The sequence below is a fragment of the Cydia pomonella genome, chromosome 10 (assembly GCF_033807575.1).
Source record: "Cydia pomonella isolate Wapato2018A chromosome 10, ilCydPomo1, whole genome shotgun sequence".
Taxonomy (NCBI): Eukaryota; Metazoa; Arthropoda; class Insecta; order Lepidoptera; family Tortricidae; genus Cydia; species Cydia pomonella.
In genome coordinates this window covers 13,110,611-13,254,789 of record NC_084712.1, presented here as the reverse complement: position 1 = coordinate 13,254,789, position 144,179 = coordinate 13,110,611, and the positions used below count along the sequence as shown (strand labels likewise).

Below are 144,179 nucleotides of genomic sequence, written 5' to 3'. Positions count from 1 at the left end.
TAGGTACACAGCCCATTTTTCCTCAGGCACTTTTTGTGTAAAAATTTTGGCCTTGTATGGCGGTTGTAGGGTATCTATTTAGATTCATGTTTTCTGACGTAAACGTGTGTGTAAGATTATTTTTAGTTGACTCATTTGGAAACCTAGGTTGTCTGAATCTGCTGATATGTGATGATTTTGTAATTTATTGTTATTGAGCAAACAGCTGCGATTTTCGTTTAGAGAGTTGCGGTCTAAATACTTCCTTCTCGATTATCATCCGCAAGATGAATTTATGAAAACAATTAAATTTATAAAATGTACCAAAATCCAGAGAGCACGCCTGACCTTCATTGATAATACTCGAAACTTGGTATAAACTTGTTGTGTCTACTGAGAGCACAAATGAATTGAAAGTCGTAAAAAAATTATAGAGTTATATTTTATTATCTCTAAGTGGCTCATCATACGAACTTTCAGTATTGCCAACGTATTTATAGATCTGATGGCTTTTATGCGCCTTTCACATATATTCCAGTAGCATTCAAATCCAGTGATCGAATCCAGCACTGTAATACTGTTACTAGAATAATGTGGACTGGCACTGGAATATGTCCAGTGACTGGGTTGTTGGTCTACTTTTTGATTCCAGCTCGCCCAATTAAGTGCTACTGGAATTATGTAGACAGCCAATCTAGCGGTGGCAGCATGGTTCCATTTTTATCACTTGTCACTATGCCCGTCACTTTAGCGTTTACATACTTGTTAGAACGTGACAGCATGGTGACAAATAATAGATTTCTCATGAACATACTGAATTAGTTTACAATATTTTCTTTATTTTTGAATTTTCTACAATTAAAACAATACAAATCCTTTATTCAATCGCTTGAGTTTTTCCTCTCTAAGTCGTACTCCAATGTCAATGTCACATTTTACCAAAACCGCGGTAAAACTATCTGTCACTTGTCAAATACTTACAAAATAAACCTAACGTTCGAGACATCCTTAACATCTAACAGTCAGCCAACCTGACAATCTAGGAGTTTGTCCTCAAACTCAATCTAGTAGGTACTAAACTTTTCACAACCTTATTTTCCAATGTACCACACGAGCCTTATTCTTCAAAATTAACTTTTTGCAACATTTTACTCATATAATTTACATAGTTTAATAACAATTCAATGGATAAAGGGGCATAGTGGATCAAGAGGAAACGATGCAGCGGACGAACTGGCCAGAAAAGGCTCAGAAACGCATACGGCATATGGACCCGAGCCCATCATACCCCTACCAATATCCTATATACACAACCAACTAGACCTACATCACAGACAACTGCACAATAAATACTGGAAGGAAATGGACACATGCAGGCAGACCAAGGATTTTCTACCGGAACTGAACCACAAACTCACCAAAATACTACTGAAAACACCTAGACATCAACTACGTAAAATAGTAGGATTAATTACAGGACACACTTAACAAACACCTACACAATATGGGTAAAACAGACAGCCCCATGTGCAGAGCGTGCATGGAAGAAGAAGAAACAACAAGACATATTCTCCTAGACTGCAAACAGGTAGAAGTATACAGGAACAAATACCTAGGGACTCCGTGCACACTAGGAGAGGCAATTAGCAACCTGAAAACTTTGCTAGGCTTCGTGGAGGAGCTGGGGTGGTTAGAGTAGCGCTACCTCGTTTCACGCAAAATAGGCACAATGGTTGTCGATTTGCGGAAAATGCCCAAAAGCACTAACTAACTAACTACATAGTTTAAGGTACGATGGGACTGGCATAATCTTTAGATTAAAAGTCCCTAAATAAATAAAAGAAAAAAAAAATTACCACACGAGCCTTATTATATTTCAAAATTAACTTTTTGTAACATTTTACTCATCATACATTAGTCTCTAATGTGCCATCATGAATTTGTTTCATTAACCATTGTGTGACATTTCGACTTTCAGCACACTAGTCTCTAATGCAGCAATTATTCACCTGAGGTGACACTTGACATCCGCACCACACTAGTCACTAGTGCAGCCGTGTGAACCTGATCACTCAGACTAAAACATCAACAATATTCATCTGAGGTGACATTTCCATTTCACTCCGCACCACACCAGTCACTAGTGCAGCTGTGTGAACCTGGTCACTCAATCTAAAACATCAACAATATTCATCTGACGTGACATTCCCATTTCACTCCGCACCACACTAGTCACTAGTGCAGCCGTGTGAACCTGATCACCCAGTCTAAAACATCAACAATATTCTTCTGGGGTGACATTCCCATTTCACTCCGCACCACACTTCACTAGTGCAGCCGTATGAACCTGGTCACTCAGTCTACGACATTAACAATATTCACCTGGTGTGACATTACACTCTAAACCACATTAGTCTCTAATGTAGCCTTGAACCTGGTCGCTCAGTCTACAACATTAACAATATTCTTCTGATGTGACATTGAACTCCAAACCGCACCAGTCACTACCACTAGTGTGACCGGGTGAACCGGTTTACTCAGTCTATCCATATTTACCAACAAATAACAGCCAAAAGAGGCAACACTAGACCTTTTTTAGGGTTCCGTAGCCAAATAGCAAAAAACGGAACCCTTATAGATTCGTCATGTCCGTCTGTCTGTCCGATTCTGTCACAGCCACTTTTTTCCGAAACTATAAAATCTATACTGTTCAAACTTGGTAAGTAGATGTATTCTATGAACCGCATTATGATGTTTACACAAAAATAGAAAAAAAAGAATAAATTTTGGATGTTCCCCATACTTTGAACTGAAACTCAAAAAATCTTTTTTCATCAAACCCATAGGTACGTGTGGGGTATCTATGGATAGGTCTTTAAAAATGATATTGAGGTTTCTAATATCATTTTTTTCTAAACTGAATAGTTTGCGCAAGAGACAGTTCCAAAGTGGTAAAAAGTGTGTAACTTCTAAAATAACAGAATGAAAAATCTAAAAAATATATATGATGTACATTGCCATGCAAACTTTCACCGAAAATTGGTTCGAACGAGATCTAGTAAGTAGTTTTTTTTAATACGTCATAAATGGTACGGAACCCTTCATGGGCGAGTCCGACTCGCACTTGGCCGCTTTTTTAACCTGGGCCATCATACTGAAATATCTTTTAACAACAATAAACATGACGTTTTCATAAACAAAAATCATTTTCTTTGACTTTCATTTTCTTTACTAAGCACATCAAGTTTCTTAGGTTAGGTGGAATGGCCTTCTTTTCAGGCATACAATTTTATTTTCACTAACTATCATCACTATCGGTTACTTTGTTCAGATAAATCAACATATCATATTGTAATCTGAATCATCAACATATCAATCATCATAATACTATACTCTAGATGTGCTTGACCGTATACAATTTATAACCTGGACATTTTTGCATTTTCCATGTATCGGTCTTATGCCCTTCTTATTATTATTATTTTACTAACTGCCCTATTTCCACTTGCAGTTAATAAATAAATATCTGAATTTTGTGTACCTACATTCATTCATTTATTTCATTTTCTATACAAACTTAAAGTGTACCTGATATGAGAACAATTACATCATCGCAATAAAATAATTAAAAAATGACAGAAAACATAGTCAAAAGAATGTAAAATAGCCTAATAAATCCAAAAAAAGTCAATTAAAAATGATAATTTATATTTAAAAAATGACAAAGTATGTTACAGGTTTAAACATATCTATATACATGCTACAAATATTTCCATAAGTCATGAGGTTCAGTAAATAGGGCAAATGAAGCATCTGCTTCAATAGTGCAGTCATCAATACATCATTAAGTTACGGATTTACCTAATATATAACAGAAAACAGGTCTAGCTTAGGCACATGATCGTTTTTTATTTTACAACTATAAAGTGTCACCTGTACAGATCTCCATATATGTAGTTTTTTATTGCACCAAATATGTGTCATATGCTTGACCTAATAAATGAACCCATTAAAGATTTTCAAAGTTTTCAAGATAAGCTCGCTCGGTAAAAAATCTTACAGAACATCAAGTTAAAGTTTTCCTTGTTTAACTAACTAGTTCGTACATCTGATGTAAAATCTCAATTACAAAGTCGAAAATAGAGGCAAACGAATTAAACGAGCAACTAGGTAGATAACAAGATCAGCCTTTGCTACAGTTTTAATTTACAGAAATGTCTAGAGTTTTTTCCGCGGAGTGAATTTTCCCGGTTCCATTCATCAGGCGACTGTCACTGTCCCCCGCCGAGCAATTACTGATGTCGCACTCCACTGCACCGGCGCAATTACTACCACCTACCAGCAGGCATATACTATCAGTACATTACACAGCCTACCATGACTCCGCGGCTATCTCTGGTTGGTCCTGTACAGTCGTCTCTACTTACGCTGCTAATAAAAGCTTACTTGTTTACCTATTCTCATGAATAAATACGACTAAAAGTCTATTTGTACAAATAGATTTAGCACTATTGATAACTAGGCTGTTATTCGTGGTCGTTTCATGTAACGTATTCAATTGTTTAGTTTAATGCACATAATTATGGAGTTTACAAAGTGTTCGTGTATTCACGATATTACTCGTACTGTCATTATATCCATCACCTGCATATATCCGTCCATTGCGTTGCGGCAGGCTATTTTCAATTATATCAAACCGTACAATCGCATCATACTCGTATTATCGTGTGCCGTTAATATCGCTTTTGTGTAATAATTGAGAAAAAAAACTATGATGTCTGTAAAAACTGCCTGTTACATTATTGTTCATCTGTCTAACAAAGTCGAGTGAACAACACAACGGCGTTCACCTCCCTAATGCGTCCCTCTTTAATCGTTTAAATGATTGAGCTGTCATTAGTATACTATATATATATATACAGTTTTTTTTGTTGTACATAGCTAGACATTGCAATTATTCGACTGAGTAATGTTCCTTTTTAATTTGAATGTTTATAGAAATAAGAAAAATCTGATATAAAAAGCGATGGGCAAGTGAATGGCGTCCATATCAGGTGAATGATTTGGTAACGAGTTACCAGGTAATTGTACTAATCGCCTATATTTATATTCTAAAATAATAGAAGGATTGGCTTTCCTTTAACATTTATCAATTATTATTTTGCATTCTCATGGTCTAAATAAAATAAAATCAAAAATATTTGGAAAAACAACATTTTTAGTTCTGCGGTGAGACTTTTTTGAGAAACAGCCAGTGGCACATTGAATTGAGCGCAATTACATTATAATTATTATAAGTATTAAAATACAAAAATAAATACTTGCTTATTAGAGAGCAGGGGCCTACCAATGTCTGTGTTTATTAGAAAATACCTTTTCCTTTCACGTCTCACGTAAGGAATTTTTCTCGTCGGCGGAAATTTACCCTTGCGCACCTGGTTCTTTTATACGCACCAACAAAGCGCGGCCCTTCCTCCTCGCTTTCACCTCGCGTAGTTTCTTCCTTCCTCCAAACGCCCTCATTGGGGTCCCGATCAAATAAGCATTATTTATTTAAATGGGGAAACTAATCGAACCTAGAGATACAGAACCGGCTTGACGGACAAAAAATAATAATTTGCACGCAGCGCGCTCACACCTCACAAAAACATTGTAAAACGAAGCGGCCTTAACGAGCGCAGGGATAACAAAATATTTTTGTCATGAATTCACTTTGATAAATACAGCTTTCAATCTAGAGAAATAAAAATGAGTCAATGTGAGAGTCAACAACGCGGAACAAGTAAAACGTTCCGATAATAAAAAAAGGTAAAACGATTCGCTGTCGCCCCGATTTTCAATAAAGTTTGCAGGTAAACGATGGTGTTATTCATATGTGTAAAGAGTTTCCCTCATGTAATGCTTGCCTCAGCTGATTTTCGGGTATTTAATACTATTGATTCTTTAAATTGAGTGGAATCTTACAATCGGCGTGATGCTATAGGTATTTAAATTCACAATATTTTTGTAAAGATAATCATTAATGTAGTTAGGTACGTTTAGACAATTTTGTTACGAGATTGATGTCTCATGTCTTTTTCCAGACTCGGAAAACCATTTATGTAGAATGTATACAGATTGCAGACGTCGCAATCTGACAGGGTTGGGGCTCGTGTCTATTCTCGCATCTCGTAGCAGGCCACTGTGGCGGGTCTGCCGGTAGCTTCGACATACAGATTTTAGTTACTATCTCGGCCTGTTCAAACTGGATTAGATTCAGTGAGCCAAGCTGAATAGGATCTGAATGAATTTAGCAGTCACTTTACGGCAATAATATGATTTCTAATAAAGGTAGTAAAATAAACTTCTGATTAATTAAGTATGTTTTTCTCTGAAATTTCCTTCTAAAACATTCTTTATATGAGGAGGTCCTGGAAAGTAATTAAGTAAATATTTTATTTTATGTCTATTATTCCAATATCATCTAATCTACAGGTATTTTTTCTCCTCTAGCACTTCTATTTATCAATTAAATGACTGTCAGTGATATCTAAATCAACTTGCGTGCTGCGCGTGGGCCGAGCCGGCGCTTTTAGGATCATAATAGCAGTACAGTGATACAATATACATCGTACAACGGGTGTATTTTTTAATGCTTTTAACTTTTAGGCAAAGATCTACAAACCAAAGTGATTTACTCATGGTATTTACTTTGGTTTTATTTATAATTTTAGGTGCTTGCTGCTGTCTTATAATAAATATTGTGTGCAACGCTACATGCAAGTAATTGGGTCTTAAAATAACTGGGCCTATCATTGCAAAACTCGACTTTAATTTGAAGAACCTGTTGTATAAAATACAATAGTTAAGCATCACATTATGACACCATTAGCTTATATACCCTGTAAATATAGTCTAATGGGGACCCATTAATTAGGTACCTATTTCTGGAGGTTTCTTACAATTTGATTCCTATGTCAATTTGAATTAAATTATCCTAATCTTTACTTCGTACCTGCCTTATTTAAACGACTAATTATTCATAAATAACCGGACAAGTGCGAGTCGGAGACGCCCACCCAGGGGTCCGTACTTTTTAGTATTTGTTGTTATATGCAGTAGAAATACATCATCTGAAAATTTCTAATGTTTAACTATCACGGTTCATAAGATACACCTTGGTGACAGACGGACAGACGGACGGACGTACAGCGGAGTCTTAGTAATAGGGTCTCGTTTTACACTTTGGGTACGAAACCCTAAAAAAAATAAGTTTTATGTCAAAAATTTCCTTTTAGATTCAAGTTTGTATAGCTTACTGTACTTTTCTTTCCACTGGCAACTGATACTCATCGAGACAATTCTGACAAACCCAAACACAATTAGGTTGAGTTGTTTTATCACAGAGTTCCTATGGCCACCTCCTGTCTCCATCATTAGATCAGCTTGATGGTACCATTTTTTATATACCACGTCGGCGGCAAACAAGCATACGTCCCGCCTGATGGTGAGCAGTCACCGCAGCCTAATGGACGCCTGCAACACCGGAGATATTACAAGCGCGTTGCCGACCCTTGAAAAACCTGTACAGTCCTTTTTTGAAGAAGCCCATAATGTAGCCCCTCGGGAAAACCTCGGCTGGGAGCTTATTCTACAGCCGAAGCGTCCGAGGGAGGAAGTTCTTCTTAAGCCACACAGTACGCGACCATTTAGGTTCTACGGTGTGAGGATGAATACCCTACCGACGGCGAGCGGTGCGGTGATAGAAAGCGGCCGTTGGCGTCATATCAAACAATTCTTCAGAGCACAGTCCATTTCACAAGCGGTAGAACACAAACACAAGAAGGCAAAGTCTCTCCTTAGACTTAAAGATTCTTCTTCTTTATTCTTCTGAGTTTGGGATCGTCGACGATTCGTACAGCGCGCCTTTGGTGACAGCAATATTCCATATGGGGTCTGACTTGCGATTTATATAGCAGCAGCCTTTGCCGCTGTATAAATCGCAAGTCAGACCATAATATTGCATTGTCATTGCAAGTATATAAAAGCTCGTAAAACATGCCAATTTAATTATACCCCCATCTGTATCCAGTACAATATGTAAGGGTTGTAATTTTAGCAGTCTATGTAAGTATGCGTATGCATGTATGTTGGTATTTTTTTAATGAGGTGATAACCGATTTTTCATGATGCGGTTAACATAGGCTACATTTTTAACCGACTTTAAAAGAAAATGACCGACGTAAAAATGGTGTCCGGGTTAAAAAATAAATAAACAAGTACTTACGAATAACGAGTTAAGTAAGTACTTACGAGTAACATTAAATGATATTACTTACCTATGTAGGTACATATCGATATCAGTAAATATTGCACTGAAAAAAATATGATCTATCGAGCACACATTAAAGTGGCACACATTAAGATTAACTGCTTTATACAATATCAACAAATGTTTGAAATACAGTAAAATACAAAACAGTAACGTTATCTGATAACATTTTTAAGTAAAAAACGATAAAAATAAAACAACAGTCACTACATTTTAGCTACTCAAAACGGTAAAATTTATTGTCTTTACGAAACAGTAATATTTACTGTTTTGTTCGGTAGGCTCATATGGAACTGTTTAAAGCATTAAACGTTAATGCAATTTCAATTGTCAATTGTTTTAATAGTTTTTTTTCGGTGTGCTTTACGCTTGTGATATGAAAAAGTTATGCGAAAAATATTAAATATTACTTCGGTGTATATTTTTAAAACCGCCACAATTTGAATAGGTAGGTATTTAGAAATATAATGATTATGATGTTTTTACTATTAGCATCACTGTGTTTAATCTTCGTAGAGTAGCGGAGCTCTGTGTAAAAAAACCGGTCGGGTGAGTGTTCGTTTTACTCGCGCACCGAGGGTTCCGTACAAACTTAGAACTATCTCGTATAACTATAAAGACGAAAGACTTTTGATCATAAGTACCTATACTAAGTATAATTGTGTAGAGCGCCATCTATCGGCAAATTGTCAAACTAATTTGCGCGATGTAGTGCACGCATATTGGTTTTTCGAGGGTAATTCTCTATCATGTGAACCGATTTCAAAAATTGTTCTTTTATTGGGAAAAGGGTGTCTTTAGTGTAATCTTTTAGAAATTTCATGTGTAATAAATACACGTCAATTTGGTTAAATTGCAAACTGAATTCGGATTTTTTTGGTTAGTTAAAAAAAAGTTACGAAGATAAAGGTCTGATTATAGTATTATGTTTCCTGTAAAAAAAAATATATTCACAATTCCAAATCATTTTTTAACTATGAAATATGTTTTGGAATGTAAAATTTGAGCTCTTTCAAATGATACCCCACTTGACCTAGTCCCTAGACTGAAATTTTGCCCCCTGTTCATATTGGGCATTTTCCATAGTAAATAAAAATAATACTTTCAATGTGTCTGGTTGTTCATAACTATTCCAAATTTCAAATCGATAGCTTAAGTAGTTCCCGAGATATTTAGCGTTGTGACAGACGGACTGACGGACAGAGTCACACCATAATGGTTCCTTTTGTACCTTTTTGGTACGGAACCCTAAAAATCATGAAAAGAGTGCAGATATCTATCAAGTGAAGAAGTCCCTTCAAAACGCAATAAATCGCCGAGGTAGTGGGTTCTACCCGAGGGTGGGTGGGGTCAGGAAAAAAAAATGGTCAAATGTTATTATGTAACCTATACTTATGCGAAATTAAGGGATGAAATATTGTTGAAATTGATTTCCTTGCAAAACCACAACAAGTTTAAAAGTTCGTTTTCCATAATATACATAATATTGTTTTAACCCTCAATATATAGGTACTTAGTCAAAACCAGGCAGCCAGCCAGGTAATAGTAGATTGTTGACCAAGGGATAAATAGCACTCATTTCTGCCGAGGTACTTTGGCGATCGAACGCAGTGAGAGCGCCAATAGTCCGAGGCTGAAATGATGACTTTCACCCGAGTTAAACACTCTACTTTTCATTTTAAATACGTGACAAGTAAAATACATGTGTTTTTTTAACATGGCTAAGTAGGTATATTTTTAAAGCATTTTTGAGATTATTTCATTCAATTAACCGTTTAGCTAGAAATATAGTTATTTATAAAATGGAGAGTTAAATATAAGAATGTAAATTGTATAACAAATCCATTTAAACTAAATTTTAATAGCTTTATAACAAAAAAATTAAATAATCGTACTTTGACAGTAAAATCCACTAGTGCAGAAACGTATCACATTCTGCACAGTTTTTAGAACAACACTGACCCTCTTTCAGAGCATGAGAAATTAAAAAGAAGTAGTTAGGATTTAGAATCTAAATACACAACATTTTGATTTCACGAACATTCATGCTAGAAGTGAATTGCGCATCCATTTCCATTGCATTCAGAGTAAAATCTACATATCGGCTAAGCAATGCAGCCGACAGTTCCCGGCGTCAAGGAGACCATTCGATCGCCGATGAAATGGTTATTGCCAAATCCAAGTCGAATGCAGGCATGGAAATAGCCGATACCAGACAATGTCGTTTACATACATGCAAGGTGCAGATGTGTAGCAATAGAGATGCAAACAGCGCCTTTCGATGCCATGTAATTGCTTATAACCAATACAATTTAATATCAAACATTATATGAAATTACTAAGCAATAAGATAATAGGCACTTAAATTTTTGAAAAGGTTGAGCCTGTTCAGCCTGTTGTTCTAATGTAACATAAGGTGGTGGATTGGTGATTTTGTTATAGATAGCTCGCTACTTTTAATTTTAAACTTTTCAGATTTTCTTCCCAATTCTCGAAAATAGCCCCGACGAGTTCTATGAAACTTTACAATATAGGAACCTATGCAAAAATTAATCTAGCTAGATTTAAATGTTTGTAATATGTACCAATACCAAGCTCCAAAAGTGCATAAGTACACATTTTATGAATTAATTATATTGTTATTCAGTGAATATCTATTCTTTTTGTATGCAGCTATGTGTGACCGTGAAGTTCCAAATCCGCCTTAAGTTAACGAGAAAACTAAGATTAACCGGCTCACATTTTAAACGATGACGGTTAACATGGGAGTATATCTACATATAAAAACATTTAATGTTATTCATCTTTATATGGACTTGCCTACTACCTACTGATATACCTTACCTTTACTATGCGGCCAACCCGAAATGACGACAATACAATTTTCATCTGCTTATTTTATAAATTATAATACCCGGCTTTCTGTCCATTTAAAATGTTATAACTTGATTACGTAAAAAAAAGAATAACTTTATACAGTTCTGCTTATTAATTCAAAAGGAAAACTACATTTGTATGTGAAAGTGGTTACCGGAGACTTTTAAAGCAGCTCGTTTTTAACAAACCATTCCACGCCCTGAATGTAATATAAATAAGTATTCTCCGCAACTTAAAGTGAAAAACATTCTTCATTTAAAATATTGAAAGAAAGAAGAACCATCACTACAGCAAATATTTTTCGGGAAACCTCCACATGTTCAGGCGAAAGATGCGATAGATAGACAAAATGAGGATGTATTCGACAGGTTTCACCTAAAAATACACTCTCTACCTGTGACTGTCGTGAGATATTGAAAATCGGACCCCAGGCCATCCGTTTGACCTTTTTTATTGGCAACATTTTACCCGTTCCGCATGTTTGAGCGTTTGAATGGAACTGCTCGTGTTGTCAAATTGCGCTGATATTTTAGGCGGCCCTCACACGCGAATGACGACAGCTGATTGTATTCATATGTCGTTAACAAAATCGCAATAAACATTTCATTGTGTCATGTATCACGTGTTGAACATAATTATTAAACAAAGTTGTCGATGAAGTTATATTATAAGTATTAAGAATGAAAGGCTTTATATTTTAAGCGTGTTCAAATACAACATCCGATGGTTGTGCTCAACTTACATAGCTTAGCTTAGCTCAGCTTTATAGTAGAATGCAATGAACAGATATAATGTGAATAAACGGACGAACATCTTCAAACATTGTCATTAAACAACTACTGAATTTACTACACTTTTCCTAGAGTCGCATTACAGATGATATTTTTTAATGTACAAAATTTATTTAACGGTATTTTTGTATGAAATTTCCATTTCGCGAGAAAACGGTTTCCACTAACTAAATCTTAACAAATCGCTTTAATTTTGATGTGGATAGCTTCAGCATAATATTTTCTAGTTATATAGATTTCGCTTATTTTTTGTATTGCAAATTTTGAATAAAAAAGGATAACTTCTAAACCTAGTTTTTCATTTTTCATCACACTTATTCGAAAAAGATCTTATTTCATGCAGGTGTACTGAAGGACAAATGCCTATTTTGTTCCCGCGGGAGTTATGGATTGTGAAAAAAGCTATAACTCCCTAGGGAGTTATAGCTTTTTTTTTTTTAATAATGTCACTTATTCATACAAACCAAGTAGCATAAATGAGTTTTACTTTTAAAATACTGGTGATTATAATTTAATATTTTTGTTTATATATAAAATTAAATAATTTGATTAATTTTACAGGCGTTTAAAATATTTTGCGGCTGAATGCCGAATAGGTCTGTGCCCTCGATGCTAACCTGTCAAGAAATTACAAAATGGCGGACAAATGTTTGATATGTCACCGTATTTAAGAATTATTTCGTTTAAAATTTAGTTTTTTCTTCGCAAGTGTGATGAAAAACATTGTGTGTAACTTCGGGGGTAAGAATATTGCAAACTCGGGTCTTTAATTCCACCCTCGTATACAAAATTTCACTAACCCCCCTTGTTGCACAATGTACTATTGTCAATAATATATTCAAAACCATGGAGAATGGAAAATATTTAGTAGTGGAAAAACATTTTCTCTTTTTGTATGGACGAGTACGTAGTATAATTCCCTCTTAAGTTGAATTACAAAATAAGTATTTACATATTGAGACTGAATAAAATATCCTGCAAAACGCATTGATTATTTAAACAGTAGGAAACAAACAAACAAGCCAACAAACCTAAAAAATACTAACATATTAAGAAGTACTTTAAAGAGAAAATTCAGCATACTTAAACAACAACAACGCCAAAAAAGTTTCCATGCGAGCTGTATTTCACGGAGAAAGTCAGCGGACTCGGTAACCATAGCTTGAAAAACTAAGCAGCCATAAAACCCCGTAGCACTGTATCTCAGCGGCGACACTTTGCAACTAGTTTACGGGGAATCTAGTACACATTACTAGCGCAGCGGGAGCGGGTGCACTGCGAACCAGTCTGGAGGATATTACTTTAATCGTACAAGGCCTCCGTTATGGTCAAAGTTTCATGGACGTTACCAGCCGCAACTCGCCCGCTTATTGCTCCCGTTGGTTGTTACAATTCTCTCTCGTTATAACTCCGTCCTTTATTTTCACTCGCCAAGAAAATTACGTTATGTATTAATTTTTGCGTCTACCGAGGCAACCGTTTACACGGCAGGCAATTTTGTTTCGTCGCTAGGTAACGTTTTAACGGAAATGGAGGAAAAGATCTGATAACAAAAGCGCTATTTCAAGAATACGGCTCCATTGTAACATTTAAACTTCAAAGCAATGCCTGAACCAACGAATAGCGAAAAAAGTGGTGTATTTTACTTAGATAAAAAGCTTATCCGTAATTAATATTAAATAGCTAGTGAATAAAGTAGTTTTGTGCTTGGCGTAAATTTCTTTGCTCAAGATATAGATAATATCTTTTAAAGTATAAAGATCAAAGACGTTACTAAGACATATTTGCTAGCTAAACATTATTACATGTTAGTTAGCCATCATACGAGTGTACAACGAACATCGCACAAATTAGAAGCACAAATCTCCGCCGAGCTTGCCACTAGATAAATAAAACTGTTATGTTCCACCTAATTGCCTTCATTTGTTGCGAAGTTAAATTAGAGTGTATTTATTATTGCTCCTCCCGGGAAGTTCGCTCGTCAGCGCCGCGGCTTACTTTACATGGCTCGCTGTAACAGTTCATTTCCCTAAATCAAAGTTCAATGAGGGACATTTTGAATTGCTTATAAATAATTCATTTTGTCATTAATTACATTAAACATGCAATCAAATTGGATTTGTTTGCTGAGCCGATTATACTAAGCTGTCCTGTTTTGTATTTATTCAGATTGATTTAAATTGTTCTTAGATAGCGACGGAATATATAGAAACTTATTTAACAAACTTGTTTTAGACAAACTGAGTGAGTTGTGTCAAGTAAAGAAACTTGACAACTTGAAGAAGAGTGTAAAGTGAAAAAAGACGTATAGTTAAATATATTATAGTTATATAAAAATTACAAGTTATTTTTTTTAACATAAACATTCTATTAAGTGCCGCCAGTACAGAACCGCCGCCATACAAACGTAATTCTAATTACATTCTCATTTTATAACTACATGCTAAAATAACACGAAACTTGGTATGAACATTGAAGTAGCATATGTCTATGCCTAAAATTAGTTTCCATAGCTAGAATTGTACTAGGTACATAGAAAATATATCGAGTAGAAGATTTAGGTACATACAAAAATTATAATTGCTATATTTCATTAGTTTTGCGATTTCTAACAAAGTAAACTAATTTCAGGCATAGATATTATGTTACTTCAATGTTCATGCAAAAGTTCAATGTTCATAAAAAGCTATTAGTAAGGAACATTAAGATACATCAAACAGGTACTTGCTTCAAACACAAACGTCACTTATAACACTGACATATCCAATCAAACCCATATCGTATCATTAGGAAATTTTTAACGAATCTTAAAGTTCGAAATCGGGCCTTGTGTACTGGCGACTTTAACACATTGAGTGCCAATAACCCGCTCGGCGGGCGCCCTGTTTGTAGTCGCTTTCCTCTACAAAACAAGAAATCGCTAGAATCGTCTACGAGTGTAGCGCTACGTAAACTTTGGCACTGTTGGCAGTGAATACATTAAAGAAAACATGCTTAAGGAGCGAAGTATACGACGTCATCTCCCATACAAAAAGAGAAAACGTTTTTTCCACTTCTAAATATATTCCATTCTCCATGATTTTTCAATACGTATTTTTTTTTTCAAATTCTGCTATACAATTCACAAATTTCTCTTTCTTATATATAAGCGAACCTTTAAACCTGGAATATAGTATGCTGCAGCGGTCGACATCAAAATCAAAGAGATTTGTTAAGATTTCGTTAGTGGAACCGTTTTCTCCCAAAATGGAATTTCATAGAAAAATTACCGTTATTTCGTTAGGATTGCAAAGCTATTCTTCCCTCCTAAGAAGTGATTATGTTTTCGAAACATTTAGCACCAAATCTTCACCCGACTTTACTGTTTGTTTAGTTCAGCTGCAAATAACGAAGCCGGGCGCTGTTTGTGTATAATCCAAGTCGGCGAAAGAGTAAACAGGCGACCGGCACGGTCCGGCTAATTGAGCGCATTAGTCATACGTGGGTTCAGACACAGCTTCCCCTTATCTCAGTGATTTGTAGTATCGCTGAAACTTAAGTGGCTGCCTCCAGGGTTAATTATAAATTACAACTCCGCAAATATGGAGCGGTTAGGTAGGACAAGGGTTTAGTTGTTTAGATTACTTGGGGATTTCGGAAAATTGTTAAAGAGGTTTGAGGCTATACTTGGAATGAATAGAAGATTATTAACATATCTGGGGGCACGGTAGTGCCCCTGCCAAGACGAGCAAAGTGAAGCGAAGTCATTCGAGTACGTTACTACAAGAAGTATAGTACAATAATAAATAATAAATATAATTTTTTCTTTATTTAGATAACTAGGATCCATTGGGGTTAGGTACATAGTGACTTAATAATATAATGAAAAGTGAATACATTTTTCACCTTACGCCCACGTGCGGTAGCGAAACGGCCAAGCCATATATACTAAGGTGTAGAGTTTGTGAAGTTTGTAGAGTTAGAAGCTTGGCTTTACATGATATCTGATTACTTATTGACAGGGCGGGCTTTGGTCTCGTCTTGGCTACATTTTACATGAAAACGTTTTTGATGGGATACTTTTCTTTCTAGCAATAGTTATTTATGCTGTGCTAATTTTAAATTAAAAAATTATCGGCCCTATTCGAAGAATGAAATACGGTAAAGATAAGATAACGATAAGTTCTGGTTTAAATAAGTTCTCGATTAGATATCGTTTGTATGTCGTATAATTGACAGAAGCAGTACGATTCGGGCAACCAATGTCACTTTGACGTTAGAAATATCGTAAATAGATCTTATTGAAATCACAGCAGAATCGAAATAAACGTCAATTTTGACATATCGTTTAGTTATCGATCTTTTCAATCTCTTTCCAAGATCTTAAGCATCTCTTAATCATTCTTCGAATCGGGCCCCTATGGCTTCTTTTATCCCAAGTAATAATGAAATTTCGACGTTCGGTCTGGTCTAGTGGGCCGGTGGGGTCTAGTACCCTCGACCCGAGCCTTCTTGAGCTTGTTTATTTAATTTTCTTATTATTTAATGAATATTTCCTGCTAAAAATAACAAGTACCTTTTTTTTAACGAAGGCTGGTATTTAGGATTTACGTTATTATGATAATAGTGATAAGCACATTTGCATTTTTATGGCTTTAACTTACTTTTCTAGACACTTTCCAGTAATTCTATAAAACTAACGCTCTTTGTACGAGTGTAAATTCTATCAAAAACTTTATACATAGTTACATTGAACTACACATATCAAGTATCCTACAAATATAAAATATTGAGTATTTTACGAATATCGAAGTATTGATGACAATTTGTATCCATTTCTGTCTCAATTACATTCGGTCCACCTCAACCAACATTTTAAAATAAGTATAAAACGTGTACAATGGTACCATTAATAAAATTGTAGATTAAAATCATGGAAATATCCTCCTTAATGTAAGTTCTTGTATTATTATGGAGTAGCTTGTAAAAAGGTGGCAGCTATGAAAAAATTTGACGCGAAGGGTCGGTCGTCCATGTACTAATTTGAATCCTAGGCCACTATAGAACCTTGTCGCTCTAACTACTCTATACATTACATGCATCACTCAATAAGCACTGTCGTAGAAGTCATTATGACATGGTTCTATAGTGGCCTAGGAATCAAATTGGTTGACCGTACATGTGAGGGGTGTACATGATGAGTATAATTTTCCCGGTTCTGACTGACAGGCTGTGTTTGGCAGACTACATTTTATATCATATTTTAGGTAAGTATGTTATTGCAATATTTATCATATAGGCAATAATCAAGATTATTAAAAATCTAAAATATTACGCTACGCTAAAAGGCTTGACAAAATATTCTATGACTAGTATCGATATAAAATTATTTATTCACAAGAAATATCAACTTTCATAGCTGACTTAAGAGTCCTTATTCCTACAGACGAGCGTATTTTGTAAAATGCTTCCTTTTTCATTCAAGATTACGACGTAACTATTAGTATTTATTCAAAAACTGATAACGTACTTAAATAATCGTTTCCTAAACTAGGGGCTCCAACAGTTCAAATTTTCATTTTCTCTTTTAAACCTCTTTTTTAATGAGGTTTTTTGGGAGTCTTTTCCAAATTTTGCAGTGAGATGTGGCGTTTCGGTTCTCAATTTTGCTATAAACAAGAATCATTTGGTACATGAATGACTACAATTTGATTCAACATATCTCGTACGAGGGGCTGGTTTGATTAACAATCGAAGATTCATTTGAAAAAACTGATAAAATACCTTCCGAGTTTTCTTCATTTTTTTGGCGAAAACAGGGTTTTATTATATTTTATTTCCGCAAATTGTACGCATATTTTGCTTTAAAAATAATATTATAGCAAACTGTAACTTTATGTTAACCTATAAAAAAAAAATCGTAACTATGGGACCTACATTGCCGTAAATTTATATTTTTTTAAAACACGTATAAATCACGCAGCAGCGACGCCCCGCTCTCAGTCCGCGCGGAGCGCGCTTAGAGGACGGACCTGTGCTCGATTGTCGGGCATTCGTTGCGATCGTAATCAGCTACGGAATTCCGAGAAGTGCTATATACTGCGATTAGAAAATCTTAATAAAAGTTCATTTTTTAGACTCGCTTATTGATGGATTTTCAGTGTTACTTTTTTTTTAATACTAAGTCGGTGGCAAACAAGCATACGGCCCGCATATGTACGCCTGCAACTCCAGAGGAGATACATGCGCGTTGCCGACCCTAACCCCCTCCCACCCCTCGTTGAGCTCTGGCAACCTTACTCACCGGCAGGAACACAACACTATGAGTAAGGTCTATAGTTCGTTCGCGTTAAGAATGCAGTAAAATCAGTATTGTCCGCCGGCCTAGCGATGCTCGTACCCAATCAGATCGTTCCAAATTAGAAAGTATGCCTGCAACTGGTCACTGTGAACTTGAATTTTTAATTAGGAACGATTTGATTAGTCATGAGCGTGGTTCAGCCGGCGGACAAGGATGATTTTACTGCAGTCTTAACGCGAACGTACTATAGTGTTATTTGGCTGCGATTTTCTGAAAAACGCATTTTCACTTGAAATTACGTTAGGGTTTGCATTATTATTTTTGACCCGGATGAAGTCCAAGTTCTCATGATGGAGTCAGGAGTTGGTCACCAGAACTCCTAATCTACTAATTATAATCCCATCGTGTTTGGGCTCAAAAGATTTGCCCTGACGAACACCATCGATCTAGATGAGGTCCAGGGTCTCATGATGGAGTCAGGAGTTGGTCACTAGAACTCCTAATCTACTCATTATAATTCCATCGTGTTTGGGCTCAACAGAGTTGCCCTGATGAGCACCTTCAATCTAGATGAGGTCCAGGGTCTCATGATGGAGTCAGGAGCTGGTCACCAGAACTCCTAATCTACTCATCATAACTCCATCGTGTTTGGGTTCAATAGAGTTGCCCTGACGAGCACCATCAATCTAGATGAGGTCCAGGGTCTCATGATGGAGTCAGGAGCTGGTCACCAGAACTCCTAATCTACTCATCATAACTCCATCGTGTTTGGGCTCAATAGATTTGCCCTGATGAACAACATCGATCTAGATGAGGCTCAGGGTCTCATGATGGAGTCAGGAGTTGGTCACCAGAACTCCTAAACTACTCATCATAACCTCATCGTGTTCGGGCTCAATAGATTTGCCCTGACGAGCATCATCAATCTAGATAAAGTCCAGGGTCTCATGATGGAGTCAGGAGTTGGTCACCAGAACTCCTACTCTACTTATCATAACTCCATCGTGTTCGGGCTCAATAGAGTTGCCCTGACGAGCACCTTCAATCTAGATGAGGTCCAGGGTCTCATGATGGAGTCAGGAGCTGGTCACCAGAACTCCTAATCTACTCATCATAACTCCATCGTGTTTGGGTTCAATAGAGTTGCCCTGACGAGCACCATCAATCTAGATGAGGTCCAGGGTCTCATGATGGAGTCAGGAGTTGGTCACCAGAACTCCTACTCTACTTATCATAACTCCATCGTGTTCGGGCTCAATAGAGTTGCCCTGACGAGCACCTTCAATCTAGATGAGGTCCAGGGTCTCATGATGGAGTCAGGAGCTGGTCACCAGAACTCCTAATCTACTCATCATAACTCCATCGTGTTTGGGTTCAATAGAGTTGCCCTGACGAGCACCATCAATCTAGATGAGGTCCAGGGTCTCATGATGGAGTCAGGAGCTGGTTACCAGAACTCCTAATCTACTCATCATAACTCCATCGTGTTTGGGCTCAATAGATTTGCCCTGATGAACACCATCGATCTAGATGAGGCCCAGGGTCTCATGATGGAGTCAGGAGTTGGTCACCAGAACTCCTAATCTACTCATCATAACCTCATCGTGTTCGGGCTCAATAGATTTGCCCTGACGAGCATCATCAATCTAGATAAAGTCCAGGGTCTCATGATGGAGTCAGGAGTTGGTCACTAGAACTCCTAATCTACTCATTATAATTCCAACTTGTTTGGGCTCAAAAGATTTGCCCTGATGAGCACCATCGATCTAGATGAGGTCCAGGGTCTCATGATGGAGTCAGGAGTTGGTCACCAGAACTCCTAATCTACTCATCATAACTCCATCGTGTTTGGGCTCAATAGATTTGCCCTGATGAACAACATCGATCTAGATGAGGTCCAGGGTCTCATGATGGAGTCAGGAGTTGGTCATCAGAACTCCTAAACTACTCATCATAACCTCATCGTGTTTGGGCTTAATAGATTTGCCCTGACGAGCATCATCAATCTAGATAAAGTCCAGGGTCTCATGATGGAGTCAGGAGTTGGTCACTAGAACTCCTAATCTACTCATTATAATTCCAACGTGTTTGGGCTCAAAAGATTTGCCCTGACGAGCACCATCGATCTAGATGAGGTCCAGGGTCTCATGATGGAGTCAGGAGTTGGTCACCAGAACTCCTAATCTACTCATCATAACTCCATCGTGTATGGGCTCAATAGAGTTGCCCTGACGAGCACCATCAATCTAGATCAGGTCCAGGGTCTCATGATGGACTCAGGAGTTGATCACCAGAACTCCTAGTCTATTCATCATAACTCCATCGTGTTTGGGCTCAAAAGATTTGCCCTGACGAGTACCATCGATCTAGATTAAGTCGAGGGTCTCATGATGGACTCAGTAGTTGGTCACCAGAACTCCTAATCTATTCATCATAATGGTAATTTGATGGTGCTCGTCGGAGTAAATCTATTGAGCCCAAACACGATGGAGTTATGATAAATAGATTACGAGTTCTGGTGACCAACTCCTGACTCCATCATGAGACCCTGGACTTCATCTAGATCGATGGTACTCGTCAGGGCAAATCTTTTGAGCCCAAACACGATGGAATTATAATGAGTAGATTAGGAGTTCTAGTGACCAACTCCTGACTCCATCATGAGACCCTGAACATCATCTAGATTGATGGTGCTCGTGAGGGCAAATCTATTGAGCCCAAACACGATGGAGTTATGATGAGTAGATTAGGAATTATGGTGACCAACTCCTGACTCCATCATGAGACCCTGCACTTCATCTAGATCGATGGTACTCGTCAGGGCAAATCTTTTGAGCCCAAACACGATGGAATTATAATGAGTAGATTAGGAGTTCTGGTGACCAACTCCTGACTCCATCATGAGACCCTGGACTTCATTTAGATCGATGGTACTCATCAGGGCAAATCTATTGAGCTCGAATACGATGGAATTATAATGAGTAGATTAGGAGTTCTAGTGACCTACTCCTGACTCCATCATGAGACCCTGGACTTCATCTAGATTGATGGTGCTCATCAGGGTAAATCTATTGAGCCCAAACTCGATGGAGTTATGATGAGTAGATTAGGAGTTCTGGGGAGTTCTGGTGACCAACTCCTGACTCCGTCATGAGACCCTGGACCTCATCTAGATCGATGGTGTTCGTCAGGGCAAATCTTTTGAGCCCAAGCACGATGGAATTATAATGAGTAGATTAGGAGTTCTGGTGACCAACTCCTGACTCCATCATAAGAACCTGGATGGACTTCATTCGGGTCAAAAATAATAATACAAACCCTAACGTGATTTCAAATAACACTGAAACTCTATAGCACTAATGTGCGCAAACGACTGGCATCTTGACTACGCAGCATGGGTGCGTAGCCACCATGCCAATCGATACGACAACGAAACACTATCTGTCTCTCTCTCGTACTAATATGCACAAACGATTGGCATCTTGGCTGGGCAGCATGGGTGCGTAGCCAACATGCCAAACGTTTACGATACGACAAGGAAACACTATCTGTCTCTCTATCGCACTAATATGCGCGATCGATTGGCTTCTTGGCTAGGTATCATGGGTGCGTAGCCAACATGCCAATCGTTTACGATACGACAACGAAACACTACTCTCTCTCTATCGCACTAATATACGCAAACGATTGGTATTTTGGCTAGGCACTAAGCAAGTGTGTGGCCAACATGCCAATCGTTTACGATACGACAACTAAACACTATCTGTCTCTCTATCGCACTAATATACTTTATTTATACCTGCAGTCATTTAGTAACTTCTTCATTTTCCATTGGTGTGAAAGAGACAGAATAAAGAGCAAGGGTTATAGTACACTCTGTAGTCTGTACACTTAGTAGTAGTGTACATAAAAAAAAAAACTACTGTGCATATACAATAAAATAAAGAGTGCCCATATGATATCATATGACACTAAAATTAATGTTGCTTGAAATTATATTGAAAACTATCAAGATTATTCTAGTCTGCATTGAAACGCGCGTCGCGTTGCCGGCGCTCGCGTACCGAGCGCCAACGCCATCTATCGAGCGTTATTTCGTGAAATCGGAGAACGCTCCAAGGATTAAGGGCTCTTAAAATAATAACTTTTGTTATTCTTTTTTAAAGAAGATGCGCTGGTGGCCTAGCAGTAAGACCGTGCGACTTGCAATCTGGAGGTCGGGTCGCGGGTTCAAACTCCGGCTCGTACCAATGAGTTTTTCGGAACTTATGTACGAAATATCATTTGATATTATTTACCAGTCGCTTTTCGGTGAAGGAAAACATTGCGAGGAAACCGGACTAATCCCCCACAAGGCCTAGTTTTAGTGCAGTGCAGCCCTTCACAAGGTGTTAGTGTCCAAGCTTCTAAGCAGACGCACCAAGATCCGAATCTATAAGACCGTGATTCGCCCAATCCTAACCTACGGATGCGAAGCATGGACACTAACACTCAAGGAAGAAAACATGCTGCTAGTTGCCGAGAGGAAAATCCTCCGTAAAATATTGGGCCCCAAACGAAGACCGGATGGAAGTTGGACAGTCCTTAAGAACCGTGAGATTGAAGACCTAGTGGCTGAACCTAACATCATGGGAGACAGTAAAGCCCACAGACTCCGTTGGTTAGGCCACCTTGAGAGAATGGACGAAGATCGGAACGTAAAAAGAGCGTACCTGGGTCGCCTAGCAGGAGGACGTCCTATCGGACGCCCTAGGTATCGCTGGAGCGACATGGTGGAGGCGGATCTGCGCGAGCTTCGAGTCGACAATTGGCGAGAGGTCGCACAGGACCGAGAAAAGTGGCGCTGTCTTGTGTCGGAGGCCAAGTCTCATTTTGGGTCGCTGAGCCAACGGAGTAAGTAAGTAAGTAAGTAAGTATCGGCTTCGTAGGCAGGGTCACTACCCACTAGGCCGGACCGTCAAAACCTACAATTATTACAAATAAGATACCCGCAATTTGCGAATTTCCCCCAGCATGCATTCTCTTGTCGTTTTCAATAACGCGCATCTGGACATGTGTCAAGCGCTCGTAATGCAAAGGAAATAAAACTAAGCTTTTAGTCAATATTTTTCTTTATTAAAAAAGACCTTTATAAATATTCGGCTAACAAATCCGTTATTCCTTGAATCCAATACAACCCTTCTCTAAAATAGACATCACAGATAAAAATATAGACACAGAATATTTTTGCCACTAAATCTTCGTTTGGTGTCTTATCAAACGCTGTTTAGCTTCTCGAGGTTTAGAACAACAATATAATATAATCTAAAGTTAAATTAAATTAATCATGTTCTTATTAAATTTTCATGACTATAGTTGGACTAACATTATGTATGTACTTATCTACTTCCTTCGATTTATTTTCCGAACCCAAAAAGGTTGTGAGTATGCGTTGTTATCTACTTTCGCTACTAATGCTTTGTGTAATAGGGACCGTGCGCGTTGGAGGGTCTGCCATCTTGTGGCCTGGATCGGAACCATAAACATGTACATTTACACGTCACGTGTTTTGTTGTACATAAGTAGTAGGTTCTGCCATGTTGTGGACTACATCGGAACAATAAACATCACATTACGCCTCGCGCCAAAAATCTGACGGCTCCTGTGCTGCCTCCTACAGTTCATGCACGCTCCCTATACTCGTAGCTGGGGTGCCTAGCGAAGATGACAGTTGTTGAAAGAAAACGTCAATCGAAACATAAATAATGTATGAAAATAGTCACGTGACTTTCGTAGTATCTGTCATCCCGATACAATTTTCATAACGTTAGGCGGTTGTCGAGGTACGATTGTCATCTTGGCTAGGCCCCCTTGGCTATAACCGCGAATATCGAAGTTCGTCAATTGCGGGCATTTTTCTCTGTTACTCTAATTACGTCTTAAAGTAAAAGAGAAAGATCCCCGCAATTTGCGAATTTCGGTTTTCGCGGTAATCCCCCTGATTAGACGTTACAGTCAGCATCAAAAATAGCGACCATTCTCTAATAGATTTACCTTCATAAAGAGATGTCTCTATTTGTACCCAAAACTTCATAGTTCTAAGCTCTCATGAGCTTGGCAGTTAGTTTTGGCGCGATGTTCTATCCGCTACTATTGATGCTGGTGGTACACGCAGCTGCAAAAGTGCATGACCACTTTATAAATGAATTCCATTAATGATGTGTCCATGCCATTTTGCAGCTCGCTGTACATAGTAAAGTAGTATGGCACATCGTAATGCAGTCAAAAAAGCGCAACTAATTTTCGATAGATAAATAAGTATAATATAGACAATGTGTTATTTATCAATAGCGATAGAGCATATCAGCACTTAACTCAGGCGGATCGTTGCAACTTATTGGGGATGATAGGTGATGCTGATTGTGCGAATCAAAACTAAAATAAGAACCACCCGGACGTATCTGAAAAACCGACTGAATTAAATGCAACAGGGAGTATTACTGCAATGTTCTGCCGTCAGAGTGCAGCACTAGCACAAACTGTACACCATAGAAGGAACTTATACAGCGGGTATTTTTGATACCACTGCGTAACCAAAGGGTAATAGTTAGTTTCGGCTATAATGAACACACTTTCATAGGTTTTATAAAAAACAGACAGCTTTTATTTTTCCATATAAAATAATTCAACAAGCAATGTATTACTACTTTGTTTTAACTCAAAACGTCACATTTAATGACGCGACGTCACAAGTGACTATGATGTACGAAATACATTGCTGCTCGAAAACATATCAAAAATGAATTATGCTCTGGAATTTAACGCTAAATTTAAAAAATCTTTTATAATCGTATTATAGCACCTATGTCTAGTTTAAGTTTGCGATTTTATCAAAAAAAAAAACACTCTGTATACTCGTATTACCGTAAATAGTTTTTTGTCAAGTTTTTACATATTATTTGTTAGGTACGCATAAATATGACTTTGATGCATCAAACAGGTTTGATTACGGTTTGTGCTAGTGGCTAATCCTACGCAGAGCTTTGCGTAATATTCCCTATTAAATACCTACAGTAAATCATACTTAATTTAGTCCATATACTCGTAAGTACTGTGAAAGCCTTCAATGTGAAACTTTGAAAGCAGATTTTAATCAAAGAATAATATAACATGTAAAAGTTTTATGATATGTTTTAATAGTACAGCCCCACTTCTTAAATCTACAGGAATGTAGACAATTGAATAAGTGAGCAAATAGTCTAAACCATACGGTCGATACCGATGTCATTTATTTTAAAGGTGAACATCCGCCAAAGCTGTGCGAGATCGTGGAGCAATGCAAGGAAGCGTTCCCATTGGTGCGTGCGTTTTTCTTGGCGTATGCAATGCATTGTTTGTGGTAGATTTTCCTCGTGCGTCGTTCCGCTATCTAGCTCAGCTCTGGTGGATGCTTACCCAATTGCATAATAGGGACTTCGTTCCCTGCAAAATAACACCTCAATTCTTATTAATGTTATTTCTTTTAATAGATTTAAAGAAACAAAGTCATAAATTCGAAACTAAAATACGCACAAGTGCAGGACATTGATGTGCACGTATCAGCTATAAGCTGCACATACTCATAAATGAAAAATATTAAATGTCATCGGTGGTTTTTTGAAATAAAATAATTTATACACATTAACATGCGTATAATAAACGTTAGATGGATAGTTACGAACGGTATAGACTAGACCCCGTGACCACAAATGCTGAAAATGCCACGTAATATCGGGATTTAAATACCTACATAGATATTTCTAATTTAATATCCGGAATAAGTCGTTTAAATCGTTTTAATATATCGTTAAAAGTATGGTATATTTAGTTTGTCATTTTATACACCAACATCATTTTGAATTACTGTGATATTGATTTAAATAAGGCCAAACAGTAATTTCCACCGTTTTAAACTTAGACCAAGATAGCACAGGGTGTGTGTATTATTTATACGTAATAATTCCATAGAAATTTGACGTTAAAATTAACATTTCCTCGGTCATGGGTTATAAAATAGCTGCAGGCTTATCGAGGTCTCACTAAGCTGTGTAATGATGATTTAAAGTCCTATCTTTGGGAAAATGTAGACTGTAGCATTGTTACTACTATATTAATTAAATACATAATGAGCGGATTTCATTCTAACAGGTCATTAGATATTGTCGCATGGTAAACTTTATACATAGGTATCCTAATATCAGATATAATGTTAATAATCTAACAAAGAGCAATAGCTAAACATCATTTAATAGTAGATACTATAATAATAGGCTTCAGTATATAAAACGTGCACTTATGTACTCTGACGGCTTAATACAATATTTACAAGATTCATGGTAAGCCTGGTGATTAATGACCCTAATAGAGACGAAACATTTTCGAATGAATTCTAAAGACACCTGTATGATTATTATATACAATTATATATTTATTTATTTATTTGAGATCAGGTAAATGAATCTACTTCACAACATCCATTTATTATTTAATACTTTAAATACAGAGTGTCAATGATAATAACAATACGTCTCATAATAAAAAATTATAATAAAGATGTTCTTAACTTTAATCTTAGGCTGATTGTTAAACTATGGTAGACGTGTAATGTAATTGCAGTTTTTTTTTACACAAACCAATGCTACTATGAACCAACTTATTCATTAGATGTAGGTAGTTATAGGAACGCACAATCTAGGAGATAGGTAGGTACTTAAAGGATCTCCGTTTAAATCACATTGTAGTTATTTGGTGCGCAATAAGACAGTCTATGAAATGACTAATAGCTTATTCGATCTGTACATGACTGGAGTGCTACTATCTATACGACACGGCAGATATTCCATGAAATATTTCCCCATGATGCATGCCCTAAGCGAAATAGCGTATAAGTTCCAAAGTTGCATACACGGCCATGTCAGTCGTATGCACTTGTAACAAGACGACTTGAAGACGTGAAATGAAGGTACAGCAAACTGTAAAATTGCATGAACATAAAAGTCTTTAAGCAGGGTATCAAGCATCCCTATAGCTGGCTGTACATTAGTGTGGACATAACTTTACACAAGTTTAGCTTATACATTTAACAGTAATTACAGACTTTAAATTATCCTTAAAACGCCATCGGAATTCTTTAGAATAATTGTTGAGCAAATACAAATAATGAAATATTAGGCTGACGCAAACATTCATCAACATTACATTCACGTACAATATATTATGTTATGTAGCTATTAAACAAACAAGGTACACTTCTGAAAATAAAATAAAAACAAATTATCTAAAAGCTGGTCCTCTTTAATATATTTTTATATAGTAATAGTGTCATAAAAATTATTTGGGGCATTAATTGTACCTACGAGGCCTTATGTAAATACAATTTTCGTAATCATTAATTTAAACGAATACAAATTTCAGTTCACTTAGAGTTAGATCAAGCATTTTGTACACGTACTTACTTATTATGGCTTAATTTTATTAAGTCCATTAGAACAACTACAAGAATGGGTTATACGACCATTTTAACAGTTTACCTACAAATTGTTAGTATATTTTACATGTGAACGACTAGAATCGTTTCTATATAAGACGAACTATTATAATGAACGGCCTACTTTCTGTGAATGTACACCAGACCGACTAATAAGGGTTTTCAGAAACGTACTCGATTTAACAAGTACTTAGTCTGGTGTCTTTAGACAACATGATGGAGTTATCTTTACTGCATACTCGAAGTTTTGTACCTTCATGCGTTATAAAATATGTGACTCCGATCGTAGTTTCAGGTCTGAGTGTTAATATCATAATATCATGCATGTTTTTAATAAAACCATTTGGGTACCGGCAAAACTAGTTAAAATCCATCACTATAAACATAAACATGTTAGCATACTTTGCCTTATGTAGATACCTACTTGCATAAAGCATTTCACATTTCATTAAGTATAACGGCCCCGCCAACTTCGAGAAATCAGGTTAAAAAAAATGGGAAAAAATTAGAAATCTCTCTCAAAATTCGATTGAAGGCGGTTAAAACACAAATAACTTTTAAAAATGTCGATACTGTCTTATCAAAACATCTTATCATAAAGACAATATTTCGGATAATTTCTAACGTTGAACTACATCATCAAAATTCCGTACATCATTATGAATGTGATACCCGTCACTGTTAAAAAATCCTGTACTTATGGAATTGATGGAATTATTATTTACTTGAGCAACCCCGGACCTTGTGGCCCTTGAACCGATGGACGATGAACTCCGCGTGTTGAATGAATTTAAAATTTCGTAAGGTACTATCGCCCATTGCGACTTTTCCTTTTACACTTTTTTGGCACAATACAATTTTTACTTTTATTATTTGAAAATGTTATTCCCATATTTATTCCGAGAGTGCAAGTAAACCGGTTGGCAAGTTATCTCCATCATACACGCTTTTTTTACAGTCCACTACTGATGTGCAAATTGCGGGAAAAAAATCATGGAAGTTTATACTTTGGAAATAGGAATTTTCAATCTCCATACAAAAATTACAGAAGTTACTGAAATCTTCCCTTGTAGAAATTGTGTATACTTTCGGCACATCAGGTGTCCACCAGTTCCCTAGACAGCTTTGTACCGTATAGATAGCCTACGCTGGGCAAACCTTGTCTAGTTTTTGCTTCACCGTAGTAACTCGCGCCATCAACTCTTCTGCCCACCGGTGAGCAGTGCGATCGATTGTGGATGGCACCATGATACACTGCATACCTCCGAATTCGCATGCCATCTGTAATGATGCAAATAAAATATGAATAAATAATCAAATAAAACAGTTTAAAAACGTTTAGAAAAACTAAATACTTATAGGTTCCTATACTTCCCTGTGGTCTACCAGTCCAAAGGCATTATGTTCAGTCGAGGACACGGTCCTCCAACCTGTCTGATCTTCACCCATAGGCACCACGAGCCCGAACTATCAGAGACTTAGCGGTTCAGCCACAGAATAGATAATAGTAGGTACCTACTACGTACAGTTTTCAAACTGCTAGGTAGTCGTAGTTTGGTCGCTCACCCGAATAGTGAAGTAGTAGCGCGCAGTTAGTTGCGAACCCAACAGCGCTGGCACCCGGAGCCAACTCTCAGAGGAAGTGGTTGCCGAGCTATACCCCTACCCGATATTGATGTAGCAACGCCCAGTCAGTGGCCACCCCCACGGCGCTAGCACCGGGAGTCATCTCCCAGAGGAAGTGGTTGCTGACCTAAACTTCTAGCTGGTTGTAGTTTGGTCACTCACCCGATAGTGATGTAGCAACGCGCGGTCAGTGGCGACCCCTACAGCACTGGCTCCCGGAGCCATCTCCCAGAGGAAGTGGTTGCCGAGTTCGATAGCGTCGCTGGGCCGCACGGCGTACTTGCTGCGGTGCTTGAGTGCGTGCGGTGCAGCCCAGCGGCGAGTTTTCCGTGACGTCAGCAGCGGCGTCGGCGCGTCGGCGTCGTCCTAGATTAAAAAAGTTGCGCTTAAGGAATAGGAAAGCGGTTGACTTTCGAGCGAGGTCAAGGGTAAAAGCATGTATCTATAATTGTATAATTAATAAGCTCTCCCGATTTCAAAAGACACTTAAGTTCAATTTAAAAAATACAATACTTAAAACAAAACGTAAACGCTCTTGGTGAGAATAATGAGCTTTTTAAAAAAAAGTTTTTATAGCTCGGATAGAGAATTTAATTTTTTAGCTTAAATAATAAACTTTGAAATATTTTATATCTTGTCGCAAGAATTTTATTGTTTCCTTATATAGGAAACACAAAATGTCTTGACACAAGAGTATTTACTTGGCTGGAGAACTATTTTTTTTTCTGTGTATACTCGATAAATTAAGGTGGTTCGCTTTTCATACAAAAAACAATTGCGTTTTATGAAGTTATTGCACACTATTACTACATAAATATGTGCGCATCTATCTACTTTCGAATATTAGTTTGCGATAAATTGATAGAAAAACTAGGTTTCATACAGAAATCACGCAATAAACATTATTTTGGTGTTACATTGATAAAAAATATAACGGTTTTTGCGTGATTTTTGTATGAATCATAATTTTTCTATCAATTTAGCGCTAATATTCAAAAGAAGATAGATGCGCACATATTTATGTACGAGTAGTAATAGTGTGTAATGACTTCATAAAACGCAATCACTTTTTGTATGGAAAGCAAACCACCCATGTTGTTAATATTTTCACAAGGGCCACGCAGTTGTAAAGTTGGTAACGTATAAATTACAGCTTGCGGTAAAAGTATGATTAGGACAATATATTGATACTGTAATCTAGACTCTAGATTATAGCATGCAAAATATTTTTTCCTGAATATGAACGCCGACACGAGCTTAGGAGGCCGGTAGCGCGACGAGCAGCTAGCTATTGCATGCTGCAAATTACCATTTACCATAAACTATAGCTATGTGAACCCGATTGCACTTAACGACCACCGTTATTTTAAATGATAACGCCAAGAACGCCTCGCGTGCATGGGTACCGATAGTGCGCACCGAGGGCTACGGTGTACCTACTTGCGGGCTAGCACGCATCCACAATTCGTCCACGTTTACCAGAACCAACTATAGCCGTAAGTAAATCTAGTTTCTCACCTCCCACCGCAAGTAAAAGAAGGCGTTCCTAAAAATGAACGCCGAGGGTGCCTTCGCGGGCGTATTATATGAGGCACGCAGAGCAGTGAGTAGTGCCGGCAGCGTGCGCTCGCGGCGCGGCAGCACCGCCTCGTCCACGTCGATCACCAGAAGCCAGCCTGCCGTGGACATGGAGCGGTACAGGCAGTCGTTAAACGCTGCAAATTGGCCCTCCGTTCTGAAAATAAAGGTATAATAGCGTAAGTAGGTTTTACGTACGTTTTTTACCTACATTTGTACAACTTTGCACGGTGGCTATGAGTATTGAGCAACAAATAATAAATAAATTTAGGATTTGTGTTGTCGACACGCACACGGTGATGGTGTTCATTTTCACAACTCGAGGGCTAGCAGTGAATAGCTTAAACCCGAAAAGTAGTGAGCAAATTCGGCTTGTAATGATGTCACAATCCGTCAACTCTGTCGAAATCAATATGCAGATTTTTGACTAAGTAATACAATCTATCAGTGTAAGTAGATAATAGGTACCTAAGTGAATGTTAAAAATGTATCACCTATGTAGGTAAGAACGGTCTTGATGAAAAGTCTGAAGAAGAACATATTACGCTTACCTTATCTCTACTTTAGAAACTAGCGGCAGTTTCCACTGTAACAGCGTGACGAGTCCCTCTCGCCGGTATTGTTCTAACAGGCACGCTACGGGGGCGCTCAGTGAGGCATTGTACATGTAGAAGTGACTCGCCCCTAGTAGACGGTTCAGCTCAAACCACTCCACCAGCCAGTCGTCTCTGGCGTAGGAGTAATGGAATGGTTTAACACAGACGTGTAGGTTTTCCTGTAAAAAGAGAATCGTGATTGCAATATTATGGCTGGAGGACTTTATTAGTCAGTCCTAGATATTTGACTTATTATCACACCCCGGGTTTTTGAATAAAAATCTTAATCAAAATCTCTAAAAAAATATTATTTAAAATAACACTCAAAAGAATTACTTTTTCGAACAAAATCGCTGCATTTGAGTCATGGCCATTCATGACCATGTTAAGATTTTTGTTCGGATTCCCGCGGTGAGGCACCGTCCGTGCCGATCACTGCTTATTATTAAGAGAATAAACTTTAAAAGGTGAGTAAGATTTAGTGAATATTGTTTATATTGAGCTGACCATAGAAGCGGTTGGAAAAGGAACTTAAATAACTGTAGAAAACAAAGCAATGATATCAAAGTTAACAAACCTTAAGAGTTTAAACGCTAAAGATGCGTAAGCTGCTGCTTGCTAAGTGTTTCATGCCTAATGGGTCCATTTAAGCAACTGTTTCACCTCCGAGGATCAGCGAGTACTGGGCTACAAGTACCTAAGTTTCATGAAAGTGAAAATAGCCGATAGTTGGCGTTTTCTCGCTCGCAGTGCCACTGATAGCTCGCGTTTTAAACTACAACTAGGAAACAAATTATTTTATTAAATAGTTTTTGATATATAAATTTTAAATGCCGAGCCGGCCGTGGCCGGGTGGTCCAGAGGTCAGGACATTAGCAGCGTATGCTGAAGACGCCGGTTCGATTCCGGCCTCCGTTACCGGTGGTCACTTTTTCATTAATGTATGAAATATATTTCAGCTAGTTTATTCTGTCACAGTTGGAAGAATGAAGTAGTTAATAACTGAGCTTACCTCGATGCCACTCTTGGGCGTGGTGTCGAGCACAGGCAGTAGGTTGGTGGGCGCGCTATGCGTGTGCGCGCTAGACATCACGGCCACTGCTGCGCCAGCAGTCTCCTGCGGTTTCACGCCAGTGTCCCTCAGGCTACATAGCACGTACGTCGCGCTGTACTTGAGGTTCCAATTTTCGCGTATAGGCTGAAACATGAGAGAACGCTCGTGATGTTTTGAATGGTAGATAGACGTCTATCTACCGTACGACTATGCTAACTTAGATTGACCCATTAGGTAAGTAGATACACACATCTCTATTTAAAACAAACAAAACAGGGAAACCAATAAATACATGGGCTACTTCGTGAATTTATAACTGAAAAATAATGGTTAAACGCACTCCACAATCGAAAAATTTCGAAGTAAGAATTAATTATCATTCCAAGCTTTTTTCAATTTTATTAACATTTGGTTCGTTTACGGACAACCAAGTGACCGGGTCCAACCGGACGCACTTATGATCCTTTCTATGACTTTGAAGACCCTCATCCCTTTTATAAAATCACCTAGATTTATAGAAAGGGTCTCTGAATAGCGCATTCAAATAAGCCTCAAACCCATAACATTATAAGGGCCGTATTTACTGTACTGTGCTCCCCTGAAAACTTTACGGGGATAAGTTTGAAACAAAATCTGGGAATCATTCCTTTTGCTTTTCAAAAATGGTTAAGACGGAAGTATACGTCCATACAAAAAGTGAAAACGTTTTTCCACTTGTAAATATTTTCCCTTCTCCATGATTTTTTTGTATGTTATTGACACAATTAAAAACTGTGTTTATAGATTTTTCTTTTTTTCAAAATTATCAAATCCATAAAATCATTTTTTTAAAGTGAGACTTATAAACCTAGAATATATTATGCGAAGCAATCGACATTAAAATCAAATAGATTTGTTAAGATTTAGTTAGTGGAAAACGTTTTCTCCCGAAATGGAATTTCATAATTTGCAGAATAAATTTTTGAATTTTGAATTTTGAATTCATATAAAAATTACCGTTATTTCGTTATATTTGAAAAGATATTCTTCCCTCTTAAGACTATGTTTTCAATTTGATGCCCCTCAGATTAAGACCCTCCCCTTATAAGTGGGTACTTATCCTTTTCCTATTTACCCTTATACCTATGTTTTTTTTGTAAAGGCCGTAAAATACAATATCTCTTAATTAAATCAACCTGCCCCTGAGAATAAGCATTCGGCTGTCGAGCAGGTGGACAGGGCACGCTGTCTGCGCAGCATGCTCTGGTCCCAGTGCACCCGCCTGCCACTTCAAAGTTGGTAGTCTATTATACCTTGACTCGGACATGCAACGCTATCGATGTGTCTTGTTCATCGCGATCACCCACATCGAACCGTCCATCGCTTAAGTAGTAGCCTGTTTCATACCTTAACTCTAGCCTTGACAGTAATCGTGCGGTTGTCCAGCAGCCACAAGCGACAGACCACGGTGTCTGCTCCGCGTGTCTTGGTCGCCGCTATGATCCGCACCGCGCCCACCGTCCGTCGCTCCACATACGCGGAGTAGACGAAGAATTTGAACCTGGAATTAGGAAATGTTTATGAAAACAAACGGTTTTTTAATTTGGAATTTAGAGTTAAAACTTTTACTATACACGTTACAATTACTTGAACTACACAACCACGTATAGTCCATATAGGTAAAGTAATTAAATACACGCTCGCTCGCAATATAGTTTAGTGTGCGTAATTTTGATATCATCTCAGTCACAAGACTGCTCGTTAAATAATAGTAATTACTTTAAAAATTCGTAATTTTTTAATAAATTCCGTTTGTAAGCTAACATTTTGACACCTATTCAGTAAACACACGAGTAATAGTGACGATCTATTTAGACTTCCCTCCATTGTAGCTAAAATTGGAATCATGTATATTTTAATAACAATATGTCGCGGGATTGTTATCCAATTTTTTGTCACAAAGGTAACTAAATCCAGCTGCAAAAATTCATTTATTTTTATACGACCTAGATTTATATCCAAACCAATCAAATATTTCATTACATTTAATAATAAATATTAAAAAAAAAATAGTATTATTATAGAATATGCTTGTATTATAATACTGGTAATTTCATAACTGCTCCTAATCCAATTTTATCTTCATTACCTACAGCATAAACGAGATTTTATGGAACGCCCTGCAGAAATAAAGTAACAGCGCAATATTTTCTTCCTTTTATTTTGTGTTCTAAAAATCTTAAGAAATACAATTTAGAGTAACTTACAGCTGCATTATCAGGCTATATTACCGATAATTATTTGTCAATAAAAGGAAGCAGGCAATCGCTGGATAAGTAATAATTCCCAAACTTTTCTTTTAATTATGTCAATGGAAGGCTCCATTCCTGTAATTTTTTGTTAATTAATTTATAAGTATTTTATTAATGATCTGCTTCACCTACTGTAGGTACCTATTACTTATATTACAATGAACGCCTTCGGCACCACCCGAGCCTCACCGGATAAGCGAAAAATTGATTTAAGTAAAAGGCGATTACAGAGATTAAGCGCGTACAGACCCAGTTACTTGTTACAAGAGCCAAGCTTTGAGCCATAATGAACCTTATGTATATACTCCAAGAACACAAACATGTGCCTCATTTTCATTGTACCAACAACGTGCACAGTTTTTTTCTCGCTCAGAGGCAAATAAAATGTTGATACCGTATAATGCTTTATTCAGAGAAGACTTCCACATTTTTATTAAGGGTAGGCTGATAAGGAAAGCAGGATAATGATGCCGCTGTTAATGTTATCTATATTTTTTTTTCTACTCCAGCACTTATTTCTCGATTAAATGACTGCCAGTTGAGATCGAAATCAATTTCGTGGAAGGTGGAAGCCTTGTCCATAACAGCAGTGTTGTAAGGAATATTCATGCAATATTATGCTGATTTTTTAATGCGGACTTCTAGGCAAATATCTATTAACCAATATTTACTTTGATTTTTGATGTGTTCGCTGCTGTCCCAGGAGAAATATTATATCCAACGATAGGTACATAATTAGTTCTTAAATTTCTCAACTCTCCTCTCTAGTCAACTGCGTCTCGTTTTGTAACTTATTACAGTTATTATATACTTGTTTCACAAAATACTATTCTTGTTGTGCTATTTAAAGCATTAGTGACAAGTGAAATATTATAGAGATCAGCAGCGGTATCATGGTCGCATTTTTATCACTTGTCATATTATGCGTCACTCTTGCACTTGCATACTTGTTAGAACGTGACAGGCATGGTGACTAATGATAAAGAGCCAACCATCTTAGCCCTATAGATGTATTTATAAAAACAATTACCTATCAGCGTAGAAATAATAAACATAGTAACATCCATGGCCAAGACTACGTACCCCCAGCTGCAAAAGTGCTATGATGTGCCCAAGTTTGCAGTTCTCCGTAAGAAACTAAGTATTTTGTCGTAGTTATTAATGATTAATAATAATAAATGAAATTCTAGGCCGACTGTTAAGTAAATGATCTGATGGTCATACTTATTTAGGTCAATAACAAAATAGGAACACTCTCGAACATAAGTCAAACTTTGAATGTGGGTACTTTAGACAAGTAATATTACCGTATAGGGTGTCATCATAAATCAGAGCAAGGAACGTGTAATGAAGGATAATTGATGGAGCAACAGCACAGATCCAGTAGCAGGGACGGCGGATACTTAAGCAACTCCCAAGGAAACCCTTTTACAACTGCTACCCTTGCATGATTTAGGGATTCAAATTTATTCCTGACTTTGCGAAATCACAGAAAGATTATGTAATTTGAACAAGTTTATCGTCCGAGAAAAACCAAGAAACTCGCACCCGAGTAGCAAAATCTACGTATAAAATAAATATATTTTATTAGTCGAATTTATGTTTACAAAACAAAATAACTAATATCAAATAAAACTATTTATGTACAACTTCTTTGACGTAGGTACACTTACTGGTATTGCTAAATGTGGTATTTTTATTATTGCGTGTGAATCTCGTTAGACATGCCGTGCGTTGTAACTTTCATAGCAATCGCATACTAAAATGCTGCTCCCAGAATACAAATTGTGTTGAAAACTGCCTTTACATACTATGAGGCTTGCACATGTTCCAAAGCGTACTACTTATTAGGTTTACATTGATTGACTACGCTGTACGCGTGAGTCGAAGCTTGAATGTTGTTAGCAAACTAATTGCGATTTGTAGATGTTGGTGCACGGTAAATCCTTGGGTGTAATTAGTCGTTCTTGATCAAATTTCACTATTACCTAATGTAGTCCACATTTACGATACCATAATATTTATGTTGTTTTATGAGGCAGGCATTCGGTTTTTCATCATATAGTAAGTATATTACCTAGTATTTAGTCCATCTATTTCACCCATTAGCCTATTATAAGATTCCATTAACTCTCAATAATCATTACTTACCTCTGTACTTCCTGTGCTTCCGATGATTCGTTCGGCCTAGTCCAGAGGAAGCATCCGAACGGTGTTCCCCTCACATATCATTAAATTGTTGGAAGGTTCTATACTCTAATTACTCTATGCATTGGCATCGGCTCCACGCACGCCTCTACATTAGCACCCTTACACCGTTACACACATTATACAGACATTGTTGTTCCATATCTATTTTGAAAAGACCTATACGTTGTCTATTGCACTCACTTTAGGAAATTGTATTTAGCTCTGTTGTTGACTGGTCAATGAATAATTTTTAAGAAAAAAAAAACCGACTTCAATGAGGGAGACCGGTGAAAGAACGATTAGTGTTGATTTTGGATTTTATACAATGAAATTAAAAAGACAGCGTCCTATGCCTAATTATGTCGAAAAGGAGGTAACATGTTTTTTTATGTTACTGCACCCACTATGACACATTTCAGATTTACCCTATGGTTCACTGGTAAGATACCCGCAATAGGGTATTCGACTGAAAATTATTTCACACCATGCATGAAATAAAGCACCAGATAATTATTAAAAAAATGAAATAGGATAGAAATATATAAATGTGCTAACCTAACTGCTTGACAAACATGCAAAGAGAACAAATTGCCAAACGTGAACTATGCATCATTGAAGAGTTCCGTTCTGTTTATAATCAGCAGTTCCACTTCATCAAATATCACTTCTACAAATGATTTGTTGATGAAAATACTAAGATCACTATAAATATATATGCCTTTAACATTTGAGGAGTTCCCTCGATTCCTCATGGACCCCATCGTCAGAACTCTAACTTGACAAAAAATGGGCATGAAAATCTAATTTGCTTAACAAACACAGCGAAGAGGACAAATCGCCAAACGTGTACTATGCGTCGTTGAAGAGTTCCATTCTTATCAGCAGTTCCACTTCATCAAATGTCACTTTTTTAAATGTAAATGCTTGATTTGTTGAAGAAAATACAAAAATAACTATATCGATTCCTCATGAATGCCATCATCAGAACTGAGTTTTGACAAAAACGGGACCATTCTGTATATATAAATTCAAACAAAAAAATAATTTTCAAAATCGGTTTAGAAATGACGGACTTACGGAGTAACAAACATTAAAAAACAAAAAAAAACATACAACCGAATTGATAACCTCCTCCTTTTGAAATCTTGAAGTCGGTTAAAAAGACATTGAAATCTCTCATTTCCCGCTTCCGTAAGGCTGCACCAGCAACAACGCTGCTGCAGTCGCCATCTGAATAAAGCTATGGTTATTAAAATACAAAAAAAATCAGTCGAATTGAGAACCTCCTCCTTTTTTGAAGTCGGTTAATAATTAAAGACTACTATCAGTACGTTTTATCTATCCCTTTATTAACAATTTACGTCAAAATGAGCTTGATTTAATTCGGCAACGCTATTATTAAAATAGCCGCTCGAAATGTTCCAGAGCCCGCATGTCAAAGCGGAATTAATTTAGCATTTGCGAATTTGTGCCGGCCGGTTGTTCCAAAACAAAACCGAGCTTTGAATACAATCCCAGCTCACTGCACCGCTCCAGGGATTTATATTTCGCGGAAACTTAATTGCAGGCTCCAACTTACTAAAATCACCAAAAGGGCCTCTTGCATCTATGCGTGTACAGTTCACAACAACGCATTACATGCCTAAAGTAAACCGACAAGTTGCATGCAGTGCATCGCAACAAACTCAATCGATACGGAATAAATAAGAATATCCCTACACTGTGTGTATTATGCTTTCATAATTTTTTTTTACATACGACAGCGGCCAGGAAAGAATACGACTTTTAGATTTAGAAGTCATATGTAGTTGTGGGTAACGGGAATTGACTCCAAAGGAAACAACTAATCACTTTCACAGCTGTATTAAAACAAGCGGTACATAGTCTCAAGCACAAGCGGAAGAAAGAAAATGTAAACACTACGTAAACGTAAGCGATAAGCGAGCGCGGGCGCAGCGCGGAGCGGCATGCATTCGCCGTCAGGTCGAGTGTCTGACTGGCGTGGCGGCGTGGCGGGCGGCGCGGCCAGTGCGGCCGCGCACCTCGTCGAGCCGGTTTCTTGGTGTGACGTCACGGCTGCGTGTCCACCGCGGCGGAGATTGGATTTGTATCTATGTACGTGTTTATTTATGTATATATTGCATGTGCGTTATTATAGTGAATATTTATATATTTATTTGTGCATTTATATTTATATATGTAAGAGTTTTATATGATTTATATATTTAGTTATGTTAACTATGTAAGTAGGTATATATGTAATATTTATGTATATAAGTAATATGTATTTATAAGTATATAGATGGGTGGCATTGCCACATCAGTCCCCCCCAGAGACCGTCTCACGGGCGATAATAATCTGGGAAGGTTACCCGTCGGCCTGATCTGGTATGTTTTATTATTTTTCCTTTCTGTGGTTCTTTTTCTATATCTTTTTTACTCACATTTCTCGTTTCTTTCACAGGCTTCGGCGTATTCTCTTTTTCAGGATTTCTTTCTCTTTCAGGTTGAGTTCCAGTACCAGACGTCGGCTCAGCTAACAGGTAAGCTGGTTTTAAGCGATCGATGGTTACGGTGTTGGTCTTTCCGTTCACCCGTATTTTAAAAACCTTCTCTCCTCTTTCCAGAACTGCGTGTGGTCCTGTGTAAGCTGGTTTTAGCGCGCCACGCACAGCGTCTTCCCTTAAGAAAACGTGGGTGGATGTTGCCAAGTCTTTGAATATAAACGTCTTCTTCTGACCATGCCTAGAAGTAGGCACAGGTTGAAGTTTATGGGTTATATTCTTCAGGCGTGCAGTGAAGTCGGTGAGGTCGGTTGTGGTGTCGGTACTGGGCTGGAAAAATTCCCCAGGCAGTCGGAGCGGTTCGCCGTATACCAGCTCTGCAGAAGAAGCTTGCAGCTCTTCCTTAAAAGCGCTCCTTACTCCCATCAGGACCAATGGTAAGGCTTCTGTCCAGCTTTCTTGAGCATGACATATGATTGCTGCTTTCAACTGCCTATGGAATCTCTCCAAAATTCCATTGCAGGCAGGGTGGTATGCAGTTGTGCGTCGATGCTTGTAACCGATGATCTTCGCCAAATAATTAAATAGAGCTGATTCGAATTGTGCTCCTCGATCCGTCACTATATCTATAGGGCAACCGAATCTGGAGATCCACGTAGTGAGCAGTGATTTCGCCACTGTTTCTGCAGTTATATCCATCATTGGTATCGCCTCCGGCCATCGAGTAAAGCGGTCGATAGCAGTGAGGCAGTAACGAAACCCTTGAGAAGGAGGCAGCGGTCCTACTATGTCAATATGCACATGGGTAAACCTAGCTTTAGGTAACTGGTACGTACCCAAAGGTGCTTGAACATGCCTTGTTATCTTTGACCTCTGACAGGCCAAGCAGGCCCGAGCCCATTCGCGACAATCTTTGTTTAAGCTCGGCCATATGAATCGCTCGGCTACAAGTTTCGTAGATGCCTTGATCCCAGGATGGCTGAGTGAGTGTAGGCTGTTAAATACTTGCCGTCTATACTCTGGAGTCACATATGGTCTGAGTGCCGAGGTGCTGTCGTCACAGTAGAGTGCCGTAGATGACCCTGGTATTGTCAGCTTCCTTAGGCTGATGCTGTACCCGGTGTCTCCTTCCAAGATCTGCCTGAGTTCCTGGTCAGTCTCTTGTGCCTTGGCGAGGATGGACAGATCGACTGGTTTCTCAAGCTCCTCGATTCTGGACAAGGTGTCTGCAACGACGTTGTTTTTCCCGGAGATATGTCTGATGTCAGTCGTAAATTGGGAAATGTAGTCGAGGTGTCGGAACTGCCTCGGCGAGCAATTTGACTTGCTGTTTGTGAAGGCAAAACACAACGGCTTGTGGTCTGTGAAGACGGTGAATACTCGCGCCTCCAGCATATGCTTAAAATACCTGATCGAGTTGTAGATCGCTAGCAGTTCGCGGTCATAGGGCGAGTATTTCCGTTGTGCCGAACTGAGCTTCTTGGAGTAGAATGCTAGTGGCTGCCATGCGTCGCCTTTCCATTGTTGAAGTACTCCGCCTGCAGCTGTGTCGGAAGCGTCTGTAACGAGCGCAAGATGAGCATCAGGATCAGGGTGCGCTAACATTGCGGCTTGGCAGAGGCTAGACTTGCAGTCGAGGAAAGCTTTCATCTGGTCATCTTTCAGGTCGACTGGTTGTGATCCTCTAACTGATCCGGTGAGTAACTCGTGCAGCGGAGCTTGGAGCTGGGCGGCTTGGGGTATAAACCGACGATAAAAGTTAATCATCCCTAGGAACCTCCTAAGTTCTTTAACGGTTTTGGGCGTAGGGAATGACTGAACAGCTTCTACCTTGTTTTCCAGGGGCTTCGTGCCATCGGCTGTGATGTGATACCCTAAGAACTTAATCTCTGGAACTCCGAAGACACACTTTGATGGATTGATAACCATGCCGTACTCTCTCAACTTGGTAAAGAGCTGTCGTAAGTGATCTTCGTGCGTTGCTTCATCAGGCGAAAAGATGAGAAAATCGTCCAGATAGGCGTAAACAAAGTCCATTCCTCTTGTGACCTCGTCGACAAAGCGCTGGAACGTTTGCCCTGCATTTCTGAGACCGAAGGTCATAAAGGGAAATTCATACAGCCCAAATGGTGTCGAAATCGCTGTCTTTGGTATGTCTTCCACGTTGACAGGTATTTGGTTGTAGGCCTTGATCAAGTCGATTGTCGAGAAGACCTTACATCCGGCGAGCTGGTGTGAGAAGTCATGGATGTGACGAATAGGATAGCGATCTGGAACAGTCCTGGCATTCAATTGCCTATAGTCACCGCAAGGTCTCCAGCCATTATCTTTCTTAGGTGCCAGATGCAGTGGCGAAGACCAAGGACTTAGTGACGGTCTGGCGGTTCCACACTTGAGCATGGACTCAAACTCCTGTTTGGCTATCTTGAGTTTGTCTGGTGCTAACCTTCTGGGTGTGCAGTGGACCGGAGGACCATCAGTCGTCTTGATGTAGTGGACCGTGCTATGTTTTATATCACGATGAACTCCAGGTGGCCGTGTGATGTCCGGGAACTCCTGTACTATGCTATCATACCTCGACTCTCCAAATGACGTCTTGATTGATGATATGTTGCGTGCTTTGTGGGCTGACATGGCTGCTACAGAGAGGGATGTCAAATTGTCAATTAAGCGTTTGTTACGGCTGTCGACGAGTAAATAGTAGAAAGATAGGAAGTCGACGCCTATAATTGGTTTGGTGACGTCGGCCACAGTAAATTGCCAACTGTACTCACGACGAAGACCTAAATCCAAGTGTAGCTGTGCATAACCATAAGTGTTGATCACAGTTCCATTTGCGGCGAACAGTTCGTATTGAGTTTTAGGTCGATGTTCACGTAGAGCCGAGCGTGGAAAAACACAGAGATCGCTTCCTGTATCTACGAGAAACTGCATTTTGGTACGTCGGTCTGTAACAAACAGGCGACCGGGTCTAGAGCAATCGTTGGCCGCCATTACAGATTGCCCTGACCGTTTCCCGAAACAAAATCGCAGGGTTTTACGCACTTCGTTGCTTGCGACTGGAATTTGGAATGGTACCAGCACACGGGCCATCTGCGGTAGCTGGACTGTGATCGACCTTGACTAGTCCCACGACTACGACTGCGGCCATACCTCTGTGATCCATTCGTCCTACCTCTGGGTCGCGATCTGGAGGTCATTTCTGCGCGCAGGTCTTGCATCTGTCTTGTCAATTCGGCTATCTGGTTAGCCATGTAGTCGATTGCAGCATTCTGAGGCACCGGCATAGCACTGGCTTGTGACGTACTTGCTACCTGGGGGGTTGGAGGGGTGAGGTCCCATACACGATCGGCGGTGTTTGCCAAGGCGTCAAGCGTCTGCGGAGTGGGTTGCGATGCTATTGCTGCTTGGATGTTCATTGGTAAACGATTTATCCAAATAGTCCTTAAAAGTTCCTCATGTACCTGTGGGCCTGCCAGATGCTGAAGATGCCGCAAGAACTGGGACGGCTTGCGATCCCCTAACTCCTCGTGCACCAACAATCTCTTGAGTTCCTTTTCTCGGGATGCTGACAGCCTTGAGATCAGTTCTGTTTTCAGCTTCTCGTACTTGTTCTCTGCTGGTGGGTTAACAATTACGTCTTTTACCTCAGCCGCGTACTCGTGATCTAGCTGTGACAGTACATAATAAAATTTCGTAACATCAGATGTAATCTTGGACAAAACAAAGTGACCTTCTACTTGCGCAAACCAAACGGCCGGTTCCTGACGCCAAAATGGTGGTAGTCGTACTCCAACGCGAAATGTATCGGTACCCGTGGACAACGGCATAGTGGAAAATTCCGTTAGCGGTTGCGCTGCCGGAGGTTGCGCGATATCAGCTTGAGTTGTATTTGCACTCTCCCCGCTTGGGCCGCCTTTACCATCACCCATATTTGTTTTTCAGAAAGGCTGCGATAAATGTCCAAATAGAGGGGTCACCAGTGTAGTTGTGGGTAACGGGAATTGACTCCAAAGGAAACAACTAATCACTTTCACAGCTGTATTAAAACAAGCGGTACATAGTCTCAAGCACAAGCGGAAGAAAGAAAATGTAAACACTACGTAAACGTAAGCGATAAGCGAGCGCGGGCGCAGCGCGGAGCGGCATGCATTCGCCGTCAGGTCGAGTGTCTGACTGGCGTGGCGGCGTGGCGGGCGGCGCGGCCAGTGCGGCCGCGCACCTCGTCGAGCCGGTTTCTTGGTGTGACGTCACGGCTGCGTGTCCACCGCGGCGGAGATTGGATTTGTATCTATGTACGTGTTTATTTATGTATATATTGCATGTGCGTTATTATAGTGAATATTTATATATTTATTTGTGCATTTATATTTATATATGTAAGAGTTTTATATGATTTATATATTTAGTTATGTTAACTATGTAAGTAGGTATATATGTAATATTTATGTATATAAGTAATATGTATTTATAAGTATATAGATGGGTGGCATTGCCACACATACAGCAGTGATAGATTTTTTTACGTATAAAGCTAAAATGGAAAAATAGTATAAAGGCACGCGAGGGACGCGTTGTTGTATGGAGGTTGTTGGTGTTGATGTATTTACCCATAGGAATCCATATAGGTATTACATACATATTATTATGGCGTAGGTAAGTTACTACAAAGGAGTAAGGTGCAAAATTGTGAACATATATTTGACGTCGACTGTACATGCCCGTTAGTGAATTACGTCACTGTCATTTTATTCAGATAGCTACTTCCATACAAAGAGCCGTGTTTCTTGAATATTCTTGATGTAGTTTCTGTAGCAATAATAATTCAAACTTGCTACAACTTATAGGGCTGTTATTTTCTTACGGCCCGATTCGAAGAATGATTAAGACACGTTTAAGATCTTAGAAAGATCTTGGAAACATCTTTAAAAGATCGATAACTAAACGACATGTCAAAAGTGACGTTTATTTCCAATCGGCTGTGATCCCAATAAGATCTATGATATTTCTAACGTTAAAGTGACATTGGTTGCCCGAATCGAGCTGCTTCTGTCAATTATACGACATACAAACGATATCTAAATGAGAACTTATCTAAACCAGAACTTATCGTTATCGTATTTCATTCTTCGAATCAGGCCGCTAGTCGAGCGCGTCGTAGGGGCAGCTTACGACGGGCAGGTACCCGTAATCATTTCTTCTAAACTATGCTTAAGTGAGGAGATCTGTATTTTTTACACTGGTCTTTCTCACACTAGTATATATGTAGTCGGTAAGCTATGAGAATCATCCTGCCCTGATGTCTTCCGCTTCGTTTACTCTTTTAACACTTTTCATGCATGATAGCCGGTAAAGCTTAAACTTTACAAAACTACCCATGAAATAACAGTACTAAGTTCGTCCCTACGTTTAGCTTAAGTAACGGCCTGATTCTAATTTTAATATACGTCAAAGATAAGATCTCGATACGATATGGATCGGATCTAGATGTAATACGTTCGGAACGGCAGGCCAAATACCCAATAAAAGTAAGTGTACACTATTTAGTCCCGTTTCAGTTTTGGTTTAAATCAACATAATATCATTCGAGTTCAAGGGTATTTTTTTTTATTTATGAGCCGAGCGAATTGCAACACTTTTCGCACTTGCCATGGAAGGTACTAAATATTCCATCTCCAAAATCTCTCACGCCAAGTTCATTCCAATATCTGATTTAATATCAAATGAAGGAAAAGGCGATTATGGTTTTGAACAGGTTCCCCTATATTTTGCGTAATATTATAACGGTCTTGTGCCCTTAGATTAAATCTATTGAGCAGATTAATAGGTAGGCTTAAACCATGAAACTACATTCAATAGGAAATGTAATCTAATAGCTCACAATGACAACATCCTTCGCCGGAACTAGGAACAGGCGGTTGTTGCCGACTTGATGGATGGGTTTCCGCCATTCCATTATACACCCATACCAGCGCCTTTTCTGTACACCCTTTTCTCGAATAACCAACTCAACGAAGAATAAAATGAAATTGGAATTTTACGGAATTCGTGCGCAGATTCGAAACTAGAAAACATTTTTTGCTCGTATAGCGGAAGAGTCGTCTGTCTCCACATTTGAGTTGCCTCAGGGCAAGCGTGCATTCGTTACCTACCGCAGGTGGTTCATATTTTGATAAACTGATAAACTATATTACTTATTTTACGAATATATTGAAAATTCTTAAAATATATACATACACACGGTGTCGCTTTCAGTGCAAAAAATGGTGCTAACCTAATTTTTGTAACTTTATTGCTTCAAAAAGTATAAATAAACTTACAAAATAATAGTCAAGAGGCCAAAATCTGCTACTTTTGAAACTTACACTTAAAATTCATGTAAGTTTCTGTAATTTTCAAATGGGAAAATTCGCTTATATTTCTTTTTTTTCTTGGTATTCGAGTTTTTAACGAACAGACAGATAGACGCGGCGCTACTTTGCTATATAATAATATGAGAATTCGTTAAAGCGCTGCCTGCTTTCTTGTTTCAAAACTGGTCACAATTTTGTTTTATAGGAATTAACAGCATTTCAAATATGTAGAATTAAACGTCGAGCGGAGTCTGTAATGCTCAATAAAAACATTACGAATATTATGGTGTATTAGGATAACGAGTAAGAGAGAGTCAAATTAAATTAAATTTATGAGAGATTAAAATGAAATATGTTTAAATATATACATACGAAGCAAAACAAATAGCAAATGTGTTGAAAAAATTAAAATCACACTTAATCCCATACAATAACGCGGATATGTTTAGGTTACCTACCTATTATACTAACTACATACTTACCTAGTAACGTGCGAGCCTGAAGTGTCTGTCTGTAACACACAGATCGAATGCCATTTAAAGCTATGTATTTCCATTGCCAATTCAACATCATTTAGCAACTTCAATTCCTTCATATAGGCACGCAATAAACTCTGCTCCTATTTTCTTGGTAGCAAGAGTTTTAATATAAGATATTAAATTGATCCCACACTATTCCAAATGTTATCAAGAACGCGTGTAGCATATAGTGAAGAGTTCTAAATTAGTTTCAGGTGTTCCAAACGAGTTCCAGTTCCAGCTTCTGCCCGACGTGCCCGGAACTGCAAACAAGCCTCATTTCCCTTCCACATATAAATCATGACGGATCTGCCCTAGTCATTTCCTATTCAGTACGCAGACAATGCGGACAACACGACAATCTGGAGCGGTGTACGACATTTTTAACAGCATTTAGGCACTTTTTAACACTAGTTTGATGGCAAAGAAGTATAAAACTGATAACGTATCACCTAATGGTAAGTGGTCCCGTAGCCTAAGGATATATTGAACTCAACTAGTGTCTCATGTACCTTACCCAATGGCGTAAGCAACCACTTTAAGCCCCTACTATAAGTACTTCTATGTACATTCTAATATTATAAATGCGAAAATGTGCCTGTCTGTTACTTTCACGCTTAAACCGCTGAACCGATTTAGTTGAAATTTTTTATATAGAGAGTTTAAGTCTCGGGGAAGATAAGATAATCTTTATTGGTACAATACAGGTTCTACACGTCATATACAATTCTGTACAATAAATAGACATACAAACAACAGTGTATGAAACATATATTTCATACACTTTTTTTATTCTTTGACACGTGGAGAGCCTTTACACCTCCAAATCTTATTATTATTAGTACTCTGATATTGGGGACCTTTTACATCCCCAGATTTAATGTATTTTTAACCATAGAGACTATTATATATCTGTTGTATTGTAGTAATTATTTATTTTAAGATTATTTTAATGTAATTTTTACCCAGGTATTGGCTGTTGTATTTATAAATGTTTTACTTGTTGTTGTTGTTGTTGTTGCACTATATGATGTTACTATAAAAGTTGTATTGACTTGTAAACGAGCCCTTGAGGCCTACCTGCAGGATAAATTTTTGAATTTTTAATTTTTTTTTTTGATTGAGAAGAAAATAAAATAAACATATATTACATATTCCTTGGCAGTTCCATTATTTCATTAAAAATATAAAATATAGGATAGGTTTTATCCAAGAAATAATCCTTCAAGTGGGTGAAAAGGGGGTGGAAGTTTGTATGGGGTATGGGGAATCTATAATCACTGAACCTATTAAGATGAAATTTAGTATGGAGATAGTTTGAGTTGATGAGTAGGATAAAGAAGAGTTTTTATTCTCGAAATCATCCCGTAAGGGTAATAACAAAGGGAGAGGAAGTTTGTAAAGGGAATCAACCATTTCTTAAATAAAGGTAACAGTAATCATTGAACTTTTCGTAAGAAATAAAGAATGTTTATGCATTTTTTACTAATTCGCCATCCCTTTAGGGAATGAAAACGGAATGGAAGTTGATATGTTTATATTTAAAAAGCGGCCAAGTGCGAGTCGGACTCGCCCATGAAGGGTTCCGTACCAATTTGGACGTATTAAAAAAAACTACTTATTAGATCTCGTTCAAACCAATTTTCGGTGGAAGTTTGCATGGTAATGTATATCATATATTTTTTTTAGATTTTTCATTCTGTTATTTTAGAAGTTACAGGGGGGGGGGGACACCCATTTTTTCACTTTGGAAGTGTCTCTTGCGCAAACTATTCAGTTTAAAAAAAAATGATATTAGGAACCTAAATATCATTTTTGAAGACCTATCCATAGATATCCATAGATATTAAACTAAAAAGGATAGTCGGATGGTATTAGTGGTATGCGTGGAATGAATACCGACTCCCCTTTAGCTGATCCTGTCAGCACAGTGGCCTCTATAACATTTCTGCGAAGGCTAAGAATTCGTAACCTTGTGCCATTACACAGCTGGTTAGGTGGGTTTAGATTTCTTAGCAACATCACAGGTCATTATGTCAATATCCAGAGAGCAAAATGGGGACTACATTTGTAGGCCGCCCCCTTTCCTCTTAACATGGTAGTGATTCTACTTTGTTTGGAGACAGTTTGTGGCATCATATCTTTTGTGACTTGTTGTAATATTTTTTCTTCACACTTGTTCATAAAGCCTAATTCGACGCAAGTGTTTGTAAAATAAAAATAAAATCCTTGGCCTAATGATTTTTTTTAAGTATGGTATTTCATTATACTTTCATCTGCCATGTATGTACATTGAAGTTGAATTATGTGGAATCTATTTTTTATAAAATAAATAAAGATATCGTGCGAACTACGAAGGTTGAAGTTAGAGTTTGAGTTGGAATTGGAAATGAAGCTTTTAATACAAATAATATATACTGAGAAGTACTATACAAATGTTAAGTTTATTTAATTCATTTATTTTTAATTTTAATATGTATACGGACCACATACGGACTCTATCTGAAATAAAAGATTTTATTTATTTATTTGTGTTTCTGAGAATTTAATTTGCGTAAATTAAACAACGTGTCTCCAACCGGGGCTTTAAATGCAGGGCTTGATTCTACTCGCTAAACCAAGCTACTAGATTACTAGAGACTTTGAGATGAAGGACATGTTCGGGAAGACCGAAAGGATTCAAAGAATTTAAAATTTCCACCGGATAGTGCACAGCCTCTTCCACTTCGATAACGGTGTCCACGGATTTATACTGCATTTCTACAGCTTCAAATGATGTAATTAGGATTTTGTTTATTTCTCCAGCTGAGTTATTTTTAGGGGTCAAAATTGCACGATAATATATCTCTTTAACGAAGTAATAAATCCCTAGCTTAAAATAAAACTTGAACCCCATTCAAGCTTTCATCTTCTTTTTACCCCCCCCCCCCTCCCCCCCCCCCCCTAAAGGTTGAATTTCCAAAAATGTTGAAATCATTTTTTTTGTAATCGGATATTATGACTATCTTAGAAGTTTCAAAGCATTTGTAATTGATTCAAACTTTTAACCCCTTTTTAACTCAGTTGGGGGATGTAACAGGAAATGTACGATATAACTACTCATACTCATACTCATACTCATTATTTATTGGTAATAGGTGATTACATGTCAACTTACATAACTAGTACAAATAACATAAAAAAAAGGAATTGAAATTACAACATATTAATTAAAATACATTAGGTACTTGCGTAGGTATTATTGTTATTATTTTCATCAACATTTCGCAGTCAGAAATTCTTCTATATTATAGAACGACCGCTCAACAAGCCAAGTTTTCAGTTTATTTTTGAAGATTAACAAACTAGGTGCGTCTGTTATTCCTGATGGTAGATTATTATACACAGAGGGGCCCATGACATGTATAGTTTTTGCCGACTTTGCTAGGCTACGGGGCACTGCAGCTAGTTTGTGTCCGTATCGTGTAATACGGTCGCTTTTGTCACCCCGCCTGGGGTATTTATCTAAATTCTCTCGCGTGTATAAGGCTGTTTGCAGTATCAAGAGGCCCGGCAGCGTGATAATCCCCAGGGCAGTGAAATGTGGCCTTGCAGACTCGTGCCATGGAACTCGAGCAATAGCCCTTACAGCTCGTTTTTGAAGTCGAAAGACACGCTGCCAATCGGCTGCACGGCCCCACAGCTCAAGCCCGTATTGAACGATGGACTGTATGCTGGCGAAGTAACAGCTGCGGACTGCCTGAAGCGGGAGGGCGGTCGTCAGCCTGCTAAGGGCGAAACAGGCCCTTCCCAATTTACCGCACAGGGAATCAATATGGCTCTCCCATGTTAGGCTTTGGTCTATGTGGAAGCCCAAAAAGGAGATACTTTTAACCTGGTCTATGGTGCCGCCAGCGAGACCTACATGCAATGGACGGCGCTTACGTCCAGACAAATCAAACTGGATGAAATGTGTTTTGGTTAGGTTTAGTATGAGGCCGTTTTGTTCGAACCAATTCGACAGTTGTCCGGCTACTACGTTTAGCTTCAATTCTAGTTGATCTATACTTGGGGCGGTTACAATTGCCGCAACGTCGTCTGCGTACATGTAGACCTCGCCTCCACTGACTGCCATAGGTAGGTCATTAAGCAGAATGGAGAATACCACATTTGACAGGGACGATCCCTGGGGGACGCCGATGGTGGCCGACAGTTAGGTGGTAACTAAGTAGTTTTTGCCTATTTGAATCGCGTGAAGTCATAGAAATGTAAAAACAATTTATTTTATTTTTAATTATTAATTTATTTATTTTGTTCGTTCTTTTATATTACTTGTATAGCAATTTCACATTATAACACGACATTAGCAATATCACAGGCTGTCATAAAAGACATAATATATACATACATGTCATAATACAAACTGAACTACGTCACCTATACACAGTCCGAATGTTTTAACTGATACTGCTCCGGACTCCATAAACAAATATTCCCATAAACTAGTATTTAACAAACGTGACTTGCAGGGGTCGGACAAAAAGTGCGGATGACGTAAAAATGACGTACTTAATCTTGCACACAGGATGATGTTTGAGTTTGTATTTAAACTTCCGTGTGACATGTAGTAACAAAGTAGTATTAATGAAGTAACAAAATAATCGTAAATAAATCCATGGAATTAATAATACAGGTGGTAGGGTGATGTAGTGAATAAAATAAATTTCACGAAACTTGTTACCATAAGGTATAATTATTTGAAATTAGTTAGAACAAGTCTGTGGGATCCTCAGATAAATAGGTTTAATAGTCAAAAGTGGGAACAGTAGGTAAGATTAGCAGTATACGTGTTTGTCACGTACCTCCAAAAACGGAAAATTGCCACAATATTCGAGTAAAGATGACATTTTAGAGCGTTTTCTTATATATTAGTAAATATAAATTTTAGCTAAATATAATCGTGAGGATACAATAGCTAAACAATAACGAAGTCAATTTATTGTTCAGTCAGCGTCAAATACTTCGTAGCAGTCAAAGTGGCCAAATAGTTCGGTACACCATATTAATATATTATATAACTATTTGGCCACTTTGACTGCTACGAAGTATTTGACGCTGACTGTTCATCTGATTGACAATGTGTCAGTCAAAAACGTACTTACTCATTTCAAGTGGCGATATCGTTTAATAAAGAGGTCAATAAAGAGATATATTGATAAATGATACGTGATAATTGTTTATGAAAATCAAAAATACTATTTGAAATCATCCTATAAGTGGTTTGACGTCATTCGCACTTTTTGTCCGACCCCTGGTGACTTGTAATAACTTACCTTTACAATTAACCTAATTCAGGTGATATTCAAGGAAAATAAACGCAAACTCGGCTCATAAATACATACTTAGTATTTTTTACTTACTAGTTGAACTAACTATAATCTATCAAAATAGTTACTTATTTGTTATAAACTCTGCCTAAAGCAGGGGCGAGACTTTATAATTATTTAAAATAAACGTTCGTATGAATTGCAAATTTGTTTTTGAACAAGAATAAATTGTAGTAACTAAAAGCTATTCAAATACATATTAATCAGTAGGTTGACCTTTTCATCTTCAACGTTTTCATAAATCATAATAGATATTTATAAGTATTGATCAGTTGGTCAATATTTTAATCCGTAATTAGATATTAACTTTCGAATGACTGGTTCGTTCCACGTTATTTCGAAGTTACCTATAGAAATAGTAGATTGTTAACCAAAGGATGAATAAGGCACCCTTTAGCTGAGGTTGTTGCAGAGGTTGTATTTTCGTAGATTAACTTGCAAAATAGGCAAAGCTTCCATAAATACCTTTAGCCCAGCAATCTGGGTCGCATGATATCGGGAAGGCTCTGTCAATATTAAATAGTGCCACTACCTCAACAGTCGGCGTTGCACTACATGTATATTCGTAGCTAGGGTTCACATTGCTCAATTTTTCAACAGGACCAAAACCTTGTCATGAAAATCATTTATTATGTTCACTCCTGAAATGTGGGTTGAGCACATATCATTCCCGGGGCAGGCGGTTAAATACGACACCTCGTGAAGAAAGGAAAAACACGAAAAATGCCTCTTGTGTATGTCGTTGTAAATATTTGATTATTGACTCATATGAGTGAAATTAGGATACGTTCTTCCTACCGCTTTTGAGCTAAAATTTTACCACGGAGATTTTTTCACTGTGTGCAAAGATCGCGAGGTTCAAAGTTGCTGCGTACAAAGTTCTACCCAATTCGACCACGACACGCCGCCGCACGCGGCTCCCGGATGTATGTGATCCCTTTTATTCAAAGGCATGTAAATAGAAGGTTTTAGTTATTTAGTAGGTAAGCATCATTAAGTAATCCGCGGTAGCGCGCTCGTGCCTCAGGGGATACAAGTGCTTACTTTATGATAATGGCTTCGGATTGGAGGAGTATGGGAAACTAAATTAATTTTTAAATTTTAGAGACTATACGCGTAATAGTTCTTTAATCATTAATAAGCTTATAGTCTCTCCCTATGTGGTATCCACGATATGTATGTTTTATCCATGATCGAAGTATGTTTAAGCCTACTAATCCTTACTACTTACTTACTTTAATATTATAAATAGTTACGAAAGTCTCTCTTGTCTATTTGTATATCTATTACCTTAAACCGCTGAACTAAGTTAGATTATAAAAATATATGAAATTAGGTAGAGCCCCAGGAACGGATAATTTGTTGTCACGAAAATCGTCATTCTACGTACATGAAGTTGCGGGCTTGTCAAAAATAATTGTATAATATTTTGACCTAACTCGTATACGTGCCTACATAGTATGTCAGTTTCAACTATTGTTAATCAGGGCTCTATCGGCTCGCGATGAACGACAAATACAACAAAAGCGTCAAACACTAAAACAATGTAGATATCCAATAAAAAAAAATGCAACTTGATAAAAACCGTATTTTGCACCAGACATCGAGCATTATTTATAATCTCACTTTTTGCTCATCTAAGTTGAGTGCAATTTAAGTGGTCACTCCTAGCTAAATCTCATTTATTGCACATTCTCGTACGAGCCACGGTAAATTGATATTGGATTAAGTTCACAACCAACCTTATCATTGTTGGACCTTACTCTGTATTTTCTGCTAGCGAATTGTATAAATGATAGGAAAATGAAAACAGTTACTAAAAAATTAAACCGTTCCGATGGATTCGATAAATCAATAAATATCGATTAAAGTTATCTCCACGCGTGCCAGCCCTAAATCATTCATTTTTGCTGCAAACTGCGAATTGAAAATAAAATATCGTCCGCTATCAAGGGAAGATATCAATCCGAAGCTGACAAGGCAAATTCGCGGAATGAAATACCGCGGAGCGCGAACTTTGTACGACGATATTAATTCCGAGCCGAATAGAATTTCTCGTCAACGGCTAACATAAGCAAAGCCTTCATTAGGAAGTTTAATTCACACGAATTCCGAGACACTAATTAAATTCCTTCACATCGGCCGACATACGACATGTGCCTGTTTATGCACAAGTGTAGGTAAACATTTGTACATGTTGCCGTCGTTGATTTACAATTAATATTCACTTTTCTTAAATAAACTAACGCGCTCTCTGGGGTTAATGTAACTCATATAGTAATATCGCTCAATATATCGAAAGAACTATCAATTTACTTATTAAATATGAACAATAATGAAAATTGTCGAGAGCAGGATTCAGAAATAAGTTTTTGTACAGACGCCCGCGAGCTCGCCTTTCCTCTTATATTAAGTTTTAACTATTAACGTTAGCCAGCGAAGTCTTCCGGTAATGAATATAAAAATGCAGCTATTCTAGTCCACCACGTCTACCACGACATTGTTCAATACATTTTTAATTTCAAGAAAGCACATTTCAATGATCCATAGTGCAATTTATTTCATACTAGAAAATCTAATAGCAGCTTTCGGTCTGATATTGACTGGTGTGGGAATAGGACACGTGGAAAAACCTTTCTTTAGGTTTTCGTGCAGTTTACAATTTTTATAAGACTTTTTTTCTGCTCGTCGACTCTAATAGTTGAATTAAAATTTCGTGTACCAAACTATAATTGCATACTTCATGTATGGGCTCCCAACTCAACTATAATATTCATTTCGATACGCTGTAGTCGACTATAAAGAATTTGACCAATCACTTGCCGTCGCCCTCCCATAGGAAAAGACATATTCATTCAACGAGCGTTTATGTCTTTTGTTTTTTGTACTACGTTTTAATTTATTGAGATACTTACCAATTTTCATTAATTATTTGGATTTTATAGTAGAAAAAGTATTATTTTTAGATGACTCGTAGAAAAAGTATCATTTACAATAGTGATATAATCAAGCTTTTCAATCTCGTACTTTACTTAGGCAACTCAACAAGCCATGTTGTCTAAACACGGTACTCGACTGTAAAGGTCTCTATTATATCACGATTGTATAAAATACTATATTTTGAAAATATTGAATATAAAATGCAGGCTGCCGTTGAAATTACAATACCTATTAATTGCACGCAACCCAAGCAGCAGTAGGTAATTATTGCTGTGTTTCTTTGTCGGGGTGAGCATTCTGCAACCTTGAGTTAGTCAGTTTTGTAGTATACGACACGATTAACTCTAACAGCATCTGGATAGTATACGATAAGACATATATAATTATCCATCCTCATGTGTTATTGGACTTGCTTATTCCCTTTAAGAAAATCGATAAAGACCGTTGTCCAACATTGTGCAGCATCCTTTGGCTGGCACGCCACAAATATATGGAACGAAATCCACTGGTAAGGTGAGCTTTCTCACGATTCTGTACAAAGCACGTAGAAGCGCACAATACCCGGCGCGTTTCAGCCTTGCGTGGGGACTTGATGGTTCTTATTGCATTTAAGTAGAACGTATTATTAACGCCAGCCGTCTTTCAGGCTTTAAACTTACGCCTTACCTTATATTTAGTACTATTAAAAAGTAGGATTGTTTCATTAAAATTGGGATTAGAATGAATTCAAGTAAAACAAGTATATTGTAATATAAGTATAGGTATTTCATAAACAAGTATGATGAATAAAATAAAAATATATAGCATTAAAGAATTCAACTCCAGGGATTTTGTAGCGAATTGCTCTTTTTTGACTAAGAGAAGTTTTGCGCCGAATGGGGAAAGTTCCCGTACATACTTATACGAACCGTTAAACAGGGGATGAGCGACTTCCTCAGACAAGGATGGCATAAGTTGGATTATTTTTCTGACTACCATCGGACTGTTTGGACTCTTTTGATTATGGAGCGTTTGTATCTATTTTATGAATAGGTGTATTTATTTACCCTCTTACAGAAAATAAACACGGAACGCACAACACACTGCGTTGCGGTTATTTCACAATGACGTGTAACGCGCGATTTGCCCCGGTGTTATTTTTGCCAATGATGTCTAATTCTGGCTCATACAATTATTTTGATTCAGTATCTAAAGTCAGTAAAAATTTTGAGCTTTCAAAAATTAAAGATATTATTTTGAGAAAAAAAAGGATTTAATTAAGTTTATATCCAGCGTATATTCCGCTTCATACATAACTTGTGTTTTTATTAACCAAAGTTGCTAGAATTTGTTAACTTTTAATTTCACTATCTTAATATGTGTATTCATAACTAAACTTAAACTCATTAAAATTTAAGATGTTTCTAAAGGCCCTAAGATAACCCTTTTTCTTTAATTTCTGTATAGGCATAGTGGGTATGTGGCTGAGGACGGCTGCACTAGTAGTGAATTGATATGCATTACGCCGTCGCCTGCAGGCTCGCTGTGAATTTATACCCCGTTCGGAATCCCGCTACACGCTATTAACACATAAAGCAGATTAAACGATTCAATTTGTTTTGTGCCAATTTGAATCCGGGAATGCGGCGCGCGGATTTAAAAAACGTATCACTTGGGTATACAACTTCACGCCCATGTTTTTATTAAAAGCATTTCATTTACTTACTTTAAGTATTGTTTGCCTTAAACCTATTTAAAAAAATGTATAATATACACATAAAAAATGTAAAAATGTATTTCTGGCGGAGTAAAAAACAGCATATACATATTATTTGTTCCAACCTGACCTCGAGCAACGACCACTTGTTTAATTTTTTGTTAAAATTGCATTGCGTAGCTGAAACCAAAATCCTGGATGAAACTAATTAGTAACGTAATTAATTATGATACATTGCTACTTAGGTACATCTACAAGTCTACAGTAGTCAATAATACTAGCCCGTAGGTATAGCCTATTTTCTGTACCACTGGTCGCATGACATTTCTTACCTTCATTAAAACAGAGTATAAAGGACTTATACTAAACTCTAAACAGCATTTCTACATTCCAGCCACAAAGCAAACATGTCACCTGTAAAGTGCCAGTTCAACGGGTAACGATTTTGGAACGGTCTGACGTCACTAACGTAAAGACCGTCTCAGGAAAATCGACTTCAACAAAACCCCGCAATATGCATGTCGAGAAAAGCGCTCACAATAAAATCCGCCAACTTTATTTCACTTTTATAAATATTAAACAGACTCCACTTAAAAACAAAGCAATATTATAAAGAAAGATGCCAGTGCAACGATCCTTTAAACTTTTGCCATCAAAGAGTAATAGAAACAAAGTGAAGCCATAACAATATGTTTTGGGGCAAAAATTCCCTGGAGGCATGCATGTTAAAGTTCAACGGGAGGGGCACCGTGTAGAGCTAGCTGTTGAGGACTCTCCGTCGATGATACTCATCGAAGCCTTTCAACTCGCCCCGGCAATTGCCTTTGCTCCAAAAGAAACACTTTACGTTTCCCTCTCAGTGCCTTTGTATCAAGGCGTCAATCATTGCGTTTGTCGATATCGTGATTCTCCATTTCATTGTGCAGTTATTAGAGGTCTTATTCAGAAATAAAAATGCAATAAATATCAATTTACATCAGAAAATCCCACCTATAATTGACATAATTCATTTACCAGTTTTAACATTTCAATAGTACTTTATTAAGAACAGTGTAGATTACTCTTTGTGACATACTGGAGTCTGAATACATATAATGTAAATCTTGAATACTCTCTCTAATAGATCTCCAGAAATATATTTTTCAATTTCAATGATCATAATTACGTTTGATTGTCTAATAAATTTATGCTTTGTCAGTTACTCGAATAAGTTCATGGTACTCTTCACTTTTCTAGTTGCTCTTCTACTTATGTAAGTACCTAACTGTGTCAATCAGGATTCGAAATTTCATTTATGGACTTTAACATCCATCAAGTTTTATTATTATTATTGCATCTAAATATATCAGGATCTAATACATCTTAAGGTACTCGTATCACTATTATTAAGACAATAATCTCAAACATGAAGGAATAAAAAGAGGAACGGATAAAGTTTCCTCCATGTTATTAGATCACAGACAGCTTTGTTGTTCCTAATGGGGGTTGCCATTGACTTCTGTTTTCCACAATACGTATTAACTACCTAAACAACCAACAAACACACAATCAATCGATACGCAATGTTATACGAACAAAAGCAACAGTAATACCTACACGTATATTCTCATAATGGAATACAAAATAAAATCAAAGTTTCTTAAAAATATGTACTAGTGTTTTCTTTTTACTCGTCTTGTATGGCAGCAGAAGCCTTCGAGTTTGTTCAAAAAAATTAGCATAAAATGCAAAGTAGGTACGTATTTTGCCTAACGTGGTAGCGCAGCGGTGGATTTGTAACCTGATGAACGTCTCTGAGGGAGACCGATATACACACGAAATTTTAAACAATTTTCAAGCAAAATAACGAAGCTAATACTTTACAACCACGAGTTGGCAGGTAGCCAGCAGTCCGGCCGACAGTTTAAATAGTTTTATTAAATGCATTGCGCTTGAAACTCTTAAGGGCATTATGAGTTCATAAGTTAAGAACTTTTTAGCGAAAGCATTAAATACAATTCTTGGGACTATTTAATTACATCCCAAAGTTCCGAGTCCTATGCATTTATTTATCAAACTTACATATTTTAGGTAGGTTAATTTCCTTAATTTTAAGTTAATAAGTACAATCACTGTTTTAATATATTCACCAGACCGAATTAGATAAATATATTTAGCTAATAGGCCCGTTACTTTTTCAAGTAGGTATAACTCCAAGCTGCCCGCCCTTGTTAAAACGAAAACGTCAAGAGCAAATCTGCTCTCAAGTTACTTTGACCCGACCCTACTTATCGGCCTGATTGTATCTCTACCTATTTAGAAATTCCATTAATTAACTAGAAAATGCTCCTGGAATAAGATAATGTACGAGACGACCTACCTTTATGTAATAGGTAAATAAATTTTATGTTTACTATGTCGTGTTGAAGTACAGATGGTTTGTAATAAAAACATTGAGTATGACGAAGATAGAATATTGTTTTTCAAGAAATGTACGCTTAGGTACATATGTGTAAGTAGTTATTTCTGTGACACGCCAAAAAAAAACAAATAACTTGGTGGTTAAATTTTTAGGTTTGGTGGTTAGGTATGGGTGAAATGACGTTAGATTAGCCACAGTTTCGGAAATTACATATTAACCATTTATGGAATTAGTAGTTTTTTTTTTTTATCTAAAGTTTAGGAGAAAAGTGGCGCTGTCTTGTGTCCAAGGACATAAGTCTCATTTTGGGTATTTGTATTATTATTCTAACGCGTGAAACATAAAGTACGGGTTTAAGTATAGTATACCTACAATTATTTATACGCACTACTTGTTTCATTAACTAGGTCAGCTGGTAAATATCTGATGACATCACAAGTCTGATTTTCTAAAGCAAATCATATTTTCCGCGTGATATTTTCGGACGTCCCCTAAACACTTGATGCGAGGAAATATTATTATAGTCGTATATCCTCTCTAGAGATAACGATCCTCGTTTGATCCACCTGTCTCTTCCACTAGGTTGAACTGCTTAAGCCATTAGCCGAATATAAAAATATATACTTTATTTTCTAACTACCTTATATATATATATATTGCCAGGTGTTTTTAATGATTATTGATTCCTAATAAGGATATCGTGAGATAGCTATCTTTCAATAACGACTTTAAATATTTTAGTAAATAAATTAGGTGACCGTTTCACTAATTGATTCAAGACAAAGAATTTATATTTAAACTTATGAAACATATTTTTTAAATATTATAAAATAAATTAAATTAAATTTAAAAACTTGACAAAGTAAGAAATTTGACTACTACAGTATTTTTAGGTACAGTCGAACAGTCCAGAGTCGAACAGAACAGTACAGAGTCGTAGTGCGCTCTTATGGGATATGTATGTATGCTTTTCATTTCAATAAATATTAACTTGAAGAAGCAAAGCTCTTTTAATTTGTGACTGAATAAAAATGAATAGAAATTATCACTGTGACTTAACTTCTGAATTAACCCTGAAGCACTAATATAACTTTAGTCATGCAATAGCCACATATAACAATAATATCTATATTATCTATAGTGTAACTTGACCTAGAACGACTTCGTAATGTACTTCCATTTCACGGGGCTTAGCGAACTTTCGGAACTTTTCTGTAGGTACGGTACACTGAAAATTGTTCAATAATATAAAGGCTCGAGCCGCTTGTGCGCAATAGTTTGGTGTGACTATACACTTTGGACGAAACATATCGCAGTTTCTAATTAGGGTACCAACCTAATTAATATTTTAAAACTGATAGCTAATGTGCACGTCGCGAACCATCTTGTATCCTCCATTTTTTAAATTTCCATAAACTTAAAACTACAAAAAATATCCATATATTGAACCTGTTCTTATAAAATCACGAGGATCCGTTAGGCAAAAAGAGCTATATAGACTAAAACTGCCGAGGCAAACAAACTACGCATTTTTGCCCAAGCTGAAACGGAGATGCTTCGCTCGGTCAATAAAGTGTTTCGTGAACCAAAAAAGGAATGCGGTAAAAATAAACATAAGGCATTTTAGCACTACAAATGTGTATCAAAAGTTAATTTTAATAAAAAAACACTAGATTGTGGATATGCTGTATAATAAATGTTTTACTATTTGACAAAGTATGTAATTCGCGGTAAGTTATTGGCCTCCGATGCGAATAATCGAGTTAAAGGAGGTAATGTCCGAACCATCAATAAACAGAAATAAATGGGTAAAGGTTCTTTTAGGGCAGCAGCGAGTAATGGTCTCGTCGGGGGTATTTTCGTACGTTATTCCAAGATCACATTTAGTATTTATTCCTACATCTAGGTTTTTCACGATAGTTATATATAGTTATAGCTCACATGCTATAATGATTGAAGGCCTATGCCCAAAAGTGCGATGTTTATAGGCTGGTAATGATGTTGATGTAACACTTTCTTTGATTGATCGTAAGTATGATGGATAGAACCAAATCAACACAAATTAAGCCCGAGCATGAAAAGTGAGATTGTTTGAAAGCGAAACGAGTCAAGAACAGTCGCGAGTCTGAATAGTAGGTACTTAACAACAAAGGCCGGGAAATACGGACGATTCCTATCCCGGCATTCTCACAAATATTGCGCAAATATACAACCCAATAATAAACTAAAAGTTCAATGCACGGCGCCGCGCGTGATGCGTGCTATAATAAGTTATTGTTTTTGTAAAATCCATCGTTCAAGAGCGCGCAATACGATGTTTCGCAGCAATCGCAGCCTGTTAAAATTAAAAACACAATGACAATATGTCAATTTTCCAGGCAAGTTTGAGAAAATCATACTTACTTTACAATATTTAAATATAATTTTCTCAAACGCGCTAATTACCTACATTTTCTAAATTAGGTACATCCTATTTCACTCACAAATATGTCTACACGACCCTTGCCAAATCATTATACTTTTTAATGCGAACATGAAAGTTGTTATGTCGAAATCCCGGAGGGTCCCACTTTCACGGAAAAGATGCTGAACTCATCGTAGTTTTCGGTCGGGTTTGCCAATGCATATTTATAGGTACTATGGAAATGTATGAGCTTTATTTGTTTGTCACACAGAGATAATTACTTTTTTCCGATACGAGGATATGAAATTCAATAAATTTGGAAAACTTATTGGATTTCATATCCTCGTAACGATTTATCATGGCAAGTTGGCTACGCACCCTGGACTTGCATAATAAGTAACCTAGCATTATTGATTGCGTGTACGAAAACCCTTAGCATTCTTGCACATAGCTACAAACTGAGAGTTCCCCAGGCTTGCCCAATTATTCGTGGCATTATCTAGTCTTGTATTATTCTTATTGGGCTATTCATTACGCTGGCATTTAGAAATTATTTACGACGCTACGAGTACGTCGGCACGAGAAGAATGTAACCCAGGCCGTGTATTCCTACAGGATAGTTGGGAAAGTCGAGTTCTTAAAACTTCATTTCAGGGCTTTCCCGGTTAAATGCTTTCAAAAATGTTACCAAAATGATCTGCCATGTCACATTTTTAACTAACCTTAAAAATTTGAGTTAATTGGGGTTAGTCCTGTTTCTTTACGATATTTTTCTTCACCAAATTGCAACTGGTAAATATCAGTTTCAATAAAACTCATTAGTGGATTCCAATCCACGAACATACATTTAACTTGTATCGTAACCTTAAGTTGTATACATAAAACTATGCATCATTAGTCGTAAATTCAAAAGAACTTGTATATTGAATCCCACACTGAGAGTAGACTTACACTTAGGCTAAAGAAAGAAAATACATCGTAGAGGGAATGCATGCTGATAAATCTGAATCTATTTATTCTCGTAGCAATCGTACCTTACTCGTTTACGTAATCCAGTAAAAAATAGTAAAAATGTAATATCGAAATCCGTAACCATCACAAGTAACTGCTAGTTACACTTAGTTGTTTTGTCTTGGTAGGCGCCTAAATAGTCCATCTAGATAGGCAATCAGCTTACTAGGGGAAGCTGTAAACACTTTCATCTGAATGGTTGAGGCTACTTACTAAGAGAGTGTATAAGGGAGAAGTAGAAGAGGGAGCTGGACGGGGTAGACCACGGCGGACTTTCTCTGATCAACTGGAAATCCTGAAGAAAGGCCAGGTCAAGAGCACCCTAAACCGACGAGCGTGTATGAGGAATGTTATGAAAGTGAAGGAAGCGAAAGAGGTATGTCAGGATCGTAGCAAGTGGAAATCCGTGGTCTCTGCCTACCCCTATGCCTACTACGTCGGTAGCAAACAAGCATACGGCCTGCCTGATGGGAAGCAGTCTCCGTAGCCTATGTACGTCTGCAAATCCAGAGATTTACATGCGCTGTGCCGACCCTAACATCCCTCCCCCCCTCGTTGAGCTCTGGCAACCCTACTCATCGGCAGGAACACAACACTATGAGTGGGGTATTAGTGTTATTTGGCTGCGGTTTTCTGTAAAGAGGAGGTACTTCCCCAGATGGGATCCGCTCTAGATCTGGAATGACATCCACTGCGCTATACCCTACCAAACAAAGCGAGATGACATTCACAATGCCCATACCTCTCTTTTGGACGTAGTTTAAGGGCGTACCCGGGTCCTAGGGGTAAATAGGCGTGATTATAACATATTATATGTATGAATGTATGTACTTAGTAAAGAGAAAAAGTAATGTGTTTTAAGTTAAAAATTCACGTATTTAGTGACCGCCCATGGCCAGGCCCGCAAGGCCCTTAGCGTATCGAATCGACACGTAACTACACTAACTACAACGGCATCGCCGAGTGGAGCGTGCGCGTGGGTCCATGATCTCGCCCTGACTCGCCCTGGGCTTCCCATCCCTGTGTGTGTAACATACAAGTAATAGAAATGTGCTCACTGAGTGCCAGTGACTGGCTGCAAGACGGCGTCGAGTGAAGTGTGCGCCGGTGGCGCCAGGTCCGTGCCGTCGGCGCTGACTCGCTCTTTGGCTTCCCAACCATGTGTGTGTAATATGTAAATTGCAAGTGATAGAGATGTGCTCACCGAGTGCCGGCGACTGGCTGCCAGACGGCGTCGAGTGGAGCGTGCGCCGGTGGCGGCGGGTCCGTGCCTTCCGCGCCTGAATCGCCCTTGGCTTCCCATCCCTATAACCAAATCAATTGCTTTAGTACCGTAAAATCTGCCTACTTTACTGGAAAAATCCAAATCAAATAAAAAATTTTAAATTATTATATTGTGGTAGGGATGTTGATATTTTAGGCCATCTCTACTATCATGTTGTAACTAGGGCCCCGTGGGTTCAGGTTCTTCTCTAACTCTTATGCACTGAGCTGAGTATAAGCGTGAGTGAGACGGCTGTGTGTGGGATCGCGAATATCATATTTTTACCTTGTTATTTTTAGTAAGTTTTAACAAAAATAAATCAACGAGTTCGATCAAAAATGAAATGTGCATTTTTAAAAGCAATTTTCGTATTTTTAGGTTTTATTCAAAAATGGTTACAAATTTTTAAGGTGCGGTTTATACCTATGTTGGTTTTTTTTTCTATCGAGTGAAAGTCAAGTTATCAACTTAAAAATCGATAAAGTTACTACAGAAAGGCCTCAAGATTGCTATTTATATTTTTTGATAACCGTAGTATGATACAGAACATCGCTACGATTTTTAAAATACTCTGCTGGCTGAACCCACTGCATCTTAAATGAAGTTGTGAATGTTGTGATATATATAGTGGAGAACAAAGGCCCAGACTGATTTAGACATATTCCGTTCTAGTTTTCCGTTCCGTTACTGAGTTACATATATTCCGTTATAGTAATAATTCGAAAACAATATGTAGTAGTCATTAACTAAGGACGGGTTTTACGGGCACTAAGAATGGTGCTAGTTCAGCGGTTCCACTCACGAATTCGAGCCAATCGTGCAGTCGCACGCAACTAGTTTCGACTAATCACGCGCGTGATTCGAACTCATCAACCAATCGCGTTGTGGCGTTAGACTGCATGGGTGCTTTCACACGAGTTAAACACTCTAGTTTTCATTTCGAGTATGAGTTACACATAGTGTATTGTACAGTCATAAACATGAATATTTAAGTACCTAAATAGTCTACATCTAAATTTTACTGAAATATTATAGTCTGTGCGGAAAGAGAGTCGTGGAATGTATGGGGCCCAATACATTCCACAAGTCTTCTCTTTCCGGACAGACTCTATCAGGAAATTCAGGAATCAGTTTACAAATACTCGTTTCAAATACATTTTCCTACGAATATATTATAATTGATCTTAATATTCATACGGCCCAATTCGAAGAATGAAATACGATAACGATAAGTTCTGGTTTAGATTAGTTCTCATTTAGATATCGTTTGTATGTCGTATAATTGACAGAAGCAGCTCGATTCGGGCAACCAATGTCACTTTGTCGTTAGAAATATCGTAGATAGATCTTACTGGGATCACAGCGGAATCAAAATAAACGTCAATTTTGACATGTCGTTTAGTTATCGATCTTTTAAAGATCTTAAACGTGTCTTAGTCATTCTTCGAATCGGGCCGATAGCCAGATGTAATTTAATAATTCCATTTCAATTCAAAATTGACTCATGAATCAATTATACCTTTAAAACTGTATTATGAGATACATTAAGAATTCAACCCCATTGATTACGTACGAAAGATATACGAAGTGGAGCCGCGGAGCGATAACCTTTCCTTAATTAAGTAGGTAGGTACTGCATTAAAAATGTATAGCTCTTCGTGACTGTCTATGAGAAAACATTCGTTGAAAATTGGTCAGTAAATATTAAATAGCGTCATAAATATTAAATATTAAATAATGTCGGAGCCAGAGTGCGTAGCCAAGATGCAGCCAAGATGACAGTTGTTCGCTCCGTGGCGAACGATACGATAGTCTCTCTCTATCACTCTTCAATATTAGTGCGACAGTGACAGTTGCGTTTCATTCGCTACGAAGCGTTAACGATTAGCATGTTGGCTACGCACCCAGGTTCATAAGGCTATTTATAAGTATTTCACCGTTCCATCTCGGATTCCACTGTTTTCGTTACAAGCTAATATAAATAAATAAAAAATGCATCCGAAAAATGCTATTTCGAAATCATGTGACTATTTTCATAGGTACAGTATTATTTAAGTTTTGATTGGTGTTTTCTATCAACGATCATCATCTTGGCTAGGCACATAATATGACAGTTAAAGATTGGCAGGTCAATCCGAATCTGAGTGCTCGTCACTGTCCCAGTACTGTCATCTTTTAGGAAAATAAGCAGTATTTTGGTTACGGGCATGTCTAGGGGATTAGCCGTCTATGTATTAGTCCACGACGTAATTAAAGATAAGTAATATAAGATCATCTTATCTTATCTTAACAATATACGAGTATACAATATAACGATAATGTACAAATACTTAAATACATAGAAGACGTTCATCACCCAGGAACAAATAACTTGTGCTCATTACACAAATACATGCCCTTACCCTAATTCGAACCCAGGACCATCGGCTGTATAGGCAGGGTCACTGTCACTACCCACCAGGCCAGACCGGTCGTCAAAATACTATAAAAGGAAAATACTATAGAAGGAAATTTACATTTCCAATTATTCAGAAATCAGAAATCAGAAATCAGAAATATTTATTGTGCAAACTGTGTAGGTACAAGAATATGACTTAGGTACATTTTTTGATGAGTATCAACAGTTTTACCCTTCTCGGGTATACAATTATTTTTAACTTAAACTAGGTTTTAATATTTTATCTTAAACTATATTTTAATATACATTTAGGTTTACATAGTTATAAAATTCTTTTAAATTATAGAAAACTTTGTCTATTAAAAAGTTTTTTAAGCATCTTTTAAAAGTATTTCCTTCGAGGCTTTTTATTTCATTTGGCAGATGGTTGAAGACATTAATAGCAGATATGAACGTACTTTTTTTATATATTGAGGTGCTAGTTCTCGGAAGTACCATATTGTACTTATATTGTGATCTGATATTTTCTTTGCATGAACGCTTTGTGAAATATTCAGGGTGTTTTTTTACAAATAGGCTTAATTCTAATATATAAATACCGGTAAGGGTCAAAAAGCGCTTCTCTCTAAACACTTCACGTAGCGATTCATCCATGTACATTCTAAAAACAGTTTTTAAGCATCTTTTCTGCAATATAAATGTTTTATCAACATCAACAGAATTTCCCCAAAAAATTACTCCGTACGTCAGTAATGGGTAGACTGTTCCATAATATGCACTGATAACAATTTTTTCGGAGCAAGTTTCTGACAATATCGATAAAGCATAGCATCTACTAGAAATGTTTTTATTTAGCTCATTTATATGTGCCTTCCAATTTAAATGTGTATCTATTTCGACGCCGAGAAAACTAACATGGCTTACGTCATCTACTGACGTATTTGCATTTGACGCTACAATAGATTCAGGCACAGTTTTATAATTTCTAAATTGTATAAGTTTAGTTTTATCTAGGTTGACATGGAGGTTAAGACTGTTTAGCCATTTTAAAATGTTTGTTAGTACACTGTTTATATGTTCTTGCATGTTTTCATATGTATTTTCATTTGAGAACAAAAGAGTAACGTCATCTGCATATAAAGTACACGGTACGTCAACTATATTTGGAAGTTCATTTAGGTATATTAAAAATAGGAGTGGGCCGAGAATACTACCTTGGGGAACTCCAAGCTGAACTTTCTCAAATGATGACTGTACCCGTGCAACTGTTTTTGTCTGAGCATTGTAACTAACAATTTCTACAGCTTGCTCCCTATTGTACAAATAAGTGTAAAATAGTTGAAGAGCATTTCCTCTTATTCCAATATTTTCAAGCTGTTTTAGAATAATGTCAAAGTTTACGCAGTCAAAAGCTTTTGACATATCGATCAAGAGGGAGGCACAAAGGTTTTTGTTGTTTACACTCTCCCAAACAAGCTTTAACGTTTCAAATATAGCTGTTGTAGTAGATTTCCCCTTTTGAAATCCAAATTGGCATGAGTTCAGGATTTTATTTTGATTAAGAAATTTAGTTAATCTAATGTGTATTACCTTTTCAAAAATTTTAGAAAAAGTAGGTAATAAAGCTATGGGTCTGTAGTTGCTCAAGTTGGTTTTGTTTCCTTTTTTATAGAGTGGTTTTATTATTGCTTTCTTAATGTCATCGGGGAATATTCCAGTTTCAAGCGTTAAATTTATAATGTGCATAAGAGGGTCTGATATATAGTCCACACATGATTTAACTACTTGAATTGGTATATTATCGTGACCTGAGGATTTTTTATTTTTTAAGGAGGCGACAATCTTTTTAATTTCACTAGTATCAACCGGAGTCAAAAAAATACTATTTGGGATACAATTTAATTTATATTTATATTCTTTGGGGTCAAACGTATTTAATATATTTTGGAATGTGTAATGTTCATTAAATGCTTGTGCTATGTCTTGAGGGTTTTCAAATGTTGTTCCATCTTTGTCTATTTTCGTTAAAGTTATTGGTATTGTATTCGTGGAACAGGTATTTAATTTTATTAAGCCCCATGTAGCTTTTTGCTTATTCGTACTACTTGAAATGTATCTATCGTTTGATATAATCTTAGATTTTCTAATGGCATTTTTTAATATTTTACAGTATTTTTTATACTTCATCAGAGTGAGCCTATTATTTTTTGTTTTTTGATTGGTAACGTGTAACTTTCGTTTGATTTTACTGGATTTTAAAATACCTTTCGATTTCCAGTTTGGTCTTTTCACATATGTGACTTTGGTTTTTTCTAGTGGGATGCAGAGATTAAAGACCAGTGAAAAAATGTCGGCAAATGATTCATAGGCTGTGTTAGGATCTGATTCCCTATAAACGTCCGCGAAGTTAATTTGAGCAATATACTTTTTGAAGATGTCAAGATGATAATCAATCCTTCGTCTTTCAACAAACCAGTACTTTTGATTATAGCTATAATTTGTTGGTAATTCAATGAGTTGACCAGTATGATCTGACATTCCTAAATTCATTACTTTAGATGTATATTTATGGGAGTTTGTCAGTAGATTATCAATGCATGTTTTTGAAGTAGGAGTTATTCTTGTAGGCTCATCTATTGTATGTCTAAGGTTAAATTTGGCTAGTGTATTTAGAAATGTGTTTGTGGCTTTATCTGCATTTAAAATGTTTACATTGAAATCACCATGCTATAATAATTTTGCGATTTAAATATCGAGATCTAAATGTTAGTTTGCTTACAAGAGTTTCAAACTGAGAGATAAATAAGTCAAAGTCACCATCAGGCGATCTGTATACGCATACAACTATATGGTCAATTTCGGAAATACTAATTCCGCAAGCCTCAAAGTGTAATTCGATTGACATTTCTGATATCCAGTCTATGCTTTGACAATTCAACGACTTTTTTGTATAAATACAAACACCACCACGAGATTTACGTGTTCGACAGAAATATGTGACCAATTTATAGTCATCCATTTGTAAAATTGAAGTTTCATTTTTTTTAAGAAACGTTTCAGAGAAGCATAATATATCTATGTTTGAGGCTGATGTTAATATTTCTATTTGATTTATCTTAGATTTCAGGCTATTGGATATTGTAAAACTACTTGAATGCGATATCATTGGTAAAATATATAGTAAACACCCCTATAATTTAACAGGCACCAGTAATGGGATGGTAAAGACAAATCCTGTAAAACCAGTATTTACCATCAGTTTTTAAACGTTGACAACATTTTACCATAAAAAAGAGCCAATTGATATTTATTGTTAATTTGAAAATGAATGACGCCATACATCCCATGACGGGAGCAAAAAACCATAGTTTTAATTGGTTAATAATATTGAAACCAATTGCAATAGCTTTCATTAAATACATAGAAAACATAGAGGATTAATTGGACATTCAACTTTTAAAGCATAAAGCGGTAGAAGTTTTACAGATGTCGGTGAAATATCATAAATACTCCATTTTTTCTCTTAAATGTCCCATGATTGGTGCCGTTAACATAGCAGTGTAATACCTATTTCATTATTATATCACCCAGGAACAAATAACTTGTGCTCATTACACAAATACATGCCCTTACCGGGATTTGAACCCAGGACCATCAGGTGCATAGGCAGGGTCACTATCACTACCCACCAGGCCAGACCGGTCGTCAACATACTAATAAAAATACCATAGAAAGAAATTTACATTTCCTATTATTGGATATTGTAAAACTACTTGAATGCGATATCATTGATAAAATATAGCAGTGTAATAAATACCTATTTCATTATTATGATGATGTCATTGAAGACATGAAAGTAATTTAAAAAAGCAAACCCGTAAATTGTAACATTAATTATAGTTCTTTCCGATCAATATTACTGGCGCCGACCTTGTGATCGAGTGATAGGACTTCCGATACTCCACTAGTTGATTAATGTTTAGCTTAGATACTACTAGACTAGAGTATAAACTTTTATGTCACTTATGTGTAATGGATTGGATACGTTATAGCTCTCGTTAAGTATAAATAAAAGTTTTTTTTGGAAGTTTAACACATTCATTTATTTAGTAATGTAACATTTTAGGAAAGAAGAGGGGGGATGGCGAAGTGCGCCATGCTATCTAAGTGCACCGATCTTGAATATATCGAAAACTGCTTATATACTACTAATATTACTAGTATTCTACAACACTTAGACGACGGCGCACTTTGCCCCCTCTCACCTTAAGTAATATAATATGAAAGAAACATAATTCTTCAATTATTATTTTTTAAATCATGCCCAGTCAAAATACACTTGAAGGAACTATCATAGGGACTAACACCATCATTTTTTAACTTTTCTATATACTTCCTAAACCATGATCAGTGGCAAATTAGCCACGTGGCAAAAGTGGCAAATGCCACAGGCCCCGCGCACCAACGCATTGTGTTGTGACCGTAAATAGTATATTACTAAAGAGGCCGAGAAGTAAGGGATTGCCGGCCGAGCGTAGCGAGATCGGATAGTTATGTTCTGAGATCTGGGCTATAACCGCGAAAACCGAAGTTCGCAAATTGCGGACATTTTTCTCTGTCATTCTAATTACGCCTTCATTGGAGTAAAAGAGTAAGATCCCCGCGATTTGCGAACTTTGGTTTTCGTGGTACTATAACTCTGGGCTATAACCCGTACAAATTTAAGTTCGCATATTGCGGGCATCTTACATGATTTGTATTTTCAGATATTATTTATTCAGACGTGGTACGCAATGATAATTGGGCGGTAAATATGGATTCATTAATTTAGCACAATTTTATAGCGCAATGAAATAAAAAATAACCTAAAAAAGTCGACTAAAATTATTTCTACCACTCAAATACATAGATGCTGCAACAACTATAAGTTTCACCAACTATTCTATTAATTTTATTATTCTATCCTTAACACATAATTTAAACTTTTTACTTTTGCTATACTGTGTTTTCTGTTACCTACCGATATTTGAACGAATTTGCGCACAGTTGAATGCTGCTATTTTGAACGCTGTCCCCGATTCACTTACGGAATTAGAGTCCCTTCAAGGGAATGCTCCCGGTACTGGTTTTTATACAAATACAGTACTGGAACCAGGAATTCTTGGTTCTCGTCTTACAAACTCAGTACCTCCCGGTATTCCATTATTTGGAGTAAACTTATAATTTAAAAGGTTTACAGAACGTAGTATACACGTATATTCATTTTTTTTTTACTCCAACCATAATTACATGGTTTGTATTATCAGCATACTTACGATCTCAGAACAATTATGTTTATCGTAAAAATGTTTACGAGGTGGTACGTTAAAATAAACTGTTCATTCAAAAGTAATTACGAGTAAAATTCAGGAGTAGGTATTTCATATAGGTATTTTAATGACTTTTTGACCAAACTGCATAAAGTTTGATATGTTATTTTCAATAACAGTATACATAAAGGATATATACAGTGGTGTTACTATAACTACCTTAAATCTAAAAAAGGCCCTTGAGACATTGTATTACCAAGGATGCCGCCAGCTCTTCGGTCACTAGTCACGTCAACCAGACGCTTCGTCAACCAGTTTAATGACAGAATGAATAAAAAACAAATGGACCAAAACACTTTTCTGTTTTACTATTGTTGCGAGTACGGTACCTATGTAACTAAATTTGTTTAATAGAAGGACGTCTACTTTTATCCCTTCGGCACGTACCTAATTGAGATGTCCCTAGATCGCCCGCCGGGCCCAAATGTCACCTTTATCGCGAGACAATAATTCGGATAGCGACTACAGCAGCGCTACTATAGAAATAGAAAATATTTATTTGGCATAAAATCAAACGAAAACAACAAAGTAAATAATTATACGTACACCAAATAGGATGCTGCTCAGCATAAGCAGTGTCTTTCAGACGCAGCACTGGTTTTCAGGGCACCCAAACTTAAAAACTAAAACTTAAAACCAAAATAGAACAGAATAGCAGGAGAACAGGAACAGAACATGTGTAAGAAAGGAAAAGAGAAAGAGAAAGAGAGTTAACAAATATTTATTTTGGACTATGTCCGCTTAGTTATAAAACTTGTTGGGTTACGAGTAAATACCTACTTTTTAAGGTTGTACTTAAAAGAGGTAATGGATTGTTACTGCTACAACAACGTTGGTGTAGTGTTATTTATTTATTTATTAAATCAAGTTATGTAACATTACAGCTTACGCCAAAGCGTTAAATAGATTTATAACTTAAAACTATTTATTTACTAATTAAAAACTAACATCTACGAATATCTGTCTTGCATCCTTCCAAGCATCAGATATCAGCCAGATATCAGCAGTTATAGTAGCGGTAGCATAATTAAACGTTCTAAGCACAACAGGAATGCAATTTCATGAGGAAATTTACTGTGACATCAGCCCATTTCCCACTGCTGCAACGCTGCTACAGTAGTCAGTCACCGTCCGTGTGATAACTGAGTGTGGACGCTCGAAGCGGAGCGTTCGGCGGGGCGTGCAGCCGTGGCGTCGGGCTCACAAGTGATTTGAGCAGCGTCCACTAAGACCGCTCCTATAGATACGTTTGCATTTGTTTAACATGCACGCCGCACGCCCTGCCCGCTGTACGTCCAATTCGAGCGTCCACTCAGGCCTTACACTAACACTTAGAAAACATCAATAAATTTAGACGTTTAACAAAGGCCTCTAGGTTGGAACTTATTTCGATCCCATATCTCGTATAGTTTTAATATAATTGTACCTATTTTTATGCTGATTAATGGTTGGTGTATCTAGTGAACAAAATACAGATTATTTAAATGCCATTAAATTGAGCTGATATACGCGGCAATGAAATGGAGGTATAATTGCAAGTAACAATTATTTTACGCTTGGAACATTTGGTAGTTTACCGTGGTTTAAAAATTTGTGGAGTTTCTAGATATAATTAAATTAAGTTATATTTCAGGATCACTATACCAGTTGTATGCTTAATAGTCTAGATGACATTTTTTTATTAATGGTATCAATCGATCAGTAGCCGTACCACGAGTTGACACTTGACGTTTACTTTATTCATTTTTGGAAGTTAAAATAAATTCAAATTTTGAAACTTTCAGGTCCTGAATTTTTTATTATTTCCATATAAAATTTTAATATCCACATTATTATGATAAATTGCTCATTTGCTATATACATTACCAGATTTTGTTATAAAATTCAACATGTGCCATCATCCCTAATATTAGACCGCAGTTTGACTTTTCTTGTATTGTTGTGGAGTTCCTAGGCTTCAAGAAACCTGATGTTGCTAGAATGAAGAATGGTGCCTTTCCCCCGAAAAGCTCCATGAACTATCCGTTTCATTCGCTGACAAAAAAATTACACCTATTTCAGAAATGTGATTTAAGTGATTCTAGTTCTTAGTGTAGAATTCTTGCATAGGTACTTTTATTTTCTATAAATATCTAAGTATAAGAACTAGAAAAAGTTAATCCACCCCAACGGAGTTATATAAAAGCATCTACTTTTTTCGGAGTTTGCGAAATTTAAGTACCTACTTACACTTACAATTTCACTCAGCACAAATCTATTCCAACAAACAAAGTTACGTCACAGTCACAGCCCACGGCAACAGTCGGATGGCAAATAGGTATTCCAAATACCATCGAACCCTCGAAGGGTAGGTATTAGGTACAACTATATTATAAAGACTGGTAATCTTAATATATGTGCACGTCCGCACGTCAGGCACGCTGCCGCTTTATCATAAAAATGCGTCCCCGTCCTTTCAATGGGGCAATAAATAAGTAGTACGGCGAGCTTCCATCGACGGCATTGTTAATTAATGGGTTGACATTAGAGAATACCTTCTGTGACCCATTTTGACCTCCACTTATTACAGTCACGCCATCTATAGATTCACTAGCAGAACATTCGAATTGCGAGTATTGCGACTACAGCAACGACTTAAACAACGGTTCAAAGCCAAAGCTTCAAATCACGTAGGTATTATGGCATGAACCCCAATCAATTAGCGTCGTCTAATAGAAACAAAAAAAACACCGAATTGACAATCTATATTATTAAATTGTCTCGGTGATTTAGGTTTATATTAGTTTTTATTCCCGCCGCAGCCACGCTTTGTTTGCTGTTCCTCTTAACTGGGTTAAGAGTCAATTTACGGTCGTAAATTTAAGGGTTTGTAGAGAATTGGGACGAAAATTCAGATGGCTACCTACTGTTTTAACAAACACGTGATTCGGGACTGTTTCGGTGAATAATTAATAATGATGATTTTAACCACATTAGTTACTTTATCTATCTAGGTTTTATGATACTTATTATAAATGGGTTGCCATTTAATTTTTACCTGGTGCATATATTATTTCTGATGTCTATTTTCTGCTGCTGCATATTTATGGTAGGTATGTGAAATCTATATTAAATGAATATTTAAATGTAAATATTTTTTCCTTTTTTGTGGAACGTAATACATTACAATCTATCGCCGGATAGAGTCATCAGATCATATTCGGATTGCCGGTAATCCAAAGTTGTGGGTTCGAGTCCCACGTTGGAAACAGTTGATCATCGCCTCTAGCTTGTCCTACCTTATCCATCTGCTATTATCTATAAAAACAAAACGTGATTTGTGATTTTTAAATATGCATTGAAACTTATTTTCTAAATTAGGAAAAATCCCAATGTTAAAATCACATGTAAAATAAAAAATGTAAGTGTATAGTCTTCTCAACTTTCGTATCAATCAATGTGTTTGACCCTTAATCAGCATAAATATCGCTAGTAGTGAATAAATCAACGCGCCAAAATCATCTTTTATCCTGTAATACTTTTCTAAATGCTAAATAACGATATCTAGACACACGGTAGCGTGAAAGCGAAGTTCAAAAGAAGAGAACTGACGACGCAGCGGCCGTGTGTTATTATATTACATATATTACACGAGCCATTTGGAGCCACTTTTGACCCATTCGTTACTCAACATTCATATGTGTATGTGTAATAAATAGTACACATAAACATATTTAAATTTGGGGCATTTATTAAGGCTAACTAGAACCCCAAATTTGATGAATATAGCTCAACTGATTATTAAGATACAAACATCTAAAAATCGGGATTTTCTCACTAACTAACAGACTAACAGCAAAAATCTAACCTACTTCCAGATGACCTAGCAAAGTTCACAATTTGACTTAGCTAGTTTTTAAACCAACCATCTAAATTTTAGAAAAGTAACACAAACAAATATAACAGCCTGTACGTAAAAAAAAACTAGTTAAGTGAAATCCTGAACATAAATTTTAGATCATGTCATTCACGAAGACGCGTGCCGTGACTCGTATTGTCACGTCATTAAAGGTTAGGATTGACAAATTGATGCGTCATCGTGGATGACACGAACTATAGTCCCCACTCCCCAGATGTTTCAAGCCAGAAAATTAGCGACATGACGTGAAAATATCATGGAACTGGAATTTTCGGTGTGAACGTACGATACCTAACAGTGTTGGTATAATTTTTAGTGTCTATACTTAGTTTCAAGTAGAATTTCGTAGGTGTTAAATTCTTGAACTGTCTGTCTCAGATGGAGGCATGGATATTTTAAAATTATTGATTTAGATTAACATACCAAGTGTTCATCTAGACACTCGGCAGCATTTGCAGTATTTTTGTGTGTACAGTCAGCATCAATAATAGCGGATGAAACAACGCACCAAAAGTATCTGCCACCCTGGAATACTTTACCAAAGAGATATACTTATATATATTTATGTGATGAGCACGGACATTTGTTCCTTAGTCATGAGTTTTTTCGATGTATTAAGTATTTATATATTACACATATCGTTGTCTAACTCTCACAAGCCTTATTGTGCTTACTGTGGCACATAGTCAATTTGTATACATAACATGTCCTATATATAATTTATTTATTTATCTCTTCAGGTCTAAAGTGTCTGTCACAGTCTAATCGTTCTACATCCCAGTAGATATGTATTGTATTTATATCTTTTTGGTAAATTATTAAAGAAAGTTAGATACTTTTGGCGCGTAATCAGTTCCGTTACTTTTGATCCAGACTATGGCTGCCTACCTATTACTCCTATTATTAGAGTCCAAAGAAAAGACTAGTAAACCTTTGGCGGTACCATATGGGTCTGGTCGTCCTCGGCTTAAATCAGTGGTCGTAAATTTAAGAAAACGGAATTTTAGTATGGTTTGAATTATATATACCTACATCTAAATATAAATTATAAATCAAACACTCTGACAAAGTGGTCAAATAAATACAAGTTTTTTGTGTGAAATGTATCTGTTTAAATTTAAACTCCTTCCCGAAATATTTCCAAATTTAGTAACAGTATTTACCGTAATACTAGTAGAGTACCTACTTCAAACGCAAAAAGTCAAAAAAGTATTTCTTATTTATTTCTCGTGGACGCTTCATAATTTATAATAACATGAAATGCAAGTTTTTGATCATTGAATCGACTTAGCTACCTCCCTTAGCTATTGAATTTGTTTTGCTGTGTAAGATCAAAGCACTAATCAAGTTTCTTCTGTAACGCGATACCGTGTCTTCGGCAGTGAATGAGTTAATATAATGCTGACGCGGAGCTCCGTCCGAGTGACAACTTTTGTGTTTGACGCGGCGACGAAAGGGTTAAATAACCATTATTTGTACATATTTCTCTTTAGATAACCTTCCTACCTATTTACGTTTCGCCTTCGAGTTTAACCGCGACCTAATTATGTAATTCTCAAACTAAACCCAAGTTTAATTTGATCTCTAGATATCCAAAACATGTGCTCTTCAATTTGGGCCTTATTAAAAATATATAGGTAGATATATAGGTTACCTTCTCAGCCCCAATAAAGTACATAAACCATAATATGTAGGTACACAGAGAAAAGTAATGTTTATTTTCAATTCAACTTTTTTATTTATTTAACCATTAATATACCTAAACATAAACCAAATCATTGGGATGAAACTTAAAAATTCTACATTTTGAAAAGAATTTATTTGATAATTATCAGAAAATTGGTTGAAGTCTACAAATATATATACACTACGTGAAAACTATTCGAAAAAAAAACATTTCAATACGTTACACAGCTCATAACGGATGATAACAAAAAAATTAGAATGATTTTCTGTAGACTTATAAACAAAACTAACTATAGAAACTAAAAATGCTATTCATAAAGTCCTTGCTAGTTCTTTTGAGATCCTTGAATGTCAAATGTTTTAATTTTTCAAACATTAGTATTATTACAAATTTTTATTTTTAGTTTCACCTGTCCCGTTGTCTGTTTGTAATCAAATCTTGTGAGTTAAATTTGATCCACTTCCCGCTTTCAGATTGAGCTGAAAATTTGCATTACATATGTAAGTCGGGTGACAATGCAATACTATGGTACCATCGAGCTGATGATCTGATGATGGAGACAAGAGGTGGACATAGGAACTCTGTGATAATACAACGCAACCTAATTGTGTTCGGGGTTTTTAGAATTGGATCGATGAGTATTAGTTGCCTGTGGAAACAAAAGTACAGTCAGCAATAAAAGCTTGTACATACCAAAAATATTTTTTTTGCCAAAAACTTATTTGTATTGAGTCAAAACAAGAAAATTTGTGAAATCCAGCTGTACATTTTTAAAATTCTAACTTAAACATGGGAAAAAGGAAGTGCGTCATTTTAGTACAGAAAATGTACCAGTTTCTTTCTACTAGGTATTAGAGTTCTTGCATCCTTGACTATACATCGCAAAAGTGGTAGTGGCTGGCCAGCGAAGATAATAACCAAGGCAAGCCTGAATTGACTCCAAAGCACTTTTAATATAATAATATATGAATTCCATGAGCCAACGAGATCCCGCCATAATTTTTAAGTGTTACCAACCGTACATTTGTTGATCATTAAAAAATATAGGTCTGGAATGCTGCTAGAAGGTAAGCGCCCCGGAATTCACTGATCAGTAAAAATAGACCATTTGTATGTAAGAAAGTCCGAAATCCCACAATGTCGGCTGATTGATAGTTTTTTAGGCTGTTTGGGTAGTTGAGTGTATAAAAATAATTGGAGAGCTGAAAATTGTGCCCAGCTAATAAAATTGACTAAGAGTTGTGCTTCGAAAATTGACAAAAACAGTGTCCAAAGGTCTTATCTGAACTACGTCAAAAAGCTGACCACGGGCGCTATTCAAAAATGCATAAATGTTATTGTAAATAATTATCATCATTAACAAAGTAAAAAGTTATATGAGTATTTTTTCACACCTCTGAAATAATTCGTCTTTTTTATCATCCGTTAGGTGCCTGTTTTATTACTTCCGGAAAAAAGGGTATCCGACAGCCTTTTCAGTTTTGTTTTTAAAAAAGCTGCTAGAAATAAAATAGGTACCTAATACTACATCTACACTTGCTTTGGAGGCATATTCAGTGTCTTTAAAATGTACATATCAATCTGTACGTCACGCTTGAGCTTAAACATTTGTGCGACAGGGACGGAGCGAGACGAATGTTGTGGATGTTGGTACAATATTTAAAAAACCTGAATACTCCTACGATTTTACAAAGACGAACCATTTCAGTAACGACTTTTTTCATGAGCTTTTAAATGTCGATTTATTGCCCAAAGCTCTTGCTTGGCTCTTGCTCAAAAATGATGTTTCACTTGGACGAAACACCTTGAAAAGTTATGGTTTGTAAAAAAAATACGGAACCCTAATAACAAAAATGTTATTGAGCATAATTATGTGCCAGTCGGACTCGCCCATGAAGGGTTCCGTACCATTTATGACGTATTAAAAAAAACTACTTACTAGATCTCGTTCAAACAAATTTTCCGTGGAAGTTTGCATGGTAATGTATATCATATATTTTTTATAGTTTTATCATTCTGTTATTTTAGAAGTTACAGGGGGGGGGGGGACACATTTTTCCACTTTGGATGTGTCTCTCACGCAAACTATTCAGTTTAGATAAAAATGATATTAGAAACCTCAATATCATTTTTGAAGACCTATCCATAGATAACACGTATGGGTTTGATGAAAAAATAATTTTGAGTTTCAGTTCTAAGTATGGGGAATCCCCAAAATTTATTGTTTTTTTTTTTGTATATAAGAGTTCCGTTTTTTGCCCCATTTGGCTACGGAACCCTAAAAAGGGTGATATCGCTCCTAAAACCTACCTGTTCTTATCTGTACGTAATAATAAATTACCTGTACTTGTAATAATATCTACCCATGGCAACCATGAATGTCATAGCTAGGTTAGGTTGGTAACATAGTTGACACGAGTAGGCATGTAATTCAGGCGCGGATACAAGATTTGGCTTAGGGGGGGGCCATTTTGAGAAAATCATATATTTTTGCACAGAAAATAAGGTAAAAAAAAATTTACTCAATTTAGTAATGTGAGAGCCAGGGTTTTTGGGGGGGGCCATTGCCCCTATGCCCCCCCCCCCCCCCCCTTGTATCCGCGCCTGATGTAATTTGATTTTTTTTCAATTATGAAATAGTATAATTATTACATAAGTAATATAAAATGAATTTTTAAAAGTAATTATTACAATTAATAATGTAAACTAAAACTAAAATATGACTAAATTAAATCTAAAATAAATCTAAAAATATTAATTTGTTTTTTTTTTTATTTGAGCGAGTATTATAACTTTTGATTTAGGCGTTCAAAAAATAGTGAACAAATATTAAAGTTCCACGAGTTAGAAAAGAGAATATTAAAAAAAAATTGCCACAACCGAATACAGAACCGGTTAAAAAGACGTCAAGCGGTCCGATAATATCTCTATTTTTCGTAAACTTCTTAAGACAAAAATTAATAGGTCTGAGTCGCTCAATGCGATTCCAAACAAAGCATAATATATCAAGGGATAGTTCTCTAGGGGCACACAAACAAAACGTTATCATTTTCCCGGTCTTACCATATACGAAATAAAACCTTCCATTCTATACACGAAACTACATATACATATTACAAGACAACAAAGCTCTCTGAACCAACAAATTGGATCACAGCGGGTAGAAAAGCAGAAAGGAGAATAATAAGTCGATTGTCAGGTATTCAGCGAAAGGGGTTACTATGATCAGTTCGCCTTTATGACAGGAAAATATTATCACGAATTTCTTTCGTTTAGATAAACGTAGCAGTTGATCGATCGATGTAAAAAAAGTTTTACAAGCGTTTATTTAAGTTGCCCTGTTAGTATGGTAGTGTTTTTGTTAGTTAGTGTGTCAAATCTTGGAAGCTAAATTTGACCCACTTCGGCCACTTCCCGATTTCCGATTGAACTGAACATTTGCATACATAGGTATGTAAATCGATTGACAATGCAATACTCGTATTATCGTATATCTTATAATCTGATGATATAGACAGGAGGTGGCCATAGGAACTCTGTGATGAAACAACCTAATTGCGTTTGTGGCTTTAGGGTTTTTAGAATTGTCTAAATGATTAGTTGGTTCTGGTAAGAAAAGTACAGTCAGCGACAAAAACTTGTAACAAAAGTGAATTTTTTACCTAAAACTTATTTATGATATAGGAGGCAAACGAGTATATGGATCACCTGATGGTAAGTTATTACCGCCACCCATGGACACCACCAGAGGGGTTGTAAGTGCATTGCCGGCCTTTAAGATGAGAGTTGTCGGCCTTTAAGAGAGGCTTTTCTTGAAGGTTTGAAGGTCGTATCGGTCCGGAAATACCGCAACAAGTTTACAAGTAGGTACAAGAAGTACAAGTTGCGGAATGTTTCCTAAGGATTGGCAAAGTTCTCAATTGTTCCCAGAAAATTTCACAGGAAATAAAAGAAAGTTTAATTTTGGAGATGGTAAATTTTGTTACCCATACAAAATATAAGAAGTTTGCGTAATTATACCATGTTGTAAATTCGTAATTTTATAGCAATGCTCATGTATAATATACTCGTAAGTAATGTTTATTTCATTTAAAAATCATCGACCGTGCAAAATTAGATAAAGGAAACTGACCCACATACTAACGTGTATATATGTTACGGTATTTTAAAATAAATATACTTGAATAATTTATGCCAATTTTGTAGTCTGATATCGGTAAAACACGTACCTACACAGAAAAGAAAAACTTACATTTCGATACCCTTAGTACTAATTACGCAGAAAATTTGGTTGTAATTAAGACTTTTTGTTTATGCACTATGGTACTAATTACAACAAAAATTTCCCTGTAATTAGTACCAGTGTGAACTAGGGAATAGTTTTATGGAAAAAAATAGGATACATACAACGAAAAAGTTCTAGATAAGACGTGCGTTAACAATAATCTTATCAATATGTACGTCAAAAGTATACTGTAATAATTTTGTAATATAATATTGTAATTCCAGGTACGTGTATTTGTGAACTCTAGATATATATACACACATATGTATATACCTTTTGGGTAGTTTAGGTATACGCTTTGTTTATCCTTGCTTTTGATACTGACTGTAGAAGTAGTGAGGTAAATAGAAATACGAATTTTACGATATCTGAGTAAATAATGAAATAGGTACCATCAACTTATTTTTATGAGACAAATTTCCTAGCCGTGGGGACGAATAATCAGGAATTTATCTTTCCTAACTATTTTTCGCTTGTTAATTAGGCACTGTAACATATCATTCATAACTATGTATACCTACATGCTTTTTAATTATGAATTATACTAACCATAACAGTAAAACAGTAGTTACCCATTTGAGCGCACTTTTGGTATACTAAACTCATTATGATAAGGAGTATTGATCAGTTAAATAAATGTAAATTCCTTATCAGAATAAAGCTGATAAGCTCAGTTTTATCACTATTTCGGCTATATTTAACAACATAACAAATCTTTTTATTTTATTATTTATTATCAAACAATATTTATAATGTACACTGACTGAACCTATATTTAATATAAAACCTCTAAAAAAGCTCTTCCCACTTTACAAATTTTGTAAACAATGAAACGTTTGGAACCTGACCTGCACGTCGTCGCTATATCGGGACCTGGAAGATGCGATGGGCGGGCGCTCCAGTAGCAGCAGTTCCGTCAGCACGATCACTCCGAATACCGCGAAGAACATGATAAAGATGAAGAAGCTTATGTTCGCGCGCTCCTTGGCGCGCGAGGTGGTGGAACGAGCGCGCCACCGCATCCTGCCACTAGCACGAGACGCGCCCGCCAAGCTCCGCTCCGTGTTGTCACATGAGCAGGTGGCCGTGCTCCGGCTGGCGCCTGCAACGCGCGATGCCGCGCACTGCCGCTCACTAAATGACAGGACTCTGTTGGACGCGAGTTGCAAGCGTAACGCCGCTTATTTACTAGCATTCACGTGAGGTGCTTTGCTTGTACATACTTACATAGCTTACATTTGAAAAGGTGAGGAAAATATTTAGAATACTATACGACAAATTAAAGCAAAAACATCATATAAATACAAAACCTAATTTTACAAGGTCAGTTTTTGCAAAAACTTAACGTAACTGTTTAAAACAGTAGTGAAAGAAATTAGATATCTGAGAGATTCTGGCTTAAATGATTTAAAACTGAATTGCCTCCAACTTGTGCCTGAACTTTTCATTCGGTGATAACTCTAATAACAGAAAGAATTGTGCTATTCATGTTGAGCCAGCAACCCCAAGGGACGCCAGTGGCCGCGCATGCGCTCGCCGCCGTTCGATGACTGGCCGTAGAGCTTCCCGCGCGAGCTTCACCCCCAACAATATGCGGAATGCCATTATCATCTCAAGTAGGTAATGCGGCCAAAACAACATAAGTAGCTGCTCATATTGTGTCTCCAAAGTAAGTTTAATTAATAAATTACACTGATTTTTGAGCTGATTATATTAATTTCAACTTTCATACCCATTGTTTCGACAGGAAGCGACGAAGGGTCGAAATTTTTTTTACAGCATTTACTCAAATTTATTTTTGAACTTGATTGATTTTAGATTGATTATTCTACTTATCACTAAACTAACAAAGTAATAAGATGTAACTCTTATAATACGATTATGAAAATAATTTACTTTTGTGGAACAATGATATTATATAACTAAGTATAGATAGGTTATACTTACACATAAGAAGCACAAAAATACTTCCATATTTATTTCTACACCTATGAAGAAATATGATATTTTTGATTAATTTTCGCAATCCATTCAGCTTTGTCATACTCTTTGTTAAACTTAAATTTGTCTCTTTCTCTTTCGGTGTGCGTGAGCTCGTTAGCACTCTTGACACAAGTGTCATGTACGCTTAAAAAGAGGCACCAACCCAGTTACAAATATTAAAATCACGTTTGTTTGTGCTAACTCAATAAACATTTTTAGGGTTCCGTAGCCAAATGGCAAAAAACGGAACCCTTATAGATTCGTCATGCCCGTCTGTCTGTCCGATACTGTCACAGCCACTTTTTTTCGAAACTATAAGAGCTGTACTGTTCAAACTTAGTAAGTGGATGTATTCTATGAACCGCATTAAGATTTTCACACAAAAATAGAAAAAAAACAATAAATTTTGGGGGTTCCCCATACTTGGAACTGAAACTCAAAAAATCTTTTTTCATCAAACCCATACGTGTGGGGTATCTATGGATAGGTCTTCAAAAATGATATTGAGGTTTCTAATATCATTTTTTTCTAAAATGAATAGTTTGCGCGAGAGACATTTCCAAAGTGGTAAAATGTGTGTCCCCCCCCCCCCCCCCGTAACTTCTAAAATAACAGAATGAAAAATCTAAAAAAAATATATGATATACATTGCCATGTAAACTTCCACCGAAAATTGGTTTGAACGAGATCTAGTGAGTAGTTTTTGCAATACGTCATAAATTAAAAAAAAAAAATTTTTTTCGTCAAACCCATACGTGTGGGGTATCTATGGATAGGTCTTCAAAAATGATATTTAGGTTCCTCATATAATTTTTTTCTAAAGTGAATAGTTTGCGCGAGAGACACTTCCAAAGTGAAAAAATGTGTGTCCAAACCAAAGTGGTAAAATGTTGAACGAGATCTAGTAAGTAGTTTTTTTTAATACGTCATAAAGGAACCCTTCATGGGCGAGTCCGACTCGCACTTGGCTGCTTTTTTATTTTGTTACATTTCTCGCTTGCCTAGGCGCGACTAAAGGCAACTTGTACAATTTATACAAGGTATGCGCTAAAATTTTGGATCTTCAGTTATAATATCATTGTTATGGAACGCTCGTTTTGACATTAAATAGAACAATACGCTGTGTTTCATAATAAAGCTTATTAGGTAGGCTTTAGTTATTAACGCAAACAGTGGTTGAAATGAAAACAAACGTTGGTACTAAGAATGGGCATTTTATCACTGTCTCACATCAAAACAATACTGTAAACGCCATCCTGCTCATACCCTCGGTTGTCGTCAGAGGCGGTTTAGAAGAGTGGAGTCGCCGTTTTTTTTTTTCAATAAGCTAAGCTGTAGTTAGCCGCCTTTGCGGTTACTACAGCCTAGCTTGATGTAATTATTTCTATGCTTGATTATGGTTAATGTGTGTACGAAGTGATTGAGATTTAACTACTTACTGCAGTAGATAGAGTCTGTTCGGAAACAGAAATGTCGACTCTTTCACAGACTCTATAAGTCAGGTTTCTAGCGTACCTACTTGTCGTTTTATATCATGATAGCTCATACAGGTACATAAAAGTTAAATTCACAAAACATGATACAAATTTGTGATGAATAAAAAGTTTAGGGGGAAGTCCCCAAGTGGCGGACACCAAAAGTTTGTTTTTAAAGCACCTATTAGAAAGAAATAAACCCTAGGTATGTATGAATTACTTTAGTTAACAAGTTTTAGAATCGAAATAAAATAATACAAATGCACTTTTACATAAACCAATTCAAAAAGGGATACTATAAAATAGATGACTACTTGGGAGACACGGAATCATGGCCAAGTATACAGTCTCAAAAGCTGTAATAGTTTTGCGTGAAGTGTCCCGGAGAGGCATATGGCGCTGTTGTTTCTAGCTGTTCAACCTTATGTATTAATGTTTGTTATGTTTTAGTTATTTTGATGATGACATTGACATATTAAATACATAGTAGTTATGTATTCTGTAGAACTAGTTTTAAGATTGTTAGCTTAACAGTCTCTTGACGTGAAATATGTATTTCATACAATTTTTTATTTTTTTTATTCTTTGACATTTGGAGAACCTTTACACCTCCAAATCTTATTATTGTGTATTATTATTTTTCTCAGACCGTGGGGACCTTATACATCTCCAAACTTAATGTATTAACCGTGGAGACTATACGTCTCTGTCATATTGTATAATATACTTGACTTGGTACATACTAGTTATGTACAGAATGTAGCATTAGTTTATGAGACTGCTAGTTTAACAGTCCAGACGCGGTTTATTTATTTAGTATAAATTTTATTTTGACACTTGGAGAGACTTTACACCTCCAAATTTTATTAGTATTAGTACTCTGACATTGGGGACCTTTTACATCTCCAGATTTAATGTGTTTTTAACCATAGAGACTATACATCTCTATTGTATTGTATTAATTATTTATTTTAAGATTATTATAATGTAATGTTTACCCAGGTATTGGCTGTTGTATTTATAAATGTTGTTATGTATTTTTCATGTCACTATATGATGTTACTATAAATGTTGTATTGACTTGTAAAAGAGCCCTTGAGGCCTACTTGCAGAATAAATTTTTGAATTTTGAATTTTGAATTTTGAATTTTGAAAAAACAAAAAGTAAACTTTTGTGAATGAAACGCAGTCTTTGCAAGATGCACCTTGTGCCTGGACTTCATTTCGAACCCCTAGCACCGGACACTACCCATATTATGTAATTTACATATGTGTTCAGTTTGTTTGGCGTACCAACTTCGTACATTCAAATTGTATGTACATTTTTACTGTACGATTGCACCATTGGAACTGAAGAAAAATTAAAATTAAGAATATAATCATTACAAAACCAGGCCAGTAAGATATACCTAAAAGGTGACTGGAACAGGTAAAATAACTGAGAAAATAATTAATCCCGGAAAGAAACGAATAGCGTACGAGGTGGTGTACGAATGCACCCCACGTGTTAGATGCATTCGTACAATTCCACTTTTTGGGAAGATCGTTATAACTTGAATTCTTGTTTGTTTTTATGTATTTGACGTAGGACTTCGAGGTTATAAAAATTCTAATATTTAAAAAAAAACGTGGCTTCGACGGACTCTAATCGTTTGTTATGTGTCGTCCGATCAACTTTTTTATGTCATTGAGAAAGATTTATTTAAAAAACTTGAATTCTTATTTGTTTTTATGTATTTAAATTTTTGTATGCGAATAGGTACGAGCCGCGCATAAATTTCATTATTTTGACAACTTTTGCTTTTTATTATGTTGCGATGACTCAAAATCTGTGCGGCGTGTGCTACATTGCCCAGTTACATTTAATCAACTTCATTTAATCGAAAGAAATTATTGTCTACTACATTAAAGAATACGAATGCTTTTCTTCTGGTAACTCAAAAATGGGGAGATCCTGTTTGATTTTCCATAACTCACTAATGATAAAAAATCCACTGAAAGTTTCTATACTTATTACTTAAAAACCGCATTCATGCATGTTCTATCTTCATCTATCTTAGTGATATGTCAATGCAATCAAACAATGTATTGTATTTGAAATACAAATACAAAATACGTATTTTGTATTTCAAATACTACTTGGAGAAGTATTTTGTATTTCAAATACTTCAAGCTTAAAAATACATTTCTACAAAATACATTTTATAAAATTCTAAAATCGTATTATGGAATGTTTTTAAATTTAGCTACATCTAGGTTAGGCTAAGTGAGTGGCCGTGTGGTTATAGGTACAAAATGCGATGGCATCCAGAATACTGCGCCCTTGAGGACTGGCAAAAGTTACCTACTAAATAAGTAGGAAGAATCTGTAAGAATCGAGCAAGAATAATGACGATGTCTTCGGACGGATCACTAGGTATTTCACTCATGTTTTCTGAAGGTATTCTAACAATTAACTTTAATTACCGCAATAAAACAAAACGAAAGAAATTTCAATAAAATAATATGAAAATAATGAATTAACGAACATCAATTGACAGTTCAATCGACAACTTTTTTTTGTAAAAAAAAAACTTAGTAAGATCCGGTCCGAATTGCGGATACTACTATTTGTCAACTATAGTAGAGATCGTTAAAAGTAGTTAAGTAGAATTATTTACTGCGTAATAATTGCGTAAATATGTATAAGTTCATTGTTTTGATTGTATAATAAAATACGTAAAATATGGTGTTTTTATTAAATTTTAAACTTTTATTTCATTAATTAATTATTACGAATGAGACTCGTAGGGTGTTTTGGAACGATGCGGTCTGACTTATTTCGGGGGTCTATTATAAACCGTCAATATACCGTTGAATTACCTATGCACTTTTTTTGTCTCTTTCTTTTTGCTAATGACGTGAAAGGGATAAAGACAATAGAATCCAAATATTTCGAACTTGTATTAGGCCCCGCACGTTGAAATGACATTCGAATCTAAAGGTCACTTGAATGTCATTTTGTCTCACTCGGTGAGCAAAATGCGATTTTGCTTACTGTTTTTAAGCAGCAAATTACCCTTGTTCGAGCTGCTGACGTGAAAAAAAAATTGTGACATTAAAACTTGTTATGTGGCCAGATCAAAATAGTTAATCGACAATGAAAGGTTATTTGTCATAATAGCTCAAGAAAATTAACCCGAATATGGGCAATCAGGGGAAATAATTCGTGTAGTTTTGAAAATTGGTATACTTATACCTTGTGGTCTCCAGATAAGCATACTCAAAGTCCTCGAGGGTGGGGGTTTGTTCATCATATCTCTTTTTTTTTGTATATAATAAGCAAGCTTAGTCACCTGCTGACCAAAAAATTATAAAAAACTGGCGCAGAGCATGTCGGGCCATGCGCAGTCTGTCCGTCAACATAGACTTTTAGCAAAAACACAAAAACGGCTAGACCGATCAGGTTCGCTATAGTTTTCCTTGGCACTCTTTACTAAGCTTTACTTCCACGTTTTTTTAATATTTTTTGGAAATAGTGGGTTTTTTTTTTGTTCAAGCCTATAGTGTGGGGTGTCGTTGGATAGGTCTTTCAAAACGAATATGGGTCTTAAAAAAACATTTTTTTACCGACTTCAATTTCATAGAAGGACGAGATTCTGTATTCGGTTGTGGCTGTTTTTTTTTAATATACGTTCACCGATTACTCCGACACCCGTGATCCGATTTTAGTTATTCTTTTTTTGTTTGAATGGAGTTACCTCCAAATTGGTCCCATTTTAATTTGATTCTGACCTGATGATGGAATCCATGAGGAATTGAGGGAACTCCTCATTTTTTAAAGGCACGTGTATGGTGATTTGGTTGTTTTCTTAAGCTACTCGAGCATTTTCTCTCAAAAATCATCAATCTGATGAAGTGGATCTGATGATGATGATTTTTTTTTTCATTATAATGATTATAATTTTTTTAATGCAGTATGTTCATCGATTACTCCGTCACCCGTAGTCCGATTTGAGTAATTATTTTTTGTTTGAAAGGAGTTACCTCCAAGGTGGTCCCATAATATGTTTTGGTCTGATCTGATGATGGAATCCACGAGGAATTGAGGGAACACCTCAATTTTTAAAAGCACATGCATGGTGATTTGACTGTATTCTTAAGCAACTCAAGCATTTCCTCTCGAAAAATACCAATTTCATGTACTGCAACTGTAGCCTTACCACGAGTTTGACTCTACATATTAGCTGACGTGTTCGTAACTTACTTTCTATACATCGCGCTCGCACTCGCACACATAGAAAGCAAAAAGAATTAAGAAGACCAAGAGTGCTCACTCCATACAACGGTTTTGTTACCAAAAATATTCTCGTAGTCTACATCTAGCGTCAAGTAGCAGAACTCTCAGTACTGCTACTCGACAATCGATGTCGCGGAAAACAAAAAGTCTAATGCTCAACGATTTTACGCTAATATTATAACCAGAGTAACCGGAACTCTGTTTTAAACTCCTACGCTTATTCTGGTTATAATATTAGCTAAAATCGTTAAGCATTAGACTTTTTCTTTGCCGCGACATCTACTGTCGGTGTCGAGTAGCAGTACTGAGAGTTACGCTTCTTGGACGCTGGATGTAGACTACGAAAATAATAGTATTTTTGGTAACAAAACCGTTGTATGGAGTAAATGGAGTGAGCACTCTTGGTCTTCTTAATTGTCTTTGATAGAAAGTAAGTTACGCTATCGAATATGTCAATGTCAAACTCGTGGTAAGGCTACTTACTGATTATGAAGACCTCGGGCGATATGTGGAACTTCCCTCTTATAATTGAGTGCAATATGATTTTTCATGTAAGACGTGAGGGGTAGGTGTGAGAGGTGAAGATAGACGGGGGTCTGAGGTTAGGGGTTGAGGGTTGGGGCTTGACGGGTCAGGGTATGAGAGGGGTTGAGGAGGCGGGAGTTTATGAGTCGGGGATTGAGGGGTTGGGAGTTGAGGAATCGGGGGATAGGAGTTGAGCGGTCGGGGGTTGGAAGTTGACGGATTGGGGGTTAGGATTAGGAGTTAAAGGGTCGGAGGTTGAGGGGTCGGGGATTGGCGGTTGAAGGTTTGGTGGTTCAGGGTCGAGGGGTTTAGTGATCAGGAGTTGATGTGCGGTGAGGTTGAGTGATCGGAGGGTTGAAGGATGTTAAAGAATTTATTATGTTAAACATAGCATGCGTCACGCGCTCACGCGTCATTCATAAGCTCTTAATGCCTTAAAACTAAAAATTTATAAATAAAAACTTTTTATAACATAAAGTAAACCGACTTCAAAAAGAATGAAATAAATTATGCCTTTTGTGGGATGCCACCTGCGTCAGTACGTTCGCCGCCACGCACCTTGGCCGCACCGTGCGATCGGCGGGAGCTGCTGCTGAGCAGGCGGCGTCCCTAAAGAGGGACAAGTACTCGGGGCTGGCAAGCTACTTGTTTGTTCCCCTTGCCGTGGAGACGTCAGGGTGCTGGTGCGCAGAGGCGAAATCTTTTCTTGGGGAACAGGGGCGGCGCTTGCAGGAGAGGGGTCTCGACCCCCGCTCGGGGTCGTTCCTAGCGCAAAGGTTGTCACGGTTCAACGCGGAAACGCAACAAGCGTGATGGGCACCTTTGTTGCGTTGGGAGCGACGTGGGGTGGGTTGTTTGACTAGTTTTTAGAGGTTAGTTTAGGTTTAGTTTTATTTATAATTAAGTTTATTGACAATTTATTTGTTAGTCCTTAAGTATTTTTTAATTATTGTGTTTTTTATTTTATTTGTGTTTCTATTTTTGTTTTTTCAATTGATTTATTCGCTTTTTTGGGAGGATTAAAATATTTATTCACAATAGCATATAAACTATCATCTGATAAAGTATCAAACGGGAGGCGATGACAAATTTTTATTTTACATGTTTCAGTGGCTGCTATTTCTCAACCCACCAACAGAGCGGAAGCTGACGTCCACGAGGGTTCATCATACATAGCCGTTAACCACTATACGAGTTATCACCCGGGAGGCGATTGGTCACGGAAATCTGTTCCTGGCTTGCGGTTTATGACTTTCATACCGTTATATGAAGTCATTATTAATGACTATCATGTTAGTTTTCGAACGACTCCTCTGAAACGAAACGTCAATGTCAAAATAATCGAACGTCTTTCATTTTCCATCAATTACTTATTTCATTTTACATAAATACAACGAAAATGACCGCTGGGGACAAGAAAGTGCCAGGAGAAGATAATGCTTTCAAGGCGTTTATGAGCGCACTCTATAGAACGGTTGATGCACCAGTAACATGGTTCCGAGGTAATATATTTTGAGCACTGAATGTTAGTTATGTAAGTGTTTAGGGTTAACAATTGTGTTTTGCTTCAGAGTCGATCGTGGAGCCCAATCAGCAGAAGTACCCGTGGTACCACCAGAAGTATCGCCGGGTACCGACTATCGATGAGTGCTACACGGACGACGTAGTGTGCGACTTCGAGGCGAACGCGCAGTTCAAACGCGATAGGTTAGTTTTTGGTTTTTACTAAATAATTTAGGGTTTACTCTGTCGAGTCTCTCGTAAACAACGGAAGCACTTACGCATCAAAACTATTTATTAGTTCTTATCAGTATGGTATTTGGGTGTCCAAAATAATTTATTTCTTTTTTCACTGAATTCATCAGCTGTGAAGAACTTGACAATTAAATTGTATAAATATAAAATTTTGATTATGACAATAAAATATGGTATAAATCCTCATTATCGCATGTATCCTCTGCTATATGTAGCAATATAGATAGATAGAATACTCTTTATTGGCACACCTCAGTAAAAGACACCACTTAAAGAAAAACAATTGATTAGTGATAGAGGCACACAACAGGCAATCTTATCGCTAAAGAGTGATCACTTTCAGACAACCTTTGGGTAGCGGAAGCAAAAACAATTAATCAAAAGGAGTAGGTGTTGCAAAAAATATATTATGAAGCCTACTTTCATACACACATATAAGAAAATAAATAAAAATAATAGAATACATGTATAAGAAAATAAAATAGACATACATAAACATACATACATAATAAATATATCAGACACAAACAAAAATATACCAACATATAACAGCAACATATCAACCACAGAGTAAAAAATAACTATGTATTTCAAACACTAAGGGAGAGATAGGTAATATGTAATATAATTGGTGTAACTGGACATTTTGGGAACCCATTTTGGCAGTCACCACAGACTAGGTGATTTAAGTAACCATGTTTAGGGTAAATATCGTGTTTTGAAATTATAATGGAATGACATGTTTTACTTTAGAAATAAAGTTATCTAGATTAAGAGTCCCCAGCAAGCTCGGCCGATATTCACATTCCCATACAAATGGGGTTATGTTCTCATTTTAAATGTATGTGTTGGATTGTAATGAAACTTTGCACATACAGTGACATGAAGTATATCTAACTGTGACAAGTGGCATAAAATGAAGGAGCCCTACACTTGAAGGTCAGGCTAAAGAGCAAGAAAAGAGAGATATCTAGTCCTGTAATTTCTTTGTATAGCTCCAGTTTATAAAACAAATTTTGTATGGAAAACTAAAACTAAATATGCCTTATCCTATTGTAAGTACAATGTTTCAGAGCAATCTAGCAAGTTGTTTTAAAATGAGAGTGTAACTATGTTTGTATGGAGAACTGAGCTTGCTGGGGACCCTTAATTGAACTTCTGGCCTGCAAGGAAAATGGCATGCAAGTTTGAGAACCCAATGTTTGAGAACGCACTACACCATAGAAATAGAATACTCCTAAATGTAAGAGATGCAGAGCTTGCCACAGCAGAACTGGTGCAAAATTAATGATTTCTTTGAGATTCAACCTTTTCGACTTTGTTGCTTTTCAGGGTTTGTGACATCAAAAGGCAAAATGGGACCCTCATAGGATCACTTGTCTGTTTGTCTGTCCATCCATTTTGCTTTGAAACTGTTGAACCAATTGAGTTGTAATTTGGTTTACATAGTCAGTGACCCAAAGACGGATGTGTAATAAATTAATGATAATGTAATGAAATTTAAACTTGGCCTGCTGTTGGAGAGTAAATTTGAAACATATAAAATAATAAAGTTTATTAATTTGTGACAATCACAAACATGTATAAACATGTACAGAAAGCAAAAGCAGAGAAACAGAACATTAAGTATGCATCACAAAATGGATCCAACTTTTTTAGCAAATTATATTGTTTAGTATAAAAAATTAAAGAGCTCTTTGTGAAAGTCAAACAATAGATATTTTTATTGTAATTGTAGAATCGATATTTTTAGTTTTTATTATTATTTTTTAAATTAAGCTTGTTGATTGTACCAGAAGAATGGTTAAGAAAGATAATTACATTGTAGATTAACATAATTAAGTGAATAAACCTATCTTGTTATGTATATTTCAGAGCTGTAGACTCTGAAATCCTGTCCATCCTCCGCCAACGTTATGAAGACTGTATGCTATATGAGGCTCCGGACCACCTGACTGTTTGCAAATCTCTGTGGGACAAGTACAAGGATGCCGAGGAGGCCTGGTTTATTAAATGTAAGTGCAATTACTGTGCTAAGTGCTACACCTGCCCCACAATTAAAAATTGTATTGCAATCGGGCAGACTCTTTCCCTCTCTCTCTTTAGCCATCTCTACCTTTTGGGTGTAGGTTTCCTTCATTTTATGCCACTCGTCACGGTTCTGTGCGACCTGGAGCCACTTCTTCCCCGCAGTCCTTTTGATGTCGTCGTCCCAACGCATCTGGCGTCTTCCGGGGCGAACGGTAAATACATATAAATCAAACCCCAGAACCAACAATAGTTGTTGTTTAACCGCGCGTGCTAATATTGATACCCGAGCAAGCGAAAGATACCAAAATTGAACGAGTGATTTAATAGGAATCTTATGCGTTGCGAGGGTTAAACAAATTTTGTCGCCAAGTGAAACAAAAATTTTCACCACACAAACACGAGGAAAATAAAAACCTCAAACAAAATCAAATCCGAGTGAATGTTACTAGTAAGAATTCAATATTTATCATTCAAATTCATCATTTAAAAGTCAATTGTACAGTCGCCACCAAATATATCGGAGCGGCCAAGGTGCTCAAAAATATCTCAACAGAACTCCTTGACAATAGGGGTGTGGTCAGATATTTGTGAGCGCCTTTGCCGCTCAGATATATTTGATGGCGACTGTACCGGCCAACATATGGACCCAACTCAAAAATTTTAATTTACTTTGCCACACATGTGGATAAAATGCAACTTTCTCATCAGTTTTTGAGCAATCAAGAGCCTTTACGTGTTGGTGAGGTGAAAAATATGTTTCACCCTGCCACAATTTCTTATCAACAGGTTTTTGTACATTGTAAATTTTGCCCTTAATTTTTTTCTCCTGTAATTTTTGGTGACATCTTAATATCTTTGTTATAAAATTATTTCTTTGTTATTTAGCCCCATTTAATTTTTTAATTGAATAAAATACCGATTATTGTATTTAGCATTTAGCAAATAGCAGACTTAATGCCAAATGGTATTCTCCATCAATCAACCACGGGGTCGATCAGAGGCATACAAATGGTGCAAAACCCAACATAATATAATATGGATAAAAATAATATCGTGTTTTCTTAATGTTTGTTTTTCCGTAGATGGCGACCTTGGAGGATACGCGGATGCTAGGAAATGTTACATGAAACAAAAACATCGTATGATTTGGGAGAAGCGCAATGGTCCCCTGTCAAACCAAACTAAGTAAATGAAATTATCGACGTTTCTGATTAGTTCCCTGTACATGTTATAATGTAATATAGACATTGGTCTGCTATAATAAATCAAAGTTTAGTATTTACATCCTGTATTATTTCTGTATTTATTAAATAGCATATAGCAACGTTTGTGCTTGTCTCCTAAAATTTTGCCGGGATTCGAACCCAGGACCATCACCCACATTGATTTCTTAAGAGGGGTAGCTATGTGACGTTACTGAGGATAACGAGAATAAGGCCGGCGCCCCACTGCTGCGCACGCTACATCCACGGCCCACGTTTTAATACAAACCGTGGGCAAGCCCACGAAATTTTGTATAGGAACGTGGGTCGTGTACATAGCGTGCGCTGCAGTGGGGCGCCGGCCTAACAGAAAAAAATATTCAAGTAATAAATAAAAAAGCAAGATTCTAGTTATTATAAAAATATCATTTATTTTCCAACACTACATTCATTTTCCATGCAATACTAACAACATACTACATCCAAACACTGATATTTCACTATTGGTGACAAATCAATGAACGGAAAACACGAATTAGTGTTCACTACAGTACACAGAGAAAATAAAGATCACAGAATTATGAAGACATAGATAATTATATCTTATTAATTACCCTCTTACTGTACTTTCAAATACTTAAATCTATAAACCTTAGTGTTATAATTGTAAAACTTTGATATTGGTCACATAAGAGTAAAAACAACATTATCTTAAAACGCTACAGTCTTAAGTAAATTCAAAATAAAAACATCTATGAAACAATATTTCAAGATTTATTATAAATACAAGGACAAGGGGCCACCGCCAACTTCGAAAATCGAAATATGCGTCTCCATTATTTCGCTTCAATAGGCGGGTCCACACAGAAGGAACTGCCTAGCGAGGAATTTGCCCACGCGAAGTAGCTCGGTCGGTGGAGACGTGCCTCGCCCGAGGCACGTCTACACAGACCGAGCTGCTTCGCGCGGCGATTTCCTCGCGAGGCGGCTCGTTCCGTGTGGTTCTGCCTAATAATGCAAAAGAGATAGAGACAGACGATTACGAATTATGATGTTCGCGGTAGCCCCTTAAGATCACTTTACTCAAAATGCGAACTGGCAGTGGTGTAAATGAAAATTGTAACACATATAATTGCATATTATATTGCGATCCGTAATCGACGTAAGGCCCGCCTTACTGACACGGATCTCGGGCGGGTTATTATTGGTTCGTTTGTAAACGCTCTATTTCTCTGACCACGCTTATTAGCGATTTAGTAGTAACATATATGATCCGTGGGTGGACGTTTTTAGGTAACTGATCGCCCTGCTGTCAAAGGAACTGAGCGTTATAAACGCTGCAAAAATAACTGACCCGCTCGCCGACATTCCACATCGATACCCAGGGCAGGACTGTCGATATTATCATGTACGACTCCTAAATATATTTATGCTATGCTTTGTACCAATTTTTGCGCGTGTTTAAACATATGTACACTATATACATAAATAAATCGAGTTCACCTAGCAATATGCAGCTCATGATTCTTAACGCATATATTTATGCACTAAAATGATAGGATTAATTTCGATACCAGTTGCGTCCTTGGTATAATACTAATGAAATATCACAGTAGTAAGTGTTGCACATAGGTTACACTATTTACAAAACTAACATATCCATACACACGGCTAATATACAGTGAAGAGATTAAGTACTTGTTGCGCTTCGAACGCGTGCTGCAAACCATCTAGAAAACGCACCATAAAAACCCTCATAAATGCATTGCGCCACGACAGACCTTTTTAGCATATACCGGAATGCCGCGGACATCGCACACTACCTTATCAGTCCAACACATCTTAACAATGTAAGATACTCACTTACATAGAAAATAATATTTGTACCCTAATTATCAATGTGGAACTACGAACAGCGGGCGACATCGACAAACAAAACGCGCGAAAGACAAGCACCTAAGTATTCTACCAGGTCGGGACAGATGCATACAACCGTCTATGAGTCAACTCCAGCTTCCAATGATATCCAGTTCTTTCTAAACATACTATTAATTGTCATTGTTTAATTATCCCAGAGCGAGCATGATTTTTCTTTTGTCAGAGACTATTTCTTTATACGCTTTATTACTTAAATATACAAAAAATCGTAAAAAATTTGCACATTTATAATTGACTCTTAACATTGTAGCTAAAACCGACCACAATTCGGTCATGGATATCATTCTAAATGTTAACCTGGCATATCGCGGTGTAAAATTTTATATCTCAAGAATTTAGTAAAATTGTTGTCTAAAAATTACAGGACTTTGAAACAGTGATATTTTCTATAACCGACGAAGTAAAACAATTAAGACTGTACAGTAACAATTATCAATACAATTCAACAAAACAGGTAAGGCCTAATTATAGCGATTTGATGGAGATCATGTATAAAGGATAAAATTCTTACGACGAAACAAATACTACAGTAATTATATTGTACTCTATAAGAACATTCGGAAAATGTTATTTACACTTTTAAATATTATAAATAATTACATTCAATCGTATACCTACTAATATTTGAGCTTGACTTACACATCTTACACGATAATTATTGATATTTCGAAATGGAAAAACGAACATATCTGTGGCCCTAGTGAAAAAGGGTACAAGTCTCTGGCAGCTTAGGTGTATAAGGGCATAAGTGTTACGTGGAACTTACACCCCTTTACACCTGCGCTGCCAGAGACTTGTACCCTTTTTCACTAGGGCCACAGATATTTACTTCTAATTTGCGTTAACTAATAAAACTAGACGTACACAAATCGATCTGATCAAGATAAAATAATAGTTGAAGATCGTTAAGAGTAAAATGCATGAACTATCAATAATAATTAGGCTTGTTCTAGTCTTCCAAACCTAAAATAAAAAATGTCAAATGTTAAAAAGATTAATACTTCACATTCATTAATCGGTGCATCATTATTAATGAACAAACCAAACCTAATCCTATATACCGCTGATTACTTGATTAGGGACGATCAATACATAAATAGTAAATACTCGAAAAACTCAAATAATATAAACGAGAAATACTTTTTGTCAATAAAGTAAAATTGGGGAGAAATAAATATAGACTAAACACAATTCTAGAATCATTTTAACACAACATTCGAGATAATAATTATACACTGATTTAATATTAATCAGGGTACAAATTATATGCATTGTAACATTTTCCGAATGCGTTGACACATCTTAATCTTAATAAACACACAAAAATATACGATCTAGAACATTATTGTTATAGACATCACATTTTTAGGACACTTGAATTAGTCTAGATGATAAAATTCGTTGCAACCCTGGATACAATCCTGATATAGCTGGGGTGACGTCGGAACGCATGCAATTTTTACAAGATATAAAAATTGGAAGGAATGTATCACCTCGCCGCGGCGGCCGCGGACGGCCTATTGCATGGCGTCGAACTGCGCCGCCAGCCGGATGCGGCCTGCAGAGGAAAACGGGGGGTTACAACCAGAAATCACAATCCACCTTTCGTTAAGAGAGTTCTAGAATAATTTCTATGTTCCTGTAGGTTATTTTCTATGTTACAGAGGGGCGGGTTGTTTATCTGTCGGGCCACTCCACAGGATGGCCGGCAGTTGATACCTACGTTTGCTCTCCTGCACCAGCAGCCCCGTGGGCGCGGGCAGCGCGCTAGCGGGCGGCGAGCACCACAGGCTCGTCTTCGGGGACTCGAACACGCGGGAACCCTGCAACAGACCCACAACACTGCTATATCGTCATTCATATTGGTACCATTAGGGCAAGGTATATAAAGGCCAGATTTTTATTGCGGTTTAAAGCTACAATTAAACTACAAAGATAAATAGTTCTTAATTGTCTTATATGTCATTTTGAAAACTATATTATTTGTGAGAAAGGGATAACACATTAATCAATTGAGACTTGTGGGGGTCAATCATTCTGGCAAGTCGACGTACTCGATTAAGCCTGAGCAGTGAAGTGAAGCGAGTCTCATCAAATGGCTCATGTCTAGTATATTTTTGTTAGAGAAATAAGGATGCCGTATAATATACCTTCTGTCCCGGCGGCGTGTCGTGCACGGAGTAGTCCTCGTGGCGCTGCGGGCCCAGACAGCGCGGCGCCGCCACGCCGGCGCTCAGCGCCCAGCGCGCGCCCGCCTCCACGAACACTTCGCGGTAGTGCCGCAGGAAATCCGCCACCGACTCGAAACCTGCCAGACCATATCAATATTATAACACTTATTTTTTATGCTACCGAAATTTGTTTTAAAATGACACGGAACTTAACGCGAGCAGTGCACGTCATGAACGATCGTATCTTTGACCGTGGTTCATATATTAACGGGGCCATTTAGTCGCAAGGCCACTCATTCTGTGTCAACCCGTATCTTGTCAAACATATACGGCGTGCTTAATTATGTCCGTCTAGAAATGTTAATGCAAAAGAACTTACCCAAGTCCGCGCACGGGAACACCGGCTCGAAGCGATTGGTGTATTCGACGAACACGTCCATGGCGGGCATGGGCTCGGCCCGGTCGGCTAGGATCTGCGCCACGCGCCACACCAGACGCCACGCCGGCGTGAGCTGCACGCGACGCGCGTCCGCCAGAACTACTCCAGCTAGGAAAATTGTTAAATCATTTAAAAATAAATCCAACTATGGTAAACGATTTCTAAACATCTACAGCGGTCGCCTGTACAGAGAACACTACGTACCTAACGCCAGTAGGCGCACGTCGGGCTCGCCGCCGCGCAGTTTCCTGAAGGCGCTGGAGAAGTACTCCTCCGTGCTGCCGCGCGCCACGCTGCGGTCCGCCGACAGCACCGCGCACGCCGCCAGGCACGAGGCCACCCACAGCGGTCGCCTGTACAGAGAACACTACGTACCTAACGCCAGTAGGCGCACGTCGGGCTCGCCGCCGCGCAGCTTCCTGAAGGCGCTGGAGAAGTACTCCTCCGTGCTGCCGCGCGCCACGCTGCGGTCCGCCGACAGCACTGCGCACGCCGCCAGGCACGAGGCCACCCACAGCGGTCGCCTGTACAGAGAACACTACGTACCTAACGCCAGTAGGCGCACGTCGGGCTCGCCGCCGCGCAGCTTCCTGAAGGCGCTGGAGAAGTACTCCTCCGTGCTGCCGCGCGCCACGCTGCGGTCCGCCGACAGCACCGCGCACGCCGCCAGGCACGAGGCCACCCACAGCGGTCGCCTGTACAGAGAACACTACGTACCTAACGCCAGTAGGCGCACGTCGGGCTCGCCGCCGCGCAGCTTCCTGAAGGCGCTGGAGAAGTACTCCTCCGTGCTGCCGCGCGCCACGCTGCGGTCCGCCGACAGCACCGCGCACGCCGCCAGGCACGACGTCACCCACAGCGGGGCGTCACCTGAACCGGCGGACATAACACTTTATTATCAACAATACATGGCGCAGATTAAAAGACGTACACCGTGGGCTGGAGTAATCCAAGGAGGAGCAAGTCGGCAGCCGGGCCGGGGCGGGCCGGGCGCATAATGTATGCTCGCGTATTACAGCTGTAAACTTTTGGTCTGTTTACCTATATGATTCTATCAGTTTAAGGTATTATTTGATTTAACTCGTAGAAAAAGTAGGTCAAAAACAGCTCGGCTCCGGCTCATATTGTAACCCTTATACAACGGTTGCATATAATACTATTTTTTTACCACAGTTCAATGAAATTTATAATTACTATAGATTGAATACACACCTGGGGCACGAACTAGGCCGTTCTCAACACAGCCACCCGTCGCGTACACGAGCTCTTCCAACGTCGAGGCATTAAGAACGTCCGGCTGCGGGGCGGCGCCAAACTGCGCCGCGTAGGCCTGAGGGAGGCTCTCTAAAGTCACAGGGCCGAGGGCTCTGAATCGCGTGGCAAGGACGGATCGGGCGGTGCGTATCGCGAGCCTCACGCCTCGCTCGCCGCTGGGTTCAGTGTATACGGAGACAGCGTCGGGGATAACTTCGAAGAGGTCGACGAGCTTCACGCATCCGTAGTGGGCGACGCGCAGCTGGCTGCCGAAGTGAGAGTGGTAGGCGGGCACGAAGCGGGAGAATTCCATCTGACGAGAGATATAATTCATTATAATTATACGACGATAAGAAATATTGTCATTTAAGACCTAAATAGGAATATATACGCAAACTTTTAAATACGCCACAAAAACATTGTTCTCGGCTGTTTTCACCTTCTCTAGTCCCTTAATACTCAAATCACTATAGACGAGACTTCTAGCCGGAGCCTCAGACTAATGGCCAGTAGCAACAATCACCATTAGCGGATTGATCAACGTTACTCAGCAAGGAAGTATGAAACGTCCTATACAATAAAATTGTACGAATCCTTCTTGACCATCACACTTGGCCCTTGGCGAAAGACTGCTGCTAGAGAGTGCCCTACATTTTATTAAATGAATAAATAACTATGAAAAGGCACTTTGTATTGTTCACTTCTTATGGCCGAATCCGATATCGGATATATAGGACAGTGTGAAAGCGCTTTAACAGTGAGCGGAGGCTCGGCTAGCTGCAAGTATCCAGGTCCCGCACCCTGAGGTTGGGCGTGTAGCACAGCAGCTCGACGGCCTGCAGCGCGAAGTGCGCTCCTCGCGCGCGCTCCTCGGGCGTGGGCGCGCGGCGGGGCAGCGCCACGGCGCCGTCCGCGCCCCGCGCCACCGCGCCCGGCGCCACGCGCGCCATCAGCTCCGCCAGCGTGCACACGCCGTACTCCGCCGGCGAGAACGCCTGCAATCACGTACAATTACAGCTGTATTCTGAAAATAGGGCCCCGTTTGAAGACTCGTAAGACGGGGCCCAGGTCGCTTTTAAAATTTTAACTATCAGTGGTTCGGAAAATTGTCGCTTTTTAGTAACAAATTTCCGTACTGCTGAGAATTAGGAAAGAGCTGCAAAGAAATTCCGCAATTCAATCTTTTAGTTTGTGAATTTCGAATTTCTGTGAAAAAGGTTTCGTTTCGACGTAACAAAAAAAATACCAATCTGCTTAACAACCTTGTCATGATAACATTGTACTCAGTAGTAATGTACCTACACGACTTTTAGTTCTATAAATCCTAAAGGAAAGTGGCAAGTGGTAATATGACACAAGTTTGCCAACCTTGCCGAAGGTCTCCTGGTAGAGGGCGGGGATGTCGTTGGGGTACACGGCGCGGCCGTTTACGGCCTTCAGCAGCTTCAGCAGGTCGGCGGTCCAGCGCCGGCCCTGCGCCGCCGCGGAGATGGTGATGATGCGGTATGACCCTGAGCCTAGTACCTGGGAACGAATGAGCTCATTAGAAAACTGAGTGAAAATTAAAATAGCACAAACATTACACTTATCGGGAACTCCGTAAAAATGGATAATTAATATAATTCACTCCCCCTACTCATCACCCTACTCATAGTGTTGTATTCCTGCCAGTGAGTAAGGTTGCCAGAGCTCAACGAGGAGCGGGAGGGGGTTAGGGTCGGCATCGCGCATGTAACTCCTCTGGAGTTGCAGGCGTACATAGGCTACGGATACTGCTTACCATCAGGCAGGCCGTATGCTTGTTTGCCACCGACGTTGTATAAAAAAAAAAAAAAAAAAAATTCGAAAAACGTGTGCACAAGTAAAAAAACCTATACTTAAGGATAAGGGATAAGGGCAAGCGAATGATGACTTACTTTCGCCGAGTCTTCCCGCGCCTAAGGACGTAAAACACGTTCGAAACCTTTATAACCTTAATTTCGTAAACGTTCTTGAAATTTTCAATGTAAAGCTAAGTGGCTCCTCGGACACTATTTGTACTGTTAGTATTTATTGAAGTATTACATTTTAAAATACGAAAGCATTTTACGACTATTGCTATAATAAGAAATATTCGATTCTTAAAATCCTAAATCTCAAAGCCCCACAAGACAGTCAGTTTATTATTATTTTTTCTAGAAAATGATGAATAATGCACTTACCACAATAGTGCTGCTGAGCGCAGAAAGCAGTTCAGGTAGCTTCGTGAATCCGTAATCGGCTACGCGGCACTGGCGACCGAAATGATGATGGAAAGCCGGTATGAGCCTAAGACAAAAATTATTTTTAAACAACTGTTTCAATAATTTAACTAAGCACAAACTATTTTATTTTTCGTAAAGCTGACTGAGCGCTGTTTGGGTGAGCCTGTACACGGTTATTGTGACGGTACTGACTTGCTGAAGGGTATGCAGCAGCGGGGCGCGGCGCGCAGCAGGTCCACGAGCTCGCGCTCGAACAGCGCCAGCATCGGCTCCAGCGCCGGCGCCGTGCGCGGCCGCTCGCGCTCGCCGCTCGACCGGGAACTAGAACCTGGACAGGATAATTACTTATTGTGAAAAGTAACTCATTCCAAATTAATAAGGCCGCCGGGAAACGAAACTGATTACGTAACAGAACATAACCTATACATTCTAATAAATGTTAAACTTGAACAGAAGTCATTATGATCGTGTTGCGGCTCCTTGCATGGGTACTAGATGGAGACAGGACGCGTAGCACAATGGCAGCTCCAAGGGCACTCCGCGGGTCGCGTCGTACGAGAATGAACAGAACTCACTGAGATCGTGTTGGTGCTCCTTGCGCACTAGATGGCGCGAGGGCACGTCGCGCAGCTCGACGCCCGCGGCGCCGTGCAGCAGTAGCTCCAAGGGCACTCCGCGGGTCGCGTCGTACGAGAATGAACAGAACTCACTGAGATCGTGTTGGTGGTGCTCCTTGCGCACTAGATGGCGCGAGGGCACGTCGCGCAGCTCGACCGCCCGCGGCGCCGTGCAGCAGCAGCTCCAAGGGCACTCCGCGGGTCGCGTCGTACGAGAATGAACAGAACTCACTGAGATCGTGTTGGTGCTCCTTGCGCACTAGTTGGCACGAGGGCGCGTCGCGCAGCTCGACGCCCGCGGCGCCGTGCAGCAGCAGCTCCAAGGGCACTCCGCGGGTCGCGTCGTATGAGAATGAACAGAACTCACTGAGATCGTGTTGGTGCTCCTTGCGCACTAGTTGGCACGAGGGCGCGTCGCGCAGCTCGACGCCCGCGGCGCCGTGCAGCAGCAGCTCCAAGGGCACTCCGCGGGTCGCGTCGTACGAGAATGAACAGAACTCACTGAGATCGTGTTGGTGCTCCTTGCGCACTAGTTGGCACGAGGGCGCGTCGCGCAGCTCGACGCCCGCGGCGCCGTGCAGCAGCAGCTCCAAGGGCACTCCGCGGGTCGCGTCGTATGAGAATGAACAGAACTCACTGAGATCGTGTTGGTGCTCCTTGCGCACTAGATGGCGCGAGGGCGCGTCGCGCAGCTCGACGCCCGCGGCGCCGTGCAGCAGCAGCTCCAAGGGCACTCCGCGGGTCGCGTCGTACGAGAATGAACAGAACTCACTGAGATCGTGTTGGTGCTCCTTGCGCACTAGATGGCGCGAGGGCGCGTCGCGCAGCTCGACGCCCGCGGCGCCGTGCAGCAGCAGCTCCAAGGGCACTCCGCGGGTCGCGTCGTACGAGAATGAACAGAACTCACTGAGATCGTGTTGGTGCTCCTTGCGCACTAGTTGGCACGAGGGCGCGTCGCGCAGCTCGACGCCCGCGGCGCCGTGCAGCAGCAGCTCCAAGGGCACTCCGCGGGTCGCGTCGTATGAGAATGAACAGAACTCACTGAGATCGTGTTGGTGCTCCTTGCGCACTAGATGGCGCGAGGGCGCGTCGCGCAGCTCGACGCCCGCGGCGCCGTGCAGCAGCAGCTCCAAGGGCACTCCGCGGGTCGCGTCGTACGAGAATGAAGAGAACGCGGCCTCGTAGCACTCCACGAAACTGAAATACGGATGAGTTATAACCTAGAGAGAATTTTTGCAAACATTTATAGAACAGAAATACCTACTTCTATATTTGCTATTTTACAATGTGTAGAAACTCTCTTTTTTCTTTGTCTTTAATCTTTATGTATTAGATATGTATTATATCCCTTTGTGCATTTTGGATTAGCATTGTATTGTATTGTAACTTGTTACACAGATAGTAAATATATATAAAAAACCGGACTCGCGCACAATATATAATGTAACTAAAAATTTATGGTTTTCGCAATTTTTTCTTTATCTGTGCTATAAGACGTCGCTTCGTACCAAATTTCAAGATTCTGAGTTCACGGGAAGTACCCTGTAGGTTTTGATTCCCTTGTGAATGTCGAAAATTTGCGGCATAAACGGCTGTATCTTTTGATTGCGTTGGTTAGGTTAGTTTGATTTTTTCACAACTCATGTACAAAAAAAAAAGGTAAAACACTTACCTTAATAAAGGCAATTTTCCTCCATGGCTGTCCAGCAGCGCTAGAGTATTCTTCGCCAGCACAGAGATCTCCATAAACACGGGCTGCAGAATCCTACTTCCATCCTCATGACCCGTGCTCAATCCGCCATGGATATGACACTTCCACGGGGCCTCCTCCATATCTATCTCCGTCACGGGTGTCAGATCCGTTAATTGTACGAGTCGCCCGTAGCCTTCGTGTATAATGACCGTGTCCTTAAGTCGGGCTATGTCGGACGTGGTGAGCGCGCAGCAGTGGCGGCTGGCGTAGGCGTCCCGCAGCCGCAGCAGGGGCAGCGCGTGGTTGGCCTGGTCGAGCAGGATGGCGCGCAGGCGCGCGCGCAGCACGTCCTGGTTGGGCGCGGGGGAGGGCCGGCCCAGCGCCAGCTCGAGGCGGCGGCCGCTCCAGGCGTTGTCCAGGCGGCGCTTGTGCACGCGCGCGATGCCCAGCCGCGCGTCCCACTCCGAGCGCAGCACCACGGTGGCTATGGGGCCCTCGTTGTACACCCACACCATCACTATCAAACATAAAACATTCATACAAAACTGTCATCAAATCATATTTTAAAAAAATGCGCAGAAAAAACGAGATGAAAAATGTTTTTGAAGTTGTAATTATTTTAAAATAGACTGAAACTCATTCAAAAAGGATTAATTATGACAGCACCTTCACTGGTTTTCATACTTATAGTGTCCTCAGGACACCCAGAAGTTAAGGATTAGAGTTACTATGGGGCTTGGCTCTAACACGCACCACCACCGCTGTCAACGCCCGGTAAGTAACTGATGTCTACCCCCACCTGCGTTAGGTGTGTCGTATACGCCAGAGATAAGACATAGCAACACTACAATACTAACTTCATACTTCAAAATAACAGATCGTTTTAACGTTTCTTAAAAAGTAGCTGACTCGACTGCTCATATAGGCAAAAGGAACCAATATTACAAAAATCTGGGAAAATAATTTGAATAAGAAAAGAAATTCTTTTAAATGACACATTTTAGAATGACCTCCTCATTTTAGAGTCCTTTCCGATAACTTACGTCTATTTATTTTCTATAATTATCTCCTATAATGAGACTAGATTAACATTTTATATTTTTACAACAATTAGAAAGGAAGCTAAATAATGAGACCTGACAAATACACTTACCTTTGACAACGGGGACGTACTGGCTGAAGAGTTTAGTGAGCATGGTCTGTATGACGGCCGGGTCGAAGGGCGGCAGGTTGGTGACGGTGAGCTCGGCCGTGGAGTCCTCGGCCTCGCTGCTGGGCTCGCTGAAGGAGGCGGACGAGTTCCACGGCGACACGGCGCGGCTCTGGCTGTCGCGGGCGCGGCTGTCGTCGCCGCTGTTGCTGGACGAGCAGCCCGAGCGGTCCAGATTCGCGGACCCTGTTTATAATCAATAGAATACCACAACTACATATATAAGGTATTTACGTAGTATTTTTTGCTACTATGCTACTAAATCAGTTTGCATGTGGTTCTAGCTATCCAACTCTTAAAAAGGCGCCTCTAGACGGCATCCTATTGTTAACGAAAATTGACCCCCGAAATTTTTATTTGATATTTGGCGAGGTTCTCACCCCCAAATAGTTGATAAGACTGACCGTGCATGCCGCGGATCTTGCGCGGGCGCGGCGCAGGCGGCGGGCAGAAGTCGAGTGGAGGCGGCGTGGGCGCGGGCAGCGTCTGCAGCGCGCGCGCCCATTCCGTCGCCGGCGCCGGCGGCGCCAGTGGGACCGGCGACGGCTGCAGGACAAGATATAAATACTACATTGTTAACCAAGGGAGGAAAGGCACTCATTGCAGCCGAGGTAGTTAGGCGCTCGAACGCTAATAGTTCATGATTGAAATAGTGTCTTTTTCACCTGAGTTAAAAAATCTACTTTTCATTTTAAATACGAGGAAAGCAAAATAGGTATGTGTAGTTGAGGGTACTTTCTATTCAGCAATAGCATTTTCTCTCAAAAACCATCAATTTGATGAAGTGGATCTGATGATAATGATGATTTTTTTAAATGTAATATGTTTACCGATTACTCCGACACCCGTGCTCCGATTTGAGTATTTCTTTTCTTGTTTGAAAGGAGTTACCTCCAAGGTGGTCCCATAATATCTATGGTTCTGATCTGATGATGGAATCCAAGTGGAATTGAGGGAACTCCTCAATTTTTAAGGGCACATGTATGGTGATTTGACTGTATTCTTAAGCAACTCAAGCATTTCCTCTCGTAAACTACCAATTTGATATAGTGCAACTGTAACCTTACCACGAGTTTGACTCTATGTATTAACTGACGTGTTCGTAACTTACTTTCTATACATCTCGCTCGCACTAATAGAATGCCAGTACGGCGAGATGCATAGAAAATACGGAACGCTATAGCAAATATGTCAGTGTCAAACTCGTGGCAAGTCTACTTACTGATTATGAAAACCACGGGCGATATGTGGAATTTACCTGTTATAATTGGGTGTATTTTTTTGTTGTAATAATAGTGATTTATATAAGTTTTTGTTAATAACTTTTGTTATTATTTTAGTTGAATATGATAATATAAATAAATGTAATGGGTGTAAAAGGAGCGTGCATGAACTGTAGGAGGCAGCACAGGAGCCGTCAAATTTTTGACGCGAGGCGTAAATGTGATGTTTACTGTTCCGATGTAGCCCACAAGATGGCAGAACCTACTATGCACAAGAAAACACGTGACGTGTGAATGTACATGTTTATTGTTCCGATTCAGGCCACAAGATAGCAGATCCTCCAACGCGCACGGTCCCTATTATGATTTTTGATGTAGGCAGTGTTGGAAATAAGAGGTGAGGGATAGGTGTGAGAGGTATGTGAGGTAGACTGTGGTGGTGAAGGTACGAGTCAGGCTTTGAGAGCTTAAGGGGTCGAGGGTGTGGTGATTTGATGGGTCGGAGACTAAGGGGTTGGGAGTTGAGGAATTGGGAGGTAGGAGTTGAGTAGTCGGGGGTTGGAAGTTGAGGAAGTGGGGGTTAGGATTAGGAGTTAAAGGGTTTGGGGTTGAGGGGTTGGAGAATAGCGGTTGAAGGTTTGGTGTTGGTGGTTCACGGTCAAGGGTTTCAGTGATCAGGGGTTGATGTGCTGTGAGGTTGAGTGATTGGGCCAGTGGCGGGGCGGAGGATAGATTTAGAGTAGTGGCAGGAATGATTTCCCAGACGCACTTGAGGAAAATCCTGATTATGTATTAAAGTTAACGAATTTAGTGTTAAACATGATTGTATTTTTCATTTATGTGTCACGCGTTACTCGTAAGCTCTTAACAATGCCTTATAACTAAAAATGGAAAAATAAAAACTTTTTACAAAAAAAGTAAACCAACTTCAAAAAGGATAAAATAAAATATTAGGTACTTTTAGGTAGTAGGTACTTTTCTAAATTCTAATTCCTCCATTAATAAAACTTCAATTCGAATAATATGTTCAGGTGTTTATTTGGATATATTTTTTGAAATATTTGTTGGTGTCTGATTTGTAACTGATGCAAATTTTATGGTCTGGTACCAAAAGTACATTAAACTAAATTAATTAAGTACATATTTTACGACCGGTATGTACTTTTAAGGTTTCGAGCGATTGTGTGTAGTCTTGCAAATTCTCGTTGTTTTTACATTTTTTATAATTTTTATTATTACATAATGCAATGTAAGGGATGACTGACATTGGCCTTCTTTTATGTAAGCATTAATATGTTACATTTACGGCTGTTGTTATCCTTAATAACAATAAAATAAAAAATAAATAACCACAATATGCTGCCCCCAACAGTCCGCCGGTGTCATAAATGAGTCACTAAAAGAGCAGCTTCTTTATGCACTAGGACCTCCTTACTAAAATAGCTTTCGTCACCTGCACTGGCGGTGGTATGAAGACGGGCTTGTCGACCCCGGCGGTGCTGTAGCCCTCGTCGCTGGAGTACGCGTGGTAGGGTTGAAGGGGGCGCAGGTAGCGCGTGCTGATCTTCCGACCGAACACATCCTCGCCGTCCATACGCTTCAGTGCCCTGATGAATATTAATTATTAGTAAATGCAAAATGGATTATTGTTCACGATTCAATTTAGAAAAAAAACCTTTGTTATATTTACCCTAACATACAGCGACATTTATACTAGCAACCAGTCAAGAACATGTCGGGCCATGCTCAGTGTAGGGTTCCGTAGTTACCCTTCTGTTACAGTGATGAATCTAGTATTTTAACTGGAGTGGTGGGGGGAAATGACCGAACGGGATAGTCTTATGTATCTTCCAGTAGAAATAGCAGAGAAAGCGCTATATTGCTTGTCCTTGTCATAGTCTCACTTGTCCTTCCTGCCTACTTCTAAAAAGTCCTAAGTGATGTAGAAGTTTTTTGATAATCCGAAATAACCCGACCAAATTATGTAGGTTGTTTTTGGTATATTGTCAGGAATATAAAAACGTGTTTTTAATTTTATCGCAATGTGTCGTCACTCACGGGGGCACATGGTCTAGCACATCTATACGATCCCTACCATCTATGGTTACAGTAGGCTGCCTTGGACGGGGCTAAATTACAAGCAAAAGGGTACCTAAAGTACCTTTGCAGCGATTTGTACGTCTTTTTACTAAGAACGGAAGACTTCTTGTGTGACTTTAGACGAACGGTCTGGCCTAGTGGGTAGTGACCTAGTGACTCTGCCTATGAAGCAGGTGGTCCTGGGTTCTAAGCCCGGTAAGGGCATTTATTTGTGTGATGAGCACAGATATTTGTTCCTGAGTCATGGATGTTTTCTATGTATTTAAGTATTTGTATATTTTATATATCGTTATCTGAGTACCCACAACACAAGCCTTCTTGGCTTACCATGGGACTTTGTCAATTTAAATAAATAAGTAAATATTATAGGACATTATTACACAAATTGACTAAGTCCCACAGTAAGCTCAATAAGGCTTGTGTTGAGGGTACTTAGACAACGATATATATAATATATAAATATTTATAAATACTTAAATACGTAGAAAACACCCATGACTCAAGAACAAATATCCATGCTCATCACAAGAAAGATGCCGTTACCAGGATTTGAACCCAGGACCATTAGCTTCGTAGGCAGGGTCACTACCCACTAGGCCAAACCGGTCGTCATAAGCGCCATACATGTACCTATAACATTTGAAGTTTCTTCGATTTCTCGGGCTATCTAAAATTACGTGTCTATGCTAACAAGCTGATGAAATTTTAACAGTTAAAACCGACTATCTGATACAAATTTACTAACATACATAACGCAAATATGCTGAAAATTGCTACATTTACATTTGCCTGCTGTTAGAGGTGGACATTTGTCAGACATTATGTTTCGCATGTATTTGCCAATCCTGAATAATATATTTTTAAAACAATCCTTAATAATCTTCGAACTTAATATAGTTAACATTTAAAAACAAAATGTAGCTTATGCTTCTTATTTGCCCACCATGTATATATGCCAAATTACAGCTTTCACAGAGCAAAGCCCCGGATGGACCGACCGAAACAGACAGACATAACATACGGGTTTGTTAATTGTTGTACACAAAAAAGCCGTCCAACTTAAAATGTTTGAAATAATGAAAACATAAATATAGAAATGAAATGAAGAATATAACGGAGACAATCGCCGCTGTCGGGCAAGTTTCGGTAGCTCTGTAGTTAAAGCGGTGGGCTGTGATTTAATGACATGAATTTACAACGAAATCCCAAAAAATCGAAATCGAAATTTCAGTGTTCTATCGGATACATTTTGGGGCGTGTGCACAGGAACTGCACGATCTGATCCCACCTTCCCCTTTCCATCATCGGACGTCCAGGCGTGGGGAGCGAATGCACCCGTTCGTGGTACACATTCCATTTGTTCGCACTAAACGGTTTGCCTCCTCTTTTTTGTTACGGACGGCTAAAGAATGGAATGCGCTCCCGCCCTCTGTATTCCCTGATAAATATGACCTCGGTCTCTTTAAAGCAAGAGTGAATAGGCTACTACTGAATCGGTGAACTCCATCTTAGGCCCTGTCTTCACTTTCCATCAGGTGTGACTAGAGCCAATCGCCGATCAATTTTTGATAAAAAAAAAATGAAACATTTTAAATAATCTCTAGAATAACCCCTTTCAAGAAATAGATCGCAATACAAGTCATTCATTTCATCTATTTCGTTGTAAAATCATCTAGGTACAAAAAATCAAAAAGGTGTTAAGTAATTAATAATGTCAGCCCATGACGCCCTGCTACGGCACACAACATCACCCTGTATACATCATAAGTTACCTACATTGAAATGACGAATAGGAAAAAGAGCGATAAATTGACAAATTACGTCATGAAGTGAAAATATTAATGGTTAATAATGCCTGATAATGATAACGTCAACACTTTGCAATTCATCGTTATTTTGTGGTAAGGAAAAACGAAAATTCTTACTCGCTTTATTGGAAATTCCCAAAAATCGACAGCCTAGTCATATTTGATAAAAACACGCTAAGCATCAATAAAAGAAATTCTCTTTTGACAATTATTAAAGGTTATAAAGATATCGCATCCAAATGTTGATTATTTTATGGCAGGTATAGGAACTCCATCGCACCACATAATAATCACTATAAAAGCTTATCGTCCTACGATTTTCATACTTATTATTTATGTACAATATACGATAACACCTAAATTGAGTGCCGTGAAAACTTTTAAATATTCACAGTAAATAAACAAATAAGTATACCAGATAAATCAGATACCAGCTATTATCGTTCAACCATATTGAAAAAACATATTGATAACAAAGAAATTTGAATTTGATTCGTTATGGAGTGACAGGTGCAACCCCTCCAACGTATATATTTGAAATCAGCTGTAAAAGACCCGCCATCTTTATAACCGTTATGCATTAATACTTTTCCCGCCAATTATTATTTCCATAAGAAGTTATCATGAATGAGAAATTAATTATAGAACTCCCGTGAGCCGTTTAAAATAATTTTAATATGAGATAAATCAACTTCAAAATAGTTCTCAGGCCACTGAGAATACTGCTTATAAATGTTGCTACAGACCGAGAAGCAATCAACTTAGGTAATAAGCCAAATAACCCATACAACCTTAGGTATCGTTTTGTATACTTATTTCAAAAATAGTAAATGTTTTTACAATATAATTCTTATCTAGATGTATAGATGTTTTTCTTTACCTAGGTCTCCTATTCTATTTGGAATTTTAGGTACTGTATATTTTTTAAATAATAAAACGTTAAAATTGTATTATAAAAAAATAACGAAATAATTCGCCATGCTTCTGAAGTCTTCCCGTGAATAAATGGTATTTTTAATGAGACTTTATTCCTTATTTACTAATAATGAACATAAAAAATCGAAAATAAGGTACTGAAAACAGTTTTTCCTACACAAAACTCCAATAAATCGTAAAATTAGAAAAAAAAACTTACCCTGATACTAGCATGATTCACAAATAAATAAGTAACGAATTAAAAAGGCGTTTGACGCCTATAAAATTAAACTTTTAGTGTTAGACACCACGATTTTCTAATTATAGCCGTTGGAAAATATTTAAATCTCGAAAGTATAGTAAAAATCACTGTTTCCGGCTTGTGTCTGACGATGTAATGAACGTTTGGACGTGGAAGGACGGCACTGTAAGGTGACGCCTATTGCGGGTAAGTACACATTTGCGACAACTGAATGAGTATAAATGATGAAGTACCCCCATATGAGAATCTAACGGCAGCGTTCAGTAAAGGATTATACAGTTCTATGACAACCATCGGATTGAGTGTACTTTTCTGTTTTGCAATTTATATGAACTTAACAGATTTAGGTTAAAATAATAAATTGTAGGTAAAAATTATGGCGTCATACGTCGGAATGTAGGAACACTACGACTTCTAAACCTCTAAGTATATCAAGAATACAACTAGCCTATCTTTGGTAGACGACCATTATTGCAAAATCCGCCTTTTTAGGGTTCCGTAGCCAAATGGCATAAAACGGAACCCTTATAGTTTCGCCATGTCCGTCTGTCTGTCTGTCTGTCTGTCCGAGGCTTTGCTCCGTGGTCGTTAGTGCTAGAAAGCTGAAATTTGGCATGGATATATAAATCAATAAAGCCGACAAAGTCGTACAACAAAATCTAAAAATTTAATTTTTTTTAGGGTACCTCCCCTACACGTAAAGTGGGGGTGATTTTTTTTCGCTTCAACCCTAGAGTGTGGGGTATCGTTGGAAAGGTCTTTCAAAACTAATAGGGGTTTTCAAGAAACATTTTTTGATAAAGTGAATAAATTCGGAGATAATCGCTCCGAAAGAAAAAAAAAATGTGTCCCCCCCCTCTAACTTTTGAACCACAGGTCCAAAAAATATGAAAAAAATCGTGGAAGTAGAGCTTAAGAAAGACATTAAATGAAAACTATAGCGGACATGATCAGTTTAGCTGTTTTTGAGTTATCGCAAAAAGTTTTCCCTTCATAGTAAAAAGACTTACTTTAATTAGGTACTGATTATGCAAATTTGCCTATTTGTTTAACTCGGGTGAAAGGTACCGTTTCATCCCTTGGTTAACAATTTACTATACTTTAAGCTCCAGTTTAGCTTATTGTGACGGAAGAGTAACTACGGAACCCTACACTGAGCGTGGCCCGACATGCTCTTGGCCGGTTATTAAAATTTATTTATTATTACACACTTTTTACACACTTTTAGCTTCACCGCGTATCTTCTTTGTATACATCTACATAATATATATATATATATATATATATATATATATATATATATATATATATATATATATATATATATATATTAAACCACTTCCTGGTGTCTGTTTGAGCTGAAACTTGGTATACTTCTGTATTTCCGATGACAATGCAATAGTATACTAAAATGGAGCTGATCTGATGATGCAGTCGGAAGGTAGCCAAAGGAACTCTACGATGGGAAAACTTAAACACATTGAGTTTAGGCTCATTTGAAAGGTCTCGAGAAGTACTTGATAGACATACAAAAAAGAGAAAGTGCAGTCGGCAATAAAAGTGTGTGTCAAAAATATTTGTGACGGTTACTTGTTGTTACGTAAACCAGCATGCATCAAAATCACAAATTTTATTCATTGAAATTATTGTAATTTGAGTCTTGGTTTTATGTTATTTCAGCAAGTAGATGCTACAGAACAGAAGCAAATTAAATAGAATAGATAATAAAAAAGGTAAAATCGCCACAGCGTATCGAGCTAGTTTTTGGGTGTAATTAAGTAACCTTGTAAAGCAGTCAAGCGTATGGTATTGTGGTCAACCGGTCTATGGTTAAAACGTCAGTTTACCAGAAATATTTTCTGTTTTCTTTTAATTAATAGCAGTAACTTACATGTAAGGGTGGTAAATAATGTATAACCTATTAACCATCGACAGGGCAACTACGGCTGGTCCCGAAAATGAACATAAAGTGTTAGTAAAATTTCCACGCGTGTGCATGCCTAAGCGATTACCGCCGTCCATGGACACCCGCAACACAGGAGGAGTTGCCGGCGTTTAAGAGAATAGTATGCTTTTTTCTTGAAGTCCGTACCGGTCCGGAAATCCCGCGGGCGACAGTTCATACACGAGATACATCAGCTCGTAGAATTTGTTGGCCAACCGATCTGCGAGCCGGTGTCTCTGAGTATAGCTAGCAGTAGTACCTGGCAGCGTGGTCGGGCGTAGGGAAGCGCAGCACGGCGGTGGCCTTGTCGACGCGCAGCACGCGCCCGCCGCAGTTGTCGGCCAGCCGGCGCAGCCTGCGCGACACGCGGTCCGGCGGCTGCTCCAGTGGCAGATTCACCACTTCCACTTCGCATATTGGATCCTCCTCCTCTTCGGTTTGGCTTAGCGTCTATAAAAAAATAATAACTGTATTGTCTAAAAGTTACTAACACATAATGTGAACGCAACAGAAATGAAACATACCTTTGGATTTCTAGGCAAGTGAGCAGTTAGTTCATTATAACAGTAATGGGACGAGGCGCAGGTTATAAGGGCAGACGATGTGTTCTGCTTATGCACCAGTATCACTTCCATATTTTTCCTGTTAAAAATGAGAGTAGGCACATTATTAATTATACTTGCAATATATTCCAATATTAATCATATATTTGTTATTACACATAAATATAGAATGCATTAAACATTAAAACAGTTTACAAATTAGGAATGAGGCATCATTAGTAATTGATATGTAAAAAAATGAACTCATATCTATTAATTTACTAATTACATTACCGAAATCTTGATGAAATAATCTCTTATTATTAACTCATTTAAATTAACAGCTTCTAAGACTGAAAATATTTTAAGTCTCTTTAAGGCAAAACGAACTGATGAAGACTTCATTTTTAAACTTGTAATAATAAAGGCTTTTTCACCACACCAACTGGAAAAGGCCCTATTGATTCTTCAAAAACTAATAAATAAGTTGCATTTTATCCACATCTGGGGCAAAGTAGTCAAATGAAAATTTTGAGTCGTTTCTTTTTAGGTGGTAGAATTGACTTTTAAATGACGAGTTTGTTAGAATAATAAGTTAAAATGGATGTCCGAGCAGATAAAAGCAAACCCTGCTGCTATATAAACAAGCAATTGAAAGAGAATTAATAGTCAATATTACCTTAAATTCACAATACTGGTTAATAACACTTAGTTAACTGTATAAATTTGGCATAACTTGTCATCAAGTTATTTATTTACCTTGATTCAGAATTATTTGAAACTGCTAAATCAATCACTAGAATAATTAACAAATATAATTGAAAATAAAACCTTTTTATTATAGTTAATAAACCAATTTATTAACCTTATCATCAACAACTAATAAATACAATCACTAATACTTTATAATTCACCAATATATTATTTAATAATTAATTCATCAAATTAATCAAGTAAGTACAAAAACATTAACATAATGATCAACATAGTATTTACTTAACTTTCAATATTCCTGTGGCGACGATTAACTCAGTGCTGCAGCGCAACGAAGAATCACAATGAGAAATGATCAAAATGAAATGAGTCGGGCCCTTTTATATCCACTGCTAACCAGCCACTCACAACTGGTTAATCATGCCATTTGTCGTTCGAGAAGTGACGTCACAAACGTATCTTCTCATTTATCGAATAATGCAGAATAAAATGATCACAACATCTTTTCAATAAACTCCGTTATACATAATTACTAATAAGTAATATTAATACATAATATAATCACTTTAAAATAGTTAACAAATCTTATTAGTAGGTTAACTACTGTCTCAAAGTTACCACTATCCATGTTTCTCCAATCAACCGTGGTTTCGTATCGTACCCACATAAATCACAAATTGTGTAAACTTCGCGTGATATTGAGTCAAGTGTTTAAATAATGAATATTGTCAGAGAAACAGGTCAGTTTCATACATAATACAATTTATAAATAATAATCTAACACGGCCATACTGACGTGTACTTCGTTCCCGAAGTACCAAAAGCATAATTAGACAATCACTTCATTCATTAAATAAAGCTTAATCCAATTATATATATAATAATCCTATTTTACACATTTCGTATAATCAATATCATGATCTGCTTGAATATACATGTTATTCTAATTAAAATCGACCAGCGAATATATGTGGGTATTGCCAAATACCTAGACATGCCAATTACATTCACCCGCTGCTAGTGAGAACAATTGACACCAAGTATATGACCGACCAGCGGATACCCAATAAGTGTATCAAAAATGTGGGTATTGCCAAATACCTCGGCATGCCAATTACATTCACCCGCTGCTAGTGAGACAATTGACACCAAGTAAATGACCGACCAGCGGATACCTAAATAGTTTATGAAAAATGCCAAACCATACCTAGACATACCGATCACATTCACACTCTGCCAGTGAGACCAATCGGTATCAAGTATGTGGCCGACCAGCGTATTTTTTTTTAACCAATGTACAGCAGATAATAATATTATCTTGTACAAAATACTATTGCACAAAATGTATATTTACCAGCATTACATTATTAGTAAATTGCACCTTCAACATTTATTCAGCGAACAGGCCACCAGGGCACTTTTACACGTCAACGTGGGAAATACCAATGAAAACGTCAAGTTAAAAAAAAGTATTTAATATTTAAAAAAATAACACAAAAAAAAAATCAAATTATTGAGGTGTAAAAGTCTCCAAGTGTCAGAACTAAAAAATTATACAGGTTATCATTCAAAATTCTGTATAGTTAAAAGATCCATTAAGGTTCGTGTACATAAATACATAATGAAATGAAAAGGTGAATATCCTGTAGATTTTCCGACGGTGCAGGTATTTACTGTTTGTTAAACTCTCTAAAAACCGTTCGGCCAATCTGACAATTCATTTTGCATTATGTGCAGTTTTATAGTACAGCAAATTATTTGTAATATATAGGCGATTCTGATGTTGAGGTAACGTTACTATAAAAAATACAATTTTAACATTTACATCATTATAGATATACCAGGACTCTGCTCCACTGTCGCTTGTAGCAGGGTCGAAAGTAGGCAAAGCAATGTCCACGTCTTTTCCAAGAGCACCAGAGACAGCATCCTTGATCGCTTTCAGAAGGCCATGCACAGCTTCCAAATCTCTCTGAAATTACATAAGCATTTTTTAAAGTAAGGCTGAATACTATCCCACTTCTGATGTTAGAATAATAAGTTAAAATGGATGTCCGAGCAGATAAAAGCAAACCCTGCTGCTATATAAACAAGCAATTGAAAGAGAATTAATAGTCAATATTACCTTAAATTCACAATACTGGTTAATAACACTTAGTTAACTGTATAAATTTGGCATAACTTGTCATCAAGTTATTTATTTACCTTGATTCAGAATTATTTGAAACTGCTAAATCAATCACTAGAATAATTAACAAATATAATTGAAAATAAAACCTTTTTATTATAGTTAATAAACCAATTTATTAACCTTATCATCAACAACTAATAAATACAATCACTAATACTTTATAATTCACCAATATATTATTTAATAATTAATTCATCAAATTAATCAAGTAAGTACAAAAACATTAACATAATGATCAACATAGTATTTACTTAACTTTCAATATTCCTGTGGCGACGATTAACTCAGTGCTGCAGCGCAACGAAGAATCACAATGAGAAATGATCAAAATGAAATGAGTCGGGCCCTTTTATATCCACTGCTAACCAGCCACTCACAACTGGTTAATCATGCCATTTGTCGTTCGAGAAGTGACGTCACAAACGTATCTTCTCATTTATCGAATAATGCAGAATAAAATGATCACAACATCTTTTCAATAAACTCCGTTATACATAATTACTAATAAGTAATATTAATACATAATATAATCACTTTAAAATAGTTAACAAATCTTATTAGTAGGTTAACTACTGTCTCAAAGTTACCACTATCCATGTTTCTCCAATCAACCGTGGTTTCGTATCGTACCCACATAAATCACAAATTGTGTAAACTTCGCGTGATATTGAGTCAAGTGTTTAAATAATGAATATTGTCAGAGAAACAGGTCAGTTTCATACATAATACAATTTATAAATAATAATCTAACAAGTTCGAATGGTACTTTTTTATTACTTTCGTTTGGATTTGATTTGGTTTGATTCATTTTGGTATTTCATAGTTAGTATTTTCCTCGCGTTGGTGAAGTGAAAATTTTTGATTAATCCTAGCTCGTGCTGTGAAACCCTCGCAAGGCTCAAGATTCTACTTCTCGAACCAGTCGCTACGCTCTTGGTTCAATTTTGGAATCTTTCGCTTGCTCGGGTATCAATATTAGTACGAACGGTTAAACAACAACTTTGTCCCCTTGTAAAACAAATAACTATTGGACTTGACTCGTATTGGGAAAAAAACAGATTTTCTCAGAGATCAAACATTCTATCAAAAGGAAGAATAGCAAGGAAATAAATCATACCTATGTCTAAAGTCACTTAAGTCAGCCGCAAAGTTAATGTCTCCAGAGATCAAGAGTAGCGAGGCGGGGGCGCTGTGTAGCTCCCCAAACCTTCGCATACACTGCCGCAGCTTCTCATCAGCCGCATTCTTTTGCGTTCCGCACACATGGATTAAGCTTACCTGTTAAGATACATTTTTAAGGTTTTGTCGGGCAATTGGTGAGAAACTGAGTAATCAACAGTAGAAGAGGCAAACAAAACGGTGCTTTAAACTTGTTGAAGCAGCTGTACGACCCCATAAGTACATTACGCAGTAATTTTGGTTGTCAAAAGATAATTTTGCTTCCACCAAATATATAACGGGGCTTGATTATTTTCTAAGATTTTACACCTTTTCCATTATCAATCAATATTTAGTGAGAAATAATTAAAAATTAAATAAGCCACCAAGGCCTCTTAATTAATGAAGTGATAAAGTTACACCACAATATTAATGAAGTCAGGACGATTTCCATAAACTAAATAGGTATATATTTTGCTTACACATGGGGCATCAAAGAAAACAGTAATGATGTGTGACATTTAACTTAGTTTCAAACTGTTGCGAAATAAGCATGAAATTTACTAAACATTGCTCTTTTGAATGTACTATGTAGACTAATTTCTTACATAAATACTGACAATCTTACATAAGTATTGTCGATACTCTACCCACCCCAGCTCCTTCACAACCCCATGTTTCACGCATAGCCACAATGGTTGAAGATACGCGGATTTGTCCAGGAAATTAACTAACTAATAATTTGTTCACATAATAGAAGACATTATATATATATTCATTCACACACCCATATTTACCAACAAAAGAGAAAAACAGCAATGTCATCAAATCTATGTAGCAGTGTGAACTTATGAAGTGACAGATCTATGTTACTTAAGATTGAGTGTTTGGCATTGAATTACAAGTCTTTAATTATAGAGGTATTAATTAGATTCAAGCTAATTACTTGATTCTAGATAATATAACTACTTACTTGAGCATCATTAAGTTCTTGGAGTCTCAGTGGTAATTCTTTCCTCACATCACAGACTACCACAAAGTCTGCTTCTCGCCTCCCCGTCAGAAATTTGGCACGGATAGCTGCTACAACATCTATAGCTGAGCAGCCACGGGGTACCTGGAAATTAAACATTGATATACATACGTTATAATAAGCCTATACGGTGTCCCACTGCTGGGCAAAGGCCTCCCCCCTCGATCTCAACTCGTCGCCGTTTTGAGCATATGTTATGTTTTCAGTTTAAAAATAGAGACAATCAAGATTGAGTGCCTCTGTTTTTTAACTTCAACATTGAAAATTTTAACATTAAAAAATAATCAAAATATCTTGTGACCCCTGGACTACTATTTTTACTATTGGATTTTATGCCTATGCCACAGCAAAGGGCTTACAGTTTGTTTTATCATAACATTTTTTACTAAAGATTATGTTAGTTTTTAGTGTTTAATACAAAAGTTTGGACTTTCTTATGACTTTAGATATCCTAAGGATCAGAAGCAAATACCTACAATAATATTGATTAAGTAGAAGTAGATAAGATTAATATATTGCATAAATATTTATTGTTATGTACATATTGTCTTTAGTTAGGTAATGGCAAGCAAGAACCTATTCTCATCAATAATAACCCAATTGAATATGTCAATGAGTATATCTATTTAGGCCAGATAATCTCTCCGGTAGATCTAACCTCAAAAGAAATAGATAGACGTATTGGAAATGCTTGGAAGACATATTGGAGTCTAAAGGAAATAATGAAAAATAAAGATATCAATGTAACTATCAAGCGAAAACTCTTTAATACCTAAGCCATACCATAGAGCAGGGGTTCCCAAAGTGTGCGCCGCGGCGCCCTGGTGCGCCGTAGAAAGTAAAGAGGGGCGCCGTGAGTTCTATCATTATCCGAAACCACAAGTATTCGCGGGTACCTATTTGAGCGCTCGCATCGGTAAATAATATAGCGTCGTGTCACTCTTTTTCGACCGTGATTTTAAATTTACAAGGGCGCCGTTGCAAAATACTAAACTTGTAACTGCGCCGCATGTTGAAAAAGATTGGGAACCCCTGCCATAGAGACTATACATCTCTATTGTATTGTAGTAATTATTTATTTTAAGATTATTATAATGTAATGTTTACCCAGGTATTGGCTGTTGTATTTATAAATGTTGTTATGTATTTTTCATGTCACTATATGATGTTACTATTAATGTTGTATTGACTTGTAAAAGAGCCCTTGAAGCCTACTTGCAGAATAAATTTTTGAATTTTGAATTTTTGAATTTACCAGCATACTTCCTATACTCACGGCTGCCAAACCTGGACTCTCACTAAAACACACATTAGAAAGCTAGAAACCTGCCAAAACTCCATGGAGAAAAGTATGCTGGGAAAAAGACTATCGGATAAAATAAGAATCACTCACCAAAACAAAAGATGTCACAAAAACAATAAAAAAGTTAAAATGGAAATGGTCAGGACATACAATTAGAGGCAAAGAAAAATGGTCGAAATCGGTAATGAACTGGTTCACAGGCCATAAGAAAAGGAAAAGAGGTAGACCATTTAGAAGATAGGTGGACGATATCAAAGCCATAGCAGAAAGCACATGGATGAGAGTTGCCCAGTGGCGGATTAACCGAACAGCAGAAAAAGCATATGCTAAGGGCCCCGCGCCCAGGGGGGCCCCGCACTCCGACCCTGACCATGCGACTTCGGCACGAGGAACCGGCCAAGTTCAAGTAGAACTCGCACTCCGCGGATCCTGTACTATCACATTTTATTTACAATGTATTTGTTTCGTAAGTCAGTAACAACATTGATCAATTATTATTATTTGTTATTATCATATATTTTTCTTTATGACGATACCAAATTAAAATAATTTTTAGGCTTACGCAAAGACTAAGAGCAGAGTTTAGCATAAAACCGAAGGTGCAGTGTCTCAAAACAAAACTTTTGTGCATGGCTAAGCTGCAGGAAACAGCAGAGCTCGGAAACGAACAAAAGAAGATACTGTGTTAAAAACATATTAGTGAAAAGCAAGGAAGGATGATTTATTTATTTATTATTTCAAATAACACATTGCACCTTACAGCTAATGCCTAATGATGATCAGCTTTGAGCCCGTAGTAGGCCAAAGGACGCGCTCCTCTACGGCTGGCCGAGCGCCTAAAATATGCCGAGTTGCTGCAAAGCCGTTATAAAAAGAAAACAGCGGGGCCCCTATGCAGGGCTTTGTATTCGCGTAGGCCGGGTGTAAAGCCCTACATAGATACCAAAAGCATCGCAGCAAGTCGCACTTTCGAGCAAGAACTCTCCGAGCATCAGGCGAGCCGAGATCACATTGGTTCAATTCCAAACTCTGTTCTCCTGCAATTCCGCCTTTGCATGGTAGCGCGCCGCGATAGAACGCTCCGGGCCTCCGCCCTTATACGGAACTCGGCCTACGGCCTCGTTCACACTCTGGCATTGGTTTCATTCTAGGCTCTGCTTTCCTGCAGCTTGGCCTTCAGCTTCGCACGGGAACGCTACGAAATCGTTTGGTCCGGATATTCAGCTCGGGGGGCTCAGCCTTCGGCCTTGTTTTTTGGCTCACTTAGCCATTAGTTCCCACTTCTTATTGTAGATCCGACTCACGTTTCACCTATTTTTACAAGCTTTTATTAAACTTAATACCTAATATTGATGTTGTTAAACAGTATCCCTACATGCTTTTATTTAACTTGCAATACTCGTAAGTTGTTCAAAATCTGCAAACTATTTTTTTGACCATTTGTCAAAATTTGTTGTTAAAAATTCACTTACTAGGGAAAAATCGGTGACAATACAATGTTGATGAAAACCGAAGGTTAGGAGGAAACCTATATAGAAGAAAGGAACTGTGATAAAATAACAACAACTAACAACTTCATTAAGATTAGGCACTTTTATAACGGCTAAATAAAATAAATATTTTTTTTTATTTCGGAGCGATTATTTCTGAAAGTAATAACTATAATAAAAAAGGTTTTTGGAGACCGTTATTCGTTTTGAAAGACCTTATCCAACCATATGCCACACTATAGGGTCAAAGAAAAAATATTTTGTATGGGAGGTACCCTAATTTTTGTATAGTTTTTATTTAACCGTTCTGTCGCAATGCATGATTTATGTATCCATGCCAAATTACGGCTATCTAGCACTAACGATCGCGGAGCAAACCCTCGGACAGACGGACATGGTGAAACTATAAGTTTCCAGGAGACTACGAAACCCTAAAAAATACACTGCATAATATGTTAAAAACTAATCGAGAACGAGTCGAAAAATATTAAGACATCGTAAAAATGTTGTGATGGTACTGAATCCTCGGGGTGCGAGTCCGACTCGCACTTAATCTTTTTTTTTTTCGAACCAGGGGGCCCCGCAAGCTATTGTGCTAAGGGCCCCGCGCCTTCTTAATCCGCCCCTGGAGTTGCCAAGGATAGAGAGGAATGGAGAAGGTTGGAGGAGGCCTTTTGCCAATAAATGGCACACAGACAGGAATAAAATATGCAAGAAATGTAGAAAAAATGAAATTTACTTTACTGTCTGAAACCAAAGGATTCTTAAATTAAATAAATTCTTAACATATTGTCTACATATTAGTGCATTAAATATTATTGTCACTATTTTTTATGTATTATCTGCTGTTGTTTCTATATTTACAAACATGTTTAATTGACCTCCATATAATATGGGTAATTAAGTAAAATAATCTTAAAACCTCTTATAATGATAAGTGAGGTTATCAGTATTTTTTAAGCATATCTTTGAAATAAAACAGTTGACATCTTGTTACCATTTTATGAAGATCTTTGTTTACCATAAAAAGTTTGAACAATGCTATCAGTTATAAAATATTTACTTACAACAAAGTTTGCATGCTGAGGTACTAAACTCAGTTTGAGCAGTCACAACATAAAAATCAATAGGCGGGTCCACACCGAGCAAGCATATACATGAGGAAATTGACTTGCACATATGCTCGCTCAGTGTCGACCTGCCTAATGACATGCCATCACAGGAAAGATACTTCATAGTCATTTTTGATCAAAGATTATATACACTGCAACAGAACAGCTTTAAAATATGATACCAACCTGACAGTTCTCTATGTCCCAAAATATTCCTAAAGGTACAGTAACATTTGACCGCTGCTTATAATGTCTGAACCTTGATTTGACTCGGGTCCGTTCTGGGTTAAACACTCCCTCATCCCTCACACAACTTTCAATTTCTTCAGAAGATTCCTCATCGGACACATCTACAAGTAAATAATGAATTAAACATATGGCAGAATACTGTGTGTGACCATGAGCATGTTAAATGAATTAATTAAACATGGCATTTAATTGATATCTTAGATTTTAATATACACGAGATATTAACTCAGTAGACTTAACTTAAGAAGTAGTAAAGGAAGAAATACCAAACAAAATTTGAAGAAAGTAGGCCATATCTAACAGATCATAGTGTCACAAAATGTACAATAACTTAAGTAACACACACAAAGTTCCACACGAGTAACATGAGATCGGCATTGTATAACTTAGTAAACAGGATATTCAGTTACGTACAGATTATTAATTGAACTAGTGTTCAAACCATTCAAAGCCACAATGCCCACAAACCCAGATCAATTACTAATTATGGACATGTCATAAATTGTGCCATAAATATCAAGTAATTGTTTTTAATTTTCATAGTAATTAGTGTAATAATAAAGCCTGTAGCCCCCCCCGTAACTTGTCGACTGTTACCTAATAAAAAATACCATTGTCAATAGAACGCACCTGTTATCCACAAACGGGGAGGTAATGGTATTTTCATGACTGGACTAGATGTAACATTGTTGGCCAGACCTTGAGCAGAATAACTTCTTGTGCCCCTGTTGCAACTATCAATATCTTTTAGAAAATCCATAATGCGTAATTAACTGGTTCTACGTGACGAATACAAAACTTATCTCTCACTCAGCATATGCTAAACAAAGCAAAATTAGGCTACCAATGTGGTACACAAACACGTCACACTTTGAACGTACAAACACATTGCTCTCTACACAAAATACTTAAATCACAAGATTTGTGTCTTAACATTAAAACAAATATATACAAAACGTAAAAATAATATCGACATTATCTCTACGCCATATCCATAGCTGAATGGTGAAACTACAATCCATTTCATAAACAAACAACGAGCACTAGAGTAAATGAATGAATGAAATATATTCAACTCAAGTTCGACAACATTATCATATTTTTAATTGACTTCACACTATGATGAGTGCTAGTAAGCAGTACTAGATCGGTCAGAACGTGTTTTAACGCTTTAGCATTTCCACAAAGTTTCAAATCTGTAGTTTTGGAACATACATCTTTATTATTATGGCAACACCGCGATTTGTTAACGTCAAACTAATCAAGTCAAACTACGTGAATTGTCAAGTCAAGAAGAGGATTGCAAGTCACTTTTTTGTTTCTTGGTTTATTATTCTCACTATCATAGTAAATTTAACTTAAAATAAAACAAAAAGGGTGTGTGTTTAAATAAAATTTCTATTATAGTTGGGTAATCATACATAACGCTTATGTTGAATACTGTTTTATCGCCGTATTTGTTACCGTTTAATGTACTGTAACTTTTGATTTTCAGTTTCTATTTTCCTGAAAAAATGTCGATGAACGATGATCTTACTAGTCTTGATGCCGGAGGCAAAATAGTAAAAATGGAGGTAAGTACATCTGAGATACAATCTTCATAATACAACAATATTTTAGTCTAAAAAATAGGTTATGAAGATGACGCTACAAACATTTAGCGATTTAAATATCTGCCGAAGATTTAAATAATTAGGGCATTTATAGTACAATTGTGATAGTATTTTTTCAATGTTCATGTTATAATACTTTTCACAATTTTAGGTGGACTATAGCACCACCTGTGATGAAAAGATCCCTCTGTGGAAATCATGGGCCTCCAAAGGCAAGGTTCAAGAAGCCATCGACCAGCTGCTGGCGCTGGAGAAGCAGACACGAACAGTAAGTAAAGAAAACTTGTGTATAATGAAACTATTCCTTTGTGAAAACTAAATCAAAATATCACTCTTCAGTTTTTTTTCTTGGGCGCTCTACTTATTCAGGGCTTTTTAAACAATGAAACCACTCAAAATCAGCCAGCCTAGCCAAGGTGACAACCACTATCGCTTCGACAACAAAATGCTTTGTTTCTCTATTGCTCTTCCATATAAGCGTGACAGGGACAGTTGTGTTCCGATCACTACACAGTGTAAGCGATTCGCATGATGGCTACGTGGCCAGTTGTATATATAATGCATTGGTTACACTACATATTCCAGGTTCTTGGTAAAAATCATATTTCATTTCAGGGTGCTGACATGGCTTCAACTGCTAGGATTTTAGTTGCAATAGTGCAAATTTGTTTTGAGGCTAAGAACTGGACTGCACTGAATGATCAGATTGTGCTTTTGTCTAAGAGAAGGTAATTTCAGTAATTTATTTATTTAAACTTTATTGCACAATATAACAAATAAAGTATAAATGGCGAACTTAATGCCTAAAGGCATTCTCTACCAGTCAACCATCAGGCTAAACAGAAACAGTAGTACATGCAGGCATTAAACAAAAAATAACAGAATAAGTAACTTAAAACAAGCAAAATAGTGATAAATAATATATACTAACGTAATAAACTTACATAAATATACTATAATTAAATATACATACATATATATTAATTTATGTACCCAGTGCAAAAAATACTATGACTACAAAGGACAATTAACCAGAGAGCTTGTCGAAAAAGTGCTTGCGAAACATATGCTTAAATGAGAGCTTGGTTTGAGCCTGTCTGATGTTGAGTGAGAGATCATTCCAAAGCCGGATCGCCTGAGCGGTAAAGGAGTTAGAGACAAAATCAGAACTATGACAAGGAACAGTATGCTTGAGACTACGGGACTCGTGAAGGGTGCAACCTGTTCGGGCAGTTATAAAATGAAATTTGGATCTGAGATAGTCGGGTGCTGTTGGATCTAATGAAACAGATTATAGTGTGCACAAAATTCGCAACGATCTATGTTCACGAACAGGGAGCCAGTTAAGCCAACGCGATATGCAGATATGTGGTCATATTTACGGAGTCCGAAAAAAAATCTGATGCTATTATTAAGAAGCCGATCTAGTTTATTCAGAGAAACTTGTATGATATTCGTGTAACATACATCAGCATAATCTACAATAGGTAATACAAGAGCCTGAACAAGGAGCACCTTAGTGCCAATCAGAAGGAAGTGCTTAAGCCGGTATAGGGCTTAAGTGTGTTAGTGACCCGGCGACATACATTGGACACCTGCAGTTCCCACGTCAGGCTGCTGTCAAGAATCAACCCCAGGTTCCTCACCTGCGATGCCAGTGGTACAGGAGTATCCTCGTACACAACAGGAGGCAAGTGAGCAAGGTCGGCCATGGAAAGTAAGTTCCTTGAACAATAGCCTGGCATTTGGACGGATTCACGGAAATGCCGAAACAACGGACCAAGCAGAAATGCGATTCAAGTCCTCGTTGATTTTCGTTATAGCAAAATCCAGATCATTAATACTACTATGGGCGTACAATTGCAAGACATCGGCGTAAAGATGGTAAGAGCATGCAATGTGAGACGCAATCAAATTAATAAAAATGGAAAATAGAAGTGGAGATAGTATTCCGCCCTGCGGAACACCAGACGTGAGGTCACACCAGTCGGAAAATGCATAACTGTCAACGCGAACCATTTGACGTCGATCTTGAAGATATGAGGCGAACCATTCAGCCGTTGATGACTTAATATGCAAGTGATTCAACACAGCCAACAAGAGGTCGTGATTAACTGCATTAAATGCGTTAGAAAAGTCAATCAAGACCAAAACCGTCAGCTGCGTTGACTCCATAGCTAACCTCACATCTTCAACGATCTTAAGCAATGCCATGGTAGTGCTGTGGCCTGGACGAAAACCTGATTGAAATGGAGTGAGGACATGTAGATATGAGCAGATAGTTGTTTGTGTACAATAGCTTCTAAGACTTTAGACAAAAAAGGGAGAATAGAGATGGGACGAAAATCTTTTAGTGTACTGGGGTAAACTTTTGGTAAGGGAATTATATGTGCTTTACGCCACAACGACGGAAAACCCCCAGTTAACAGTGAGAAGTTTATAACATGGGTTATAATTGGGAGAATACATTCCAAAATGCAAATTAACATAAGTCTACTAACCTCGTCGTGGCCAACAGCATTAGATTTGATAGAGCTAATAACCTAAGCAACCTCATCATCAGTTACCAATGTAAAAGAGAAACTTGTATTAGAGGGGCAGGGCAGGGCGGAGATGAGAGAGAGACTATGAAATTTAGTGACAGGATCTAATGTGGTCGATTTAGAAAAGTGAGAGTTCAGGTCATTTTAAGAAAAAGAGGAAAAGGACATGCCATAACTCTGTTGTTTGCCAAAACCGATTGAGTTTAAAAATTTCCAAGTTTAGGCGATGATGGAACAATGTTATTGAAAATATGTTTGCACTTCGCTGCTCGCACCATCTGATTACACGACACAGGCCTACCTTCACGACCAAACAGTGCGGGGTACGGCATTCTTGATGCAGCCATCATCTCGTATCAAATGGAAGCCTTCGACACCGTAACATGCCGACAAACAACATCAGTTGGCTCAGACCACATGCCATGGCTACTAGATATAAATATAGTGGTGGACAAAACGAAAAATATGATAAGAAGCACCCGTGCTATAGCAAGTAATGAAGAAACCAAACAGCGATATCAGCAAACTCTATGGAACAAAACCACTCAGCTACCAAAGGAAATCACATCCGATTCAGAATGCGAGGAATACATACTACAACTAGAAAAAGCTATTACCGAATCTCTGGATGAGTATGCGCCACTGCATGAGTACAATAGAAGAGATCAACTTCCAGATGAGATTAATAAATTAATAGATGAAAGAAACCAAGCAAAAAATAAAGCGTGGCGACTACGCTTTAACCAGGACAGAATAACGGAACAAAGGACGACCTACAATCGTCTGAAACGGCTGGTCCAACAGGCGCTCTTGGAGTATAACGATCAGAAATGGGTAAGAATAGTAAATGACCCACGAAACAATAGAGCCCAGATGTGGCGAATCCAACGCAACCTGAAGGCACCAGTACAGAGACTCCCCCACATCCAGGGATGCAACAGCGAGAAAGAAACCATCGACACTTTAGTCGGCGCAGCGATCGTAGCAGAAGCCGAGATAGATAACAAGGACAAGAGTACAGAGAAGACCACGCCCTTTCAGCCTCTTGACGCTACATCTATAGAGGAGATTAAGATCGCTCTAAGACGTTTTAAAAATAAGAAGGCCCCAGGCCCCGACAAAATCAAAGCAGATGCTCTCAAACTCGGAGGTAACGCCTTTCTCATCCGGTACAAAGTTATAGCCGATTACCTATTAATGACAGGCTACTATCCCAATAGGTGGAAAATCGGAGAATGCATATTCCTACATAAAGCAGGGAAGAATCACCGCGACGCCAAATCGTATCGACCCATTACCCTTCTAAATATCATGGGTAAATTACACGAGCGCTTACTTCTTTCGCGCCTGCGACAGACGACCGACAGACTCCAACCGCCATTCCAGCATGGCTTTACTAAGAATAGAGGAACAGGTACGCAAATACTTCGTACCGGAAAGTTTATAACGGATGCCTTAGAAGCAAAGGAGAGCGTGGCCTTGGTATCGACTGATCTTTCGAAAGCCTTCGACTCCATAAATCACGAGGGTCTGACAAAGAAACTTCAAACAGCCGACGTTCCAAATAACATTATCAAAATAATAGAAAATTACCTGAGCGGTCGAAAAACCTATGGACGTTTCAGAACCACCAACGGCAAAGAGAAAGCGGTGCCATACGGAGTCCCACAGGGCTCTATCCTGGGCCCAATCATCTTCAACATGTATGTACATTACGTTTGGGATCAACGGAACCGGATCCGCGGACTAAAGCTTTCTCAATACGCCGATGACTTGTGCATACTCAACAGATCTCCCGAACCGAACAGCGCGACGAGCCGTGCGGGCTGGGCCGCTGAAACTGTTATCGATTACTACCATCGCTGGGGACTGAAGTGCAACATAGAGAAAACCGAATGTGCTATGTTCACTCATAAGAAAAAGTACCGCAGAACCATTCGCATCAAAAACGAGGTAATTGAATATAAAAACAGCATAAAATATTTGGGTGTACACCTAGACAAGACCATGACCATGGGTAAACAGACGGACTACGTAGTGCAGAAAGTACGACGGGCGCGCGGTGCTCTAGCTTCCATTATAGGCTGGCACGCTAAGACGGATCTGACGGTGAAACTGTCTGTCATTCAGGCCTGTCATTGGATTATGGCGTGGTACAATTACTCTCACGTTACAGTAAGAGCAACCTACTCAAAATTGAACGTCAATATCGAATGGCTGACAGTTTCCAAAACGCCTAGAAACTTCACTACTCTGGGAGATGCTCGACTGGGATCCAATCCATGGCACCTCCGCGCACAAGACTTAAATGAGGACATGCTGCGCCGATTTAGGGAAATGCACATTGCGGATCTAGATACCCCTGGTAACGCCTACATCGGACACAAGCAGCACAACCCACTTCTAACTAACACTAGATTAGGAGAAATTGACTATGTACCAAAAAAAGACAGGAGTCGGCAGCTCAGCAAGCGAGCGACCGCTCCACGTCCCCATAGATTATAGGAAATTAGTTGTAAGAATAGTTGTAAGACAGGACAAAATGAAACAACTTTTAAATTTATATAAATTTATTCTGTACGCACACACTAACAAAGCACACAGCACAAACATGACACTTATACAGATCTTTCAGACAAACATAGGTAGATTGTAAGTAGCTGACATACCCACAGGCCGAACACACCATCGGCCTGATGGACATAACACAATGTAACATAATAAACTAGAGAAATAAACACCTTTCTATTCTATTCTATTCTATTCATCTGATTACACCGATTTCTTGCAATCTTGAACAAGCTCAGTTCTCTTCAGAGCGATCCCGCTTATATTTTCGGAATGCCCTATCTCGCCTAGTCATAGCCATGCGAACCCCATTTGTAATCCAAGGCGCGGGTGGGCGCTTCAGCCTTACCGAAAGAATAGGTGCATGAGCATCATACAACTTTAAGATAACATTGCTTAATGACAATCCGCCTCCTCCATTGACTATATTTAATACATAGTAGTTATGTATATACTCAACACAATAGAAGATTGCAGAGGGCCAAAGGTGTTTAGAAGAAAATTAAGAACAGGAGTGAATCAAATAGTAAAATTGAAAGACAATCATAACAATTTGGTAACGGATCGTGACCAAATTGTTAAAATTGTTGAGGAGTTTTATGGCACACTTTATGCATCACAATCGGACGCACCACACATATTTATATCTGATTCTAGAGCACCCCCATTCCCCTGCAACGATAAAGAGAACATACCATCAATAATAGACAGTGAAGTCAAGAAAGCATTGTATCAGATGAAAGCGGATAAATCTCCTGGCGAAGATGGCATTACATCCGATCTTCTTCGCGCAGGTGGTGACCCAGTTATCAGTGTCCTCGTAAAACTGTTTAATCAGGTTTTACGAGGTACTCGCACCCCAGAATCCTGGAAGACCGCCATAGTCACCATCTTACATAAAAAAGGAGATATTTCGAAGTTGAGTAATTATCGCCCCATAAGCCTTCTTTCTCACACGTACAAGCTATTTGCAAAAGTTCTGTGCAATCGACTAACTCGTATCCTCGACGAATGCCAACCTCCCGAGCAGGCTGGTTTCCGGAGTGGATTTTCAACTATCGACCATATCCATGCAGTAAAGCAGCTGATGGAGAAAAGTCATGAGTACAACCGGCCCCTGTGCATGGCCTTCGTTGATTACGAGAAGGCCTTCGATAGTGTCGAACATTGGGCCGTGTTTGACGCTCTCCATCGCTGCTCAGTTGATACTCGCTATGTGGATGTGCTCCGGGAGCTATATAGCTCGGCAACAATGCAAGTTCGGCTTCACAAACTAAGTAACCCCATATTCATCCAAAGGGGAGTGCGTCAAGGGGATACCATTTCACCCAAGCTTTTTACGGCGGTCCTAGAAGACGTCATAAAAACGCTTGCATGGGACAAAACTGGACTCAATATCCATGGTGTCTTCTTGTCGCACCTGAGATTTGCCGACGACATTGTTTTGTTTGCCGAGACCCTGGAAGATCTTCAAAGCATGATTGAAAGCCTATACCACGCTTCTTTGAAGGTAGGTCTCAAGATGAATATGTCTAAGACTAAGATTATGACGAACATCCCCGGTAAATCGATTCCAATCATTAAGGTTGGGAACGAAATACTAGAGGTGGTCGAGCAGTACTTGTATCTTGGACATATTCTATCATTTGACAAAACACATCAGCAGAAGGAGATCTCCAGGAGAATTCAGCTGGGTTGGGCGGCATTTAATAAATTAGCGGACATCCTGAGACCTGCTAACATTCCACAATGCCTGAAAACTCGCCTCTTCAATCAATGTGTCCTGCCCACCATGACCTACGGTGCCGAGACATGGACGCTCACCAAGGAGGCTGTGCATAAAATCTGTGTAGCACAGAGAGCCATGGAGCGCGCCATGCTCGGTATCAAGCTTCAAGATCGAGTAAGGAATGTCGAGATCCGTCATCGCACCAAGGTGCTAGACGTGGGTTGCGTCATAACCAACCTAAAATGGAGTTGGGCGGGACATGTTGCTAGGCAGAGTGATGGCAGGTGGACTAAAATTTTAACGGAATGGTGGCCGCTTTCGGATGAAAGAAGCCCCTGGCGTCCGTTGGCTCGTTGGGTGGACGACATTCGGAAAATTGCGGGACACTTCTGGATGCGATTAGCTCAGGATCGGGACAAGTGGCGTACTGGAAGAGAGGCCTATGCTCAGCAGTGGGCAATAAAAGGCTGATATGATGATGATGAGTTATGTATTCTGTAGACCTAGTTTTAAGATTGTTAGCTTAATAGTCTCTTGACGTGAAACATGTATTTCATACAATTTTTTTTTTATTTTATTCTTTGACATTTGGAGAACCTTTACACCTCCAAATCTTATTAATGTCATTATTATTGTGTATTATTATTTTTCTCAGACCGTGGGGACCTTATACATCTCCAAACTTAATGTATTAACCGTTGAGACTATTCGTCTCTGTCATATTGTATAAAATACTTGACTTGGTACATACTAGTTATGTACAGAATGTAGCATTAGTTTATGAGACTGCTAGTTTAACAGTCCAGACGCGGTTTATTTATTTAGTATAAATTTTATTTTGACACTTGGAGAGACTTTACACCTCCAAATTTTATTAGTATTACTTAGTACTCTGACATTGGGGACCTTTTACATCTCCAGATTTAATGTGTTTTTAACCATAGAGACTATACATCTCTATTGTATTGTAGTAATTATTTATTTTAAGATTATTATAATGTAATGTTTACCCAGGTATTGGCTGTTGTATTTATAAATGTTGTTATGTATTTTTCATGTCACTATATGATGTTACTATAAATGTTGTAGGTATTGACTTGTAAAAGAGCCCTTAAGGCCTACTTGCAGAATAAATTTTTGAATTTTGACTGTGCCGACAGTACCACCAACCAATCTTCACTACGTGCACTTTCCCGTAAAGCCCTAATTAAGAGTATTAGAAGTAATGTCCTAATTAAGAGTTTAATATTATATTTTTATTTATTTATGCCTTTATTTTTCCTTAAATATATTTTATGACAAGTTCTAACAGTATCGTTTTTTCTATTTTAAGGACCCCTGTCGGGTATAGGCCTCCTCCATATCTTTCCACGTTTAATATTATATATAATGTCCTAATTAGAGTTTTATATATTGTATTTAGCATCTAACAATGTGGAAATTATTATTATTATTATATAATTATAGGTAAGCAGCTATTTAGCTGATGACACACAGTGTCCTGTCTCTGTCCGTGTCTGTCTGTTGGTGTTTTGTGTCTGTGTGTATGTAATTAAACTAAATACTATACTGGCATTCACAGCAAATCAGATTGACCCATCAATGTTCTTATAATGACTGTAAAACATTATTTTTCAGATCCCAACTTAAACAGGCTGTTGTCAAAATGGTCCAAGAATGCTACACTTATGTCGACAAAACGCCAGACATGAAAACTAAAATCAAACTCATAGAGACTCTGAGATCCATCACCGAGGGCAAGATCTATGTTGAAGTGGAAAGGGCCAGGCTCACACACATTTTGGCTAAGATCTGGGAAGACGAGGGCAATGTGGTAGAGGCAGCCAAAATTATTCAGGAACTTCAGGTATGCAATACAAATATGGAAGTCACACAATTTTCTCTAAAAAGTGGAATAATAACTAGAGTAGTTGTACTACATAAAACTCTTGAATAGTATATTTTTTCCTTCTCATCTGGGCACTTCTAGTTGTTATTTAATTTTTTTATTTTATTATAAGCCTTTTAGTCAGATGCCGTCTAATATTCGTATATTTCATTATTTTTCCATTGTTGCTCATCTCCTTGCCAAGTGGCAAAGGCCTCCTCCAGTCTTCTCCATTCTAGCCTGTCTGTGGCTACTCTGCCCCAAGTTAAACCTTCCATATCTTATGTCGTCAACCCATCTTTTTTGGGGCCTGCATTGTTTTCTGTTTCCTGTTCGTGGATACCATAGGCTGACTATTTTGCTCCACTTGTCTTTTCCTCGGACTATGTGACCTGCCTATTTCCACTTCTGCCTTTTGATCTTTCTGGTTATGTCCTGAACTTTTGTTTTCTTTCTGATAATGGTGGATTTAACTTTGTCTTCTCGTCTTAGTCCTGTCATACTCCTTTCCATCGCTCGTTGGCAAGTGGCCAGTTTTTCAGTGTTTTCTGTTGTTAAGCTCCAAGTTTCGCTTCCATATACTAGAACTGGCAAAATGCAGGTGTTAAACAGTTTCGATTTTGTTGCGATGTGGAGACTTTTGTCTTTCATCACTACTTTCAGGTTCCAGTACCTCTTCCATCCGTTTGTTACTCTTTTGTCTATTTCTTTGTCTATAGGGTCTTTCGTGTCCATCAACTGTCCGAGATAAATAAATATTCATCCACATAGCTTATTGGGGCTTCTGCCACTGTTATGGGTTTTTTTTTATTGTTGGTCATAATCTTTGTTTTTTCAGGATTTAGCATCAATCCAACCTTGATACTTTCTGCTGCTAGTTCGTTTATCATCTTTTTAAGTTCTTCTGTAAGGCTAAGATGGTCGGCTCTTTATCATTTGTCACCATACCTGTCCCGTTCTAACAAGGATGTAAGTGCGAAAGTGACGGGCATAGTGACAAGTGATAAAAATGGAACCATGATGCCGTCGCTGATGTGTAAGCAAAAAGCACAATATCGTCTGCAAATCTCAGACGTGTTAGTGTGCGACCGTCAATTTTAAGTCCTAGGCTGTCCCATTCAAGATTCTTGAAGATCATTTCCAATACAGCCAGAATGAGTCTAGGGGAGAGTGGGTCTCCTTGCCTCACACCTTTTTGAATTCGAAATGTGCTTCCCTTCCTCTCTAGTTGGATGCATGCTGAGCTGTGCTTGTAGATGTTTCTTATTATTCGTATGTATTTGTGTTCTATTCCCTGTTCTTTTAAAGCTTTCCAAATTTGTGTGTGTATAAGCGAATCAAAGGCTTTCTGATAGTCAATGAATGCCATATAGTATGTAAGTTGATATTCTTCGTATCTTTCCAATATTTGCCGTACTGTATGGATGTGGTCGAGGACTGAATAGTCTTTGCGTTGGTCTTTGTTATTTAATATTTATGTTGAAATAGTAATGTTTAATCAGTTATTTGATCTGATATTTTTCACTCAGGTGTTAATTTGTAATATTTGCGCTTACTTGTAAAGCATGCTGTTTACACTTGTTTTGGATCTCAAGCTAGTTTTTAAGCCATAAAATGCAATTGTATGTTTCTCATTATATTGTACAATATCTGTTTAGTGTACCTAATAAAGTGAAATAAAATCGAGATTCTTTATTCCAAGAATGAACTGCTGCACTTGAATTTTTCCGAAAGTAACTCTGATAGTCCTATAAATTGATTTTATTTTAACAATGATAATGAGTACAAAGTATTAAATAAATTGTATGGTTATTAGGTGGAAACTTATGGCTCCATGGATAAGCGTGAGAAGGTAGAACTTATATTGGAACAGATGAGGCTGTGCCTTGCTATCAAGGATTACGTCAGGACACAAATTATCTCAAAGAAGATCAACACAAAGTTCTTTGAGGAAGAAAATACTCAGGTGGGTATTGAGTTAGTTTCCATAACTGTGCACCATTTAAGCTTAGTAATATAGAAAAATAATGAATACTTTATAAATAAAAAAGTAGTCATGTTTTTTAAGCCCTTTTATGCCAGATATGCATACAAGGAAACTCTTAGAAAAAGAAATCCCGACACAAGAGGCATAATTTAGACAGACACTCTGTGTGTATGTGTGTGTGTTGTGTTTGTGTGTGTGTTGTGTTTGTGTTAGTATGATACAATTTTTGAAGATATTTCTGTGTTTCAATACCAAATATAAATACAAATATTATGGCTCATGGTATAGAAACAAAAATAGTACTACTATTTTTAAAGATACATTTAAACCATGCTGTTTAAAGTTATCTCAACATCAGCATTCATCAATATTATTTAATTTATTATTATTCTGTAAAGACAACAAATGGTCATATATAAGATGCTATTCCTGCTCCCACGTACTCTGTTTACAAGCGAGGCCGTTTTCTTGCGCCAGATAGCGTCGAAGCTGTCTGTCCGTGTCTCAGCAAACATAGTCGACTCGCTGCAGTATCGTGAAAGCAGTAGTAGCACCCTAAATGCGTTATTATACTGTATACGCAGAGCGTTGTAGGCCCGCTGCGTGTAATTGACCCACAGACTTGCCGAGTACAGTGATGTGCAGTAATTGATTATTTTTTGTCAAAATTTTGTACACTATTATATTCCATGAATACCCAACGCACCCAACAAACCTTCGTCCATTTCAATGTACACACCGTTAGTGTTGTATTAAAAAAAAGTACTAAGAATTTAACGTGTTTATTTATTCATTTATATCATTGAACATCGCCACAGGAGTTGAAGGAGAAGTTCTATCGCCTGATGATCGCCGTAGACCAGCACAACGGAGCATATCTATCCGTGTGCCGGCATTTCCGAGCGCTGGGCGCAGCGGGCGGCGCGGACGCGCTCATAGGCAGCGTGGTGTTCCTCGTGCTGGCGCCGTATGACAACGAGCAGGCCGATCTCACGCATCGTGTCAACGAGGACAAGGATCTTGATAAGCTGCCTGATTACAAGTACGTAGTAAACACAATTGCCTCAACTACAAGATGGACCATATAAGGTGCTAACAAACAAAAAAAAATGCCTCAAGGCATTAAGTCCGCCCTTTGTACTATAAGGTTTTTTTTGCAATAAAGGTTAAATAAATAAATAAATAAAATTGCTACGTAAAACACACCGTTAATAAGATAATTAAATGGACCTCATTAGGCGGGTCCACACGGAGCGAGCATACGCGCGAGGCAATTTCCTCGCGCACAAACCGGCCTGTGTAGACGTACTTCGGCCGAGGTGGCACGCTCAGGCGAGGAAAACGCGCGCGCTCTACACTGGCCGGTTTGAACGTGAGGAAATTGCCTCGCGCGTATGCTCGCTCTGTATGGACCCGCCTATTGATCAGATTCTAGAACCTCTTTTTACCTTAAAATTAACTGGCCACTTCACGTAGATTCATGACAATCCGCCAAACCATAATGACATTTAAGATAAACAACTAAGCGTTAAACATCTTGTCATGATGATTATTTTTAGATATAATTATAATTATTGTTTTGTTCGGTAAATGAAAACAAAAAAAAAATGAAAAGTTTTCTTATTTCTATTTAAAGTTAATTGTTTTAATATAAAATACAATCTCTTAAAATATCGGTAAGTAGTTAATTTGTTGGCCCCTCATACACCGTGTTTTTTTTTAAATTGCGTTAACTTCAGGGAATGGGTAAGTACGTTTAAGAAAACTTAATGCCATAGTTAATTTTAATTCGATTTTTATTATTTTTATTTATTATTATAAAAAGTATTTTAATGTTGCATATAGCGTTATTCTAATACGGGCATTACATTTAGCCCTACCAAACAATTGAAAACTGTGACATATTAATGTCATTTCGAACATGTATCGTCCGAGATAGTACGTACTACGGAAGGTAGAGGTAAAGAATAGAATCTCCATGTACTAAAAATGTCCGTCAAAAAACTTTAAATAGGTGGCGCTACAATACTTAAAGAAAAAAAACATAGACAGAGCACTTCACTCCGTCAATAACGCCTAGGTTCTTAGCTACTCTAACGCTACTTTGGAGAGATTTGGAGACAGCTGGACCTGGCCTATGGAGATTGTATTCCTTACCTCTACTTTCCATAGTAGGTACGTATGTTTAATAGTAGTACGTATAAACTCGTACTAAACACTAATCAATATGGTAACAGGCCCTAAGGCAAGTGTACACGCTCTTAAGGGCCTTATAAGATAAAAATAGATTATAGATTATCGCCGAAATTGAGTTAATTAGAATACCGGTGTCTTTGAGAAAGTTACTTAATTGAAGCTCAGGAATGCACCCTTGAAATTAACGAAGTTCTCTGTTATATGAATTGGTTATTGTAGACAACTTCTGGGCCTGTTCATCAACCCTGAGATCATCAAGTGGAACAGCCTCTGCCAGCACTACGAGAAGGCGCTGCGAGCGACGCCCTACTTCGACTCGACCGACGAGAAGGGACAGGAACGATGGAACGACCTGAAGAACAGGGTGGTAGAACATGTAAGTTAGTTCAGTTCAGTCAAGTATTTGTTTATTATTCAGTCCCATAAGAAATGCTACAGTTATTGACACGTTGTGGACTTGAGTCAGTGACATATAGATAGTGTTTTCAACGTCAAACTGATCAGCGTTTGCTGTAAAACCAATTCCTGCAAACCGCAAAGTAATGGCATTATACAGTTTGGCTGATTAGAGTTAAAGGTCCGATCTACAAGATTTTAATACTTCTTCGAGCTACACCAGCTTCCGACACGTCGGAAGGGAGGAGCCCAAGCGATATCCAGACCAAATCATTCTGCCATTTTTTGCGGAGAAACGTGCACATAGGCACACTTCTCACTTACTACATATAAAATCCAGTCCGTACCGACGACACAAATACATAGAAAATAACACATGTTAAAGACAAATCTTGCAGACCTCGGTCTCTTTGTGTACGGACGAGTCACAACATGCATGCCTATCCCCAGTTGGGCATGTGCTTCGGCAGGTGTTGCTCGAAGGAGTATTTTTTTAAGGAAACTCTGCTGGAAACACTAGAAATTATTTTGGTAGGATACTTTTAGAGTTCTCAGTATTCCTTGGGCATTTTCCACGAATATTGACAATGTTCTAAAGATTATCATAAAGAAAAAATGTACTGTGGAATCAAAACTAACTTGAGAATTATAATGTCTTGTTTTTCCAGAACATTCGCATCATGTCGATGTACTATACGCGCATCTCCATGAAACGCATGAGCGAACTGCTAGGCCTCACCGAGACCGAGACGGAAGAAGCGCTCAGCCAACTGGTTGTCACCGCCGTCGTCAAGGCCAAGATCGACCGTCCTGCCGGCGTCGTCCATTTCAGGTAACTGTCTTAATCATAATCTAATGATAAAATCTATAAGACTTAAGTGGCGAAGTTGCCATGAAACATAAAAGCGAGTCAGCACCACTGTGAGGGAGATGGAAGAATCGCTCAGCCAACTCTTGGTCAGCGCCATCGAGGGAATCAAGATCGACCGTCCTACCGGCGTCGTGCACTTCAAGTTACTGTTACACATTTTATTTGACTAGTGGTAGAGTCGCCATGTGAAGGGGCGTTATATGATGCAGCTATGCTCAAGGTTATTTCTATCCCGAAATGAAACCTAAAAGCGCGACAGCGTCACCGAGAGCAAGACGGAAGAAGCATTCGGTCAACTTGTTGTCAGCGCCGGCGTGAAGACCAAGACTGACCTTCCCGTCGGAATCGTGCGATTCAGGTAACTGTCTTAGTCAACATATGACTAGTGGAAAGGTATGGGACGTGAAAGCGAGACAGCGTTACCAAGTTGTCAGTGACATCGTGAAAGCCAAGAGCGACCGTCCCGCTGTCGTTATGCACTTCAGGTAACTGGGTAAGCTCCCTCGCATGGCGACCCTGCCCTTAAAGTCTACCGGGTCTTAATACTATAACATAAACTTTAGATTTTAAGGGCAGGGTCGTCATGTGATGGAGCTTTATATAACGCAATACACAAGGCTTATTTTCTTCTAAAATGCTTATGTTTAATATACAGTAAAAAAAAAACATTGAATCTTAAAACAAGAGCTGCAATCAACAAATCACAGTCAGCATCTAATAGGTAACCTTTGTTGGCATAGAAATAAAGATGGTATCCGATATATTTATTTATTTATTTCGATTTTTTTTTTCTTTTTTGTATATAGTAATAAATGTAGTCTATCTTAACTTTATATGTGTAGTATATGTATTATATTGTATTTTTACTAATTTTTTCTTTATTTTTTATTTTTTTGCACCACCCGTTAACTTCGCTTCGTTCGCCTGGCGAACCTTCAGATAGTGAGATGGCGAACTTCGCCATCTCACTATCTGAAGGTTGTCTGGAAGAGATCGCTGTTTAGCGATAAGTCCGCCTGTTGTTACCTACCAATGTGTATATTTTATCAATTCCTGTATCTGTTTTTTATGTAGTGTGCAATAAAGAATTTTATTATTATTATTATTATTTGGCCACTTTGGCTGTCTCTATACGATTGTTCAAGATTGTATAGAGAAAGTTTTATTCTTAGAGGTATTATCGAATTATGTTGAGCGTGTTCGGGGCTTTCAAGACTAACCTTGTTCCAGTTTGAACATGAACGCATCAGACCGGCTCAATGAGTGGTCGAACAACCTCAACACGCTCATGCAGCTCGTCAACAAGACCACGCACCTCATCAACAAGGAGGAGTGCGTGCACAAACACCTGCTCGCCACGGCTGCCGAGTAACTTACGAGTACCTAATTATGTGAAATGAACAATAATTCTCTCTTTAATAAAGTATCAGTTTCATAATTCTCGAATTTTAAGGCATGCCTCCCCACAGCTTCGATCAGCGAGAAGCTAGTAGTTTTTCTTTGAGGGCTAGAAAGGATGGTATGTCGAAATGTGCATCTCTTATTCAAACAGGATTTAAATCAAAAGTACGTTTCTTGAACGAAAGAATAGTCTATTTGCTAATCGCTTGTCCGCCACTGCCCGGATAGCTGCAAGTTATTCTACCTTTTAACCCCCGACACAGAGGGGTTTTATAGGTTTGACGCCGTTGTCTATCTGTGGCATCGTAGCTTTCAAACGGATTGATTAATTTCGATGCGGTTTCCTTGCGGTTATGCTTAGCTATGTTTAATACAGATCGATCCAGCAGTTTCAAGAGTATCAGTTCTTTTCCAAAATGGTGTTATAATAATATTGCAAAATGCGGAGAGGGTTTTAAAAATTCTTAATTTAATATTTATGGATGAAAACAGATGTATTAAATACATGGCGCTTGCATGAAACCGAACAGCCTTATAAAACGGTCTCTTCTTCCTCGCGTTGTCCCGGCATTTTGCCACGGCTCATTGGAGCCTGGGGTCCGCTTGGCACTTATCCCTAGAGTTGGCGTAGGCACTAGTATTTACGAAAGCGACTGCTATCTGACCTTTCAACCCAGAGGGTAAACTAGGCATTATTGGGATTAGTCCGGTTTCCTCACGATGCTTTCCTTCACCGAAAAGCGACTAGTGTATATCAAATGATACGAGCTGGGGTTTCAACCCGCGACCTCCGGATTGCAAGCCTAATAAAACGGTATCCGATTTTATGCTCGATAGACTGCTTGCTTTCTGCTAGATTGATTATAGCTGTTGCTTATAACCTAACTGTTATTAATGTTATTATATGTAACGTCTAAAGACTAATTTCGTAAAGGATATAATTTCGTAGAAAGAGAATTATTGTCGGGTGAAATATTTATTCATCGGTATACATTATGGCTCGTTATCAAGAAGCCTAGACTGTTAAACACAACAAAATATATGCACTGTTGCATTTGTTTCATAAAAGGAAATTGCCGTTAATATAGAATATGACCTGTATTACCTAGATTATTTAATGTAATAATTGCCTTTAAAATTTTATTCTCAGTTTTAATAATTTTAATTTCAGGTCAATAGTGAATTCTATACATGTCTGGTACTGAAACTTTATCCTTACTTACCTTATTTCTGTAAGTCTAGTTAATAAATACGAATTGATATAAAAGAATCGCATTTTGATTAATTTGTCCCTTCTTAATCATAATCAGTGCCCCTAGTGTAAATTTAGTCGATAGCGGAACGTGACGTACGCGTTTGCGTTAAGTCTCATTTTGTATGGGTTTTTGAACAGCGCGCCAAGCGGGACGTTTTGGAAAGTCAAAAATCTCATACAAAATGACACTTAACGCAAACGCGTACGTAACGTTTCGCTGTCGAAAATATTTACACTAGGGGTACTGATCCATTTCATAAATACGGCGGTATCTAGTATTAAAAAGGTTGTGTAAAGATTTTTAATAAATATTATACTTATAAAAGTATAATATTTATTAAAAATCATAAGATTGAAACATACTTGCTTGCCACTTACTTATTTTAATTGTTTGCATATTTTTATTATAGTATTTTATGCAACAGTTGTATAAGAAGGGTCAAAAAAGGCGAGTGGCGTGAGTTACAATGTGAGCCGGAGCCGAAGGCGTAGGCGAACATTGTAAAGGAATACGCCACGAGATTTTTTTGACCTACTTATACAACGTTGCATACAATATTTTTCCTACGAGTCAACAAAAATAAATCTTAATTTAGGTAAACAAATTACAGCAAAAGTATATAGCCAAGACGCGCGAGCATACCTTGTTACGCGCCCGGCCCGCCCCGGGCCGCGGCCGGCCGGTCGGCGACACCTCCTCGTAACTCATGAGGCCCTGGTACTTGCTACTTGCTAAATTAATTTTTTGGACAGTTTTTTCTCAATTTTGGCCACCGTAGCCTACGGAGACTAACAAGCAACGCTAAGCGGTCTTCGTAGTCTATGGGTGTTGCTATATTACGGGTGTCACATGCGTGTTTCTGACTTATGAAGTAATTATTTTTACTATGCAACCTAATGAATATTTTGTAAGTTGGCAGCAATGCACTTAGTTTAAAACTGTATTCGTTTTGGTTTTGTTAGGTTGGGAGCCATTAATCGCAGTAACATTATAGCTTATAAAAGCACAAGAGCTTTTATGAGGAATAGACAATATAGACTTTTCTTGAAATCTTTTATGTATGTTCTTATATTCGTGATAATGAATGCATAAATGACAGATAACAGTAGAGGAGTAGGAAAAATATATAATAAATCAACATGTCGAGCAGGTTTCAGCCTAAAAACGTGTTTCGGTTTAGTATTAAATTTAATAAAGAAATGGGTTTTAAAACTGAACGAATTAAGGAATGAAAATGTATTCTCGAGAACATATGGTACAATAGACATCATTAATGACGGCAGTTTTGATTTACTGCAAGAACCCGCTTAGCGGGTGCTCGTAACTTTTGCTCAGATGCCAGACAACCCACTAGGCGGATTAGGTAGTCATAGATAACAACAGGCTACGCCAAAGAGCCCACCTAACGGGCGCACATCGCCACAGCTAGCAGGGCTGACACTGATAATAGTGATAATTATTATATTATTTAGGCATGCATCAATGTTTGATAGAGAGGCCAGAATATAGTTATTTTATAGTAACTTGCATTTGATTCTAGAAATCCAATCACAAGAAAAGAAAGAGTATTATCTGAGAAGTTTGTCAAAAATTATCGCATTATGCTTCATTAACATTGCTTTGTAAATACGTTACGTAGTGGCGAGACTAAAAAGTAACAGGATGTTTGATTATCAAATTTAACAACCCTGGCGCCCGC

At 38.0% G+C, this 144,179-nt stretch overlaps 5 protein-coding genes across 7 annotated transcripts in view; 3 read left to right on the top strand and 2 right to left on the bottom strand.

Moving 5' to 3' along the window:
* Positions 1-23,331: 23,331 nt before the first annotated feature.
* On the bottom strand, positions 23,332-82,999 carry LOC133522146 (uncharacterized). The gene is made up of 8 exons (XM_061857374.1): positions 82,021-82,999; positions 63,476-63,576; positions 33,984-34,137; positions 32,556-32,741; positions 31,499-31,722; positions 30,888-31,104; positions 29,532-29,735; positions 23,332-29,024 (listed from the first exon to the last, which is right to left on the bottom strand). The coding sequence occupies exons 1-8, from the start codon at positions 82,192-82,194 to the stop codon at positions 28,887-28,889; spliced, it is 1,398 nt and encodes a 465-aa protein (XP_061713358.1). The 5' UTR covers positions 82,195-82,999; the 3' UTR covers positions 23,332-28,886.
* A 7,743-nt stretch (positions 83,000-90,742) lies between these two features.
* Positions 90,743-94,502, top strand: LOC133522145 (NADH dehydrogenase [ubiquinone] 1 beta subcomplex subunit 10). Its single transcript, XM_061857373.1, has 4 exons — positions 90,743-90,936; positions 91,006-91,141; positions 93,065-93,204; positions 94,303-94,502. The coding sequence occupies exons 1-4, from the start codon at positions 90,834-90,836 to the stop codon at positions 94,407-94,409; spliced, it is 486 nt and encodes a 161-aa protein (XP_061713357.1). The 5' UTR covers positions 90,743-90,833; the 3' UTR covers positions 94,410-94,502.
* A 3,108-nt stretch (positions 94,503-97,610) lies between these two features.
* LOC133522144 (meiosis regulator and mRNA stability factor 1) lies at positions 97,611-125,086 on the bottom strand. Its single transcript, XM_061857372.1, has 21 exons — positions 124,663-125,086; positions 123,970-124,133; positions 119,819-119,962; positions 118,805-118,965; positions 114,765-114,882; positions 114,500-114,690; positions 108,664-108,817; positions 106,392-106,533; positions 105,931-106,173; positions 104,757-105,294; positions 104,123-104,281; positions 102,660-102,788; positions 102,426-102,531; positions 101,593-101,748; positions 101,025-101,219; positions 100,183-100,537; positions 99,688-99,840; positions 98,911-99,078; positions 98,511-98,668; positions 98,084-98,183; positions 97,611-97,918 (listed from the first exon to the last, which is right to left on the bottom strand). Exons 1-21 carry the CDS (start codon positions 124,790-124,792, stop codon positions 97,878-97,880), a joined length of 3,705 nt encoding a protein of 1,234 aa, XP_061713356.1. The 5' UTR covers positions 124,793-125,086; the 3' UTR covers positions 97,611-97,877.
* A 211-nt stretch (positions 125,087-125,297) lies between these two features.
* LOC133522143 (26S proteasome non-ATPase regulatory subunit 12) lies at positions 125,298-141,920 on the top strand. 3 transcript variants are annotated; one of them, XM_061857370.1, is made up of 10 exons: positions 125,298-125,409; positions 125,528-125,606; positions 125,797-125,913; positions 126,261-126,373; positions 134,124-134,352; positions 136,190-136,339; positions 137,179-137,402; positions 138,776-138,932; positions 139,621-139,784; positions 141,054-141,920. In XM_061857370.1, exons 2-10 carry the CDS (start codon positions 125,547-125,549, stop codon positions 141,193-141,195), a joined length of 1,356 nt encoding a protein of 451 aa, XP_061713354.1. In that variant the 5' UTR covers positions 125,298-125,409; positions 125,528-125,546; the 3' UTR covers positions 141,196-141,920. The 3 variants fall into 3 exon arrangements, with proteins under 3 accessions (XP_061713354.1, XP_061713353.1, XP_061713355.1); XM_061857369.1 differs by having other exon boundaries at positions 125,321-125,443; XM_061857371.1 differs by lacking the exon at positions 125,298-125,409 and adding an exon at positions 125,420-125,438.
* A 2,131-nt stretch (positions 141,921-144,051) lies between these two features.
* LOC133522142 (uncharacterized) overlaps positions 144,052-144,179 on the top strand; it is a 7,455-nt gene continuing 7,327 nt past the window's right edge. Inside the window, exon 1 of the mRNA XM_061857367.1 lies at positions 144,052-144,179. This exon is cut by the window's right edge and continues 833 nt beyond it. The gene's annotated coding sequence lies outside the window, so the exon portion shown is untranslated.

Coding starts and splice junctions, on each gene's coding strand:
- LOC133522146 (XM_061857374.1), bottom strand. CDS start 82,194: ATGCGGTGGCGCGCTCGTTCCACCACCTCGCGCGCCAAGGAGCGCGCG. Junction 63,577..82,020: donor GATATAGCGACGACGTGCAG/GTCAGGTTCCAA, acceptor ATTTGGTTATAG/GGATGGGAAGCCAAGGGCGA. Junction 34,138..63,475: donor CAGCCAGTCGCCGGCACTCG/GTGAGCACATCT, acceptor TCCTAATTCCAG/GTTCAAATTCTTCGTCTACT.
- LOC133522145 (XM_061857373.1), top strand. CDS start 90,834: ATGACCGCTGGGGACAAGAAAGTGCCAGGAGAAGATAATGCTTTCAAG. Junction 91,142..93,064: donor GCGCAGTTCAAACGCGATAG/GTTAGTTTTTGG, acceptor TGTATATTTCAG/AGCTGTAGACTCTGAAATCC. Junction 93,205..94,302: donor GGAGGCCTGGTTTATTAAAT/GTAAGTGCAATT, acceptor GTTTTTCCGTAG/ATGGCGACCTTGGAGGATAC.
- LOC133522144 (XM_061857372.1), bottom strand. CDS start 124,792: ATGGATTTTCTAAAAGATATTGATAGTTGCAACAGGGGCACAAGAAGT. Junction 106,174..106,391: donor CAAGATCCGCGGCATGCACG/GTCAGTCTTATC, acceptor GATTATAAACAG/GGTCCGCGAATCTGGACCGC. Junction 101,220..101,592: donor ACCAGGAGACCTTCGGCAAG/GTTGGCAAACTT, acceptor ACGTGATTGCAG/GCGTTCTCGCCGGCGGAGTA.
- LOC133522143 (XM_061857370.1), top strand. CDS start 125,547: ATGTCGATGAACGATGATCTTACTAGTCTTGATGCCGGAGGCAAAATA. Junction 125,914..126,260: donor TGGAGAAGCAGACACGAACA/GTAAGTAAAGAA, acceptor ATTTCATTTCAG/GGTGCTGACATGGCTTCAAC. Junction 137,403..138,775: donor GATAAGCTGCCTGATTACAA/GTACGTAGTAAA, acceptor TGGTTATTGTAG/ACAACTTCTGGGCCTGTTCA.